Source organism: Lepidochelys kempii, chromosome 9 (assembly GCF_965140265.1).
Source record: "Lepidochelys kempii isolate rLepKem1 chromosome 9, rLepKem1.hap2, whole genome shotgun sequence".
In the NCBI taxonomy this organism is placed as follows: domain Eukaryota; kingdom Metazoa; phylum Chordata; order Testudines; family Cheloniidae; genus Lepidochelys; species Lepidochelys kempii.
The window spans coordinates 8,820,826-8,965,004 of NC_133264.1; the positions used below are offsets into that span (position 1 = coordinate 8,820,826).

The following is a 144,179-nucleotide window of genomic DNA, read 5'->3' on the forward strand; positions in this document are numbered from 1 at the left end:
CACTCCTCCCAGTTTAGTATCATCCGCAAATTTGCTGAGAGTGCAATCCACACCATCCTCCAGATCATTTATGAAGATATTGAACAAAACCGGCCCCAGAACCGACCCTTGGGGCACTCCACTTGATACCGGCTGCCAACTAGACATGGAGCCATTGATCACTACCCGTTGAGCCCGACAATCTAGCCAGCTTTCTATCCACCTTATAGTGCATTCATCCAGCCCATACTTCTTTAACTTGTTGACAAGAATACTGTGGGAGACCGTGTCAAAAGCTTTGCTAAAGTCAAGAAACAATACATCCACTGCTTTCCCTTCATCCACAGAACCAGTAATCTCATCATAAAAGGCGATTAGATTAGTCAGGCATGACCTTCCCTTGGTGAATCCATGCTGACTGTTCCTGATCACTTTCCTCTCATGCAAGTGCTTCAGGATTGATTCTTTGAGGACCTGCTCCATGATTTTTCCAGGGACTGAAGTGAGGCTGACTGGCCTGTAGTTCCCAGGATCCTCCTTCTTCCCTTTTTTAAAGATTGGCACTACATTAGCCTTTTTCCAGTCATCCGGGACTTCCCCGGTTCGCCACGAGTTTTCAAAGATAATGGCCAATGGCTCTGCAATCACAGCCGCCAATTCCTTCAGCACTCTCGGATGCAACTCGTCCGGCCCCATGGACTTGTGCACGTCCAGCTTTTCTAAATAGTCCCTAACCACCTCTATCTCCACAGAGGGCTGGCCATCTCTTCCCCATGTTGTGATGCCCAGCGCAGCAGTCTGGGAGCTGACCTTGTTAGTGAAAACAGAGGCAAAAAAAGCATTGAGTACATTAGCTTTTTCCACATCCTCTGTCTCTGAGGAACTTGGTCAGCTCATTCCCCCCACACCAGTGTTATTACAATAGGGGGTCTGATTCACAAAGACAGAACCAGAAAAATGGAGACCTCAGACTACACCTATGATTTAGATCTGTTATATACCATAATAAGCCAAATTCATCCCTCTGGAAGTCTGTGGATGAATCTGGCCTGATGTCTGCAAAGTTCTTTGGCTATGAAATGTGCTCTGTAAGTGATAAGTTTTTCATGCTACAAGAAGTGCCTTTCAACCTCCAAATAAACCAACAGAATACAGAAGTAATACAGGGATAAAAGCATCTACTAAAGAGACTGCTATAGGACATGATTCTTTTTTTAATTAAAATTTAAAAAAAAACCGTACATATTAAAAAACAGCAGCAGTAAGCAAGAAACCACCGCCTTCCTGAACCAGATTATTCTCCCCAAAGAAAATACAAGCTTTTCAAACAAACCAATAGAGCAACTAGAAACAAGCGGAGCAATAATAAATACTACTACCGGGCAAAGGCCCAGAGGTGCCGACAGTTATCTGATTGACAGTGCTCACAACACTTAATCTGATTCAATAAACCAAGTTGCCAGACACCCTTTGCCTTGCGAGAACAACTGTACTTCATCAAAATGCTAGAGACCTGCGCCTCTCACAGGTCTGTCTTCTGACTCAAGTGTCATGTATACAATTCTAGCTTCAAGGTTAGAGAAGGTCTTTCATGAGAAGATCTGTTCCTTTGCCCAACTTGGAGGCTTTCCCTCTTGCTATCATTTAGTTATCGAGCAAGTGTAAGATGGGGGTGAGAGGTGTAATTTTTTATCTGAGGTCTCAGATACCTATGGACTAGGACTCATTTTATTACGTGGTTTGAAGTCAAACTAAAGCCAAAGTCTTGACTAATGGAGGAGAATCCAGCGGCTTTTTTCTTTTTTGCAGTCTGCAAAGCATCCAACAGATTGCTGGTGTGCTGTGAAATTCTGGGATTCCACCAAATTAACACCTTAACCGAGAGACAACTTGGGGCTTTCTTGTACTGTATAATCGCACATAATATCTCCCCCTCTCCTTTCTTCCCCTCATCTACACGCTCACACAGGGGGTTTACAGCCATTCTCTCCAATTCTTCTTCAAATTCACTCTGGATCTTCAACAATCTTGTGCCCCCACACATTGCTCTAATGAAGGCCAGGCCTCTTCCTGTGTATGTCTCAAGGCCTCTACTCCATCCTCATCCTCTCTGCTGCCTCTGACATGATCAGTTAGACCTTCCTCCGTGACAACTCCCTCTTCCTTTCCTCTCGTGACCTCTCCTGGTTCTCCTCCTACCTTTCTGCCTCGTCCATTAACCTCTTCTTTGGCGGCCCTTTCTCCCATCCTGTGGCCCCTGGCCATCCCTTTGCAACATCTCTTCCTCCCCCATTCTGGGTCACTGTTGATCACAGGAACCTCCTCTCTTTCCCCATTCTTGATCAATGTTGATCATAGGCCATTCTCTTGGTTGTTCAGGCCCAAAAGCTAGGGTCATCTTCATTAGTTCCTCTTTATTACTCCTAGGTGGTGTCCAAATCTTGCTGCTTCTTGCTTTAGAACCTCCCTGAAACCTGGTATTTCTTCTCTGTTCTCAAGGCTCAGACTCCCATGCATGCCCTTGTCACCTTCTGTCTGGATTATGGTACCCTGCCCTCCTGCCTGATGCCCACATCACGCTCCCTTCTGCATGTAGTTCGTACAAAGTGCAGCCTTGTCTGTCCTTTTGAGCACATCAGCCTCCTGTTTTGAACCCCTCCACTGGTCCCTCCTCTTCCATCACACCCAGGTCAAGCTTCTTATGCTCCTTTCACGTATGCTCTCCCTTGTCTCTTGTGCCTCCTCCTCTCTTCCCATTGAGGTCAGCTTCATTAATCCATTTGTCTCCTCTGCCCAATACCATCTCCATGCCATCTGTCATGCTGCCTCAGTGCATGGAACACCCTTCCTGAGCCAGGACCTGATCTCTATTGATTGTCTCTTGCATTTCTTCTGCAATACCTAAAAGAACTTACCTGACCAAAAACAACGAGGAGTCTTTGTGGCACCTTAGAGACTAACACATTTATTTGGGCATAAGCTTTCATGGGCTAAAACCCACTTCATCAGATGCATGGAGGGAAAAATACAGTAGGCAGGTATATATATTATATTATTCATGTGCTGTAATATATATACCTGCCTACTGTATTTTTCCCTCCATGCATCTGATGAAGTGGGTTTTAGCCCATGAAAGCTTATGCCCAAATAAATGGGTTAGTCCCTAAGGTGCCACAAGGACTAATACAGATACAGATTTTTTTTTTTGCTGATACAGATTAACATGGCTACCCCTCTGAAACCTGTTACTTGACCAAGACCTCTACTTATTTCTTTAATTTACCAGATGAGCAGTTTCATGCAGGCTGAGGCAGTCAAATGATGGTTGGGAGGGGCTTAAGGAGACTGGAAGCATAGGTAGGGGCTAATATGGGACGAGATGAGGGGGTTGAAAGGTGGAGGAAGGATGGAACAGGGAAACCTAGTGTGTTTAACTTAAAAAGGCCAAGCAGAACTAATAAGCCATGCTCTATTTCCTGCCTCCTCACCCCCGATACATCTGCTTATAAGTGTATCCCTTTCCCTCAACCTCTCTTTGTGTCCTTGGCCTCTGAGCTCTTCAGGGCAGAGAATGTGTTCCTCTGTGTTACAAAAGCGTTTAGCATGTCTGGGGCCCTGCGATGATATAAACAGCAATAGATCCTCATCCAGGTTCAACTGCCCTATAATTCTGCAAGAAGTCCAGATCCCCTAGTTGGATTTTTCTGTAATTTACAGAAATTCTCTGTTGTCTTTTCTGATCTGACAGTGATGGGATTCAGTATGACAACGTGGAGAGAGCGATAAAGAGGTAAATGAAAGGGATCTAATGAACCGCTCTGCATTTCCTGTTTCCCCTCTACTGCTTCCTGCCTTTCCCTTACTCCTCCTTTACCCCCAGCACCTCCTGTGCCAGCTTCACTATCATACCCTCCACCCCTCACATCCACGGAGTCGCCTACAGTGGGAGTTCAAGGGCAACACTTGACGGATCTTTAAAAACCGGAGAGATACCATCTGCGTATGGGCTGGTCTCATCACGTTTCTTTCCCTTCGTGGTGCAAGTCATTTCCCCTTCCCACACGCAGTACATCAGTCCGTAGCCATATGAAGCTGGCTGCTGGGATGGGGCCATCTCTTCTTGGAGCATTCAGAGGCAGGCAGGGAAGTTCCCTGCACAAGCGAGAACCCAAAGCGTTGCCATATCTCATACAGACGGCATGCAGCACACTGGCTCGCCTACAGGAAACATATGTCACCAGTTAAACAGATCATGAAAGCTTCAATCACTTCCTTATGCTGGAGTCTGGCTGGGCTCTTACCAACAGCAGACGTCTTCAGCTGCCTCACTTGCTTGCAGAAGGGATGGGGATGACTTCAGGATCTGCCACAAAGCTTCCTCAAGCTGGGCTGAGGGGAGATTCACACCTTCCGCCCCCAGCACCGAAGGAGCCAGCTCCAGCCAAGGTGAGAGATGCCGCAGATTCATGCCGTTTCTGTCACACTCTCTCCCAGTCTCCCTCTCTAAGGAGATGAGCTGGCTCCACCCCTTTGAGAGGAGCAATAAAAAAAACATTCAGAAAGAAAAACAACTTCCTGTCAGTGCCTTGTTAGCTCCCCAGCACCGAGAACCGTAATGCTCTGCTCCCCACGTGCGGATCTGTCTGCAGTTCTCATTCCAGGGCTGTTAAAGACGGGAGAGCCCCATCAGGTCTCAGCCAGCCAATCCCTTGGGCCAAGAGCAGAAATGTAGTTTAGCAAAGGTTCTACTGTTCTGAAAGGCAGCCTGCTATCTCTGCGGGGGATATCCCACATCTGCTGCTGCAGGGCTCTTACACCTTTCTCTGAAGCAGCTGTAGCTGGACACTGTCAGAGTCACAACACTGGTGTCAGACTGCCTGGAGTGACTCAAGCGCATGAGTACCAATCTCAGGGCAGACTGCTATGAAGCAGGGCGCAAACCCTACATTGGCTCTGAGTTCTGTACTTAGATTTCACCAAACATTTATTACATGTAATCCCTTCAGGCCCCACAACAGCCTTAATATGAAATCACAGACAGTCCTCTTGGGCACTTTGATCTATCTCACCACCCTGGGAAGTTTGCCTTTTTGATAGATGGCCCCTTACCCCCCAAAATCACAAAAATATCCAGTATCAGAGGGGTGGCCGTGTTAGTCTGGATCTGTGAAAGCGGCAAAGAGTCCTGTGGCACCTTATAGACTAACAGACGTATTGGAGCATGAGCTTTCGTGGGTGAATACCCACTTCTTCAGATGCATGTCAAAAATATCCAGGTTACTCCCAGACCCAAAGGACCAGTCACTTACTCCAGGTCAATAGCCCCTTAGATCTCACACCAAAGACAATGCTTGTAGCCAAACCTATAACAAACTAACTGAAGACTTATTAACTAGAAAAAGGAAATAAGCGTTATTTACAAGATTAAAGCAGACAATCACACACACACACACACAGTGTAAGAATGAGTTACAGCCTTACGTTTCAAAGGTAATAGAGGTTTCAGAGAAGCAGCCATGTTAGTCTGTATCCGCAAAAAGAACAGGAGTACTTGTGGCACCTTAGAGACTAACAAATTTATTAGAGCATAAGCTTTAAGGGAATAGAAGCTCCTATAATACGCAAGGTCTATATGTCCCTTAGGACTAACACAGGCTAAGTAGCTGAGGATCCCTTGTTTATGCCTAGAAATCTTGCCTCCCCACCCCCCAGAATCCAAGCTGCAAAGAGATACAGTTCCTCCTTGTTAGGGCTTTTTATTTCTTCCCCCTTCTGCTTTGAGTTGCACACTTAACTGATGGGAGGAATTCACTAGCAGGTCTCCTCTTCATGGCGGTCCCGGGGGTGGGGTGGGGGAGCAATCAACAAAGTCTTTTGTCCTCTGATGTTCCACAGTAGTTTCCCTGGTGTCAATGGGCCTTCTCTGTTCGGAAGGACCAAAAAAAAAAAAAAGTCTCCTTTGGAAATCAGCATTTCACACTCGTTCAAGTCTCGTTCCTGTGTGGTGAGGTACAGAGGGTTACACTGAAAACACACAAACGTTGCCGATACCTTGGGATACAGGTGTGATACGTGAGACGAGTGCATGCTGTAACTCGCACGCATTCAATGCAGTCTACACAGAAGGCACATTTTTATCATTCTAAGGCCTATTTGAACAATACCAGACTAATGCCAGCTGCGTGGTTGTCACTTCCACTTGAGACATGGCGACCTTGGCATGAGCTGGCCCCTGGTTTGCCAGCATCAGAACTGGACCAGCTGGACCATGGATCTGACCCAGCCTGGCAATTCTTACGAACCGCAGAAAGACCCACTGATGGGGTCAGATTCAGGCTGGGGTGAAGGGGGCTCAGTGATGAGGTCAGGCCTCTGCTGGAAGGGGAGTATGGATACCCAGGTTACAGTCATGTTTTATCCCAGCGGTTCCCAAACCTTAACAACCCACAAACCCCTTTCACTAAAATGTCAAATCCCGTGAGCCCCCTCCTAAAAATGAATATTTCCATGGATTTTTCTCCCTTACCTCAGCATAAATTATAAAAGAAGTGATCTTGGAAATATAAAATTAGTTTTTATGACATGGTTATTATGCACTATTAATTATTATTTATCATTACAGTATTTTATTACATTATGAAAATGGCAACACTCTTCCAAAATCTCACTTTTGTAGTTTGTATCACTTTTGATTATGTCTGTTATAAGACAAGGCTTCTGTCAGAGGTGCCAGTAGAAAAAAGGGGTGCAGGAACAAAGCCCCCGTGCACCCCAGGGCCTGGGAGGGGCACCGCCCGAAAAGTGGGGGGCCCCACGGGAAAAAAGAGGAGGAACCCGTGGGGAGGCGCGCTGACGCGGGGGCGGCATGTGACTCTCGTCGCCACCCCATACTGGCACCTCTGGCTCCTAGGTTTCATCAAGGAGTATCAGATGTGAAACAGCAGGAAGGGATTTAAGAAGCCAACTCAAAGAGTTCCTCCTACACAAGCATTCAGGTCTTGAGCAGTCCAGGCAAACAACGCACTTACAACAAAGCTTAAACTTGTTCTTCATAATTTAAAAACAACACTAGCCGCCTATTTAATTCTAAAAACAGCAAAAAATATCCACCTCCCTTGCCATTTCTTATAAGGAGTCTTGAAGTTTCAATCTCCTCAGTCCAGTCCTTGCCTACAGACAGCCCCCCAACCTGAAGCAAATACTCACCAGCAACCACACACCACACAACAGAACCACTCACCCAGGAACCTATCCTTGCAACAAAGCCCGTTGCCGACTGTGCCCACATATCTATTCAGGGGACACCATCACAGGGCCTAATCACATCAGCCGCATTATCAGAGGCTCGTTCACCTGCACATCCACCAATGTGATAGATGCCATCGTGTGCCAGCAATGCCCCTCTGCCATGTACATTGGCCAAACTGGACAGTCTCTGCGTAAAAGAATAAATGGACACAAATCAGACGTGAAGAATTATAACATTCAAAAACCAGTCGGAGAACACTTCAATCTCTTTGGTCACTCTATGATTACAGACCTAAAAGTTGCAATTCTTCAACAAAAAAACTTCAGAAACAGACTCCAACGAGAGACTGCTGAATTGGAATTAATTTGCAAACTGGATACAATTAACTTAGGCTTGAATAAAGACTGGGAGTAGATGGGTCATTACACAAAGTAAAACTATTTCCCCATGTTTATTCCCCCCCTCACCACTGTTCCTCAGACGTTCTTGTCAACTGCTGGAAATGGCCCACCTTGATTAATCACTACAAAAGGTTTCCCCCCTGCCCCTCTTGTTGGTAATAGCTCACCTTACCTGATCACTCTCGTTATAGTGTGTATGGTAACACCCATTGTTTCATGTTCTCTGTGTATATAAATCTCCACACTGTATTTTCCACTGAATGCATCCGATGAAGTGAGCTGTAGCTCACGAAAGCTTATGCTCAAATAAATTGGTTAGTCTCTAAGGTGCCACAAGTCCTCCTCTTCTTTTTGCGGATACAGACTAACACGGCTGCTACTCTGAAATCTCCTCAGTGTGATAGATATGCTTGCTTTGATCGGCTTAGCTCTTGGAAGTCCCCACGGCTCCGGGCTGCTGGCCCTGTGCTGCCCAGGATCCCTATGGACAGCTCTGTCCGCCATTAGGGAATTTTTTTCCGAGAACCCCTATAAGATTTCGTGAACCCCCAGAGGTTCATGTACCCCAGTTTGGGAACCACTGATTTATCCTCTAGTGAAAACTCCATCATCTGGGTGCAGCCGATACCACCTTGCTAAGTGCCTTATAACGGTGTAATAATAACTCTTTATTCCCTGTGCTACCACCACTGAGGCCAGACTCTTCCCACTCACGTGCCTTCAGTACTGGGCAACGATGGAACAAGCGTCCAAGGCCCTGTGTATGAGATGGTGTCTCTCTGCTGTGGGTAATCCAGGGCAGAAGACACGGATTCACTATCCTTATCTTGCCAATGGCATTTCCACCAGCTCGGCACAGATGGTGTGTAGGCAGAGGAGAGCTCTCCTGGTGCAAATCTCTTAGCGGGTACTGATACCTCCTAGGGAGACACACACAGAGTTGTCTTTCCTGGACTAGGTAAACATAGCTCTCCTCGCATCTCCCTCCCTCTCTGTGTTGCTTTTTCTGTCTGTTCTCAAAGTTCTCCTTAAGACATGGGGACCAGTCTTCCCCCCGGCCTTCTACAACATCTGCTTTAAAATGTGCCCAATAGCCCAGTGCAGACCCAGTAGGCAAACCTCTGCCTTATAAAACACAGTGCCTCGCACCTTGTGTCATCACTCGCCTCTGTGCAAAGTAGAGGTAAAATGGTGCCATTGTGCAGTGGGAGCAGTTTGCACCCAAGGTGCACAGGTGCTAATAACTCCATAAGGTGCCAGGCAGGCGAGAGTCAGACCAGTCGTGTTATTAATGCTCCGGATGGACCCTGGCACATCCAGTCAGTGACACACCACTTGCCAAATACCCTCTGTCTGTCTTCTACCAGACCCCTTTGTGCGAGTCTGAGTGATAGGGTACTTTCAGTTCTCCCTCTTGCAATTCCTCAGTCCTCTGCCTGGGAGGGACCCTTCTCCAGGGCTTCCCAGCGGAGCCAGCCTGGGGTGACCAGATGTCTCAATTTTATAGGGACAGTCCCGATTTTGGGGTCTTTTTCTTATATAGGCTCCTATTACCTCCCACCCCCTGTCCCAATTTTTCACACTTGCTGTCTGGTCAGCCTAAGCCAGCCACCCTTCTGCAGCCTCCCCTGCTAACTGCAATCTCCCACCCTTTCTAGACACCCTGTGACCCCTTCCTTCCCAGCTGGATCTAATATCTGTATTGGGCCATTTGATCCTTAGCCAATCAGGCTCAGCTGGGAAGATGGCCGATTTGTCACCGGCGAGGCTGGGTTTGACCCCTCTCCAAGAGCCAGCCTGCCTGTGACAATCACTAATCAGTCTCTGATGGTCTTGCAGGGCTAAAGCTGTATGTCTCCGCACTTTGGAAAACATCTGGGACCTTACAGCATGATGATCTGGCAGGAGCAGGGACTGTGTGCTGGGTAGATGTAGGCAGGTGGTGTTTTATAACCCCAGACCATTGGCATGGCACAGAAGAAGGAAAAGGAGCACAGCTTGCTGAGAGCATCAGCCCTAGTTGCTGAGAAGTCTTGCTCAGCGTGTTACGGTAAGAGCCTTCCCAGATAGGTTCCCAACATCTTTCAACTGCAACTAAGGGTGACCTTTTCATTCATGCGAGCGTATTGGCTGGACTGGGGTATTGCTAGCAGTCTCCAGTGGGTCCATCCACTACTCCAATCAGCTGCTCCTAGTGGCAAGAGGCTGGCAGCGCAGGCTTTGAATAGATCAGGCCACCGCGCCGGGAACTTTGGTTGGAACTGACCTGGCACAACAAAACCTGGGACAGTACCGGCCAAAATGGGAGTGCTGGCAATCATGCTCCTTAGGGACGGAGGGTTAAGATGCTGGTGAGGAGTCCTGCCAATGCAGGTTTCAGGCTGGATGACTCACACGGTCCCTTGATGTAGGATACTTTAGAACACACATTAGTTACGTTTCATCTACTTGGCTTTATTTCTCACTTTTGAAGGCAAACTTTCTGCTTAGTTTTCCAGGGTCTTTTATGTATTGAATTTTGATTCAGTCAAATGACTGGCTTCCCAGATCCTAGCACCAAAAGGCAGGACCCATCCCCACCTCATCCCCCCATGGGAAAAGGGTTTCATGACACTGATGGCCCATGGCAGGGGGTCAGAAACCAGCCTCTGAGGGAGCCATCCAGATACTCGTATTAGCCCTGGCTGAACAAACTAATTTTGAATCAGTCCTGCAAAACAGGAGTGGTTCCTGGACGGACTGCTCATCCCAGGTGCCACAAAGACAAACCGAAGATTCATGCCTCTGGTGGATAAAATATATCAGCCGCCAGGAAAGAAAAATTCAACTTACAAGAGATGGTTTTCTTCACATAACTCACTACAAAACTGCTCATGGGGATGCTGGGAATTATCGGCGAAACGCTGCTGCTCAGATATGCATCCCCGGTTGTCACTGGCTACTGGAGGACGTCCACACACGTGTCTGAGGGAAGGATTTAGCTCTGTTTGTCTCAAATAAGATCTCAGCCCTTGTCAGGGGATTTTCCAGAGAGAACAGATACAGGCCAATACTCTGAAGCACACCTTGCCTTCCACACATTTTTACATGTCACAGGATCTACTGTAACTCTCCAGCTCCTCGTGGCTGGAACAAATACTTATTTTCAAATTCAGCCTCTATTTCAAAGAGCCCTTTGGTTCCATTTATGTTCCATTATGTTCCAGGGTTTCTTTCTTGATGTCCATTCCTTGTCTTTTACACAGAGCTTGATTCACTGAAATTTACCAACAGTTAAAAATATTTGAATTGGCTCTGTAAAAATTCACACAAGTTTAAGACCGTTTAGCACCTGAATTATGTTTTAAAATGTTGTCCAATTTGTAAGCATCATAAAAAAATCTGAAATAAGTTATCTTGGAAATAACTGCAGGGAAATTACAATGCTGGCTTCCAGCTGAGAGGCGGTGACCTGCGCACTCGCTCGGCAGCTCTGTCTGTGACTAATGCAATGGGCCAAGTACAGCGCTGCAGGGCCTTCCAGGGGCTATATTTTAGTCATTGAGTTGGCCATAACTGGGGGCTGTTTCAAGACTGATATTTACTTAGCTCGCCTCTTGTCACAAGAGTGTGTGGTTGTTCCAAGAGCCTGTGTATGTGACACTTGTAATCACCAGCTTTAATACAGACACATCACACTGAAACCAGAAACAGTGATGGGAACCATGTATAACCCTTCTGCCCGTCAGAGTTGGCAGCAACGGGGGCCAGGTTCAGTATCTAGGGGTTCTGTTCCAATAACGGAATGCAAAACCCGCTCGAGCCCCCACCCAGTGACCTGGGACAAATATATACCACCTCCCCGGGCGCCTCTAAGAGGCAATACTTCCCCTCTCGCAAGCACAGAGTCTGAGCCCTGGTCTACACTACGAGTTTATGTCGGATTTAGCAGCATTAAATCCGAATTAACCCTGCACCCGTCCACACAATGAAGCCATTTTTTTTTTGACATAAAGGGCTCTTAAAACTGATTTCTGTAGTCCTCCCCAACGAGGGGATTAGCACTGAAATCGACATCACCATTTCGAATTAGGGTTAGTGTGGATGCAATTTGAAGGTATTGGCCTCCAAGAGCTATCCCACAGTGCACCATTGTGACCACTCTGGACAGCACTCTGAACTCAGATGCACTGGCCAGGTGTACAGGAAAAGCCCTGGGAACTTTTGAATCTCATTTCCTGTTTGGCCAGGCGAGCTCATCAGCACAGGTGACCATGCAGTCCCAGAATCGAAAAAGAGCTCCAGCATGGACCGAACGGGAGGTACTGGATCTGATTGCTGTATGGGGAGAGGAGTCCGTGCTATCAGAACTATGTTCCAAAAGATGAAATGCCAAAACATTTTGAAAAATCTCAGAGGCCATGAGGGACAGAGGCTACGTCAGGGACGCAACACAGTGCCACGTGAAACTTAAGGAGCTCAGACAAGCGTACCAGAAAACCAAAGAATCAAACGGATGCTCCGGGACAGATCCCCAGACATGCCGCTTCTACGCTGAGCTGCATGCAATTCTGGGGGGGGCCGCCACCACTATCCCACCCCGACCGTGGACTCCGAGGATGGGATACTCTCTGCCATGGCTGAGGATTTTGCAGAAGGGGGAGATGAGGAGGAGGACGAGCTTGGAGAGAGCACACAGCACACCGTTTTCCCCGACAGCCAGGATCTTTTTATCACCCTGACTGAAATACCCTCCCAACCCAATGAAGCCTTTTAAAATATAATACATGTTATAAAAGCAAGCATTTTTTAATGATTAAGTAGCCCTGAGGACTTGGGATGCATTCGTGGCCAGTACTGCTAGTGGAAAAGTCTGTTAACGTGTCTGGGGATGGAGCGGAAATCTTCCAGGGACATCTCCATGAAGCTCTCCTGGAGGTACTCTAAAAGCCTTTGCAGAAGGTTTCTGGGGAAAGCAGCATTGTTCCGTCCTCCATGGTAGGACACTTTACCACGCCATGCTAGTAGCAAGTAATCTGGTATCATTGCATGACAAAGCCTGGCAGCATATGGTCCCGGTGTTTGCTGGCATTCAAGCAACATCCGTTCTTTATCTCTCTGCGTTATCCTCAGAAGAGTGATATCATTCATGGCAACCTGGTTGAAATAGGGGAATTTAATTAAGGGGACATTCAGAGGTGCCCATTCCTACTGGGTTGTTTGCCTGTGGTTGAAAAGAAATCCTCCCCGCAGTTAGCCATGCGGTGGGAGGGGGGGCCATTGGTGCTGAACTGTTCGCGTTTGGCTAGCAGGGATCTTCCCTGATACCAGCCATGCAGTGGGGGGAGAGGAAAAGCAATCATCCCAGAGAATTGGATGGGGGGAGAGGGTTAGTTTGGTTTCTGCTGCTGCACGTTAACAGGAAAACTGCAGCAGTAAATGGCCAGCTCAACGGGCTTTGCTTGGTATGGGAAAGGAGGGGGCTGCTGTTATTAAGGTTGCAGAAGCCGAAAGACTGTGGCTTACCATGGCCGCCTGCAAGCCGAATTCTGTTGCCCGGCCCTGCATGTGTGATCTCTAACACCAAAGCGGCAGACACTCAATATAAGATGTAAAATGCGACCTTGTACCAAAATCTCATGTGCTATGTAATGTGAATAGTGTTGTTCACCATGAAAGAGTATAGCCATTGTTCTGTAAAATGTATCTTTTTAAATACTTCACTCCCTTTTTTTCCTTCAGCAGCTGCAAATCTTTCAAGCCTCCCTCCTCCATCCCAGAGGCTATCTCAGATAAGGCGGCGAAAAAAAATGCACGCACGATGACATGTTCTCTGAGCTCATGCAATCATCCAGCACTGACAGAGCTGTGTGGAGGGACACAATAGCAGAGTACAGGACGGTGGCTGATGAACGTGAGGAGAGGTGGCAGCAGGAAGATCAGAGGAGGCAGGAGGCAATGCTGGGGATACTGCGGGATCAAACGGACATGCTCCGGTGTCTGGTGGAGGTTCATGAACTGCAGCAGGATCACAGACTGCCACTGCAGCCCCTGCCTAACCGCCCTCCATCCTTCCCAAGTTCCATAGCCTCCCCACCCAGACGCCCAAGAACGCGGGGTGGGAGGCTCCGGGCACCCAACCACTCCACCCCAGTGGACAGCCCAAGCAACAGAAGGCTGGCATTCAAGAAGTTTTATAGTGACCTTTTCCTTCCCTTCTACCCTCCTCCCACACCCCACCCGGGCTACCTTGTGAGTTATATCCCTATTTTTATAATCAATTAATAAAGAATACATGTTTTTTAAATGATAGTGACTTTATTTCCTTTGCAAGCAAGCTGTGATCAAAGGCGGGAGGGTGGGTGGCTTACAGGGAATTAGAGTCAATAAAGGGGGCAGGTTTTCATCAAGGAGAAACAAACAGACGTGTCACACAGTACTCTGGCCAGTCACGAAACTGGTTTGCAAAGCTTCTCTGATGCACACCACTTCCCGCTGTGCTCTTCTAACCGCACTGGTGTCTGACTGTGCGTATTCAGCGGCCAGGCGATTTGCATCAACCTCCCATCCCGCCATAAACGTCTCCCCATTACTCTCACAAAGATTGTGGAGCGCACAACAAGCAGCAATAACAATGGGAATATTGGTTTCGCTGAGGTCTGAGCGAGTCAGTAAACTGCGCCAGCGACCCTTTAAATGTCCAAATGCACACTCTACCACCATTCTGCACTTGCTCAGCCTATAGTTGAACAGCTCCTGACTACTGTCCAGAGTGCCTGTGTACGGCTTCATGAGCCAGGGGATTAAGGGGTAGGCTGGGTTCCCAAGGATAACTATTGGCATTTCAACATCCCCAACAGTTATTTTCTGGTCTGGGAAGTAAATCTCTTCCTGCAGCCGTTTAAACAGACCAGAGTTCCTGCAGACGCGAGCGTCACGAACCTTTCCCGGCCATCCCACGTTGATGTTGGTGAAACGTCCCTTGTGATCCACCAGTGCTTGCAGCACCATTGAAAAGTACCCCTTGCGGTTTATGTACTGGTTGCCCTGGTGGTCCAGTCCCAAGATAGGGATACGCATTCCGTCTATAGCCCCACCACAGTGAGGGAATCCCATTGCAACAAAGTTATCTAGTATGACCTGCACATTTCCCAGAGTCACTACCTTTGATAGCAGCAGCTCAGTGATTGTGTTGGCTACTTGCATCACACAATCCCCACAGTAGATTTGCCCACTCCAAATTGATTCCCGAATGACAGGTAGCTGTCTGGTGTTGCAAGCTTCCACAGGGCTATTGCCACTCGCTTGTGAACTGTAAGAGCTGCTCTCATCTTGGTATTCTTGCGCTTCAGGGCAGGGGAAAGCAAGTCGCAAAGTTCCACAAAAGTGCCCTTACGCATGCGAAAGTTTCAGAGCCACTGGGAATCATCCCAGACGTGCAACACTATGTGGTCCCACCACTCTGTGCTTGTTTTCCGGGCCCAGAATTGGCGTTACACCGCATGAACCTGCCCCATTAGCACCATGATCTCCAAATTGTGGGGGAACACGGTTTCAGAGAAAAGTGTGTTCAGGGCCTCATCACCATGCTGCCGTCACCTCCTCACCTGTTTTTTTGGGTCCTGGATCTGCGTAAACTGCACCATAATGTGCGAGGTGTTTACAATGGTCATAACTGCTGGGGTGAGCTGAATGGGCTCCATGCTATGGCGTCTGCTCCTGCTCGGGCAATCCAGGGAAAAGGGCGCGAAACTATTGTTTGCCATTGCTCTGGCGGAGGGGGGGCGACTGACGACATGGCTTACAGGGTTGACTTACAGGAAATTAAAATCAACAAAGGGGGTGGCTTTGCGATAAACAAAATGGCCCCCTCAAGGATGGAACTCAAAACCTCAAGGGTAGAACTCAAAACTGGGTTTAGCAGGCCGTTGATTTCACGGAGGGAGGGAGGAGAAATGAATACAAAACAAATCTGGTCTATTTATTGTTTTGATCCACTTCATCTATCTTTATACACCTTGCTGGCAGCAGACTGTGCAGTACGACCACTAGCCATCGTCATCTCCTGGGTTCCCGGCAGAAGACAGTGCACTACGACTGCTGGCCATCGTCTTCTGCTGGCTGTAGATTAAAAGACAGTGCACTGCCGGTAGGACTGAATTGCCATGAGACAAAACTTAAAAGGGAAATGACCTGGCTGAGTCACTCCCATGTTTGCCCAGGCACCCCTGACCTCATCGAGGTCGGTTAAAAGAGCACCCTGGACTATGTCGACGACGGCTACCAGTCATACTGCACTGTCTGCTGCCAAAAGGCAATAAACTGTTGCTGTGTAGCAATGCAGTACCGCATCTGCCAGCGCCCAGGAGACGTACGGTGACAGTGAGCTGAGTGGGCTCCATGCTTCCCATGGTATGGCATCTGCACAGGTAACTCAAGAAAAAAAGTGCAAAACAATTGTCTGCCCTTGCTTTCACGGAGGGAGGGAGGGAAGGGGGAGCCTGACGATATGTACCCAGAACCACCCACGACAATGTTTTAGCCTCATCAGGCACTGGGATTTCTACCCAGAATTCAAATGGGCAAAGGAGACTGCAGGAACTGTGGGATAGCTACCCACAGTGCAATGCTCCGGAAGTCAACGGATGCCTTGGTACTGTGGACACACTCCGCTGACTACATGCACTTAGAGCATTAGTGTGGGGACACACACAATCGACTGTATAAAAACGCTTTCTACAAAACCGACTTCTATAAATTCAACCTAATTTCGTAGTGTAGACAAGGCCTTAGTGTAGCCTTTTAATAACAAAGAGAAACAATATGACATTATGTTGGGGAAACACCACCAACAGGATTCCTAACACAAACCTTGAGCAAAAACCTACCCCAAGCAAATTGGGCCGTGTCCTTTCCCTTTGGTTCTTGAGTCCAGCAACCCAAAAGTCACCCGAAGTCCCAAAAGTCCAACAACCCCAAAGTCCAAAGTCCAGCAACCGAAAAGTCTCTGTCTCTGTCCTTGGTGAGTCCAGAGTTCAAAAGTTCATCTGCAGAGTTTTAACCCCCCCAGCCTGTGTGGAAATGGGGGTGGGGGGAAAGTAAAGGGGCACCTTACGTGCTCTGACAGCTGACTGCCCCACCTCTCCGTGGGTTTCCGCTACAGCCTTCACGGCCAGCCGCTCCTCTCCACCAGCTGCTCCTCCCCAGTAGCCGTCCTGCGAACCACTCCACCAGCTGCTCCTCTCCGGTAGCCATCCTGCGAGCCGCTCACCAATGTATCTTCAGGCTCCCCACTACTTAACACAATACTCAGTGATTTCAGCTCATAGCAGGGAAGCCCCAGCACTCTACTATTACACAGTGGAGGTAGGGGGGGAGAAAAAGGAGGTGCAGCTAGCATTTAGGGACCCATACCACAAAGTACAAACACCTCTCCCCAACTTCTCTCCATTCACTGAGCCTTGGAACCCATGCCCCTTGCCTAGCAAGTACTACTTAGTTGATGGCGAGTCCCTCCATCATAACAAAAAGCCAAGTACAGTTCCACTGTCCTTGATTCACATAATCAGGATAAAAACACTTTATTCTTCCTGCCCCAATAACAGAGAAACTGGGGATCCCACAGCAGCCAAAGTGACCACGTAGGCAGGGTGGGTGTGAATATGCAAATGAGATCAGCCCCTGAAGTTCTTTTCCACAACCCGCCACAACTCACCACCAGATGTCAGGGTAGAGCTCATCCGGACTCTGCTTACACATGCAATGGTGCAGCCACAGGAAAGCTGTATAGGATGATGGGAACTCCATGGATGCAGGGGTGCGGGGGAATAGGTGAGAGAGGAGATGCGTAGGTTGTGAGCCTGAGTGATAGAGACGATGGTGATGCTTGAGATTGGACCCTCCACTCCTTAGTAGATCAGGATGCAGCTACCCTGGCTGAACCAGGACTTGCCAGCCAGTGTCAATGCTATGGTAGACAGAGCATGTCTCAAAAAACCATGAGTCGTGCCTGTGTTCGTCCTCACACGGTTATTGCCACCAATAAAGCAGCACAGGCTGGACTGAGCTGTTAGGTGTAGACAAGCCATTGCTGTCTAAACTCTGCTGTCAGTTTTAGCACTGTAAGCTCCTGAGGACCAGGACCTTTCTCTATCATTCAGCAGCAAACACAGCAAATAAAAACACCCTTTCCAACAGGCTCCTGTTGCAGCTGCCACAGATGCTAGAGAGGGCAATAGCCCAGGCCCAGCTCCCTGTCGTATTAGCGTTCTCTCCTAGCTCCCCTGGGAGATGATTCTACAGCTGAGTTCTACAGACTTCAGTGTAACTTGAGAACTTCATTGCATCTCATTACCCTTCATTACACCACCATATCCACACTCAATAATTCTTGCCTTCCTAGGCATCTGCAGATACTTGTTGTGTCTCCCTTAGTCATTACTTAGCAAAAACAAGATGTACCCAAACCCTGGCTTTCAACTCAGACTCTCCAACTACATATTTGTTTCTCTCTTCTGAGCTCCCCCTATTTTGCCGATATCTTCTGGATAGGGAGGTATCTGGAATTAAACACAACATGCCAGATTCTCACAGGCAAAAAGGGAGTGGAAAGTCATTGGCTCTCCCCAGTGTGGGGAAGACATCCGCGAACACAGAGCCACCTTAGCCAGCTCATATGCCAACCTCCACAGCCCCTACCATAGGTGCACGTCTACAGGATGCTCTAATCTATCCCGGAGCCAGGACTGGTATAGAACTGGTTCCAAATTCAGCAAATGCAGCCGGCTCCCCCTGCAATCCCCCTTCATCTGTTTCACACGTGTAAGCTAACGTAATGCCATTGATTTCAAAGGAGCTGCACATGTTTACACTTGCAAGGAATCTGGCCCATGTCCCAGGTGCATCTGACCCACAGCTATGTGGAGAGGAAATGTTATTACCTCGGTCCCATGAAGCAACACCTCTGTGCATGTAGCTTCAAACTGGCCTGGCCTTTTTTGAAGCCATGATCTATGCAAACTCGGGTCTAATTTGCTATCCACTGGAAGGGGAGGGACACAGGAGGAGAGGAAGGTGAGATGGAGTGATTGGAAGGTCATGCAAATCATCCGCAGGGGAATTCTCAGCACGGATCCCTAGATCCTGATTGCAGACAAGGCCCTCAGCCTTGAAAGCATCCCTGAGGCCAGACTAGATGGTGTCACCAAACTAGTCCTGGCAGAGGCTGCTCTGGCAGGCTGCCAAGTGCAGCACAATGCAAGAGTTTGCACGAACCACGTGTCATAAAATTAAACTACACTACGAGCAACATAAAGATCTGCAGCAGAGGAGGAAAAGCTGCGGGCAGCTGCTGGGAGGAAATCCAGCCCATTTATCCATATTTCCATTCCCAATCTGTCTCCAATGTAGAAGTGGTTTCCCAGCTCACTGACCCTGTGATTCTTTCCAGAGCTCCTCCATCCCAAGGATTCAGGCTGTTCGGCGTGTTGCCCTCCTGCTTCCCTAAACTCCTAACAGATTTCTTGCCGCGTCTTCAAAGGGAACAAACCAGCAGCGATGGCCACAGCAAGAGTTTTTCGCAAAAAGCTGTCCAGTTATAGCAACCTGCTGCAGCCAACTAAAGCAGGGATCGGAGGTGTGTTTTAAAGCTGCCCATCCTTACCACAGAGGTAGCAAGTTTGAGGAGCATGTGCCATTGGAGGAAGGTGTTAATATAGACCAACCATGCAGGCTTCAATTAGGCTTCTGGCAGGGAATAAGTTAGCCAAGTTCTGTTGTGCTGCCAGGTCATCAATGGATCCATCAAGCAGTGCCTGCAAGGCGCCAAATCTATCAGCTTCCCCAGACAAATGCCATCCACAGAGAGCCATTTCCTGCCTAATCGGTATCAGCCCCGTGCCTCCCTCCCTGGCAGTGTGCTTTACAGCCCACTGTAATTGTGTACACAGTGTTTTACAGCAGGTAAATGACATCACACACACACACACACACACACACACACACACACACACGATACCCAAAGACTTTGTATTGCCTGGGCTCTACCAAACGTGTGCAGCGCCTCAGGGCCCGAGTTTGCAGGCCATACACAGGGCAGAGCAGGACCCTGTCTTTGGGCCCTTCGGGGCTCAATGCCAATTTGTATTCCAGTTTTCACTGAGGCTTTGAAGATACCACCAGCCCTGCAGCCCCTCAGCTGCTGCCCCACAAGAGAGAGGTGGTTAGTAACACATGCAGCATGCTTGGTATTCCCCCAGGTAGAGTCTGTGCATGCAGGGCGAAGGGGCTGTACTATGTTCCCCACCCAGAGCAAAAGGTGGAGGGCTGTACTGTGTTCCCCACCCAGGGTGAAGGGCAGGGGGTTGTGCCTCATTCCCCACCCAGAGCAAAGGGCGGGAGGAGCAGGGGGCTGTACCTCGTTCTCCACACAGGGCAAAGGGCAGGGGAGTGCTGTACCGTGTTCCCCACGCAGGGCGAAGGGCCGGGCGGGGGGGGGCTGTACCTCGTTCTCCACATAAGGCGAAGGGCGGGGGAGTGCTGTACCCTGTTCCCCACCCAGGGCGAAGAGCTGTACCTCGTTCCCCATACAGGGTGATGGAAGGGGGGGTGCTGTACCATGTCCCCCATGCAGGGTGAAGGGTAAAGGGCGCTATCTTGTTCCCCACTCAGAGAAATGAGAGGGGGCGCTGTACCTGGTTCCCCAAGCAGCGTGAAGGGCAGGGGGGTTGTACCTGATTCCCCAGGGAGGGCAAAGGGTGGGGTGGTTCCTCATTCCCGTGCAAGGCTTGAACACGCAGGGCATTCAAGAGAGTCAGTGGAATGTACATCGCCAAGTTTTCTAAGCATGACAGACGGGGATTGTTTTGGTTTTCATGTGGTCTCTGATGAAAGGGAACCTGAAACAGAAGCAGATTAAAAAAAAAAAAGGAAATTTTGCAGAATGAGGCTGCAGCTCCCCTTCCCTATAAACAGTGTTGACAGCAAGAGACGGCAGTGATGGGGGCACCAATATAAGAGCCTAGACAGACAGGTAATTTGAGGTAAAGTGTTTCTCTGGTGATGTTCAGGTAAAAGTAGCCGCGTTTTGTTAAAAACCAAAGCCCAGCGTCCTTCCGGAATAGTAAGATGGGCAGTGGGCTCATTCTTAAAAATCCCTGGACCGCTCTGGCTCCATGCTATCTGAATACAAGAGGATTTTCTCTCTCTCTCTCATTAAACCCAGCTGATTTGCAGCTTGGCTGCATACCCAGGAGAGTCTATTTGGACAGATTCACCTCAGTCGGGCTGTTCCTCCCTTTCTGAGCAGGGAGAGCCGTTTAGCATTCTCTGCACCTCCAGCAAAACATTTCACTTCTTCATTTGATGAGCTGTCACATATTCTTAAAGTTAAACCTCTTCACAAACATTTGCTATTCTGGGAAATAATTTCTCCTGTTTAAAGATTCATTGATCCTGGGTGTTTGAGAGAAAACAGCTTCCCCATCCAACCCCCCTTCCTCTGGTAAGAAATCACTGCGGGGTACGATCACTTCCGATAACAATAAACACTAGCTTGGCCCCCAGACCAGTGGTACAATTTCCACAGCCATGGGCAAAGGGGGTATATATCCTAAAGCATCCAATAAAGAGTGTAAATGTTTTAACATGGGAGCGTGGGTATAAATTGTGTAGAGCTTTATACATGTAGCAGAAATACAACCCTGCTGTTCAGATGGTGTAAAACATACACTACAGTGGAAGTGATTCATTGGAGTAAAGTGGAATCAATCATACAGCATTGGTTTTTAATCCTGTACCCTCATGTAAAGACCTACCAGCCTCGGCGGTGATCTTATCAAACCAATTCTCACACCAGTGGGTCTGCTGGCCAACCAGGAGAAAAGGGAGCAATGGAGGAGGATAAGGAAAGAGAAACCCAATGACTTCTCTGCCTCAATCTTCACTACAAGGGACCGTGGGGAGACACCTGCTTTTTTCCGGGTAATAAAGATGAGATGCTGTAAGAAACCGTGTCAAAAGAGGAAGTGCTCTTGGAGCAAACCTGTAAATTAAAGAATGAGTGTGACAGCCCAGATGGTTATACCCAAGAGCTCTGAAGGATCTTATGTTTGAAGGCCCAGATCCTTAAGTATTTAAGCACTTAACTACCATTGACATAAGTGCCTAAATACCTTGGAGGAACTGGGCCAAAGGGCTGTTGTTAAAAACAAACAAATCATACATCATTTGAATCAGCTACTCGTTAAAATCAGCCTCTCTTCTAGGGGATGGAGGGTGGAAATTTTAAAAGGATGTTAGGGGCGACCCTGGAGATGACAGATGAATAAACCTTACTTCATACCACGGAACTGGGCTGAAATGATAATTTTAAAATAGAATTTTAAAATACATAGATTAATGAGCTATGATGAGGGAAAGCCAGCCTGGCATCCTTAAAGGAAAATCACGCCTCTCTAAGCTACTATGATTCTTTAAACCAGAGTCTTTGGCAAGGTTCCTCACAAGAGGTTATTAAAGAAACTAAGTAGCCTTGGGGTGAAAGGCAAAGTAGCATCATGGATTAGAAATCAACTAAGTGACAGAAAACAAAGAATAGGAATAAATGGTCATTTTCCAGCATGGCCCAAGGTTAACAACAGTCTGACCCAAGGTTCTCTTTTAGGCCCAGTGGTGAAATATTTTTATTAATGATCCAGAAAAAGGGGTGCATGGTAAGATAACAAAATCTGAAAAGGCCCCCACAATTATTTTTGTTAGTCAAGGCTAGACAAGACTGTGAGGAACTTCAGAGGGACCTAACAGAAGTAGGGGAATGGGCAGGAACATGGCAGATGAAATTCAACGTGGACATATGCACGTTACAAAGAACAATTTGACCGAAATGCAAACAAAATGTTAGGATGCATAAGGAATATGATAGATATAACACTGGAACTATTTGTAATGTCAGTATATAAATCAGCGATACACCCTCCCCCTTGGAATATTGTGTTCATTTATCTCAAACAGATGCTCAGCTAATGTTTCTATGATACATGTGATGGGAGGTTATTCATATTGCATTAGTGCACAGAGGCCCCAAAATCGGGGCGGAATAGTGCTAGGTGTTTACAAACACCAGCAAGAGATGTTCCCGGCCCCAAAGGGCTGACAATATAAATAGACTAAGAAATATTATTATCTTAATTCTTCTGCTGGGGAACCAAGACATCGAGAGAGTAAGTATTTGCCCAAGGTCACACCAGAAATCTGCAGCTGACCAGGTATTGAACCTAAATCTGCTGTCTCCCAGTGTGTCCCTTAACCCCCAGGTCATCCTTTCCTCTAAGGCTGGGTAAGGCTGCTATGGGGGGCTAAGTGACTGTCTGAATACTTTCTGTTTAGCAAGTGATCTCATTGGGGCAGGGCCTGTGCCTTCCCCCCCGTGTGTACTGCACCCCGCACAGCGTGGACACCTTTGGAAATAATACCGATCCAATAATAATGACAGGATGGCAGCAGAATCTAGAGAGCTCTTCAGCATTCGGTTGAAAATAACAAACCTTTATGGTGTTTTTGCAATGGGTGCAGATATTGAAAGAAAGTAGCTCAAATCATGGGAACAGTGTGCATGTAGCTGGGATGGGATGGATGTGAGAGTCGGGATGTAGGGAGACAGGACAGCATGGCAGTTTACTGGGTGGCGGGGGGAAGAGGGGCTGGAATTCAGCCTGGTGCAGGCCTCTGGAACACAGAGGGAAATGCGGTGCAGTAAGGTATCAGCCCTGACACGGCATTAGCAGCTCGTCACGTTGCAGCACTGCATCCTGGGAAGAAGGTTCATTTGGCAAGGCTCTTCGCAGACTTGACACATGAGAGATACCAGGCCCAGATCAGGGGCCTCGCCTTGAAATCTGGACAAAGCGGCCCACGGAGATGGCTTTGGGGAATTCTCCATTACAAACAGGGAGGGGAATAACCGTAAAGCCAAACCGAATACCGCAGGCCAATCCAGGGTAAACAGAGGCCTTTCAGAGTGGCTCACACAGAGCAGATGGGGAAAATACAGTGGAAATGATACCAAGGAGAAAATATGTAAACAGTGCTGAGCAATCCACATATGGAGAGGGCAGCAGAGGGGCGGGGGGGCGCCTGAGGGCTCTGCCTTCCCTCATGGAGTCCCCGAAGACCTTGGCTCTCGCACACACATACATAGAAAGCGGCGCTAAGGCCTGGGCCTCTGACACAGGCCTGGATTCACAGACATTAGCCAGCGCAGCCAGCCTGCTTTACATAAGGCTGTGGGCTGCAGTTCTGAGAACTTGGCTCTGAGGAGAAGCTCAGCAGTAAAAGGGTCTCGTTTTTCTTTTGAAGGCCCAGCCTGCTTTGCTCTCCTCTCCCCAGCCCAACCCACAGCTGCCCAGGAGCTGGGCTCTTTGGCTGTGCCTTCCTCCGGGGGTCATTGTGGGGCCCTTCTGGCTCCCCCCTCCTCGAACTGTCATCATGATCCCTGCCCCCTGCTTCCTCGGTGCCATGGCAGGGCTCACACTGATCAGCTCCACACCACCCGGTGCCATGACAGAGGCCAATGCTGCTTGCCACCCTTGCCACCCCTCTGGTGCCATGGCGGGCCCCACCCTGCTCCACGGCCTCCACCTACTACCATCATCCTGCCCCTTTGCCACAGTGGGGGAGAGGTTGCATTAGTCTCTCAGCAACTGGAGGACTGAAGCTGGCAGCAGCCTGCAAAGCCAAATTAGAGCTCCCCAAGAGGCTCGTGTGCGAGGCCTGGAGCATCAGCCGGGGGGAAGGAGAAGTGGCCTGTGCCCTCTTGAGCCCTCTGCTGCTCGGTAACATCTCTGGAATCATTAGCTCCTTTAATGGCATTAGGCAGATCGTGCAGGAAGCATACGGACGTCCCTGATTAATCTGCAGATCAGGAACATCCGTAACCCATTTCCTGGGCATGTCAGGGCTGGACAGGGCAAGAATTCTAGCTGAGCTGCCTCAGTGAAGCACGAACCAGAGTGAGCTTATCTGGAGCAAAGGGAGATGGGAATAGACCAGGAGTGGCCCAACGTACTGACCCTCCGAGCCGCAAACGACTGTCTTCAGAAGTTCGAGAGACGCGGGAAGTGCCTGCTGGGGCTCGGGGCTTCAGCCCTGCTCCTGCTGCAGCTCCGAGCCCCGGCAGGTGTGCCTGGTGGGGCTGAAGCCCTGGGGCCTCCCTCCCCACAGGGCAGAAGCCCTTGCTCCACCACCCCACCACAAAGCAGAAGCTCTCCCCTCTCCGCAGTCTGGTAGGCAGAGAATGGAGGGAGGGAGGAGGGGGCGCGCTGTGTGAGCTGCACTTTAACTGTAAAAGAGCCACATGTGGCTCGCAAGCCGTGGTTTGGCCACCCCTGGAATAGACGGCACTGGCACCAGTTTCAGGGTCTCCGCTGCACTTGGAGGTGCGACTGCAGCTCAGGTAGGCCTACCCACCTAGCTTCCATCTAGCTAGAGCGGCTAAAAGTAGCAGTGAAGACATAATGGTGTGGCTGGACAAGGCCGCCTGGAGCCCTAGGTACCTACTCGTGTAGCCAGCCTGCACTGGGGTCTTTGCTGCTCTCTTTAGCCACGCTAGCAAGGTTATGGCTAGCCTGGGTAAGCTGCAGTCACTCCTTGCAGTACAGACAGACCCTCAGAGGACTGGGTGTGAGGGCGGATGCCAGAAACCCGAGGCACAGCACAATTTCCCCAGCAGTTTAGAGCTACGTGGGTGTACAAGAGAGGAGAGGAGAGTGCCCAGAGGGGGGGATGTTTTGGGAGAAGCAGACTCCTGTCACCCACTCTTTGGAACAGGAGTAAGTGGCCAGCAGGTTCCTCTGGAAATAAGTGCTCAGAAACCCTCAGAAAAGTCATATGGACGACTTCAGCGTCTAGTGACAACCTGCAAAATGTAACCCAGGCTCAGCTGGACTAGAAGAAACCTGCCCCGAAAAGCAAAAAAAGCTGTGACTCAAGAGAGGGCAGTTGGCCGACAGGGCCATGGAGGGATGATATATAAAATATCCTAGCATCAGGTCCTCTTTCTGCCACATTTTACATGCTTCATCTCAAAATGTGTTGCCATTAAAATGATGAGATAATGGATCAGATTATCATCCTCTGGCGAAGAGCGAAGCCAGCTTTCAGTAAGCCCCCGCTGGGCTATGGGGCGCAGGGGCACTGGGGTGTCAATCCAGATTCTGTTTGGAAAGGAACTGTTTGTAGGCACAGAAGCATACAGAAGAAAGTGCGTAAAGACTCCGGACAGGCCAGTCCTGGATTTATATTGGACATTCAACTTCTTCAATAGCTAGTTTTCTACAAATAAATCCAATATTTATTTCCAACAAGTTGCTGGCGGGAGGGATAGGAAGGAAGGACACTTCTTGAATAATTGTACAACCTTCAAGAAAAGCCATAAATTACCCGGCTCTATCTGTCACTATAATTTCCAGCCAAAGTCCTAATGAATCTTTCCAAACAATAGGGTAAGGACAGGCCTAAAAATGTACTGGACCTTACAAGCACTAGGGTAAGCAATGCAGAGGTATTAATAATAACCAGGAGACATCTGGAGCCAAAGTTGTGCCATGGGGACTGGGACTGTACATGTAGCAAACTCCGCTTCTGTTTGTGGCCGCTGCCTAAAGTCCCCAGTGGCACCAGGGAGCTGAGTAGCTGGGAACTGGAGCAGTGCCAGGGCAGACGTTGGTACGGATGTGTGGATTCTAAATGAATGGCACAGGCAAGGGGGGGTTCCAAAGCAAGGGGGGGTTCTAGTGCATTCTAGAGCAACGGGGTTGGGAAGTGGGTTGCCAGGGTAGGGGAGATGGACTCTAGCACAGCGGGGGTGGGGTGGGGGGGGAGGTGGGGTCTAGAGCAGAATGATGGCCGGAATGGAGTGTGGGTTCTCGAAAAGAAGGGAGGGAAGGAAAGTGGGGTTTTAAAATAGTGTGTTTGGCGGGGGGGGGGGGGCGGAGGGGGAGAGAAAGGAGGTTTTAGGGCAGCCACCAAAGCAGGGAGGCTTTGGTTTTCAGAGGAAGGAGGAGAGCATTGCATCTACTCATCCATCACACGGTTCTGAGAAGACAGCCATGGTGTCCGAAGGACAAGATGGATATGAAGATGGGGATTAGTCCCTAGGAGTCCACCTCAGATACCAGAAAGATATCTCAGCCTCCTGGGAAGAGAGCAGAACCTTGTCCTCTTAGGAGAGCATCCCTATGCTAGGCTTTTGACGGATAAACCCTATAATAGCCCTGTGCAAGAAAGAGGACAGGGTGGAGTGGCCCCTGCTCCTTAAAGCTACTACCCTTAGGGGTAGGAGGTATAACCACAGGGTAGGAAATATCTGCAGACTAGGAAGGGAGCCCAAGTTTTATCTTGCTCCAAGGGTCCACCGCATCCCACTCCATATGGAAAAGCCTTTAAATTACAGGGCCTTTTGTGATAATATCCTTGATTCTGGAGGGTCAATAGATTAAATTGCCTTGACATAAATATAGGCTCACACAGGATGGAAACCATTATACCCAAGGACGGTTGAGAAAAAAAAAATCTCTTCTACCCGAAACAGCTTTCGGAGACTGCCAGAGATCGCAAACCCAGTTTCTCTAATGGATGGAAAAGGTTCTTATCAGAGGGCTGTCCCAACAGAAACGTGAACTTGAAACAAGCTGTACAATCAGAAGATACACAATAATTCAGCAAACTTTGGCCCTGGAGTTTTGGTACATTGAACAAGAGTGAGAGAGACAGATTTCTGTCCCTACTCTAGCACAGAGTGCATCCAAGTTAACATGCTGGAAAGAAAAGCACACGCTCTGATCGGCAGTAAGAAAACAGGGGAAACGACTTAAATAAACCACTAATCTAAGAATCACTTCTCTACATAGCTAATTCAAACTCACCTTTGTCCCTTTTCTCCTAAGCCTTTTTCGGTGAAAAGCATGTGAGAAAATCACTTCAATTCAGAGAGCACAGGGCAGGATAGGGGTAAGGGGGAACTTAACTTTGCTTTCCATGGATACATGTGTCTTCTTCCATTATTCAACTTGTAGGCAACAATATCTTCAGCCTGGAATCTCTTCTTTATGGTGCCCTTCTGCAACTGATTCCTTAGCATTCAGATGGAAGAGCACATCCATTTAAATTTCCCTACTCCACTAACAAAGCCCGGCTGAAGGTGTCAAATCAGCTTGTAGTAGAGAAAACGCTTTAATTACAGCCCTATTGTTCCTTGTGTGGGGCTTCCACTGAAGTCAACAGGTGCATGGAACAGTGATTTCCATCAGGATCAAGGTAGCTGAATCATTGCTTTCCGAAGAAACAATAATCAAGCTGCCAAGACTCTTAACTAAGAGTCCAATTATATCTGAAGTCACCAATATGCTGTCAGTTCCCCCTCCCCCTCCCCCCAAGAATATCTTGCACTTCACATGCTATTCTTAGACCGAGGACATGTGTCTAGATTTGCAGCAGGCTTCCATTGCATAGCTGGATCACGTATGGTCACCTGCAAACAGCTCCAGAGACTATCCGCCCCCCGCATCACCATCGTATCTGAAAACCTTCAATCTTTAATGTATTTATCCTTACAACACCCCTCTGAGAAAGGGCAGAGCTATTCCTTCCATTTTATAGATGGGGAACTGAGAAACAGAGAGACTGAGACACATCCAAGGACACACAGGAGCAGGGAATTAATCCAGGTCTCTTGGATCGCAGGCTAACTTCCTAAATATTAGACCATCCTTCGTCTCCCGTACCTGTGAAGCACCTTCCCTTGGAGAGGCTCAAGCTGCTATTTCCTGCATCCTCCACGTCAGAACATTATTTACTAAGCCCTCAAATGCAGCGGGAAACACCCCAGTCTCTCATCTGCTTGAACGACTATCATGCGAGTCACATGGCCATGATGCACCATGGGAGATGCAGTCCAGCTAATGAGCTCAGCCCACAGAGGAGAAAGAGGGTATGAGGAACCCAAACTACAACTCCCATGAAGTTCCTGTGGGACAGAAATTCCAATTTTCGACCAGTCCTAGAAATTATAAACATTAGGACACAGTTTTAAATTATATGACACAAGACCTGTGTCACTCAGGGCACTGGATACACAGGGAATGAGTCAGACGGCTGCAAGAGGAGAAAGGAGGTTCTCTTGCAAATGAGACACTGGACTGGAACCCAGGAGAGTTGGGCTGTATTCCTGATTCTGCCAGAGATTTCTTATGTGATGTTGGGCTTGACACTATCCCAATGCATACAGCATAAAGGAGGTGAATTAAAAGCACCTGGCCAATCTTAATTCTGGCATTTCCTAACCTTTGAATGCTGCACTTTGCAACCTTAAGATTGTTTTAAACATACTTTTTTTTATGTAACATCAGCTAAGTTCACCCTTTGTCTTCATTAGGTCTGAAGAATCCCCCAAGTGAGAGGAGCAGAACCGAATGACCAGCAGTCATCTCGCCTGCAGGTAACTGGCAGCCTAACAGCATCTTGTAGGGATGGGGATAGAAGGGAGACGTACAGTTCTAGTCTGAGATTTTTTAAAAATGGGTGTTGAAAGTTAGGACCCTACATCCGTATCTAGGCACCTAAACAAACAGCCTCATTTTCCAAAGGTGCTGAGAACCCAGAAGCTCCCATTAACTTCACTGCTAACAAGAGGTGGAGTTAAGTCAGGTAAGCAGCTGTGGCTCCCAGAACCCAGCTGAGCAGTGAGCAGAAAGCAGCTAACAGTGAGGCTCTTAAGAGACTGTGTGTGTGTAGATTGTAACAGAGCAGGAGCTAATTGCTTAGATACTCCCAGGCTCCAACAGCTGAAAGGAGATCACTTGAGGTATGAAGTGTCAGCTGAGATACAGATGGCAACCAATGGAGCCAAGACAGTTTGATGCCGTCTGCAGAAGATGTGCAAAGCCTCTATTTCTGAACAGAGACCAAGGCATGCAGCACCAGCTGCTTTCCATTCCAGAGGAGAAGATGGAGGGACTGGAACAGCCGCTCAGCGTTTCTGAGACACACCAGCAAAGCCAAATTGGGTAGGTCACAAAAGGGGGTGCGGTGACTCAGCAGACGTATGTGTCAGGGTGAGACTCCAGAGGAGGAGATGTAAAGGACAATAAAGGCAGAGAAGAAGGGAAACGCATCTGGAGTCATTTAACAGCCACCCGCATTAGGTGTTTTGATAGTGATAAGAGGATGATCAGACTGAGAAGAGGCTAAGGACTGAAGCGGCCCAGGTGATGATCACAAGACAAACCCTGAAAGGGAGCCACCATGCAGTGAGAAGAGACAGGTGATCCTGACTGGCAATTCTCTACTGAGGAATACGGCCTGGGAAAGAGAGGTGAGAAGAGCACAATGAATCCTCAGGGATGCTGGGGCATCTGCACTGGAACCAGAGGAGAGAGAGTGGGTAGATTCAGGCTGATTTTAGTGACCTGGGGAGAGACTGGAAGGATGGGTATATGCAAGTATCTTTTGGAGACCCAGTGCCAATGGTAAGTTAAGACAGACACTCGAGTCCAACTGACATAGGTGCTGATGATGTAGCTGGGAAGTGATGAGAGGTGACCAGTTGGATTAGACAGTCTCCACTTAGAGAGAGGACCAGCAGGCTGGCTCGGGAACCGGCAGCACTTGTCAGATGGGCTTTAAACTAAGTGGGTAGGGAGGAGGGGGGATTGTTTTTGGTTCAGAAGGAAAAGTCTAACATAAAAACAAGACAGAAGAGGGAGATGTTCTGCAAGAGAAGATGCATAATAAAAGTAAGAGGAGTAGAAATGTCCTTACATGCTTTGTACAAAGAAGAGGCATATGGGAAACAGGCCTGTTGAGTGAGACTGGCTGATGGGGATTAGGTCCATAGCTAAAACCTGGTGGTGCAATTTTCATAGACTCAGACTTTAAGGCCAGAAGGGACCATCATGATCATCTAATCTGACCTCCTGCACATCGCAGGTCACAGAACCTCCTCCAGATGTTCTTCTGTGAGGAGGGCGAGAAAGGAAGGTGAGGCAGAGCTGTGCACTGCAGTACATGTCAAATATATTTGCAAAGCCAACGAGGGTCAATCATTTAATAATCAAGTTGGCAGCAAATACTTTGAGTGAAGATATAAGAAATGGGGGGGAAAAGTACAAAGGGCATTTGCTTCCAAGGATGGCAGGAAAGTAAGTAAGGAACACGCCTGGGTGGAAGCTTAACTACCAGACATTTATTTCATAACAGATATAATAACCAAGGCTCAAAGAGTCATCATTCATTGTCTGTGCATATGCAGACAGCCAGTAGGTATTTGTGAGTACACTAATAAATCCTCAACATTTTACTTATTTTATCAAGTATATAGTCATTTGAAAATTCATATGCCTTTCATCAGTATCATGGTTTAAAAGTTTCAGGCAGCATCCACTCTGGGAGTGGTAACAATACCAAGTGACTGAGACGATCAATCATACACCATGAATATAACGAGCAGATGAAGTGAACAGACTGTGAATACTCCATAGGAGGAAATTTGTTTGCATCAACCATTCAGAGAATACATATTATTTCTATGATAGTAGCATTGAAGAGCTTCATCGTTCTAGGTGCTGTACATACACATACAAGAGACATTCCCTGGCCTAAAGGGCTTACAATCTAAGTAAACATGAGAGACAAAGGACAGGAGAAAGGAAGTATTAGTACCTGCATTTTACAGATGGGGAACTAAGGGGCAGAGAGATTAAGTGACTTGCCCAAGGTCACAAGGAGTCGGGGTAGAGCTGGGAATTGATTCCAAAGCTTCTGAATCCCAGTCCCGTTCCTTCACCAAACCACAAAACAATGCTTCCTCGCTTAAAAGTACCTTTGCAGAAATCGGGATTGGGTCAGAAAGGATTCAAGAACTGAAAAGTGATACGCTTGTAACAAATATTATTTGCCACCATCTAATTCCACACAGCGGAGCACTCTACGATGCAGAAAGCACAGGAGAAACCATCCGATGTCATATCATGGAACGGAAGCCACAGAAAACAATGAGCAGAAATAAATGGTCAATTATCAACATGGCAAAAAACCAACAACTGGGCCTCCCAAGGTTCTGTACTAGAACCGGTGTTGTTCATTACTGATCTGGAGAGAGAAGCGAGCAATGGGGTGGCAAAGCTTGCAAACTTATTTGCAGTGAGTTTGTCAAGGCTAGTGAACCCTGTGCGGGACTACAAAAAGACCTGACACAGTTAAGCCGCTGGGCAGCACAACAGCTGATGGTGACCACTGCAGGATAAGGGCCATTGGTAGGAACCTTTTGAATTACTCCTGCACATTGGCTGATTCCAGATGAACTGCGACCACTCAGGAAAAAGACGTGGGTATCACTGATGAGATGTCCGTGAAAATGTCCATACAGCATGTAGAAGTGCTCAAAAAGGAAATGAAATGTTAACGGGCAGGGGCGGGCAAACTTTTTGGCCTGAGGGCCACATCGGGTTTCCGAAATTGTATGGAGGGCCGGTTAGGGGAGGCTGTGCCTCCCCAAACAGCCAGGCTTGGCCCAGCTCCTGCCCCCTATCCAACCCCCCCTGCTTCTTGTCCCCTGATGGCCCCCCCCGGGACTCCTGCCCCATCCAATCCCCCCCCGTCCCTTGACGGCCCCCCCGGGACCCCTGCCCCATCCACCCCTCCCTGTCCCCTGACTGCCCCCCACTGCCCCATCCAACCCCTCCTCTCATTCCAGACTGCCCCCCCAGAACCCCTGCCCCTGACTGCCCCCCCGCCGCCCCATCCCACCCCCCCCTCCTTCCTGACTGCTGGGGACCCCTGCCCCTATTCAATCCCCCTGTTCCCCGCCCTCTGACCACCCCGACCCCTATCTACATCCCCGCCCCCTGACCACCATCCAGAACTCCCCTGCCTTCTATCCCACCCCCCCTTACCGCACCGCCCGGAGCACCAGGACAGGCAGCCGCACCGTCCAGCTGGAGCCAGCCACGCCGCCGCGCAGCACAGAGCACCGGGTCAGGCCGCGGCTCTGCAGCTGCGCTGCCCGGCAAGAGCTCGCAACCCCACTGCCCAGAGGATTGAGCTGAGGCTGCGGGAGAGGGGGAACAGCGGGGGAGGGGCCGGGGGCGAGCCTCCCGGGCCAGGAGCTCAGGGGCCAGGCAGGAGCGTCCTGGATGTGGCCCATGGGTCGTAGTTTGCCCACCTCTGTTATAGGATGTATAAAGGGTGGGATAGAAAATAATACTGAAAATACTGTAATACCATTATATAAATCTGTCTTCAAATCAAGACAGGATGTCCTTCTGGAAGATGTGCTTTAGCTGAACAAGTTATTGGGCTCAGTAGAGGGGTCACTGGGTGAAATGTAATGGCCTGTGATTTAAGGGAGTTCAGACTAGACTATCTAGATTTAGCCTTCTGGCCTTAAACTCTATGAATCTATGAATAAATAGTACATTCTCACCTGGAATACTAACTTCAGCTCCAGTCACTCCATCTCAAAAAAGATACAGCAGAAATAGAGGGAAATCTGAGATGGGCAATGAAGATGATTAGTGGCATGGAAAGATGGAAAAGACTGAGACTGTTTTGACTAGATTGGCAGAGAACAAGTGGGGATATGACAAGGATATATACAAAGCAATGCACAGTATGGAGAAAGTGAATCAGGTACTCCTATTTACCCTTTAGCACAATATAAAAACAACGTAATAGTCACTGAAACCAAAAAACCTCCAATTTAAATTCTTTTTCTGCATAGCACACAATTAACCTGGGGAACTCACTGCCACAAGATACCATTGAAGTCAAGACTATTCCAAAAAGGATCCAAGATTTATACGGATAAGGCAAATATCCAGTCACATGAGATGGGCTGAGAACTGGTACATTTCAAGAAAGCAAATTTTGGAAACTTAAACCTGAAAGTCATGGTGCAAAGGGCTGAAGTGCTAAATCTATGGCTGTAGAAGAGGGCTGGGGCATCCTAAAAGATAACAGTTACAATTTTTTCTCAGAAAGGAAAATACAAGGGATAAAAAAAACCCCACATTTGATACAAGGGACTGGCTTGCAGATCTGAGGACAAACCAGGACTGGAAATGAGGAAGGCGAGAAGGCAGGGGAATAACCGAAAACAAGGATACAGAGTCTGTTAAAGCTACAGGGAAAAGATAATGCAACTAAAGAGCAGAATGAGTTAGTGCTAATGAAAAGGTTACACAGACTATGATGGGCTTTTACAGGGATCGAGGGAAAAGAAATGCTAGAGAGACAGTAAGATGATAATAAACAAGACGGGCTGGAATGAATGAATGGCATTAAAATGGCTGTTACTGAATTGCTCTTTTTTAAATTGCTCTTTAAGAAGACAACTAAAGAGGCACGCTCAGTTAGAAAGTAATGAAGACCTTGTAAATACACTTACTGATAAAACGCTGGTAAGGGAAGTCTGGACAAACCAAACATCTACAAATCAGCTGGTCCGGACAATGGACATCCTGAATTATTAAGGGAATTTGCTAATGAATGTACTGAACCGCTGCCATAAAGAAAAAAAATATTGGCCAAATTTTCTGCTGATGGAAAGGGGCTCAGTGCCATTGACTTTGACCCAGCTACACCCATTTAGCCAGCAGAGAATCTGGCCCTGGGAGTGCTGGCGAAACATTCAGACGATTTGTGCATGGGGAAGGAAATATGAATTCAAACTCTCAACAAATAAACTAAAAGGAAGAGAGAACCTGACAATTAATAACCTGCAAATTAGTTTCAAACACCCGGAACAGAACACAACAGAGACCTGAGATTAAGAAAAAGAAATGTCAGCCCCCAGGAGATAATAGAGCCATGAACAATATAAAAACAGGGGATTTATTAAGGAGAAACTGTGCCAGTCAAACTTGATTGCTGTTTTCCATAGCATTTGCACCCTGAGTGGAGGAAGGGAACTGGCAGATTAGAGCTCGCTGGACTTCACCAAAGCATTCATAGATCAGGGTCTCTCAAAAACCTTGCTCAAAAAAATATTAATTGGCTTGGATATGACACTGTCGCTGCGGCTGAAGAGTAGAAGGATCAATGGCAATGTCGCCATAATGAGCTGGAGGAGAAGTCCAGTGGCTGTTACGGGGACCAGGATCGGGCCTGGTCATAGTCACCATGAATGCTGGTAACAAGGAAAAGGGTAACCAGCATATTAATTGCATTTGAAGATTATGTGTTGCAAAAACCAGTGAGAACAGAAATAATACAAAGAGAAATAGGAAGGTTAGCAATAGGGGAAGGAATCAGGATGGTAACTAAGCTGGAAAAATGCAAGGGTCTTGGGGGAAAGACATCCCAAACACAGATACCCAATGGGCGGAGAAACCTAGGGAGTAGGGAAGACTTAGGAGACCTAAGGGCAGCTGTAGGCAGCAAATTAGACAGGAGCTTGCAAGGCATCTGGTCCCTTCCTCCCAGCCATTGGATACCATATAGCTTCTTGAATATTAGGTTATTCTCTGAGCATTAGCGGCATTGTGCAGTGCTCGGTCAGTCTGGTCCATGCTGATTGTTAGTGCAGGGGAGGTACTGTATGGAATTCTCACTCACTAGTGACTGGACGTTCTCTGCCAGGTCAAGGCAACAGCTGCTGCTTTTGGATCTGAGGGTTTAGAGTTCAAATCCTAGCAAGGAACAGGTTTCCCCCAATGGGTGCTGAGCCACACTGGCTGCACTCAGAGGGCTAGAAGGGTGCACAACAGGGATAGAAGGTTTAAGTCGAAGCCTGTGAGGCTGCGAAGAGAAAGCAGTTTGTCCTGGAACAGTCCCTGCACGCAGCCTCTTCACCAAGCTTTAGGGAAGCGCACACAGATTTGTTTAGCACACGAGGAAACAAAACAACAAACTGGGAATGGAGAATGGAAATAAAGGCAGAGTGCTCCATCAGAGGGGGTGTTATTTGGGAGAGCTGTCAGAGCTCTCACTCCCCAGACACCTCTGCTTCTCATCGGCCTCATGGAGGCTGACGTTGTGTGAATCTTGCTGAGCAAACCCAAATTATTTTAATTTCTAAATCCAAACAGTTCTAATTATATCATTTCCCTTGTATGGAGCCTGGTAATTCCCTCCCTCTGTTCCCCTTCTAGGGCTATTGGGACCAGCATCTCCTAGAGCTGAAAGGAATAAGAACATCACCAATTAGAAAGTCCTTTCAGGATTAACTCACAAGCTTCCTCAGGATATTTCATCTCTTCCAAAGCTGCTCTTTTCCTGCTTCATGGAACATGCTGATGCCAGGGCCACAGCAAGAGGAATTTCAGGAAGAGAGGGGAAATTAAAAAAGGACAACGCTACAGGTTAAATGGAACTTAACATCAGCAGTAGGCAAAAAGAAAAGGAGTACTTGTGGCACCTTAGAGACTAACCAATTTATTTGAGCATGAGCTTTCGTGAGCTACAGCTCACTTCATCGGATGCATACTGTAGGATGAGCCTGAAGAACCACATTCAGCAATTACTCCAGAATCAAGGAGAGGTGAAACAGACAGAAAAAATGTCCCTATCATACCGAATATCTCAGGCCCATCCTATATCATCCCTCCCATACACTACCATACAGAGAGAGCCCATGTATCCTAGAACTCCCGACAGCTGAAGGCTGCATCTGGCCCACTGGACTCCATAGAGATCATCCAGATGTTGGATGTCATAGTGATAGGAACTTTACAAATACCTTAGATTAGATTCAGATTGAAAGAGATAGAAAGGAATTTGTAAATTTCAGTTTCTTTTTGGAAAAACCAGAAAATTTTCAAAATTTCAAAACAGCTATTTTCTGTGCAAATTTTCATTTCCAAAAAATGCCATTTTTTTAAAATCAAAAGCAAGCTTTTTTTGTCATCCCCCCATGAAAAAGTAGCCTATGCCTAAGTTCTGAATGAGTTTTAACTATCTGGAAAGTTCACAGGGTTAGCAACAAGCTGGTTATTAACTAGAGAGAGAAGAAAAGGTGAGACTCAGAAAAATTCCCTAAGGGCACATTGTAATTAATTAACAGGTTTACTAGCAAATCCAGCATTTGTTCACACCTTACATGGGGAGGATGCATTGTATTCATACAAAACATTTCATAATGGGGTCCTGCTCCATAAGTAGAGTTCCTAGGCACTACGATAATACAAATAAAATAATCATCTTAACCATGGAGGCATGACCAGTGCCTCCATAGGACAGTCCATTGGGCATTTTTTCTCCTATAATTACCACTCTCTCTTTTTGTCGCCCACTAATGTTTTACCCTTCTTCCTAGTATTACCCCAGTATATAATGGACTGGAACACCTAGTGTTTAGGGAACATGTATCAGACAAACACGATTTATGCAGCTCTCCCCTCTCATTTTGCAGTCTCCCAGCCTGGCATCTTCATTTCCTTGCAGCCTCCTGGGTTGAGTGACTTATCCTCTTCCTCAAAAAGAAAAGGAGTACTTGTGGCACCTTAGAGACTAACAAATTTATTTGAGCATAAGCCAGTTTCTACCAGTGTCAGGGTTTCTTTCGTTCTGTATCACTTCCCTTTGCTGTCTGCTCCTTGCCTTTCATTGGGTTGTTTTTTTCCATTTCAGCCAAGGCCTCCAGGCCTCTGCCTCCAGGAATTCACCAAGTCCCCGTCCAATTCCCCCACCCTGTATTCCAAGCTGTAGTCCCTCTGATGGTTCCGCTTTCCACACTGAACCATGGCTCTCCAAGCAAACACACCACTTCTGCTAAACTGTGGCTTTAACCCTTCATTCGCCTTCTCAGTGCAAAGCTCCTGCTTTCACCTCCTGAACGGACAGCGATGCTGTCAATTTAGGCCTGGGCTGATAGATAGGGTGCCCTGGATGTGTCAGATTGGCAGCTTTGATTCTAGACCATCTCCCTTCATCTCATGGTAGCCCATCCTCTCGTCTTCTCCTGCCTCCAGCTTCTCCTATTCAACACTAACCTCTCTGCCCGAACAGGATCCCTCCTTGCCTCACATTCACACAGCACATTTATCAGGCTCCCTCCCTCCAGCTCTGAACTAGCTCCATGTTACCTGGCTTGCGGCTCTACCTGTCCTTTTTATGACCTGACCAGGCTTCCAGCAGCTTCGCGGGTGATTAATTTGCCAGCTCCTCCTTTCTGCTGCTTATCTGGACATGTCCAGAGGCAACCTGGGCATTTCTACCATGCACTTTATTCCTGGGGTGACCTCGGGTGCTGCCTCTTTAGGCGTCATACAGCAATTGCACTGAGCAACGGTTTCTGAGTTTTAGTTCTGGTTTAAATTCTTTTCCCCTGCTCATGTTACAAAGGAACTGGGGTGTCACAGGGGATCCCGGCACGTCTCTACCAAACTAAAACACCTTTTATTCTCATTAAAGGGGGGGAGAGGGAGTCTCCCTCTTCTCTATCTCCAAGTTTGAAGCTAATTAATTACTATTGATTTTCCCAGCAGACATTCTGGCTTCGGCATTGGTAGAAAGATCAGTGATTTGTGAACCAAAGGCCTCCTGTTTTGGGCCAATGGAAGAATGCGGCGCGCAGCACGTGGCCCCGTTGAGAAAGAGGAGACCATTTCCCAGCTGCTCTCTCTCTAGAAATGGAAGAGAAAGTGGCTGTTTATGAGAAAGAGGGTGGTTGTTTTTCTTGGAAAGAAGCGAAATCCTCAGATAGGGGTAAAATCCTGATTCCACAGAAAATTAAGCAGTATAGATTTCAGTCGGGTCTGGTCGAAGGTTTATTTCCCTCAAACAAGAGACTTCACATAAATCACTGCTCTCTCCAAGGACGTTTGAAACCTGCGATACAAAACAGAACCTCCACTGTCAATGGAGCAGGCCCTGTCTACACCAAGCATGACAGGACAGGTTGGCCGTCCCTGCAGCCTGAACCCCACACCCCTTTCACTAACCTTTTCTGCAGTCTTTTCCTTCTGTCTGGTTAAACTGTCATCGTGCCTAATAAAACTCTGGCAAAGAGAGAAAATGGAGATGAGCAAGTGATTTGGCCTGGGGCCAGAAGGCACCAGGAGGCTTGGATCCCAGTGACAAACGGGGTCTGGCCCATGCCATCTGACCCAGCATCCAGATAGGCCTCACCACCACTTAGGACTGCACCTGTGGTCTCTGAGCCCTGGGGTCCCACTGGTGAGAGGAAGAAGGGGCAGTTTCAAGGTCTGGGACTTGCTTTAGAAGAACCAAAGATTCTGGTCTTGCAGATGATGCTTGTGTATGGAGGGTGTCAGAGTGCTCAGCCCTGTACAGAACACAGGGTAGGATATGCTCCCTGTCAGGGAATTAGACTGAGACCTCGCCCACACCTGCCAAATGCACAGGAGACATCAGCGGCAGCAGGGAATATTTGTGTTTCAGGCCTGAAAGTGAAAGGCCTCATGCAGGAGGAGGTGGATGGGAATGTGCAGAAGGGAGGGAGTTCCAAGACGAGGCCTGACCTGGAGGAAGGGGAAGGAGAGGACAGCGGAAGAAAGCAAAATGGGGCATCGTGAAAGGGGGATTTGGGACAAAAGACACAGGCGGCCGCAGCACTGTGCAGTACCCTGAAGGGAAGGAGGACATGGCTGGTTCTGCTGTGGAAGTTGAAGGGAAGTGGTGGGAAGGACTGGATCTTTCCACCATATTCTGAGTGGCCGAGAGGTAGTGAGCTGGGAAGCTAGAAGACTGGCAAGGGGAGACTCTGACTGAGCTAGACGTGACTGAACTGCCCTGAGAACCCCCTTTTTCACAGGCCTGTCACCTTGGTGTCTCGCAATCCGAATCCGAGTGCTGAAGGGAGTTGTCAGAGGGATCGCTGAACACAACAAGTGAGCTTGTTGGGGGGAGGAACGAGGGCGCTCAGAGCTGACGGCTGGCACATTTCTCATGGGAGGGCTGTGGAAAGGCCCAGAAAAACCCAATGAGTAACAAGCCACCCAGCCTAACAACCATACAAATCACTTTGGTGATAACAGAGACTAACTAATAGCGATGGAAACCTCAGCACTAATGAAATGCAGTGAAGTTAAGCAACCATGGAAATGCCGGCGTAAAGGAGAAGGGCTACCAAACAGACCGTAATGGAAACTTAAATCCCCAGAACTAAAGTGGCATGTTGGGGGGGTGGGGTGGGGGGGCTTCTGTGTGGTCTCTGGATGGTGCTGGACTTTTGATTTCCCAGCTGCTGCTTTCCCAGAGGTGCCCCTGTGAAAGGGGAAGTATGTGTCTGGTACAGAGGCACTGGAATTGGATGCTGCCAATAGAAAACAGGAGGAAATCAGTGGGTTTCTTGCACAGGCCTTGACCCCTTTGCTTTTGAAATGCTTTTTCTTTCCAGAAGAGTGTTCAGCACCAGCAAAAAGTGCTGACTCTGAACTGTGCTTCCTAATGAATTCAGCCATTGCGCTGAGCGTCCTGGCTGGCACTGACAGACCATTTCCCATCAAGCAGTGGGTAGAAAATGGGATTTCAGCTCTTCCTTTTCATGGTAAACGTTTCTGATTCCGCAGGCTGATGTGTTCGCCTCTCGAGTTAATAGACAATAAGCAATGCGGCGTCGTTCCTATTAAGGAGCTAGAAAGGACTCCATTTACATGCAGGGTGGAGAGCGGCGCAGGGAGGGCTGGAAAAGAATAACCCCCAAGTGTCAGCATTGCATTTAGGGGACTCAAGGAACAGTGCAAGGGGGGAGGGAAGCTTGTTCTCTCTCCCACAATGGAGATGGTCTGGGAGGATGGATAAATTATACCAGAAAAGGCCCTTTTTTGTGATATTTCCTTTGCTTTCCAAGCAATTTGAATCAAAATGACTTATGTAAAAGCAAGCTCAGAAAACGGTCCCAGCGGCCTTTTCTTTGTTATTGGGACAGAACTCTCTTCCTCCCACACCCCTACTTTCTTCATCTCGCTTCCCCCTCTGCTGCTTTTGGAGAGTAGCAAACTAGTGTTGTGCCTGCGAGATACTTGTCTCTCTCCAGCAAGGCACAATGTAATGGAGACCAAACCCGTTCAGCCACCAACCATCTTCTCTACAGTCTGTAAGGTGCCAGTGGAACAGACTGACCAGGAGTAAGTTGGACAGAGAGTACATTTGCTGTAGAATATTTATTAATTGCATTAAAAAAGCCCACATTAAGAGAATGATACAGGCACACTGACTGTCAGCTTAAATGGTCGCAAAGTGACAAATCACAAAAATTCAGTTTCTGATCAAGCCTCTTAAATAGCAAGGCTTGAATTTTCCTTTTTTAAAATTGTTTTAAATGAAAAATTACAATGGCTTTTCACGCTCCTGATGATGTTCATAATGATCTTTTTCAGCAAGGGAAAGACTAAGCCCCTGATTCAGGACAGGACTTTAACCTGCGCTTAACTTTAAGAACGTGCTCAACAGCACTTCCTGGACAGGGTTGCCCTCCTGAACCAGGGCCTAACTGACGAGACAGGGGCACCAGTGAAATTGACTATACACAAAGTGCAGTTAAATGGACAAATTGCGATTTTCAACGGACGGGCTCCTAACTCCCTTAGGCTCCTCCCAAAGTCCCAACCAAAAGGTGACAAGATGGTAAAAGAGAAAATATTTTTTTTTGCTAACTTCTTTCAGTTAAAGTGATCTAAGGGGTTACTTGTGATTACAGTAGGTGTACAGTGAAAATTTGCTGGCATATATACAGCCCACTTCAGTTTACAACTAATTTAGCTTCATAAGTAACTGTGTCATCCCCTCTATTGCCTCTAAGAAAGGTGGCAATTGCACTTATGTGCAGTTAAATTAGCTTTGCAATTAGCTGTCTCTTCTCCAACACTATGCCTAAGTAAGGCTGTGCAGTACATGAGAGCAGGCAAAAGAAACTCCCTGGAGGCTAGAGATGCTCTTGTATAAGTCTGAAACACAGTGGGCATAGGGGCAGAATGGAAACTGGAATGGGACCTTCCCTCTCCTACCACACAACTATTCACCTGCAGCACATGTGTGACTGAAGAGAAGTGTTTGCCTCCCTGCATCCTCAGATGGCTAAACGGTTCTAGACAAGAGCGACAGGGAATGGGACAGCAAAGGGGGGCAGGTGTTAGAAACGGTCCATGCAAGCAGGAGGCATTTGCTCCATTGCACCGAGCTGTTCCTAAATGCATAGAGTCCCCCCATGCTCTTCCCTGCTGAGATTATGAACCCCCACCCTCTTAAAGCCCAGCTGGGAGCCTTACAGGCCTTTAATCTCCTGGCAGTCTCTGTGCTCGTTTGCAGCAGCAATCTCATACCCGCTATCCTGAGAGCCTTTGTGGAGCATAGTCTACAGACAAAGTAACAGAGTCCCTATCTGTAAGTCACTGCCTTCTTCTAGCTCTCTGGACCCCACCCTAGCGCTAATCTTTGCCTTCTGAGCCTTGCTGCAAACCTAGTGATCTCCTGGTCCCTTTCCTCACTGGGCCTGGCTATTTTCTCTCCCTTTGTTAGCCCAGGGTCCCTTTTAGCGCTCAGCTTCCCTGATCTGACTGGCTGCTTTTCCTCTTCCTCCAACCCTGCTTTTTGCTCCCTGGTGAGCCAGGTGCTCTGGCCTAGCTCCATGAGAGATCTTTAAAACCATTGCTTCACATGGTTGGCTAAGAGCCACGGTCATGGAATTCCCAGGGGAAGGGGGCTCTGTTCCACAGCCCTGCAAACTGGACTAACATCCCTTCCCTTCATGGGAGGCAGGGAGAGACTGTGCTTTCGCTCTGTGTAATAAACCAGACCGAGGGTTAGAGATCACATACATAGGCCCCCTTTTAATCACTCCCATCTCAAGGCTGCCTGAACCACCCCTCCTGGTTATCCATTTGTAATGCACAAGCCCAGCATGGAGAGTGTCTGCATCTCTGCTTTCCAGGCCAGTGCTGGAGGAAACACAGTATGTGGTACACATGGCCGTGGCCCCCTCCTCCACTGCACGTGCGATGAGTCAGCCGAAGCCAGGATCCAGCCCAATAATGCCAGCTGCCCACAACGTGCACATGGCCCCCGCTTCTCCAAGCCAGCAGGAGACGCAGCGCCGGTTAGCTTTATTTTTATACAGCTCAGAAAGCACCTTACAAACTGATTCTAATCCCAGAGATCACTCACCCAGCACTGAAATGCAGCCACCTCTGGGGAGGAACCTGGCAGCTGCGTAAGAGCCATGCTGCTGTTTAGGGTAGGAAGTGAAGACTTGTGTTTCCAGTTTAAACTGCAAGAGAATTTCAGGGAGGCAGGAGGTCGTTACTCACACTGAACACCTGTGCTAACATCGCCTCTTGCTAAAAGGACATTTAATGACCACAAACAGGCAGGGCCACAGTTTCACGTCCCTGAAAGAGGATCCTAGCACCACTGCAAAACCAACACTGAACAAAAGTAAAGACTGACTTAGAGAGAAAGGCTCCTTACTGAATCTCCAACACCATGTCCACAGCACCTGGGATTTCCCTGGAGTCTCCCACATTTCTAATCCACCTCAAACCTGTATAGCTTGTGAGGTCTCATAAGATCATCATCTATGGCACTATGGCCACTGGTACCCCTAGCATGCCAGCTACCCCCACCCCACCACACACATGGCTTTTGGTTTATGGAGAGAAAATCGTGCCAGACAAAATTGGTCACTCTTTTGGGAGGGAACAAACCTAGTAGATTGGGAGACGATAGAAGAATGTATCATCATAAACCCTGATTTCTAGTGAAGCCTTTAATGGTGTGTCTGTTTCATGACATCTTACTTGAAAAAAATGATTCAAACTGGTTCGGATATGCGCAGTACCACATAGGTGGAAAATGAGCCGAAGGACCGTAAGCAAAAGGTAACAATAACATGTTGAGCAGAAAAGAGCTGCTTGGAGCCGAAAGGGTCTGTGTGAGGTTTGGCTTTATCTCACACCTTCAAGTAATTATCTAGAAGAGGGAACAAACAGCACATTAATTAAATGTTCAGATGACATTACACGGAGAGGTGTTACAGACACCAGCAGACAGACCGAGGAGTAATGCGAAGGGGCCTAGCGAGGGGAGAAGTATTGAAAAAATGAAATTCAACCTGGCCAACTGCAGCTAATCCATCTGCGGGGTAAAATAACCCGAAACTCAGATGCTCCACAGGAGGGTGAGGCCTGGGGAGCTGGCGGTGGATCCAACAGGGCCTCGTAGGTAATATGAAGGTGAAAAGCCCAACTGCAATTCTGGGCTGCGAAACAATTGAGGATCTGTGACATACCGGGGCACGATACAGACTAAAAGGGGGCTGTGTCACCCCTGTCTTGTAACCCTGGGTGCCTTACAATGCCTTGATGAAGTAGCTCTCACCTGGGTCACTCACAAACAGCCTTCCAGCATGCAAGCCACAGCCTGAGTGTCTGTGTGCAATTGCAGCCTTCCAGCTACACTCTGGCTCTCACCAGTCTTGGTTCTACTGCAGGGTGGCCCCAACACACCCCGAGTCCCAGATTTCTCCCTCAGAAACATATGTCCTGTACCGCCCAGCTTTCTCCTGGGCAGTACAAATATATTAAGTCCATTATTCCAGCTTATTACCTCAAATAGAGTTACCCACACACTTCAATTTAAACACACTGGATTAGATAAAACAATAAAAAGTTTTTAACTACAAAGAGGGAGATTTGAAGTGAATACAAGTAATGAGGCATACAAGTCAGAAATGGTTACAAGAAAACCAAAGATAAAATGCCTGCTAGTGTCTACTTAAGAAACAATCTTAGTTGCAAATCAAACTTTCTCACCACATGCTCTAGCAGATTACTGACCAAAATTTTAGGTCAGGTCCCCTCCCCTAGAGTCCAACTGTTGTTTCCTTTTGTCTTTTCAGGTACGTTGGTGTGTTTGTCCCACCTTTTTATAGTTTCAGTTCCCCTCTTGAAAAGCATTTCCAGCTGAGAACCAGGAGACAGAGCCTATGTGGAAGGATGTTCCCTGCTGCCTTTTTTCACCTGTTGGATCTTCCTTTGTTTCCATTCCTGCTTGATGACTCTATTTACCGCTTAAATGCAATTTAAAGCAAGCACACATTCCTTTGTTTAGGACTTCTGTTTGGACAGGGTAGTGGGGTTTGGAACATGTGTCAATAACATCATAGAATCACAGAATATCAGGGTTGGAAGGGACCTCAGGAGGTCATCTAGTCCAACCCCCTGCTCAAAGCAGGACCAATCCCCAACTAAATCATCTCAGACAGGGCTTTGTCAAGCCTGACCTTAAAAACTTCTAAGGAAGAAGATTCCACTACCTCCCTCGGTAACGTATTCCAGTGTTTCACCACCCTCCTAGTGAAAAAGTTTTTCCTAATATCCAACCTAAACCTCCCCCACTGCAACTTGAGAATATTACTCCTCGTTCTGTCATCTGCTACCACTGAGAACAGTCTAGAGCCATCCTCTTTGGAACCCCCTTTCAGGTAGTTGAAAGCAGCTATCAAATCCCCCCTCATTCTTCTCTTCTGCAGACTAAATAATCCCAGTTCCCTCAGCCTCTCCTCATAAATCATGTGTTCCAGTCCCCTAATCATTTTTGTTGCCCTCCTCTGGACGTTTTACAATTTTTCCACATCCTTTTTGTAGTGTGGGGCCCAAAATTGGACACAGTACTCCAGATGAGGCCTCACCAATGTTGAATAGAGGGGAACGATCTCGATCTGCTGGCAATGCCCCTACTTATACATCCCAAAATGCCATTGGCCTTCTTGGCAACAACGGCACACTGTTCACTCATATCCAGCTTCTCGTCCACTGTAACCCCTAGGTCCTTTTCTGCAGAACTGCTGCTTAGCCATTCGGTCCCCAGTCTGTAGTGGTGCATGGGATTCTTCTGTCCTAAGTGCAGGAATCTGCACTTGTCCTTGTTGAACCTCATCAGATTTCTTTTGGCCCAATCCTCTAATTTGTCTAGAGCCCTCTGTATCGTATCCCTGCCCTCCAGCGTATCTATCTCTCCTCCCAGTTTAGTGTCATCTGCAAACTTGCTGAGGGTGCAATCCACACCATCCTCCAGATCATTAATGAAGATATTGAACAAAACCGGCCTGAGGGCCGACCCTTGGGGCACTAGACATGGAGCCAACTAGACATGGAGCCATTGATCACTACCTGTTGAGCCCGACAATCTAGCCAGCTTTCTATCCACCTTATCGTCCATTCATCCAGCCCATACTTCTTTAACTTACTGGCAAGAATACTGTGGGAGACCACGTCAAAAGCTTTGCTAAAGTCAAGGAACAACACGTCCACTGCTTTCCCCTCATCCACAGAGCCAGTTATCTCGTCATAGAAGGCAATTAGATTAGTCAGGCACGACTTGCCCTTGGCGATCCATGCTGACTGTTCCCGATCACTTTCCTCTCCTCTAAGTGCTTCAGAATTGATTCCTTGAGGACCTGCTCCATGATTTTTCCAGGGACTGAGGTGAGGCTGACTGGCCTGTAGTTCCCAGGATCCTCCTTCTTCCCTTTTTTAAAGATGGGCACTACATTAGCCTTTTTCCAGTCGTCCAGGACCTCCCCCGATCACCATGAGTTTTCAAAGATAATGGCCAATGGCTCTGCAATCACATCCGCCAACTCCTTTAGCTCTCTCGGATGCAGCGCATCCAGCCCCATGGACTTGTGCTCGTCCAGCTTTTCTAAATAGTCCCGAACCACTTCTTTCTTCACAGAGGGCTGGTCACCTCCTCCGCATGCTGTGCTGCCCAGTGCAGTAGTCTGGGAGCTGACCTTGTTCATGAAGACAGAGGCAAAAAAAGCATTGAGTACATTAGCTTTTTCCACATCCTCTGTCACTAGATTGCCTCCCTCATTCAGTAAGGGGCCCACACTTTCCTTGACTTTCTTCTTGTTGCTAACATACCTGAAGAAACCCTTCTTGTTACTGTTAACATCTCTTGCTAGCTGCACCTGCAGGTGTGATTTGGCCTTCTTGATTTCATTCCTGCGTGCCCGAGCAATATTTTTATACTCTTCCCTGGTCATTTGTCCAATCTTCCACTTCTTGTAAGCTTCTTTTTTGTGTTTAAGATCAGCAAGGATTTCACTGTTAAGCCAAGCTGGTCGCCTGGCATATTTACTATTCTTTCTACACATTGGGATGGTTTGTCCCTGTAACCTCAATAAGGATTCTTTAAAATACAACCAGCTCTCCTGGACTCCTTTTCCCCTCATGTTATTCTCCCAGGAGATCCTGCCCATCAGTTCCCTGAGGTTGTCAAAGTCTGCTTTTCTGAAGTCCAGGGTCCATATTCCGCTGCTCTCCTTTCTTTCTTGTGTCAGGATCCTGAACTCGACCATCTCATGGTCACTGCCTCCCAGGTTCCCATCCACTTTTGCTTCCCCTACTAATTCTTCCCAGTTTGTGAGCAGCAGGTCAAGAAGAGCTCTGCCCCTAGTTGGTTCCTCCAGCACTTGCACCAGGAAATTGTCCCCTACACTTTCCAAAAACTTCCTGGATTGTCTGTGCACCACTGTATTGCTCTCCCAGCAGATATCAGGGTGATAGAAGTCTCCCATGAGAAGCAGGGCCTGCGATCTAGTAACTTCCGTGAGTTGCCGGAAGAAAGCCTCGTCCACCTCATCCCCCTGGTCTGGTGGTCTATAGCAGACTCCCACCATGACATCACCCTTGTTGCTCACACTTCTAAACTTAATCCAGAGACACTCAGGTTTTTCTGCACTTTCATACCGGAGCTCTGAGCACCCTTACATACAGTGCAACTCCCCCACCTTTTCTGCCCTGCCTGTCCTTCCTGAACAGTTTATATCCATCCATGACAGTACTCCAGTCATGTGAGTTATCCCACCAAGTCTCTGTTATTCCAATCACATCATAATTCCTTGACTGTGCCAGGACTTCCAGTTCTCCCTGCTTGTTTCGCAGGCTTCTTGCATTTGTGTATAGGCACTTAAGATAACTTGCTGTTTGTCCTGCTTTCTTAGTATGAGGCAGGAGCCCTCCCCTTTCGCGTTCTGCGCGTGCCTCCTCCCGATATCCCACGTCCCCACTTACCTCAGGGCTTTGGTCTCCTTCCCCCGGTGAACCTAGTTTAAAGCCTTCCTCACTAGGTTAGCCAGCCTGCTTCTGAAGATGCTCCTCCCTCTCTTCGTTAGGTGGAGCCCGTCTCTGCCTAGCACTCCTCCTTCTTCAAACACCATCCCATGATGAAAGAGTCCAAAGCCTTCTCTCCGACACCACCTGGGTAGCCATTCGTTGACTTCCACGATTCGACGGTCTCTACCCAGGCCTTTTCCTTCTACATCATACAGGGGGATTTTATAACTTTGCATACAGTGTTGCCACACATATTTAATCAGGAGAATACTGACCAGCAAATTACGAGTTTTCAAATGATACCTCACAAGTCATACCTTGGACAAAGATTATTACACAGCGTGCAGGATGGGAATACAGAGATGTATTCTGTCCAGGATCTCAGTACTGAGCATGGAGGGGCTGCCCCCCTCTGTGTACAGCTCTAGGGAGAACCCCTTCCCCACCAGGTACTCAGTTCTGGCCCCTCAGTCGCAGACCAGGGAGGAGACTGTCCTGGGGAGACCCCACCTGGGATGTAATGCTCTGTTCTGGGCTTCTCAGCCCCAGAGGCCTAGAGAGCATTCACAGAAGAGCAGTAAAATAGGATTCGCTAAGGAGGAAAGATGAACAGTTAAAACCACCCAGCAGACTTTCCAAGTGCTCCCATTATCCCTGTACATATGTTCACAACCAATCCAAGTCGCACTCTGTCCTGCATCTTCCCCCAGACAGCTCCCAGCACCTAGGGGTCAGCCAGATGACCTTGGTGTCCAGCGCAGGATCTGCCGGAACACCCTCCAGCACTGGGGCAGTCAGTCCCAGGAGCCAGGCAGCAGCTCGCAGCCTCAGCCTTGAGCTACAAGCTCTACTCAGCAGGGAGCCAGGGAAAGAATCCTTCACACCCCAGCCTCCAAAGTCACTCTGTGGTGGCTATTGCAGAGCTAAGGCTGCAGAAAATCCTCCATGTCCCAGTGCACGCCCTCTGCTGTTGGTGAGGGAAGAGGGAAGGTCCAGGTAGCGGCAGTTCCTCCTGCCCCATCGACCACGTGACCTGGCCCCAGCCTCCTCTGCAGAGGCCCATCAGGAGCTGACTTCCACAGTGGAGCTTCCCTCCACGAGTGCCTCTTACAAACACGGCAGTTCGCCAGAGAAGCGTGCGTTGTATCGAACAGAGGCAGTTCTACCCTTGCTCCAAGCGCCTTTCAGCCACCCAGAAAGAAACAAGTCTGGGGTCCCTAGTCCACACACCCCTTCCAGATGACCGAGGCAGAGCCTCATGGACATGTATGGAGCATGGCTAACTCAGCAGATCCAGCCCACGCAGTGCTTCTAAGATTAATGTCAGTCCAGGATGAGCTTTCAAACACTGCATAGACTCCAACCACTGAACAGCCCCAGAATCTCACATTTGCTTTGGCTTGGGATGTGCCAGCTGGAAGGAGAGATGGGCAGGCACCACTCAGCTGTTCCCATCACTCAGTGCTTTGTGCACACAAATCCTTCTTTGCTGAAAGCGAGCCAGCACACCCCGTGTTACCTCCATAAGACTGTGTGAGTTGAAAAAACATATGTGCCTAAACCATCATGAACAGAATGCAGCCCACTCTTCTCTCCCTCCATCCCACCCACCAGCCACTGACTTCTCCAGCTGAAATCAAGTGTAGGGTGCTGGTTCTGCATCTCTTACCAACAGCTGGGACTGATGAGTTCCCAAACTCTATTCTAGGAGCCATGAATCTTAGGAGCCGCAGCTGGGCTGGGTCTGTGGAAAGGGATTGCACACAAGAGACACCCAACTTCATCTGGGAAGAGAAGGATCTTGGAGCTAGAGAAGAACTTGGATCCTTCAGAGAAAAATGTTTGATGTGCTCGAGCCCATGCTGACCTGCACAAGTCTAATTTATGCTCTTAATATACCTTTTATTTCGATTTACAAAAAAACAATAAGGAAATTCCTAGACAAAAACTTAATTAATTTAATGGTAAGGCTGCTAGAGGAAGTTACATAAACAGAAAGAATAAATAACCATAAAGAATGTTTCCAAGAGAAGAAAAAAAAAGAACCCCAACCATTTAAACCTGGAAACGAGAAGTTAATATAGTGAACATAAAGATTTGAATTTCCTGATAGTTCAGACATTTTCCAGCACAAAGCTAGACATCGGAAAATCAGAATTACCAATTACAATCTTAACTTTCACTCCCCCTTTTTCTTTTTTCCTAGTATAGTAATACAGTTGCTCAACAGTGTATCCAGTAATTCTGACATGGTACAGGAAGTTACTTACATAAGTACAATAATTAATGCAAGGCTAATGTGTTATTTTAGGAATTATATACTTAGTATAATAGAGGAAGAACTGTAGGAAGATGTAGCTTGGTTATGTACTAGGATCACTATTAAATACAAAAAAATGTTCTTGATGTAATTCAATAATTAAAACAGTAACATTTTGCGGTTAGAAGATGCATGTGCAATGCACCTTGAAGGGTATTTTTTTATAGTCTGATGCAAGGCATAGTTACTGTAGATGTATTATACTTTATGTTTTGAAACAAATGTTTTAAGTCTTTTAAAACTGTCCTTAACTACTATCAGTGTAGCAGCCGTGTTAGTCTCTAAGGTGCCACAAGTCCTCCTTTTCTTCTTAACTACTATGTTTCTTGGTGACACTGTTTGGGGGGGGTCAAAATTAAGGTGTTATTGGAATATATACTGTTCATTCTCACATACATGGGTTTGTGTATATGAAAAGAAAAGAGATTCAAATCTTTACATACCTCCCTCTGGGTTTCCTAGTGGGTAGGCATTGTATTTTGTGCCTTTTCAAACACCCAGGGCATTTTTGGTGCTTCATGGATATAATAAAATAACAACCATCTGAACATCTCATTTTCCCACTTTTTAATAGTTAGGGTGTTGTCCTATTTAATATTCTCTGGATTTATTTTTTTCTAATATCCATTAGACTTACTGTAGCAAATTTCATTTTAATGTGACTATTTTGGCTAAGAATAAAGCAATCCCAAAGCAAACTATTATTAGGAGAACTGCGAGCCCCTTTTAACATTTTATTACAAGGTACTGTTAAGGTGATACCTCTCGAGAAAGGCTTGACCATGTGCTCCCATACTCGTAGTTTAACACACATACACAATGCGCACACACAGCACATCCACAAGCAATTGTGTATGTGTGCAAAAATACCCAAAGTGTATAATTAAGAGAAACACTAGACCAGGGCTGTGACCAGATTCCCCAGCACTCAGAAAGAAGCACAATGCAAGAAACTCTGAGCTCCATTAATCAAGAGCAAAGGCCCAGTGCAGCCAAAGAGTGTTTAGATTTATCTCCCAACTGCCTGACTTGGCTCCTCTCCCCAAAATATTTGGCAGATGCAGCAGCTGAGAAGCAGCAGCTGACGGAAACCCGGGACTTTGTGAGATGCTCCATCAGGTTTGGAGTGATTTCAGAAAACCTGTTGGTGATCTTCATGGTGGGACAAGTTCTCCATCCAGAGAACCTGCCGAGATCTCTGTGGCACATGGCCAGTGACTCCAAAAGCATCCACCAGAGATCTCTGTAGTGCATGGAAAGTACCTCCAGAGAACCCACCGGAGACCCCTGCAACGCATGGCACATGCCTCCAGATGAAAGGTGGATTCTGTTTCCAGCTCTGCTGATAACCTGCGGTGTGACCATGGGCAAGTCACATCCCCTCTCTGTGCATCTCCTTCCCCTCCCACCCATTGTCCACCTTTACTATGTGGATCGTAAGACCTTCAGGACAGGGTCCATCTCTTGCTAGGTGTATGTAGTACAGCCCCTACCACAATGGGACTACAGTCTTGGCTGGGCCCTGTAGATGCTGCTATAATACAAATAAATAAAAATCAGAATAATCCCTGCAGCCTGTGGCAAGCAACTCGGGAATACCTGCTGGAGATCCCTGCCACGAGTGCAGAGTCCTTTCAGGGGTTTTCACAGTGGAGAAGTCTGCCTGGCCTGGCCAACCTACTGGTTGTATCTGCCCAGATGTGGCTTCTGGGGAGAGCTGGGCAAGTCATTTAAACTGTGAACAATATCACACTTTTCAAATACATGATCTGATGAATATGATCAGGCCAAATCTGCTTTGGAGACTGGGGCTAAGGAGGCCCCTAATTTTCAGGGCAGTGCAAGGGACACTGAGGTCTAAACACATGGACAGAAACTCCTTCTAGCTGAGCCTAGACTGAAACAGAGAGAAGCTCTGGGCATCCCATGCTGCCCTGAATTGGGAAATGTCCTGTCTGCTAGGCCTCCTTCCAACACACACGTGTAGGGAGAAGGGAAGGCAAGGCCTGACACGCACAAACACCATGCAAAGGACAGGGGGAGAGATGGAAAGGCAAGGGGACAGGAGAGAAGGACAGTGGAGACATTGATCGTATTTGGTGGGGGAGAAGGGAGATTAGGATTTGTGGGGGGAAAGAAGTAGAGGGGGATGGCACCCCAAAAATAGCCTCACTGGGGAATGCCCTTATCCCAAAGCCAACTGCAAGCAGAGAAGTTCCAACTGGCTCTGAATGGAGCATACACACAGCAGACCATATACAAACCAAATCTACTCCCTTCCTGGAATGTGGCTTTACTGGTAACTTAAATAACACCAACAAAACATATCAATCGGCCTCTGCTTTCTCCCCACATTTGGCTGTTCCTAGAGTTTCTCTGCAGACTTCCCTGAACCTAAGGGCAGCTCCAACCCGTTATGTCCTGGTTTGAGCCAGCTGGTAGCATGAGTCAGTGGTAATTACGTGGCATCTTGATGCAAGCTCCTAGTACCTGAGCTCAGAGAGGCTCAGCAGAGGAGCACTGCGTTCCTTTCCCCCTGCCATGCTGACCTCGGAGCTGTAGCTTGTGACCAATGGCTCATGTCCCTGTTCCCGGAAGTCATGAGACACTGCAGTCCTAGTCTGTGGTCACATGTGCTTCTCCCATGGCATAGTGCAGCTATGCTAGGAGATCTGGCTCTGGCCCCCAATCAGTTTCCAGCTGGAATGTAAGGAGCTGGTTTCATCCTAGAAAGACCTGGTATGTGTTTTGGGACCTAGCTCCCTGCTTCTTGCCATGTGGGATGCTGTGGTGGCAGTAGCAGTTGTCGGTGGCACTTCAACTCACAGCCCCCTGATTGAGATGGGAAGGGGCGACCTGCAGCGAGGGGCCCATAGCTCTGGAATCAGCTCTTTCCTTTCGGTCCCACAGAGCTCGGATTTGTTGGCAGCCGAGTCTCAGGCTTCCCCGGCGGGGGTGGCGGTGGGCTGAAGGGTAGCATGCAGGGTGAGGCTGTGGGAATGGGACCATGGATTTTGAAGGCATGCTGGCCCATTGATAATGTGTGTAGCATGGCCGGGGTTCAGGCTGGGCATTTACAAATAGAGTACATCAGATCGGTGAGTGAATGGCCCATGTCTCACAGCTCAGTCCCTGCTGCTCTGTAAGATGGTCTCCAATGTCCAGCTCTTCACTGGGACTTCAGCACACAAATCCCTTTGAGGATCTGGGCCACAATCCCTTCTAGGAGTGACAAGCCAAGCCGGGGTGAGCTGCCCGGTGTGGCGGGTTTTCCCCGGGGTGCCGCCTGGAACTGGGGTACCACTGAGCCCCCTGACCCACCAGGCTGGGCTCCTTCTCACACTGTGCTGCTGTGACAAGCTGCAAAGCCCTCCAGCCTGAGCTTTCACCAGCATTCACACAGGTAGGGACAAACCCAGCTGCAGTTACACGAAGGTTCTCTAACCACCAGCTTCCCAGCCTAGGACCCCAGAGCAGTACCATCCTGCCCTGGTCAAATCTGGCCAGTATATGGGTTTAATACCCAGTCTGCCTCTCCCTCAATGTGAAGAGAACAATGAACGCTTGTGGTAACCAAGCAGAGATTTTCCCCAAGCGCTCCAGTCAAAGCTCACTTGTTCGGATTAAAACATAAAATAAATTTATTAACTACAAAAGATAGATTTTAAGTGATTATAAGTGACAGCAAACAGATCAAAGCAGATTACCTGGTAAATAAACAAAACACAAACTAACTCTAAGATACTAGAAAGATAGGATATGAACTAGCAGATTCTCACCCCGAGAGATGATACAAGCAGGCTGCAGATGCTTAAGGGGGAAGCTGCATTTGCTTTACAGCTTGGAATCCCCTGGTCTTTCATACACAGGCTAGAAATCCTTTTAGCCTGGGTCCAGCACTTTTCCCAGTTCAGTGTTTGCTCCTCGGGTCTTTGCAGGAGTCTTCTTATGTGGGAAGTGAAGAACCACAGATGATGTCACTCCCTGCCTTATATAGCTTTAGCATATGGCAGGAACCCTTTGTTTCAAAACTTGGTTCCAAGACCGGTTTGTGGAAAAATACTGACATCCCAAGATGGAATCCAGAGACATGTGGTCTGGTCACATGACCTTGCAGTGTTATAGCAGCCATTGCTTACAGGCTGGCCAGAAAGCCCACAGGAAGGTTAAGCTATTCCACAGTCCATTGTCTTTGCTGATGGGCCATCATCCGCATCTGGCTTCTTCATTATTGTACCTGAAAGGATGGCTATGGGAGTTTTCCAGAGCAAATCCATTTGAATTACAGAACCCTAGTCAATATTCATAATTTCAGATACAAAAATGATCCATGCATACAAATAAGATAATCATATTCAGCAAATCATCACTTTGCCAATGACACCTCACATGACTTATCTTGTACAAAATGCATCATAATTATGCCATAATCCTAACAGAATAATAATCGCTGTGAAGAGTACGGGGTGCAGTGTCACACCTGGCACCACCCCTCCTCTGGCTCTTGTGTGATGACAGCACTGGGAAAAGCTCTCCAGGATATGGACTTGGGCTAAGACGAGACTCAAACTGCCCTGCCACATCAAGCCTATCCCCTAAACTTTCCTTCCATTGTCTCCACCCAGGCAGGCAGGCGGGAGACGCCAAAGGGAAGAAGTGCTGCTGGAACTGTCCTACTTCAAAGCTGTTGAGAACACAAATGATGTGTGAGAAGCTGAGTTGCCAGGCCCCAGCATCCGGCACAAGAGCTCCTTTTAAGTAAATAATAGCATCTAGTGAGATGGTTTAATTGTGTCACAGGAATTCCTTGTGAAAGGAGACAAGATTGAGCATGTGCACGGTCATCCTGGGCCCAGCTCCTGCCAAGCCCTGGCCCCATCACTGATGCTCTGTGACATGATTTTTCAAACTACTGCAAGCAGCAGAGGCTGTTCTGGAGATAATGTGGAGCTGTTTTGTATACGCATCAGACAGTTCTACGGGACATCACTCGTGTGTGTGTGTGAGAGAGAGATCCCAAAAACAGTGTGTGTTCCTGTGTCTCTGTGTGAGATCTCGGATGCAGTTTGTATATGATCCTGGGCTCAGTGTGTCTCTATGTGTGGGAGATCCCAGATAGAGTACACGTGTGAGAGCAAGATCCCAGTCACAGGATACGTGTGCATGTGTGCCTGAGTAAGCGAGATCCTGGACACAGTCTGTAGGTGTAAGAGAGAAGGAGCCAGACAGTGCATGTGTGAGAGATCCTGGACACAGTGTATATGTGCATGTGTGTCTGGGTAAGAGAGACCCTGGACATTGTGTGTGTGTGTGTGTGTGTGTAAGATCCCAGACATGGAGTAGCATGGCTGGGTAAGAGAGAACCTGGACACAGAGTGTGTGTGTGTTGACGTGTGTATATGTACATACATCTGCCCAGGTGTACCTCTATATTTGATCATCTGCCTACACACACAGACCTAAACCCGCAATGTGAGACTGCAGGAGTGGCTGAGTGACTCGGTCTGCGTGTAATTAACCACCACAGCGCTGCTGAATGTAAAGCACCAAGTATGCGCAGCAAACTTGTCCCTGTTGAAGCGCTAACGTTCCCGGGGGACGCTGGCACTTAAAGGAGCATGGCACCATTCAGGAGTGTGCCAGCCCCCTGCAAATCAACGAAGGGTTAAAAATAGGCCGGTCTGTAAAGTGTACTCACTGAACAGCAGCTATTTCTGGCAAAGACGTTTCCTGCTTCAGCCACCGTACAAGGAATGTAACAGAAAACCAGATTGCGGAGGAATTTCCCACAGCAGTAGGCTGGGCTAAGGGCGAGTGGGGAGATGGCCTGGGCTAGGGTTAAGGACAGTAGGAGGGGGCCAAGCTGAGGTGATGGGGGGGGTGGAGAACAGATCTGTTGTGCAGGGAGAAGCGGGAGGAGGCTGCCCCGTGTGCCCACATTGGGGGCCCAGGCCTGTGTGTTCAGCTGGCACTGCATGCTGGGACTAACAAGGGGGACGCATCTCCTGCTGTACTGGGGGATAAGTGGGTGCAGATGTGGCTCATCCGCGGCTGGGTGGGGGTAGTAGTGGGGCTCCAGAAGAATTTCTAGTGCAGCAGAGCTCAAAGTTTGCAACCTGGCTAGTTCAGAGACACAAAATCATACAGAATCCCAGTATTTTTAAAGTTGTCGGACAGCCACGGGGAAAGCCAGGGCCTGATTCTTGACTCCACTGAGGCCCCTTTACATCGCTCCACTGACATGGCTGGGCCATCGAGTGGACAGAGCTGGTGCTGGAGATTCCCTCTGGGGTAGGGGGATTCCCAACTGGAAACAGAGCTTGGAGAATGGACCTTTCACATAGAATCATAGAATATCAGGGTTGGAAGGGACTTCAGGAGGCCATCTAGTCCAACCCCCTTCTCAAAGCAGGACCAATCCCCAACTAAATCATCCCAGCCAGGGCTTTGTCAAGCCTGACCTTAAAAACCTCAAAGGAAGGAGATTCCACCACCTCCCTAGGTAACCCATTCCAGTGCTTCACCACCCTCTTCATGAAATAGTGTTTCCTAATATCCAACCTAGAGCTGTAGGTCACACTACATGGCATGGTGGCATACTGGGATCAAAGTCTACAGTAACAACCCTTGCATTCCACAGCAACATCAGTTTATTCTTCTCCCTTGAGCATCTGCCCCCCCAGGCCGCACTCTCTCCCTTCTAGTCACGCCACACCATGCCCCAGACTCTCACCTCTGGAACCTCAAAGCCACAGGACTCAGGGACCACTTCTGCCTCCCCCTCCATGCCCCCACTCCTGCACTGAGCCCAGAGAGGGAGAAAAGGAGAATCGGGACCATGGGGTTTCCCTGCTCACGTTCCTGCCTTCACACTCCACGATCTCAGGCCTGTGTTGAGCTTTGTATTAAGAGTTAATATCAGGGCTGGTTTCATACAATTATGTATCTTTAACTGGATGAAAGAGAAAGCAAGCATGAAGAACAGAAATGAATTCTTGGAAATTGCTCTCCGAGGAGCTGGGGTGGTTTCCTTGCTCAGATGAAATTCTGGGTAAGCAGGGAAAAAGGAAAACTTATTAGCAGCTTCCTTTGCAGTCCAGTTCCTGCCAGCTGTGCACAATTTCTACCTGAACTTTATTATCTCTGTAATAAAGCTTTCAGCAGGCTGCTGGGTGCCAGCGACATGCCGTTCAGTCACCTCTCCCTCTTCCCGCCCACTTCTTGCTTTCTATTCCTCCCCAGTCATTGGGGTGTAGCAAAAGCACAAGGGAGGATTCAGCATGAACTGTGGGTGCCTTCCCCACTCAGAATCCTGTTCTGCCACCCTTACCTGTCAAGTAATACCCTGCTGCACAAGGAGCCCACTTGCAATCATCCATATGCTAGGCTGATGCCCTAGCCAAGATCCCAGCATTGCAAGCTTCCTCAAACTGGTGCCAAGCAAGATATCAGCTAGGCGAGCTTTCTCTATCAATGCAATTTGATTCCATTTCCTGTGTAAGCTCTTTTGGGGCAGGGACCCATCTTTTTGTTCTGTGTCTGTAGAGTGCCTAGCACAATGGGGCCCTGGTCCATGCCTGGAGCTCCGGACCCTACTGATATGCAAGTAAAAACAGATGTGAGACAATGAGGTTAATCCAATCACTGCAGAGGTCAGGAAGGACATTTCCCCTGATCAGCCCAGGGTCCCACATACTCCGCGGCATAATGGGATCAAACCCTACAGTAATACCCCCTAAATTCTACGGCAACATCTGTTTATTCTACCACCAGGATATGCCCCACCCGCATACAGACATGCACAACTCTGGCGCATAGTTGAAAATTCTCATGGATGTACGAGTCATTGATGATTGTCAGCAATTATTATTTTTGAGGATGAGCTTTTTGCTATGCTCTCCACAGCCTGGCTCGATGCCCCATTCCTCTGCTCCAATACACGCCTCTCAACCTACAAACTTCCCAGGGCACGACCCCAGCCATCAACAGGTGTGACACACAACCAAAAAGTGGAACGTCTGGGGCTTTGCTGCCGGGCTTGCCGTAATCGACGGATTATGTTTTTAAATAACAAAAACCTGGTTTTATGGAAATGTTCTCACTCTGTGAATTAAATACACCAATGAATTCAACTGCAACCATAAGGAAACGCTGAATGGGTTTCAGAGTAGCAGCCGTGTTAGGCTGTATCCGCAAAAAGAAAAGGAGGACTTGTGGCACCTTAGAGACTAAGGTTGTCAGCAGAGTTTGAACCTGGATGGTCAAGAACCCCAGTGCTACTTGTCTATCTAGCTCCTGGAAGGCTCTTGACATACACTAGGCTACATAACTATCTGCTAGAATGCAGTAGACTGTCAGAAACAAGGAATTTCGGGGCCTATTCCTAGCTCTGGCAGGGGAGTGTTGTCTAGTGGTTAGATGGGCATGACACTTGGATCTACATCTCCTTTGTGTTGAGCTGTGCTCTCCCTGTGCCTGCCAGTGATGCGGACGTGATCAGGTCAGTGCAGGCTCAACAGAGATAATGAACATACATTTGTATTGTGACAGCAGCACCCAGAGGCCCCAGTCAGGATCAGGGCCCCATTGCATTGGGCACGATACAGGCACATTGTAAGAGACAGTCCCTGCTCCAAGTACCTTACAAACTAATTTCAGACAAGAGACAACAGTTGGGTTTAACAAGCACCTGGAAAGCACACGATGCAGCTGGTACATGATGGGGAGGAACCAGAGCAGGAAGCGTGCCATCTGTTGGAGATGAAGGTCATTTCAGACCTGTGGCATCTGGGTTCTAAGATGGCACTGCAGCATGACACAGGGCTGCCTTTTCCCATCTGCAGTTGGCCGCGAGGCTGCACTGGCTCCCTTCTAGTCACTCTGCACCTTGCCACAGACTTGCCTCTGCAGCCCCAAGGCTACGGGTCTGGAGCCTGGCGGGTGCTCGGAACGCGGGGGGTTCTGTTACAGAGCCTTCTAGTCTAAAGGCTTCTGTTCTGTTAACCTATCGGCATCTGCTTTCGCTGATGTTCGGTGCCTCTTCCAAAACTCACTTCGTTCTTCTGTTCACTGAAATACCGTCTAATTTAGCTATAAACTCCTTGGAGCAGGAGGCATAGCTACATGTCTGTAAAGTGCCAGGCACCTCAGGGCTACTATACAAATACTCCAGGGTCGTAATAATGAGCACCGGGCCTGATGAGCCATTCACGCTAGCACTGGTGTAGCATTTCCTTTGGAAACCACACGTGCCTTGGCACTCTATTGCCGGGGCATTAGCACTATCCCGGTGCTGCTGCGTCATAGGAAACAGTCCTGAGATGAGCGCTTTAGATCCCCTCAGATAATATTTTTTTCCGATGCGTTTTGTGTGTTTGGGGAAATCGACATTTACCGTCATTTACTGATAAAAATTGAATCCTTCCAACTATACAATAGGAATCCAGGAACGTCACTCTGAAGCCTAAAATGGCTTTGAGCCAGTGTGAAGCGACGGAAACAACTATGAGCATGGTTGGGAGCTCTTTGTTAGTCTCTAAGGTGCCATAAGGACTCCTCGTTCTTTTTGTTCTAGACTATCACCAGGTTCAGTCACCGTGGGGATTCACCCTCTGCGGTCTGTCTCCACTCCCTGCCAATCTGCTTTCCTTCCATGGGGTCCCTTCCCAAGAGTTGGGTCAAGAGCTGGTACCTGAGAAGCCAGGCACTGGGGAGGCAGGGCAGGTTGGGATTTACTCCAGAGAACAGTCCAAATTTGCCCTACTCTCCTGCTGGAAACCTTCCCTGACCTCCTGCACTACTGCCCCCTCTGTGACCCACACAGCCCCCCCATACCAATCTACTCACAGGTGTTATCCACCTGGGAGCGAGCCCGTTTCCTAAGAGTTGAATCATGTAACTGCAAAGTGCCCCTCGTTAATTAGAAAAGCTCCCCCTAAGAGGAGTCTCTGATTTGCTGCCAACGTTTCAGTTCAGTCACTTTTCAGCTATGCAATCTGACTAGAGTGAATGGCTCGCTGGGGTTTCTCTAGGAGGCTGGAAGGAAGGAACTAGGGCCTGGAGCAATCCTATGCACGTCATCCTGCAGGGGAGGCGACGTGGGTTTTGCTCAGCGTTGTCCACCTCCTGGGGTGAGCTCCCCCTGGACAGCGCAAGAGAGGGGGGAACTAAAGGTGCTGTGAGCTTACTCAGACTTCTCACTGGCAGAGGGTAGTTTATTGGAAAACACCTGGAATCTATTAGACTTGGACGATAGAGTCAAGTTTTTGCCGCCTGGAGGCAGCTAAAGTATAAATAGCGGCAAAGGGTTTGTTTTGACTACTTTAAATTGTGCAGGTTTCATGCCCTGAGAATTGGGAGTTCGGAGCCACTCTTAACGTAATAATCTTCTCTCCCCAACAGTCAGGAATCTGCACTTCGTTCTCTTCTCATTCTCATTCCTTGGTTTGGTTTGACTCCTTCCCCTATTCCCCATCTGTTTATCACAAGCCTCCCTTTTTTCTGTGCCTTCCGGGAGCTCCAAGCAGAGGGGCTGCGATGTTACTGCACATTTGGAAACGGAGGGAAAAGTTGGAGCTTTTCAGTAAAATCTGGAAAGCAGAGAGGTGAAAATGGTTTGGAAGAGCCCAGGATCGACCCAAGGATGCCAGGGGGCTAATCCCATTTGTAATGCCCAACACCATGCAAGTGCAGATCCATCAGAAATATCATAGTGCCACTATATAAACCCATGGTGCACCCACACTTTGAGTACTGTGGCCAGTTCTGGTCACCCCACATTGAAAAGGATAGAGTGGAACTGGAAAAGGTTCAGAGAAGGGAAACAAAGATGATTAAGGGAATGGAATGGCTCCAATACCAGGAGAGTCTGAAAGGATCAGGATGGTTCATCTTAGAAAAGAGACTAAGGGAGAGATATGATAGAAGTTTATAAAATCATGAATGGTGTGGAAAAAGTGAATAGGAAAATGTTATTTATCCTTTCACACACTACAAAGACTAAAGGTCACCTGGTGAAATTAATAGGCAGCAGGTTTAATACAAACAAGAGGAAGTACTTTATCACCTAACACACAATTAATCTGTGGAACTCATTGCCATGGGATGTTGTGATGTCCAAAAGTATAACTGGGTTCAAAAAAGATTTAGATAAGTTCACGGAGGATAGGTCCATCAATGGCTATTAGCCAAGATGGCCAGAGATGCAAACCCATGCTCTGGGTGTCCCTAAACCAGAAGCTATCAGAAGATGGGACTGGAGGATGGATGGATCACTGCATAATTGTCCCGTTCTGTGCATTCCCCCTGAAGCTCTGGTACAGGCCACTGTCAGAGACAGGGTAGTGGGCAAGATGGATCATGGTCTGACCCAGTGCAGCAGCTCTTACGTACGTACCTGCCATGCTGGTACCATGCCTATGATATAATACGGAGTAACTCTATTTATAATGTCCAATGCCATGCAAATGCCGGTACATAGTTGCCAGGCTGGTATCCTCTTCAGGTAAAATCCCCTCGACTTCAATGGGAGCAGAGTTGGGCCAACTCTGCATGCTTTTGAAGTCCAAGCACCTAGGCTTTGGGGTGTCCTGGGTCTTAACACCGCCGCTTCTGTCTCTCAGGAGAGGAGGAGAGATAGGCCGAGTGGTGCAGGCCCTGTTCGGGAAAGGCTGGTGCAAACAGCCGCCTCAAGTGTTGTGTTCTCAGAGGCAAGACTTGGACAGGACACCTTTCCCTCCTCCCACACAGCCAGAAGCCCTTACCTGGGACTCTTTGTTTCCACATCCAGCCAGCTTTATCCTAGGTACTGACAGCTACTGAGCATAGCATCCTGGGAGGTGATTCGGAGAGAGACTGTCCTTTAGTCTGGGTAATTCATTGAACCCCCTGCCACAGAATCACCTACGGCGCAAAGCCTCTAAAGGGTCCAGTTGTGATTTGACTTTGTTGATAACATGTTTTACAGATTTGCTGCTATTTCCTGTTAGCTGAGACGGGTTTGCTTGTGGCTCCCAAGGACAGGGAACAGGTCTGGCTTCAAACAAGGCATACTTCAGAAATTCCATGTGTGGGGCTAACTTTGACCCTTATCAGATTTGCCCTCCTCCGTGGCAGGAAGGTACAGAAGCAGGATCATAAGGAGGCAGAACACTGGTCAGATGCATACCCCAAACTCCACTCCTTCAACAGCAGTGATCTCTAAATGATCCGTGTGATACAGCTCTGAATTTCTCTCATTTGATTCATTTAAGGCCAGGAGGGGCTAGTATGATTACCTGATTCTAGTCTGACCTGCATAACGAAGGCTAGAGAACTCCACATAGTGAGTCCTACATCTAGCCCAGTTACTTGTGGCTTTCCAGAGCAAATCTTTTAGAAAGAAACCCAGTTTTGACTGAAAACTACAAGCAATGGAGAATCCACCACATCCCTCGGTATTCTGTTCCAATGGTTAATTACCTTCCCCGTTAAACATTTGTGCCCCATTCCCAGTCTGTTGTTTTCTGAGCTTCAACTTCCAGCCACTGCGTCCTATTAGATCTTTGTCTGCCAGGCTAGCAAACCTTGATATCGGATATCTTCTCCCAGTGCGGCCTGCGATCAGGTCGCCTTTTAACTTCCTCTTTGATAAATTAAATTGATTGAGCTCCTTAAATTTCTCACTGTAAGGCATGTTTTCCATACCACAAATCATTCTTAGAGCCCTTTTCTGAACCCTCTCCAATTTTTTAATATCCTTTTTAGAAGTGTGGACATCAAAATTGGACACAGTATTCCAGAGGTGCCCCTCACCATTCCCCCAGTGCTATAGAGAGAGATAATATTACCTCCTTACTCCTACCTAATATTCCCCTACCCAAGGATAGTGTTAGCCCTTTTAGCCACAACACTGCACAAGAAACTCATGTTCCATTGGTTGTCTAGCACAACACCAACACTGTTCATAGTCATGGTTCGCCAGCCTGTATGTATGGCTGATGTTCTTTATTCCTAGATGTAGGACCTCACGTTTGGCTAGATTAGCACACATGTTAGATTTGCAGAGGCCTGGAAGAATTTCCAGAGCCTCCCCTCCAGCCTAAACCAGGAACTCTCTGGCTGGTCTTCCAAGATGGGAACAGAGCCTGTCCCTGATCTCTTTGGCATGGAGGTCTCTCCTTCCTCCTGCTAGAGGGAAAGAGGGAGAATGGAGCCTTCGGAGACATTTAAAATGAGACAAATAAAAAGTCAGAGCAGTACTGAGGACAAGTTGTTTCCTGGTAACGCGCTGGTATTCTGGCCTAATGACCAATTAATCTGAAGTGGAGCCTCGTTATAGATTCGTGGGTGTCCACTGCATCACACCGTTCATTCCGGCATTCAGGATCTGTGATTAGCAACCTACAGTGGGGGACTCTGCAGGGATGGATTAATGACTTGTCTCTAGGGAAGGGAGAACAATAATGGACACAAAGAAGGGGGAAAGGGATGATGGGAGGTTGGCAGTAAGTAGGAGCGGGTGAAGGAGTGCTCAGATTCACACAGCGAGTCTGGATCACAGCCAGGACTTGTGATAAAGGCACTGGACCAAATCTCAGGAGACCTGGACTCAGTTTCTGGCTTTGACGTAGACTCACACCTTGGTCACTTAATTTCCCGGTGCCTCAGTTCCCAATCTGCTAAATGAATGGCAACCGTCCACCTCAAAAGACCATGAAGTATGCGCCAAAGCAGTTCAGCTGCTGTGTCTCATGCTGCAGCATCACGAGTGGCTAAAACGTCCATTTGTCGAGCATCAGTCCCAGCCACAGATAATGCAGGGATAAGGCACAGGGCCAGAAGCCAGCACATTACTAGCACTTGGTGCCTGCTGGGCTTGTCTACACTTACCGGTGGTACTACACTGGGAGCGTAGTAGATCTAAGCTACATCGACTTGAGTTACGCTACTAATGTAACTCAAATTGCACAGCTTAGATCGACTTTCCCCCATAGTGTAGACCTGCCCTTCCTCTTTGCTCTCTCAGCTTTCCTCTCTCTCAACCACTTCTCTTCAGCCTCTGATGCCCTGGTGCAGTGCAGCTTTTCCAGCACGTTGCTAGCTGTATTTTCCCAGCTTGTGGTGTTGATGTTGAAAGTTTTCAAGTCCATCTTCAAATGTCCTTGAACCTGAGCCCACATTGGACCAGTAGCCTTGGGACATCCACAAGTTCTCCATATAGGAGAGCCTATTGAATGTGTCCATCATCCACCAGGTGCAAGTGACCAAGCCAAGAGAGATGTCTGAGTTTGAGAACAGTGACTAGTGATTAGCAGTGACTAGTGATTGCTTTCTCAGGTACTTCAGTGGCAGGAACTTTGGCTTCACACTCAATATTTAGAATATGACAAAGACGGCAAGAGCGGAAGGTGTTTAGCCTTCTCTCATGGCCACGTAGTCCAGGTCTCATCACCATACACTAGTGTGCACCAAATGCACGTCGGGTAGGCCTGTATCTTGGTGATCAATGTCAGCATTTTCTATTACCCCACATGTGCTTGGTCACTTGGCCAAATGTGGTGGCTGCCTTTCTGAGGAGGCAATTAATCATCTAAAGATAAGTTACCTGAAACATTTGACCCTAGATAGCAGACGCTGTGCACAACTTGTGGTGCAGTCAGCACACCTTGTACTATAATCATTGTCTTCTTTAGACTGATGGTTAGTCCAAGATCAGCACAAGCTAGTGCAAAGCTACCGCAAAGTTGCTGCAGCACCTCCTCATGATGTGTGACCAGCACGCCACTGGAGGTGAAAAGAAGTTCTCTTATCAGCAGGTGTTTGACAATTTTTTTTGCTCTTAGACGTTGTCAGGGTGCCTTGCAGTGACTCAAGAGCAAGAATACTAACCTCAGAGCAGACGGTGATGAAGCAGGGCACAAAACCCCACATTGGTTGCAAGTTCTATACATAGATTTCACCAACCACTTATCAAATGTAAACTCCTCACGTGCTATAACAGTCTAAACATGGAGCCACAAAGAGTCCCTTTGGATACTCTGATCTGTCTCACCACCCAGGTGAGCCTGCCTTTCTGGATAGATGGTCCCTTACACCAAGAATCACAACAGTATTCAGGTTATTGTTACTGCTAAAGGACCAGTCACTTACTCCAGGTCAGTCACACCTTACATATCACACCAGAGACAAGACTTGTAGCTAATCCTATAATAAAATATATACAGATGTATTAATAGGAAAAGGAAATGAGCATCATGTACACAGTTAAAGCAGGTAAACACACACCTGTGAGTTACAGTCTTAAGTTTAAAAGGTAATAGACACTTCTATTGCAAGCAAGTTTTGTATGTCCTGTAGAGCTAACCCAGCCTAAGCACTGGAGACCTCCTGCTTATGCCTAATAAACCTGGCCCCCCAGAGTTCAAACAGCACAAAGATATAGTTCTTGTTATTCCCTTCCCCCAATGTGCTCTGAGCTGCTACCTCAGCTGATGGGAGAAATCCATTTGTATGACTCCTCTTCCTTGGGGGGCTGGAGGGAGCTCAGCAACAAAGCAAAGATTCCTTTGTAGTTGTTGCACTCACTCTGATCTCATTTGTTTTTATACAACATTATGAGGTTGGTATCCTTGATGTCTTGTGGTAAACCTCCTTCCCTCCAGCAGGAAAACAAGACATTGTGCTGACATTTAAACACAACCTGTCCTCCTTGGTTTAGTACTTCAGCTGAAATGCCCTCTTTTCCTAAAGGCTTTCCTGATGCTAGAGAGGTGATTACCTCTTCAAGCTCATTTTCACCCATCGTTGCATACGAGTGGGACAGTCTGATTAGCTGAAGGATCTATCGCTTTCTTGATTGCATCATACCTACCTCGTAGATCTCCATTCTCAAAGGTCGTTTATGTCTTTTCGCACAGAGCAAACCAGCATGATTGAGCACCTTGCCTGGCTGTTCATTGCCATGCACCCTTCGCCACACTAAGCTTAGAACATGTCTGAGGAGAGGGGTTCATGTTGCGTTGGAGATATGCTGTGTATTTTGCTGCAATAACTGGAGGCATTTCTTCAGAGCATGCTGCAAACCAGGCTTTGTCTTGTACAGTCTCTTTACCAAAAGCTGCTGCATGGATATTCATTCTGTGTTCCCCGCTGCATCAGCATTCAGGGGAGGTGCTTGTTGAGACAGCTTCCCTGAGAGTCAGTGTGAATTGGAGACACCTTCCTTTTACTCTCTTGGGTTGTCGATATTAATGCTCAGCCAACAGCTTTGTGTGGTGTGAAGGAGTGTCCACAGTGAAAGCCTTATTTCACAGCATACAAGCACAGGGTCCATGTCCCAGTCTGCACTGTGAACTGAGTGTGGAGACATCCCGTAGGAGGTGTTTTCTACAGGTGACAATGAACTCCAGTTGGTGACAATGTCCAGATTTGGGGTGTGTCCATGAGACCTTCCAGAGGTCACCCCTTTGAAGTAGGTGTTAGTAACACAAAGCCCTGAATGGGTGCAGAGCTCCAGTAGTCTTTACCCGTTGTCATTCATTTTTCCCCGCTCCATGGTGGCCAGTGTGTAGCAGCCCCATTTTCTGATTGGAACTGACTCTAGTGTTGAAGTCTCCAAGCAGACAGAGACGCTCACCAGGTGACAGCTTATTGATGATGCTGATGGAACAAGCCCTTCTCTTCAGAGATGCAATAAATTGTTGGGGCATATGTACTAAAGATGTTGGCAAAGCTAGCAGTGGTAGATATTCTTAGAGATATGATCCTTACTGACGTGGCAATGGGACATTCGACCACGGGTGTTAACGAATTTTTGACGACACAACCTACCCTCTGTTCCCGGCAGCCTTGTTTGCTTTTTCCATCCCAGAAAAAGGTGAGATGAATCTTGCACAGAGAACCTGTGTCAGCTAGTCTGGTTTCAGAGTGTGTGACTATGTCAATGTCAAATTTCTCCAGTCGTCTGTCAGTGATGGTGGACTGTCTAGGGTCACTGGTTTGACATACCAGTGCACATTGTCCTTACAAGTTTGAAGACGGTGACAATCAGACCCAAACCTTCGACACATATGCCTCGGCAGAAAAAAAGGAGGCAGAGGTGGGTCTCCGGACCAAGGCCCCCCTCTGAGCAGTACCGACTAAGCCCAAAGACTTGGAGACCAAGATGTTTGGAAGCCAGCACAGGGGCAGCAGATGCCAGAGGGCAGGGCTGAGTTGCTGTGCCAAGTGCCTTGACATTTTCTTCACAGTGGATTTGGTTCCATTTTCTCTCCTTGCCTTTGATCAGCCAAAAACCAGCTGCAGGTCCAGACGGAGTTCTTCCTTTGTGGATATTGTTTTTCATTCCAGTGGGTATCTGGCATACCCCTTGCCTCCCACTCTGTGAGTGGTGTGGTTCCCTGCTTAGTCACTGAGCACCCAACCCATGGCCAGTTGTACTGGGTTACAGTAGCAGACTTTACATGCCCGACCTGACCCATACAAGGAGGTGTGAGCTGGTGTAGGTTCTCCCAACTAGCAGTTAGGGCCCATGGTGGCAGTCACACCCAATGATTCGTCCCCAGCGAGAGCCCTGTCCAGTGGGTACAGTCCTGGGGCATGGTAGGGGAACCAGGGCCTTTCCACTCCACCAGGTTCTGACCCAGCACCCTAGTAGGCTAGTTTGGATTCGCCCACCCAGTGGTGTCTTGCGTCAGCCTCCAGTCAGCTTCCCAGGATCACTTCCTAACCCATTCTGCATCCCAGTTGGCCACTAGCCAATCCTGGGAAAAGCTGTTTTCTGGGCTTTCAGCCCTGGTCCCAATCTCCAGGTGCTGTGGCTCCCCCGTTTGCTGGCTTGGTGCGGGCTCGGCTCATGTCCTTCCCTGGAGCTCCCAGAGCACATCCTTCTCCTTCACCTGCTAGCCCCTGACTGAGCTGTCTGACTGCTGTTTAAACCCTGCCTCCAATCGGATCATTCTCAGCATGGGCGGAGGGGCGGGGCCTCCTTAGCCCAGAGTTGCTCCTTACCTCCCTCCTCCTGTTAGTGGTTTATACACCCTCCCTGTCACAGGAAGTTAATACTACTCCCCACTGTTTCACAAGTGGATTGTGAGGATACATCCATAAACGCTTGGGAGGTGCTCAGATATTACAGTCACAGAGGATACAGGAGTAATCCATCTCCTGGTGCCCAGCCATTCTTTTTCCACTGGACCGGGCTTCCTCACTAAAGATCCAGAAACTGCACAGATGGTTCAAGGGAGAGTTAATTGTTAACAGAGGCTGTGTCCCGCCATCTTTCTCCAAACTGCAGGTGAGAGTGTCCTCCTTGGGCCAACATCTCAGGCCTACTCAAAAAATCCTGCATGAACATGCCTTGATCCTCTAACAATCCAAAGCAAGAGAGTGGGCAGCCCAGCTAACATCCTGAATGCTCTGAATAGGAAACTGGCTTGAAATCATACCAGCAAGCCAAGGATTTTGAGACCTTCGGATCCAGCAAGAACCTTCCTAATCTGCATAGTGATTCCCAGGTCATTGCATGTGCCCAAAATCTCCTTCTAGAAAACCTCTCCGCTGACATCCTCCTCGCTGGGGCATGCCAGGGGTCCGATTTTGGGTCTGAAACACACTGGACTTTCTAGAATGATAGATGAATAACAAAGCAACATTGCTGTGCTACTTTCAGAGAACTCGTGTCATGAGAACCTGCTCTAGATTTTCACACAGCCCGTGGGAAAGTGACACTAAACTGGACTCTTGTGTCTCTTGCTCCAAGTCCAGCTCCCACGCAGGAGGAGAACTGGAACTGAATTTCTGTGCCCTCTGGAGTGGAATAGCTTCGTCTCTAGAGCAGGGGCAGTTATGCGAACGTGAACTGCCTGTCACTCACTGTTTGGAAGGAAGCAGAGGTGCAAATGAAGACCTATGGGGTGGCAAGACCTATGTGGTTATTGGAGCTCAGTGGAATAGTTTGTTGAGCTTTAACCTATAGAGATCTGGGTTAAAAATCACAGTTAGGTCACAAGTAAAGCAAGTGCCCTGGTCTCAGCTTAGTTGTCAGTGCTCAGAGACCACATGAATAGCCATCCTCCAATCTGGTGTGATTTGGCATGCATGCCAGGCAGCACTGGGAACAGAAAGCAGGGAGGTGCTGACTCTGATTAAGCTAAAGTCCGTTCCCCTAGCTCAGAGGGTAGAACTGTTGTTTTCCTCGAGCCCTCTTGGACTCAGGCTCAGTCGACGGGTACGGTGCGAGAGAATAGTCCATGTAGGTGTACTGGCCGGGGATGCCGTGACCTGCGCAGAAGGACCAGCCCTCATGTTTCTTTCAGGTCCCCGCCTGACCCTGCCACTGCTTTCTCAGGGCAAGTTTGAGGCCGCGGAGGGCCAGCGGGGCTGGTGGTCCCCCCGCACTCCTGCGCCAGGCAGCGGGAAAAGGGATCCGTTACAGGGAAGCAGACATGAAGAGCAGGTCCGAGCTTTGTGCTGGAGCCGCACCACAGCAGCTGGGAAAAATACCCGCCGTCAGGGAAGATTTTCTCCAACTCCCCAGCTGGGGCTTTATGACCACTCTTGCAACAAAGCTGTGTCAGAGCCTTAAAAGAAAAACTATCAGGAGAAATACACAACCTTTTCTTAACATCAGCGGCTCAATTAACTAAGGACAGCAAAGCATGCTCCAGTGTCACCCATCCTTCTTGCCAACTGGGTGTGGGGAGGGAACGTACGCGTATTTATACAGCTGCAGGAGGAGTTTGGCTGGGGCCGGCTACTTGCAGCTTTATCTCTGATGGGATCTCCCACATACAGAGTGGTGCTTTCCTCTGGAAAATGTAAAAGAAGGATTTGAACACCAGCCAGGCTCTAAAAATACCTTCCCAACCGATGGGCGCCTAAGCCATCCCAGAATGCACAGACGGCAATGATAGCCACTTGTTCCAGGCAAGTCTCCCGGTGTCCCCGCATTGGCTGGCACTGGGTGTTTTGAATTCATGCTGAACTCAACCCCACTGGTCCCACCTGGCTCTAAAAGCCAGTCTCCCACCTCCCAGTCCCCCATTCCCACAAATGCTTCCATATTAAAGCGTTTGTCTGTGTCGATTGATTCAATATAGAAATCCGACTTGTAGCCACTTGTATCTAAATAGAATCTAAATTGTTATTACAGTTCCATAGTGAGGGCTCCTTGAGCATCTCCCCTCTCATTCTGCCAGCTCTGCTCCACTTTAATTGCCTCCAGCGTGCTGAAAACACGAACATGTACAATTTACAAGGAAGAAATTATCATTAAATCTCCTTTCAGATCTGCTAAATGCTGTTGTGTTTATTCATTCACCCCGAGATTGCTCCCGGGGCAGATAGCAGCAGGCAGCCTAATAAGAGGCAGATAGTGCGCACTTCTGATCAGAGGCCAAAATGAACATTAAAAGAAGGGAAACACATCGTTACACAAACCAGAGAAACAGCACTGAGTTCCTGTGGCTGATAAGCAAAGGCCACCGGCTGCAGCAAGACGGGCGCTCCGTCCAGCCATAGTCTATGTGTTTCACATCAAGGGAGTCTGCAGAGATCTTCACAGGAATCTTGCTTCTTAGAAGTGCCCAGAATGGCTGCAGCTTCCAGTCTGATCTTTCTTAATTATCATTAATTATAATCATCATAATTCTTTGCATCGTAATTCCATGCCAAGCTCTCAAAGTCCTGCACAAAGTTCAATGAATTTAGTTGCACAAACACCCCCATGAGGAAGGGAATTATCCCCATATTACAACTGGGGAAACTGAGGCACAGAGCAGCAGCAGCAACTTGGTCACAGTTACACAGTGACTGGGTGGAGGAGCTGGGAAGAGAACCCAGGAGTCCAGACTCCGAGGCCTGTGCCATGCCTGTCCTTTCTCCCTGAAGCCTCATGTCTATGTAGTCTATTACATGTTCATCCTATGGTAATTCTGTGTCTCCAGGAAGTTCTGCGCTTGTCATCAACATGCCCAGAAGAGTAATTTACAGGGGAGGCAGCTGCAGAAGGTGTCTCCTTTGTAAAATGGATGCTGGATGGCTTGGTAGCTTCTTTGCTCATCCATCCACCCAGCCTTTGGCAAGTGACTAGCCAGCTCTGGGTAACTCTGGCTGCGGCTCTGAAGAAAAGGGGCACACGCCCAGGAAGACGATAAATCATCTGCAGTGCAGCGTGTGTGTCCCACGACTCTGACCTCAGCAGGGCCAAGATTAATGGGCTGCTCATTTAACCCAGCTAGCCCTTAACTAGCCGTGAAGAGGAGGAATGCCACAGCAAAGGCACCAGTGGGAGCAAGCCAGCTTTGTGGGTGGCTGGCTATGAAATCACGAAGGCTCCCCCACCGCTCTCGAGAAGAGCTGTCTGGGAAAATCATTGTTCCTGAGCAGCAGCCGCAGCGAGCAAACCTGCCGCTTTCCTCATGTGCGGGACATTTTTCATAATTACAGGGAAGAGTTCAGTCACAACAGCTCAACACAACTGCAGTTAATACCACGCCAGCCGCCTGCTTTCACAACTGATCCCAGCTCCGATGCATCCCCGGTCTCAGCTTCCATTAGGGAGATGAATGGAGGCCATACAGCCTCTCCTGATAGGCTCAGAGCAGGAGTCCCATGCTCGTGTCATCAGCTATTTACTGTGAGCTCTCACAAATAAATAGCAACCGCAGCTCGGAGATGGCAAAGGGCCCAGAGCCAGGTGTTCCCACTCGGGGCTCCATTCCACAGTAACTGCAGCTGGAAGGTGGGTTTCCAGAGTCTATTGGAGTGACAGGAGGGAAACCAGTCCCAGTATTGCTTTGTGCTTCAACTGATGAGAGCCAGTTGTCCCATCTTCCCCACTCTCCCCACTTTCTGCTCCGCCCTTTGAACCCCTGATTATATTCTCCCCCCCAGTGTCAGAGCTAGTGGGATCATGTGATTTCTTAAGTTTCCATTACCGGTTGTTATCCTGGCATTACAGGAATCATGTCTTTGCCTTGCATTATATTCTTTATTCTGGTACAAAAAGTCCTTCAGACAGAGCGATTCTCTGAGAATCTGTTCATTGTCCATTATTAAACTCCTAGGAGACGGGGAAAACACAGAACGGCGATCTGAATCCCGTTGAATTTTGAATCTCAAGTCTCCAAATAGTCCCGTCTGAACCTGCCCCGGTGGTTGTGGTTCGTGGTCACTTTGAAATGGGGAAAGGAACCTGTTTCCTGGTTCCGATTGCCGTAACACTCATCCTATATCCTCCCTACTGTCTGCTCTACTCAATTTTGTCATGTCTAACATTTAGATGGCAGGCTTTGGGGAACAGGGACAGGGTCCCTGCATTTGCTTTCTAGTTTCACTATTTATTCCCAATCAACACTGAGCCACCACTGCCCGTTCCCCTTCGGCTGTCTCTTCTCTCTCCTTTCACTGGACACTCCTTGGCTCGCCAATCAAATGCTGGGCTTTCCACCTTCCTGCAGTGTCCCCTGCACCCAGGGGCAGTCACCACAAACCTCCCACAATGGCATGATAGGAAAGGATGCTTTCCCAAACTGGGCTATCAAAATCCCAAGCCATGGAGAATGAACGTTTCACATGATCAGCCCTACCTGCTGGAACATGAACCTCTATCCATCATTGGATGACATTTCTTCAGATTCCTACAGATGCTGTTTCCAGCAAGAGAAGTTGGCAATGCTACAGGAAACAAATCCAACAGCCCTCTTCAAAGGAAGGCACAGGGCAATGGGTTGGCACAAAGATCCTATTAGATCAGACAAAAACATTATCAGATGCAATACATATTTATTGTGCTCCAAACCCAGAGCCCCCTGAGAGCCTCCCAAAAATCAAACATATCACAAGGCCAGCCAACAAAATGGCACCGCTGACTCCACCAAGCCCAACAGATGGAGCACGAGGAAGAAATCCAAGTGTGTTTGTACTTGAAATGCTGCTGGCTTGTATTCACATGATTGGCCAGCTAAGAATAGTCACAAAAAATAAGAATAGCCAAAAAAAAAAATACAACACTTAAAAGAGTAAGATTATTATACTGGAAAATAGAGAATAAATATAAATGAATTTAATATTAACTGTGCGAGATAGCGTGCAGTATATTCACAGAGTTAGGTAAAAGAGTAAATGGAAATCTTTATCACTATAGACTGTTGAATATTAATAGTTATTGTTTGAGTTACTGCAGCATGGAAAAGTCAATTATAACCTAAGTGTAAAAACGTACTGAATTATAGATAAACTAGGAAAAGAGGGAGAGAAATCTTCCCTGCACAATGCAAAAACCTTGATAAAAGAAGAAATAAACCTGATAAGAACATTAAAACAGTAACTGTCAAGATGCATTGAACAATTCTTTTATATTTCTTTAGTGCTACACAAATGCAACACTACCAAGGGTTAACTGGCTGTATATTAAATTGTCATTTCATTTCTGCATCCTACCCAGAGGGACAGGCAGTAAAGGGGAATGGACAGGTGTGCATCTTCTGTAACCAAGGCCAAAACTTCCAGAAGAGTTCAGCCCCCATAATTGGGGTCAGATTTTTCTAGATTTTTCTGCAACACCTATTTGGGGACCAAAATAAGTGGCCACGTTTTCAAAAGTAATCAGACCATTGAGAGCTGAGCTCTTTTAAAAATCTGGCCATCCATGGCACAATTGTGGCTGCTGGATCCAGAGCATTTGGAAACCCTCGAGCTCAGTAACTCCTGGTGTCATTTATTGACTGGTTGTGCTCCCACCACCTTGTCGCCATACACAGCTTGGGCTCTAGTGTTTGCACCCAGAAGGGAAGAGCTATCGCTCTGCTTCTGCTCCCCCTTGCTCCTCCTCCCCTGGCTTCCTTCCTCCTAACCTTTTATCTAGCCCCAGCCTAATTGGGCGGGCAGCTGTCTCCCATTCACCAATAAGGTGCAGGTTCTCTCTAGCCAGCTCCAATTTACTTCCCTTAATGGTGCTGGTGTAACAGAGGGCTGAGTCAGCTGTTCTTGCCCAGCACGCTGTCACACTCCCCAATATATTCTGGCATTGTTGCAGAGCTTTTTGGTTTTGGTCTTCTCTCCTTTCTCCGAAGCTTCAGGGATGGCCACAGCTGGAGATGAGACACTGGACAGGGTGAGCCAGGGCTCCGACCGAGCATTCGCTCTCTCTCGGGTGCTTGGCTGGCTGGTTCTTGCTCACATGCTCAGGGTCTAATTGAGCGCCATATGTGGGGTCAGGAAGGAATTTTCCCCCAGGTCAAATTGACAGCAGCCTTGGGGGTTTTTTCATCTGCCTCTGCAGTGTGGGGTCCAGGTCTCTTGCCAGGTTTATCTGACTTAATTTCCTGCCATTGCAGGGGCCTTGGGCATTGGTGCGCCTCGGTCCCTCCTATTCCGGGTCTATGGCACATAATAGTTTAGTCTCCTAGAGGCTGTAGTGCTTTGGTCTAATTTCAGTGGTTGGGTTAGTGTGCAGGTGCAGGGTGGTGTTGGTGGCCTGTGATATACAGTAAGTCAGACTAGATGATCTGGTGGGGTCCCTTCTGGCCTTAAACTCTACTCTTAGACTATCACTTGGGTTGACAGTTAGGAAGGATACCAGAAAGTTACCACCGCCAGGAAGGCAAAGGAGTATGGTCCACTCAAGTAAAGAAAGGTTTCAGAGGAACAGCCGTGTTAGTCTGTATTCGCAAAAAGAAAAGGAGTACTTGTGGCACCTTAGAGACTAACCAGCGTTGCATCAATCTTGGAAAGAATGGGAAAACAGAACTTGGAAATTCTGCAACAGGGCCCATTGTAAGTCCATGGGTCACCATACACTGGTCACAGAGTACTTCTATGTTGTATTGTACCTCAGCTTGTGCGTGTAGGTGGTGAACTTCAGTCTCACGGACAGTTTGCGTCTTCTGTCGGTGATCTGTGGCCTTGCACACTATATCTGGGCTATTCCCCAAAGGTCTGATTCAGAGCCAATTGAAGTCAGGGACTCAAACAGGGAAGAGTAATGTGGCTTGAGCGATGGGCAAAGAAGATGGTCTACAGCATGCTGGACTTCAGAGGTGTGATTTAAGAAGTCAAGGCAAAAGGAGGTTGCACTAGAGGGGAGAGGGGACTAGGAGACGGGCCAGGATTTTAACAACAGGGATGGAGAGGGAGGGATGAATTCTGGAGGTAAAGAAAGAAGTGACAGGATTTAGGAATGGCTTTCATATGTGGGAGGGAAGGGAGAGAAGAAAGTCAACGATGCCAAGTTTGCAAGCCTTGGTACAAGGAAGGCCGGTGGAATTACCAATAACGAGAGAGAATGGGGGAGAGAAAAGGAATTCCATTTTCACCATCTTCCATTTGGCAACACAGCATCCCATTGGAGACGTTAGATCCAGTGATGGAATGGACGGGGAGAGGTGGATTTGGGATATATTTTGTACAGGGGGGATAACTGAAGCCATGAGAATGAATAAGGCCACCCAGGGACAGGATTTGTATAGATCTGAGCCAATCTATCTTCAAGACCCAGGGGTGCAGAGCAGACTGGGAATTGTAGTCCATCTTGGCACTCAGATTTGTAGTCTGAGCTTCTGCCAAGGCTTGATGGAAATAGGGATGGGTATAAACACCACCTTTCCCATGGGCCAAAGCAGGATCCTGGAAGGACCCAGCCTGTCCAAGCAGCCCAACTCCTTCCAAGCCAGAGAAGTAACCCATTTCTCTTGTGTTTTATTCTGTAATGACTCTGGGAAGGGCACCTTGGGGTAAACCCAGAGCTCCTGTGCAATTCTGCTCTCTTTCAGGAAGGTTTAAATTAAAACTATCCTGACACAGAATTTTCTAGTAACACATATCCCAAGGGCTTAGTACAACACAAGAGATAGAACAGGAAGTCTTTTCCAGATCACTGCAACATTTAACACTTTTCCAATGTCACTGTGGATCCCAGGACTGATCCGTGGGCTCAGAGAGATGTTACAATCACTTTCTGTCGTCATTCCTGGCCTGGGAACAGTAGCTCTCGGTCATGAGAGGAAGATGAACCCCTTCCCAGAGTCCTTCTGGATCTCAAAACGTCTCAGCATGTCCAGGTGACATCTGGAGCTCTTCCTCAGAATCTTGCATGCCCTCATGTGTATAGCTGTTATCGTCTGTACCACCCACATACAGAAGTGCAAAAGCAACTCATTTACAAGCATTGTTCACCCAGACATCTGAGACCCAGCTTGAGCCCCTGGATGTGACTTTTTGGTGGACACTCATCCAGTGTGAGAAGAACTCCATCAGGCAGATGCCCAGGCCTAAGATCTGTGTTGTACAATGCAGCCTGGACTTCATACTCAGGGCTTTGCATTTTGGACACTGGACTGTTGTGGAGAGGAGAGAGATTTGAGTAGGAACTCCTGTGAGATGGTTCAGAACTAGTTTATAGCCTCAGAAAGGGAGGCTTTTAAGTCACACTAGCTCCGTGCAGTATTCACTGCTCCATCCCCAGGTCTAACTGTAGAAAGAAATTCACCTTTTTCAATGGATTGAAAGAGGAAGGATAGAAGATTTTCAGAGGAGGTAGGTTTGTCCTCTCCAGTCCAATTCCTGTTCAATAATTAATCCATCCCATTACTGTCCGTGGCTAATGCTGTGTCATTATTTCACAATCTGTATTCTTTAAACTGGTCTCTCTGTAGGTCGGCAGTTGTCATCTGTGCTGTTTATCCTTTGAGAGCTGTGCTCGAGTTTATTATATTACCATTCATAACGGAGAACCGTTTTCCTGGAGCAGAAGAGGGGCAGCTTGCCAGACCCAGCTCTGAGTCACTGATCTCTGGATCTAACCAGAGTGACTCAGTTCCAGAGGGGGAAGCCAATCTGAACACAAAGAATAATAATTCAATCAAAGATAAAGCAGGGCAAACAGCATGTCTACACCAAGAAAATGACCCTTTGTGCTGGTGTTTGCCAGGCTTATCAGAGCAGGAAATTACAAGCTCGCCCAGTCCCTGTATCTCAATTGCATGCCTACGAAATCTCAGACGCCTGGCCGTACACTTCGACAGCTACCACAAACAGGGCACTCTCACGGTTTGAAAGATGAGCTTCTGCTGTAGGCGGTGATGACAGACTTGAGGGCTCTATGAAGGCTCCTGAGGTTTGTCTCTGAAGCCGAAATTAAGTAAAAGCCTCGGATTCACACATATAGAGCCAGATCATTAGCTGGTGGAAATAGGTGTAGCTGCATTGAAGTCAGTGGAGGTGGGCCCATTTACAGCAGCTGAGGATCTAGCCCATGGTCTTTAAAGGCTTCTCTTTGCCTATTAGCAAGGGCCTGCCAGCTACTGTATCCTCCATCCCCACCCTCCCTTGGCTCTTCGCTCAATTCTATTTGTACACTGGGAAAGCCTCAATTAAGGTTGCAAAACTATTTCCACTATAACCCATAATTAAGGCTGCAAAGACTATTTCTACTGTAACCCTGGTCTCACTCGCTCAGGCCTTTCTGGAAATTTCTCTGTTTGGCCTGATTCTGTTGAGTAGTTTTGGACCTAAAAAGAAGTGATGCCACTTTGCACCCTGACTGATCATTTGAAAACGTCTGAACGGTCAACATCCAAATCTGGCCTCTCCAGGGTGCCCTTCGAGAAGTGAGGCCTTAGCAAACGTGGATAAAAATTGGATTTGAAATGATGGAATTACAGTTGTTTTTAAAAATGCCATGTTGGGCACGTGTAACACTGACATTGATGATTTGGTTGGTGTTGGTCCTGCTTTGAGCAGGGAATTGGACTAGATACCTCCTGAGGTCTCTTCCAACCCTGATATTCTATGAACATTCCCTCAGTTTTACCAGTGCACAGTGACAACGGACACACCTGCACAGCTGTGTCTTCAGGGATCAAAGCCAACGGTCCAGGGACAGAAATAGAAAAAGCAAAACAGTCCAAAACATGATGCACTCAGTAGACAAAGTCAGTGCTGATGGGTGAGATCCCAGCATCTGTCTGAGGATCGGACAAGTGTACGTCACCTGCCCAACTACTGATGAAACAACATCTTTGTAGTACTGTTCCCTATAAACAGCTGGAAGATGCAGCAGCGAAGCCCAGGCAGAAACTGCAAGGCAAACTAATAACAAAAGTATTTGCATGGGAAATAAACCACAGCTGTCCAGTGGTTCTTCAGTACAGAGAAGCAGGACAATAGGTATAGGAACATGGAACAGGCAAATACTGAAAGATCATATCACGGCCACTCCTGGATGGACATGAGTGTTGTTACAGTTGTCAGACTGAAAATCACCAGTTCTCCACACCTGTTGATGATATTCCTACTCTTCCAGAAATATAGGCTACCAAAAGCCAATAAAGACTCATCCTGCATGCTGGTACTTCTACACCTTGGTATCTCTAGTTACAGTCACAACTTGTGAATCACGAAAGCAACCAATACCAGCAAGAGTAAAATCGCCGACTGGAACATCTCAAGATGTTATGGGCCCGTGAATTCCTATGACCAAAACTGGCTTAGCAGGGAAATATGGATGAATTTCAGACTTACGCGGTCATAAATATAAAGGGAAGGATAAACACCTTTAAAATCCCTCCTGGCCAGAGGAAAAACCCTTTCACCTGTAAAGGGTTAAGAAGCTAGGATAACCTCGCTGGCACCTGACCACAATGACCAATGAGGAGACAAGATACTTTCAAAGCTGGAGGGGGGAGAAACAAAGGGTCTGGGTCTGTCTGGGTGATGCTTTTGCCAGGGACAGAACAGGAATGGAGTCTTAGAACTTAGTAAGTAATCTAGCTAGATACGCGTTAGATTATGATTTCTTTAAATGGCTGAGAAAATAAACTGTGCTGAATGGAATGGATATTCCTGTTTTTGTGTCTCTTTGTAACTTAAGGTTTTGCCTAGAGGGATTCTCTGTGTTTTGAATCTAATTACCCTTTAAGGTATTTACCATCCTGATTTTACAAAGTTGATTCTTTTTTACTTTTTCTTCATTTAAAATTCTTCTTTTAAGAAACTGAATGCTTTTTTCATTGTTCTTAAGATCCAAGGGTTTGGGTCTGTGGTCACCTATGCAAATTGGTGAGGATTTTTATCAAATCTTCCCCAGGAAGGGGGGTGCAAGGTTTTGTTGAGGATTTGTGGGGGAAAGACGTTTCCAACCTGGCTCTTTCCTAATAAAATAAACCCGGTTAGATGTTTGGTGGTGGCAGCGAAAGTCCAAGGGCAAAAGGTAAAATAGTTTGTACCTTGGGGAATAGTTTGTACCTTGGGGTTTTAACGTAAGCTGGTAAAAGTAATCTTAGGAGGTTTTCATGCAGGTCCCGACATCTGTACCCTAGAGTTCAGAGTGTGGAAGGAACCTTGACATACGTGCTACATAATTATCTCACGCACGTGTGCACACACACCCCTCGATCCGACCGATTCTTCTATTAATGGTGATGCTGTAACAGGAAACTGTAAATTGGGAGGATTCTCATATATTGGGCAGGGAGATGGTAACAGAATGAGTTGTTACGTGCATTAATCTCATTAGCTTATTTACCATAAACCCTTGTGCACCAGTCCCTGTTGGAGAGAGGCAATTCCTTTGTTAGTCGAACTCACTTGGCAGTCAGAAGGAGCAGCTGGAAATGAAAGCGGGCACCCAACAAACTGTGTCCTTGTGATTAAACCAAGGCCCAGGACATCATGCCCGTTATCTCTGGGCCCATAAAGTGGGTGAAATGCTGCCCTTCGAGCCTAAGCCAAGCCGTGGCCAGTGCAGATACAGCAGGATTTCTAGCCTGAGAAGGTACAGCAGGATATATTCCACAAGCAGCTGCGGACTCCAAACTCCTGCCTCTAGCTGTTCTAATTTACAGGTAAACCTACATCCAATGTAGGAGAGCAGTCACAGCTGACAGGGAAAGTGCCCCGTTGTCTGAGATCAATAGCAGCCTGTTTATGACAGGCCTTTTCTCCTTCCTCTAACAATTCGAGCACTGGGTCACCGTCAGTCAGGAAGAGAAGCTGCCTTCCCAGCATTCACCACCTGAGCAAAGGGAGAAGAGGCCCAGATTTCAACAGTGACAGACACTGAGCCATCCTGCCAGCTCGCTCACTTGCACTCCGGGAGACAGCAGACTGGAAGAAAGTTGGGTGGGTGGTTTAGCAGCAGAGCGGGAAGGAGCCTGGGTTTGCTACCACTGCATTTTACAAGCCATTAATCTGCAAAGGGAATCTCCAGAACACAGGGCCCCGCCTTCATGCCCGCACTCTCACTGACTTCATTAGTTTGGGCTTGAGTAAGGGTTTCGCCCACAGAAATCAGGCATGGAAAAGGCCTGATTGGTAATTTAGTCCATCCTCCCAGAGGTGCACACTAATCTCCAGTGCTTTGATAAGTCAGCTCTCCTCTGCCTCTGAGCTCAGTTCCCCTTGCCTTCCCCCTCTAACTGGAAGCAAAACACGACGCATTTGCCAAGCATTTCTTAAGGCTAGAGACTGAGCAAAAGTCCAGGTAAGCATCTAACAGACATTAGCACTTACTAGCCCCTCCGCACACGAGGGCCAAATTTTTTCCACTGAAGAATGCTCATGCAGAAGAAGCCATTAAGTCACTCAGCTGGGCTCTGCCACAGCTTTCCCATGTGACCATGAGCAAGCCACTCTGTGGGATTTGTACTCAGGACGCAGTCAGGACGAGGAGCGCTCAGGATTGGTTGCGCTGAAAAGCTTTGGAATTTTCAAAGCTCTGAGGCACAGTGTGCTGAAAATTCCCCTGCCTTCCTGGGGCTACACATCCATAAGCCTCTGGGATTTCACGGAGCACTTTTCACTTGAGGCTCACATGCGGCCAGAGGTTACAGCCACGCTGCAGCCGGGGGCGTGGCTGGCAGCTTGGGTAGACAGAGCCATGCTAGCTGTACTCTAGCTAACTTGCTCACAACAGCAGCGAGGAGATGGCAGCACAGGCTTCAGCATGGGCTGCCCAAGCTCACCTGAACCTCCTGGGTATGTACTCGCTTGGGCGACCTCACTGCCATTCCCCCACCTGCGTGCTGGATTTAGGAGTGCTGGGGTTACAGCAGCACCTCCTGGCTTGAAGTAATAATAGCAACCGGATGCCTGGCTTCCACCAGATACAGGGTTTGCAGTTTTGTTGAATGGCTTTCAGCACCCCGGCTATAAAGGTTGTTCCAGCACCTCTGACCCTCACTGCTATTTTCAGTGAGCTAGTTAGATTGCAGCTAGTGCAGGTACATCTACACAAGCTGCAAATCACAGCCCCGGATGTGGTGGACATGTCCCCAGAGACGCCCTGCTCCTCTAGAAAGAAAGGCAGTCGTGACAGTGTGTCTGAACGGCACATGGAAGTCCACTAGCTCAAAACCGGAAATGATCTCTGAACACGTCAGTTGAACAATGGGTTCCTCCGTGCACGATGCTTTCCAACCTCCATAAACATGATTAACACATATTATTTATTAAGAGTGAGCCATGTGCTTAGCACTACATGGAAACAAAAGAAGAAACAGGATGGTCTGCTACTTTCAAGGGGTTTATAACCTAAGGCCAGGTCTACACAAGGAATGCTTTGCTGGTTTAGCTGTACCAGTATACGTGCTCCTAAGTGGGGATGCAGTTCACACTGGCATAGCTGCATTTTTATGGGTATAGCCATTCCAGGCTCCCTCTCCTCCTCAAGCAAAACAAACGATGGTTTTGCCAATCAACAAACCTGCTTTTGCAAATCTGTGTTTTTTCTGGCAGATCCATGCTGTCAGGGATCACACCTCTTCACATCCATGACTGACAAAGGTATTCCATCAAAAATCTGCAGTGCAAAAGATCTAGGTGGCCTACCTGGAGTCTTCTTCTGTGGGGGGATCCTCTCTTCCAAAGAGGCCAGGACTTCTGCAGCATTGCCGTAATTGTCTTCGGCTCCACATCACTTTTGGCCAAAGAAAGACTGTAGAGGGGGAGCAGAGAACAGTAGACTCCTACCTAAAGCCTTCACAAGACCCTTCTTGTCAGATCAGTGTCTAATCACTGTGTGTTTGGGGCTGCAGTCAAGCTGGGGACAGAGAGGTGAAAGGTCAATGGCTGATTCACAAGCCACCCAGTTACCAGAACAAAATTCCCCTTCTAACAAGGCATAGAGCAAACAAATTATCTTTGTTGTTAGGAAATCTGTAAGCACTTATCGTTATAATTACCATCTGTGATTTTTGCAATTCAGGTAAAGTAGCAGCAGCAGCCCCAATGTAGGTTAGGAACAACCCCGCAGGCTGCTAATCAAAACCAAGCCATTTGCCTTCAGGTTGATTTCAGTGGAAGATGATGTCAAACTTGATTGAACCTCCACCTTTGATGGCTTTACCTGAGACCTAACAACATCTGTGTCTCACTCGCAGTAGCTCTGAAAGGTGATACTCGTGGAACAGTAGAACCATCTGCCATCGACATGCAGTAAGAGAGAAGCAAGTCCCAACCAAAATATTCAGGACTTCAGAAATCAATAAATTGTGATTATTTTTGTAACATGTAAACAACAGAGAGTGAAACCCAAAGAGCCGGCCAGAAGATTTATCTGCAGCTTAGTTCAGATTTCTGTCATCTACTTAAATTAACAGCCACGTCCTGTGCTAAATGGTTTCCAGAGAGCAACAGCATCCAGATTATTTCATCCTTTGTAAGAGAAACATAGCTATGGATCCTAGCATGGGGTCAGGAAAATGGGGTGACCACATCTTCTGCGGACTGAGTAATGCAGAGGTGGGGGGGGATCTAGGCGTTGGTGACGATTAATTTAGTGAGGGTGATAATGGCACACCTGGCAGCCCTGTCAGTCTTCTGCGTGGCTACAATGAAGGAGGTGAACAGGGAGATGCAAATAGCAAGTCAGCAAAACACAGATAATGGCACTAGAGGCCACTGGTCAAGCAGAGTTATTCAGCTGCCGGGAAGTCTTATACGGAAGTGTGGTGAGTCTTTCCAGCAGCCAAGTGTGGCTTTCCAGTACGTCAGAAGGACAGTGCTAGCTGCCACTCTGACTTGGGGAGGCAAGGGAGTCATTATTCCTTGTAGCAACTAGGAAATTGATTTAGTTGCAGCCCAGTTTTTGAAAGTGCTGCCAAGCTACATTCTCTGCACCTCGGAAGATTCCTCGCTGGCTGCGCTGACAGACAGAGGTTCCCTGACAACACCTGCCGCTAGACTAGCAATCCCACCCATCTCAGACTGTGTGAGAGCAACCCAATTTTATCACCTGACTCTTGTCTCCTACAGATCTCACGACGGTCGCATTCTTCCCACTGGGGGCAAACTCCAAATGTTGCAGCTGTAAATGAGGCAGACAAGTTTATGCTCAAATACATTGGTTAGTCTCTAAGGTGCCACAAGTCCTCCTTTTCTTTTTGCGAATACAGACTAACACGGCTGCTACTCTGAAACCTGTCAATTTAAAGATAAGTCAGGAATGCAGTAGGGCGAGAAAAGGTATATAGTGAAATATTCTGTGAGAAGTGACAATTGTGTGGGGCAGAGGGCTTTCTATCTGCTTGATAGCTGCCTTGCCCATCTACCACAAGCCTCTTTGCAAACTTTCACACACAATAAAGGCTCCATTTTGTAAAGGGCAAATCTGCAAGTCCACTCATCCACTGGAAGCAGGAATTGCGGGTTTGCTGGGGTGCCCTCCAATTTCAAAAAGAAGGGGGGGGGAGAGGAGGGGATGCAAAAATTCTTGGAAATTATTAGCTGTGCCCTTTTGGTAAGGGATCCAGCAGGCACAGGCAGGTGCCAAAGCAAAAGCATTGAGGGCTGCAAAGCTGGTTTCACCATGTGCAGCTGGCTGTGGTATAAACAGCCAGCCCAGACATGCAGAATGGGATGCATGGTAGATGGTACAAACAGTCCCAGTTCAGAGAAATAAGGTTAGGCCATAGCAGGTTCATTCACTGTCCTATACTCACAGCGTAGCTCTGGCCTCACGTGGCCTGACCAAGGAACAGCTTCTTGTCCCTGCCAGCAGGAAATTGAAGGAGCCTTGCCTCTTTCCACATACACCTTCCATTTATTATTTGTATTATGGCAGGGTCTAGAGGCCATGCCACAACTGAGATTGGGGCCCCATTGTGCTGGGCATTGCACAGTCATAGAATAAGAGGGAGTTTTGCAATTTTATAGGCGAGGCTGGTAGCACCACTTATAGTTAAGGCTGCACGGCACTGCCCATTATAAGAAGCCTTTTTCCAGTATCTCCTAACGTTGCCAGACTTCCTCCCTTTGTACTGAAATGGTTCATGCCACGCTGAATTTCTTTGGGAAGTTTCAGCTAAAACAAGTCAGCCTTTTCTCAGAAGCGGGTCACGAAAAAACACATTGGTTTGTCCATGTTAACAATATTCTTACAACTGTTTCGTTGTACGGCCTCAGTGCTTTGAAATGTAACAGTGGGTTGCCCCGGTATCAGGGATGTGCCTTTTGCAGTCCCAATGAAAATGCATCCAAATTTGGCCAAGTTTGCCTATGCATATGCATTATGATACAGTTTTTAATTGTGGGGGCATATGCTATGTTTTCCACAGGACCCCACCTCATTTCAAGGCACAGGATAAACAGTGCTCTAGGAGTGCATCGAGGTTGTGCCGTAGAAGAGGCTGTTATCTGCAGGACCGCTGCCTCGTTTGCTGCGGAAGCTGAAACGTGTGTAGTGAATGAGACATGGGGTTGCAGGAAGACATAAGAGGGCCTGCTAAGGCAGTTTAAAGTGTCCCTTGAGAACTGGATGCTGTCCCAGTGAGTCACCTGCGTCAGACTTTTCACATGTGGCCACTAACTGCATGTTCCTCATTTTCCGGGTGCCCAACATGAGACACCTGGGGCCAGGTTTGCAGAAGTGCAGAGTGCTCTGGCTACAACTGCAACTGAAGTACTTGGAACATATCATGCGTTACAAAAACGCTCCGGATTCTGACAACAAAAGCCAGGCCCCAGGTGTCAGTCTGGGCATCCAAAACTGATGGACAATTTTGGCCTTCATCTCTCTGTGACTCAGCTCCCCAGGTATAAAACAGGGATGATAATAATAGCACCTCTTCTCACAAGGGTGTTGTGAAGCTCACAAACACTGATGTTTGTGAGGCCCTCAGACACAATGATGATAGCACCATAGAGACCCCTAGGAGGAAATTCACGATTTTGTATTCAGAGCAGGGTTTGGATGGCGTGCAGTAAATGAAGCCTGGGACCAGATCTTGAACGTGGAGGATAAAAAGGAACATTGAATAACTTTCCAATCACTCAATGGGTCGTGTGGAAAAAAAACCCCAGTATGTGATGATGTAACTTAAGGCTGTATCATAACGCATGTGCGCCAGGAGGCCAAATTAAGGTTGCCCCAGCAACCTTATTTCTGGCATGTCCTAACTTTTTAGAGTTGACTTTGCAACCTTAATGTTCTTTTAATGTGTTTTTCTTTTGCGTGTGGATGTAATCATATATAGAATGGAGGAGGGTTCCTTCCCTCGTCTGCCTCATTCCATCCCCACCCTCACTGAATGCATTCCACATGCTCTTGTACATTAAGTGAAAAAATCCACTCCACTTTCTTACATACACAGAACAGAATGCTGGGAAATTGTTAATGGCCTGGGGGAAGGGTGAACCTTGCCATCACAGTGTAGGAAAAAATTAAAGTGCCCATGACCAAAATATGTTTTTTTAAAATCTTAAATCTTTCTAACGAATACAAAATGGATTTTCACTAGGCCTGCAAAAGATGTGTGTCTGATCTAAAGACTATTTTCAGCTTTTGCCCCAAACAGGTGAACCACAAGAGCTGCCTAGGGAAAAAAAAATAGAATGGCAAAAGTGATTCCCGTACCCCCACCTTTTCACTAAAAAGCCCACCTGAACGGATTGTACTCAATTTCTCCGATTCGGCCTCCAGCAGGGACCAAGCCTTGACAAATACAGCTCCCAAAGGTTGCATGCAGTGTTGTTGTAGCCATGCCAGTCCCAGGATATTAGAGAGACAAGATGGTGGAGGTCATCTCTTTTATTGAACTAACTTCTGTTGGTGAGACCAGCTTTCCAGCTTACACAGACCTGAAGAAGAGCTCTGTGTCACTCAATAGCGGGTCTCTCGCACCAGCAGAAGCTCGTCCAGTAGAAGATATCACCTCACCCTCTTAGCCCCAAAAGCTGAAAGTTAGAAAACCTTTTCAAACCCTTGATGCACCCTCTATGTGCTCTGGCTACAGTAACAGGTTTAGAATATCACCAATGCCATTGCCAGGCCCTGCCTCATCACCATATCTGTGCTTACCGCCCTCCCTCTGCCCCTCAAACCTCTGCTGACTCTCAGCAGCAAGCCCACGGTCTGGCTCTGATTTTTACCTCTATTTGCAATGGTCTTGATCCCCTGGAAGCCCAAGAGCTCCAGAACGAAGGCAACAAGACTTGCATTCTTGCAGTAACAGCATGGCCCAGGATTATTAGCAAGATGAGTCCATCTCTTGAAGGGGCAAGGGGGCATTATTCCTCCCAAATCCCGAGTCTGTGCTGGTTCCCGGTACACGCATCCGAACGCACGAGATTCCATGCACGAAGAGCAGCGCTCTCTTTCACAGGGAGCCTAGCAAGACGCAGACTCGACAAGAATGATGACAGAAAAAGTTGTGCGCACTAAAAGCAAGGCTAGGCTAAGTTGTGGCAAGCATCTTAACAACATGCCTCTAACTTGGCTTTGGAGCCACTTTCCAGGACCCCATACATCAGTGCTGTCAGAGCAGCCTGTCAGCCGTACCACAAAACAGCTCCAAAATCTCTGCTCCAGCTGCACTGGAAAATCTGCTGTAACCACAGCGTCTTCTTCTGTCATAGTTACAACTCGCACAGGGAACAAGTCAACTGTTGCTGTCACAGAATCCTTGCAGAGCTGCCCCAAGTCCTACCCGACCACAAGTCCTACCATTCTGCTGACGGCAGAGATAAGTGTTCGATTTGCAGCCCTAATAGAACATTCCATCAGCCGACCACAATTGCACATGCTGTCACTCCCAATGTGTAGGAGAGGGGAGATACGGACCCTATGGAACATGCCAGGAGAGCTGCAATTAGCGTCAGGAGGGATATTTTAACCAAGCCTATTTCATGCACGCATGTCCAAGCAGCATGCTGATGTATATGTGGGAGTAATATGATTGCTAGTATAATTGTCGCTCCTCCTATTGCAAATGCTTGTGCCTATGCCAGCTGTTCTACGCTTTCTTCCACACTTTGCAGCTCTGCCATGGGCCTCGGACAGATCAGACCCCACTCCGATGCTTATCCTATTTACTGTTTCAGTTTACCAGAGCCCTTCCTTAAGGCCCAGGTGCTAGAAGACAGATACGAGCGTGCCTCTTCCCAAAAGTGAGCAGAAAGGCAATCCCCCAGCACGTACCTTCTGAGCAAACAATCCCCCATCTGCCCTTCCCATCATCAGATGAGAATATTTCATTTAACCACAAACTATTGATAATCCTTCATACAGCCATGCACGTGTGCAAGGCCCTTTCCAGACAAGGCAATAACGATGTGAGTTATTAATGGAGGATTTAAGGCTCTCAGTGTCCCAGAGAAAGGCCATTATTCTTTGCTTCAGTGTTATTTCCTGAGCCCCCTTTCAGAGAAAACCTTCCCCTGCTGGTGCCTACGTGCACTACCTAAACTAATGATAAGTTCTCCCATCATTCTTCATACTATTCCCCTCCAGTTTTTCCACATACACTTCCAATAAGCACAAGCAAACGTGGCTTTACCTTCCAGTTCTAATGTCAGGTGTCCGGGGAAAATCCTTGAGGCTTCTGCTCTTGGTGCAATTCAGTTGAAATCAGCATGGTGCTAATCACACAAGAAAGCAAGTTAAACAAACAAACAGGCCGATGATCAACACAACATTAACCCTGAGCAACCAGGAGGGCTGACTCCAGCTAAGTCTTGGGTCTGACGCAGGCTTAACAACCAAGGTCCAGGCATTGAGATCCCAGATAATGCCCTCCAGCGCCTGAGATGGAAACTGAAGTGCCAGCCTCTCACCAGTGGGGGCCACCAGACACCTGATTCATTGGGAAGATTGTCTTTGGAAGTGTTTTTTCAACTGTCATCAACTCTGCTAACAATTCCCACATGCCCCACTTAAAAACCCCAACAACATACTTTCGGCATTTCTCTACAAAGCCTATCCCTCACACTCAACATGACAGGCAGTAGTGGCGGTGGGGAGATGGATTTGTGGCAAAGACATAGCACTAAAGGCCAGGAAATCCTGAATTCTGTTGCTGCCCACTTGTGCGACCTCGGGCAGTTCCCCGCCTGTGAAAGGAGGAGAACGGCTAACGCACAGGGAGGAAGTGAGGAGTACCACGACATACAATGAGCTCATCAAAAGGAAGCCAGAACGGCACAGAATTAGTAGATGACTAAAATATCTGCACAGAGCTGCACATGTGCAAACAAAGTAAAAATAACATTGACTGTAAAGCAGTCTGATTTCTTTAGGCAATGCTGCAGAACCGTGTGGAGGGTGCAATTTTGTCGCTGAAAGGAGCTGGCCTCCTGCTCTCCTGTGCAGCCCCTGCAAATGGAGATGAACCTTCCTGCTGCGTGCCGAGCAGCTCTCATGTTGAGCTCCGCTCATCTGCAGAATGCAGCAGTGAGTCATTGTGCTCTCTCTCACACACACTTGTTCTTTTGTGGGTTTGGTCTGAAAGAAGTCACCCCGGCTGAGAAGGCAGAGTGGCTATGTGTGTGTCCAGAAACCCAGAAAGCAGTGTTGCCAACTCTCATGCCATCTGGTGTCCTTCTAGAAGCCCCAGCTCCTGGAGTCATGTGCCTATGGGAGAATCTCAGTTCGCGGTTGTTGTTTTTTAAGAAATTAGTTTCTTGCCCTTGTGCTGGCAAAGGAAAGTGTGAGCCCTAAAAGCCTGGAAACCAGAAGGCAAATAAAAAAGCACCCAACATTTACTATTTGGCTTTAAAAATGTACGATTTTTTTTTTTAACCTCATGATTTTTGAATGCTCAGGGTTGGCAGTATTCAGCATCTAATGGTATGTCTAAATTGCAACCAGAGGTGTGGCTGTAGCACGTGTAGACATCTCTGGCTTGCTTTGATCAAGCTATCTCACGTACCAATATCACTAAAGCCATGGCAGCACTGCCAGAAAAAAAAAACATTTGCTATTTTAATCTCCTTCATAACCTTTGAGAAATCATGCAAGCAGCTGGGTGTGACTGACCAGCGCCCTTGGTTCTCCTTTCTGTTTATTAATTATTATTATTAATTATATGTATGATAGTAGCACCAGAAGGCCCCGAAAGAATGTATTATACTAGGTGCTGTATTAGCCACAGAGTGAGAGACAGTCCCTGCCCTGAAGAACTTACAATAGGCAAGACAGAAAAATTATGGGAGAGAGAAACAGACTTTCCCAAGCTCACACAGTAAGTCAGTGGTAGGTGTGGGAGCAGAACCTGGGTCTCTCAACTCACAGCTAATCCCTTATCTCCCAGACCATGCTGCCTTTTGTCACTGAGCCACAGTCACATCTGCTCCCCAGTTTCCTGCTTCTCTGTCCTCCTCCGTCTACACCTTAGTCACAATAAAGTGCACATTCTTAACAGCAAAGGTAATGAGCCATTGCAACAACTTTCTAAGGGATGGGGTAGATTCATCACCTAAAGTCATTAAATCAAGCCTGGATGTCTTTCTAAGAGATCTGCTCTAGCTCAGCTCCGGGTGAAGTTCTCCAGACTGTGTTATGTGGGAGGTCAGACTAGATGGGGGTCTTCTAGCCTTAAAAATCTATGATCCTCTGAAAGAGTTTTCTCAATTCACATTTGAGCTTGAAAGTGCTTTTCTTCACCAATCCTCGCCTTGCCAACCTGGATTCAGAATGAATTCCAAGACCCAGTTCTCCCCACTGCTGGGTTGTTTTCTTATAAAGCAAGTGAGCCTGCAATTGCTGCTAAGCAGGTATGTCAGACTTGGCTTAAAATCAGTTCCCTTTCTCTCTTAAAGTGCAGCTCTATTCTGAAAAGTGATTGTACACATATGGTACCTTTTTAACTTAATAGATCATCTATCAGACCATATTTGTAGATTTTAATGACAAAATCAGTTATTCTGCTTTTTATTTCCATTAGCCCTGTAGAGCCAATAAAGCTCTGGGAGAGAGAAAGTTGGATTCTATTCTTTAAAGCCATAAAAATAAACCTGTTTACTCAATGCCGATCAGTTACAGCGAGGTTGCACAGGTTGGCACTATTTGCATAATTTGGCATAATAAACCTTTTTACTGGTAATGCTGCTTGAGAAGGAAATAACCCAGCTTGACTTTCAGGTCCCAGGTTGAATTTGGACAGCTGACAATTAAAAAAGAGCATTTAGACTTGTAAAATGAGCACTTCTGATTTGGAACCATTAAGACTTAATAAATAGAACCCCATGATCACATTATGACAGAGCCCTTTTCAGAGAAGAACCACATCTTAAATAGATTTTAAAAACCCAGCACCATTTCTTCCTGCTAGAGACAAGGCTTTCAGGAGATTTTGCGGCCCCTCTGGACTTTTAATGGTGCCTTGTCTCTGCATGCCACATAAGAAGTTTCCTCTAATTCCTTTTCAAAGGGAAGGTTATATCTGCTGTAGTAGATGAGAGATTCAGACTCATCATTTTCCTGGTTGAAATCTTTATCTATCACCTATTATAGGATGTCTTGCAACAGTAAACACTAGAGTCAGTGAAAACAGATTCCAGTCATGTGATAAGGGTATTTGGCTTTGGAAGCCTGGCCTAGATCATACGACTGGGGCCAGTCTCAAATCAGTTTCTTGCCAGCAAAGGTCTTGCCTGTGGGACAGACCCTTATTATGGGTCCAAGCATTGCTATGCACAAACACTGTCAGGTACTCTGCCTCCTTATTCACAGAGAGTCAGAGTTCAGGGTTTGGTAAATCTTCCCAAGTTCCTGTCATATATGCATGACCAGAAATCTTCTCTAAGAGCAAGGTGCTGCAGCCATCCTGAAGCCACTGTCAGCTATTATAAATATTGTCTGTGATAAAATATATTGAGGACACTACAGATCACCGCAACACATGCAGGCGGCTGGGAAACCCCCACCAAAAACTTCATCTTACTACACCACACTGTGGCTTGTGAGCCAGAAGTGGTCTCCGAAGAGTTGGCCCCTCCTTGTTTCTAGCTGCTTTAAAAGAAGCTAAAATATATATAAAATACTGTCCTGAGAGGACTTTTCCATGAAAGCAATTGCTATAGATGCCATGAATATGGTATGGGTTAGGAGCTAGCTAGCCCATGGGATTATGAATTATCAATTATGAATGAGAAGGTTGGCATCCATGACACATACACCCTATTAAGAGATCATCCAAGCCCTGAAATAGCTCAAGAACCCCCATACAGGGCCAGCAGTCATTCATGCCGAAAGGGCTCCAGTTTGGTACTAACTTAAAGGTACAGCACCACCTACTGTTGGAGGCACTGTTTGATTAATCATTACAGCATCCAAGACGAGGAAACATTTTCTAGTGAAAACATCTGCTCTCTAGTTTGATACTTACCTTTGGCACTCTTGCTTAGGTGGCCATTAATTAGCTCCCTTCAGTCTTTTACCAACCACAGACTCATTTTCCTAGCAGGCTCAGACTGACCAGTTAGCAAACAAACATTCTCCCAGCCCAGAACTGATCTAGGACTGTGTGTTTGCTGAATGTCGGAAAAAACGGATCCTTTAAAAGGATCACACACCTGATTCTTAAAGCTGCACGCAAGCCAACATATGTGGGCTGTTTGCAAGCTATCCACATATTTGCCTAACCTTGGGCTCTTGGCCCGAGACCAGGCTTTCAGTGAGTTCTCAGGCTCTTGAGACTGTCAGTGGGGCCATGGCTGCGCATATCACATGTGCCAGGACCACAGAAAGACAAATAGCTGAAAGGGACATTGACTAGAGTAGAAGAGGAAGACAGATCCTGTAAAGACATATTGCCAAGAAGACAGTTTTTGAGATTTCCCCCAGGGGATATTTTCTTTCGGATGTAATAAAAGTTACGTGACATCTTTTCTTTTCAAAGACACCCAAGCGCTGGGGTTAAGGGGACAGGCAGGGACAAAGGGAGGTCACTCCTCCATCAGGACTGGAACGATGCCCTCGTGAAAGCATTTGCTCCCTTTTCTGCAGCGTGCGCCGGATATTCGCGCTAACTCAGCCCGCTAGAGCCAAGTCGTTCTGGCTGTGCCTCCCCGGCGAATGTCTGGGAAGCAGCTCACTCAGCAGCCATGCAGGGAGTCAACTTGCTGCTCAGCTGATGCCGTTTCCCTAGTGAAGATGTTTGAGACTAAATTAGAGACATGAGTTGCCAAAATATTTGACAACACCAAGCACGTCTTGGCAACTCTCCAGGATCCTGGATTTAAAAGTAAGATTCTACATGCACAAACAGTGGGCGCCTCATTCTTGGAAGCAGCGAAGGAAAACAACGCCTGGGATCAGGGTGGTGAAAGAGAACGAGGAAATACAGCAATTGAGAACAGCTGGGAAGAACGGACGGAAGCTATTGGTGGCCCCATGTGACTTGCCTGTTTCACTGGACCCAATTAAAATAGTGGGCAGAAGAGTCCGAGGACACGCAAGCACGTCTTGTCTGTTCTCAATGGCGATTAGCCAGAATGGGCAGGGATGGTGTCCCTACCCTCTGTTTGCCAGAAGCTGGGAATGGATCACTTGGTGATTACCTCTTCTGTTCATTCCCCCGGGGGCACCTGGCACTGGCCACTGTCAGAAGACAGGATACTGGGCTAGATGGACCTTTGGTCTGACTCACTAGGGCCATTCTTATGTTCTAGCCTTTCTTGTCTCCAAACCATCAAGGGACGTTTAGCTGGGGATGAACGTCTAGGTGAACATAGCAGCCCTTAGTTACTAATGATCCTCTGGTGTCTTGTGCCCTCTTTGTGCCTCACCATCCAGGCACTTTGGGTACAAAAGCTGAGTTAATGGCCCACCAAGGATCACTCCCAAATGAGGAGGATCCTTCAGTAGCCTGCAACCGCCGTGATTCAAGCGATTGTACATCACATACCCTCCTTGCCACTGGCATAAGAGGAACGCGCATGTAGTTACCGAAGAGGAGGCATGGTCAGGCTGCGAGTCTGCAATGCTGATCCCAGGCTGTGCCTTTGATGCCCGGTGGGCATTACTAAGCAGCCCTCAAGCGGCTGTAACATAGGGCATGGCAGAAGACGTGCACCGAGTGGCACCACCATGGGGGCAGGGCAAGTGGAGAGTCTTGCCAGTTTTGCACACTACCCCCAACAACCACTCTGTGCATTGCAGGACTACCCACAAAACCCAGACCTCCTCTGCTTGCTCCCTGTCTTCCCAGTGGGGACCACCCTGTCCCTGCGTCTTTCTCACTGTCCCCAGAGATCTATAACCAAGTGCATGCAGGGGTCCCCATTTTTCCTGTCTCCAGGCAGAGGCTGGGGCTTGGGGGGCATTTCCCATTGTTTAGCTCCTTAAGACTTGTCCGTAGTGCAAATATGACTTAACAGTTGTCGCTGAGTAACCGAGAATGTTCAAATCCAGAGAGATGGGCCTGTGCCCAGCTCTGCTTACGTACCCAGGAGCCAGGCCTCGGTTGAGTCTGCTGGGTAAGGCAGCCTGAGCAGGCGAGGAGGGGATGGGCTGCGATCCACGTTGAAGGTGAGTAAAAGGAAAAAGGCAAAGTGTTCCAGGTCCCCGCACCACAGGCCCCACTCCCCCTGCGTCACAGTCGCCATCGTGTTTCCAAGGGCCAGACAGCTGCAAGAGCGCTTTGAAGTGAAACCCAAGGAGACGAGTGCAGCGAGGGGTGGGGGTGCGGGGTGAGGCTTCCCGCCAGCTCTGCTGCCTCCCTCAAAATGGATCGGGGGGGAGAAGGGGGAAGTCTGCCTAGAGAGCAACAAGAGCAGGGCCCTGTGATCCGCAAGCCATCTCCTCTCCTTGCAGCCTGCTGCCTTCAGACACGGCAAGCAAAAGAAACAGATGTTCCTGAGCGGAGACGCAGCGCTGGGCCCGTGTCAAAAGAAGAGGCCAGAAATCCCCAAGCGACAGACACTGCATGTGTTTGCTCTGTGTCTCCATGCCAGCGTCTGACAGCCCCTTGCTTTCCCTGGATCTGTATTAGCGACGGGAAGAGGCCAGCAGCCCTTTGCTTTGTGTTAGTCAGGAGAGGCAGGGAGTTGCTCAGCCTTTCATGTCACCGGAGGCCAGGGTGGAGCTGGGGGTGCAGGAGAGGCTGTTTATGGGGGACCGGTGAGGGGACAAAAGGGTGCACACCAGGGAGGGGAGGTTACAGTCCTTCACTTCAGCGATGGTGAGAGGGGTGGGAGGAGAAGCAGCTCTGAGCTGTTGTAAGTACCGGAGGGACCCGGGGGGGGGGCGGGGGGTGCCAGAGAAAAGGGCCAAGAAGAGCTATGCCACTCGCTCACTTTACTTGTCGCCGAGTCATGATTTAAAGCCAGGTGAGTCATGATTTAAAGCTGTCTGCTCCTCACCGCGCGGCCCTCGTCTTGTTCTTTGTGCCGTACAGCGCCTAGCGTGCTTCACGGGTGGGGGGGGAGGAGGGAAGTGGGGCTGTAAAACTCACTCATAATAAAACAAGCAAGACCTTCCAAGAGGAAGAGACTAAAAGCATCCCCCTCCAGGGTCTGGCTGCATGCCGTACAAGTGGGGCTATGTTGGAGCCATGGATGTGTCCGCACATTTCCTTTCTCCTGTCCTAGACCAGAGCTCTCTGGGGCAGGGAGGGCCTCCTCCTCTCTGTGTGCGCAGCACCCTGGCTCCAGCCTTCAGCAAACCCCAGCAGCAACAAACAGATCCAGAAGTGCCTTAGTGTCATTCCTTGCCAGAGCTGTCTCAGACCCCTGCACACCTTAGCCAGGCCCCCGCTCCAATCCCAGTGCGTGAGGGCAGCCAGCTAGCTACCTGCTGCCTTCTGACTTTGTTCTCTACAGCCCCGCCGAGACGCTCTCCAACACACAGCACAGCCTCTGCACAAAGGGTGTTGTGGGTTTGTCCACAACCCAAACAGTCCCTCCATTATGTAAACTGCCAGCCTCTCGCCCTTTCGCTGGACATGGAGAACAACAAAGTAAAGTGCAAAACACAGCAATACATACAAATATGAAACCCACCAATCACCATGCCTGGCAGCAGTTATGCATGGCCAAGAATGCCAAATCCCAGCTCACAAAGGCAGTGCCCTCAGGACACAGGGAGCCCAAAAGGGAAATATTCTCAGAGACCCTGAAGTACCATTCCCAGATTTTAGCCACAGACTGGAGCCCTAGAACAAAAACCAACATGTTGATGTTCGCAGAAAGAATAAATGTCTGGAACGAGACCGTCTGCAATTACTGGAACAACAGTCAGAAAGGAAAACACCACAAATAATTATAGAGGAACGAGGAGGAATGGAAAGCAAACCCCTCAGTATCTCTCTCTATTCATGCAACAACACAGCCGTGATTCAGGGAAATTAACGTTTTCTAGAAACATAGCACTTCTCCTCCCTTGACTCAGAAGCCATCTCCTGGATGGCAGGATAAGATTTACAAAATAATGAGCAGAAGTTTCTAGTATCAGAACAGAAATCAGAGATCAATACTCTTGTATTTAGCTGAAATGAACCGCTAAAATCAGGACTCCGGCTACTAAAGGCAGAAGCACCTGGAAAGGAACAAACCAGAATGGGAGGAAGAGAAGAAACAGCATCTGCAACAGGCATAAGTCTGCGCATGTAGAGAAGTAGCCCTCAGCCAGGTAGCAGCACCTGCCTTACAACCAGTGAAAACAGGACACGGCTCGAGAACGAACAGGATAAACAGGCCCAAGAAAACACAAACGGCTCATTTCCCAGGGCCTCTCTCTGCCAAAAGTCACAAACCTGCCGCGCTCAACTGACAGACGTAACTACCCTGACTGACTCTCATGGACGATACTTAAATGGAAACCACCTGTTCCCAGGGGGAGAGAGCTGTGGTCAAAAATCCAATGTCCCGCTATCGCTTATACGGAATATATTCTCTGTCAGGTCGGAAGCGTGGAAAGCCTGGCACCGCATCGCACACGTCGGAGCGTTTTCTACAAGGACAAACGTTAGCTCAAAGAGATTGTTAATGACACCATGAACCACTGGGCCGCGGGCTCAGTCCTGCTCAAACAGCACAAGAGGCACTTCAAGCTGCCCTCAGCAGAAGCTGGGGAGTTCCCTGGTATCGGGGAATCCTGCCTAGTTGATTCTACAGTACGCCCTCCCCTCCCTGACCCCCAGTGTAGGGGAGATAAGGGTTGTATGGCTGGAATGCCCCTTGGGGGCTCTTACAAACCACGGAAACAGAGTGGCCTTGAAGACCCATTAGCCTCTAGGATTTGGGAGACACCATGTGCGAGAGCACCAGAGCCTCAATCCCAGGCACCACCCCAACCATGCTGTGATCAACAGGCCCACTCTGATAGGGACACATGCCACCATCAGCAGGCACCAGCCCACTGCAAAGTAGCTGAGGAAGAAGTTTCGTCCCACAGCCGCTGCTGCCAGGCCCTGGCCAGGAGGGGAGGAACTAGACGTGGGGCAGGCCATACCGAACTAGTGCGGAGAGCAGCCGTAATACAGACTCTCGGGAGGTTAGCAATTTTTGCATCATCGAGCGACTTTGCAAGGCCCATCCGGTGACTTTAATTGAATGGCAGTTGGCCACGCTGCCGGCTATTGTTATTGGAGCTGGCTAGATCAAAGCTTGTGTGGGTTTGCCGACACAGGCAGCAGTCACAGCTCTGAGTGCAGCGTAGGCGAACCTTCAGTAGCTGGATCTCACATGGCTTCTTCTCCTCAATCCTTTGAGACAAACCCAAAACTTTGACTCCAGCCAGTCTATTTCCCACCATGACACGATCACATTCCATGAATTCTGGAAAGGGGGCCCAACCCTTTGCTGCACCAGGCACTGGGAGCTGCAAACACATGACCTCAAACCCCCAGTATGGTGACAGACGCTCCCACAATCTCCTAGTGAGGCTCAGAGAAGAACTAGCAAAATACAGCCCCCCTGGACGAAAAGGCCGAGTCCAGCTGTGGGTCAGACTATCCCGACCTCCCACACCTGAACGTCAATTTCCACCTCGGTACTTGCCACCGACTTGGGCCAAGATTATTCCCCCAACATCTGGTGGGAAATCAACCCCTTTCAGGCACTGGGGAGAATCCGCTTCTGCAGATACACAAATTCATGCGCAGGTGGAGGACCGGACTCTGCCCTGCCTCAGGGAAACAAGCACAGATTGCAGAGGCTGCAGTTTGTTGCCGCCCCTCACCGGGACACATAATGGGAGACTGATACTCAACCTACATTCTTCCTTTCTTCCTAGTTACAGCCTATGGATGCTTCCTGGGGACTGGCTAAGTTTTCAGGGTCTGGGTAGTGGGGGCATTGTGCTGGGGACGAGGGAAAGTCTGTAGCCACTGACAGAGAGGCTGGTTAAGGACTCCGGCCTGTAATGAGTTCTATAAGGGTCTACTTCCCACCCACCAGGTAAACCCCCCCCCTCCTGTGCCTGCCCCCACAACAACACCCATCTTGCCCGGGTACCAGGTGCTACCCCTCCTTCTACACAGCTGGGCCTGCAGCAGAGGCTGGGGGTAGAGGGAGGAAGAGAGGAGGCAGGGACTTCCCAGCATTGAGTCTAAAGGGAAGGAGCTCGCAGTGGGGTGTCGAGAGTGAAACCGTCCGCCGTGGTCATGGCCCCATCCGTCTTTAAGTAGCCGCAGGACGGACAGCTAGGCAGCTTGGGTGGGAGACCATTTAGAAGAGGGTAGGCCCGGCAGGAGGAGAACTGGAATGGGACATGGGCCGAGTGTCGGGCCAAGTATTTCCCCTGGTGCCTCAGTATTTCAGGGCAGGTTAGTGAGGGGCACTAGATAAAAGCTCAGTGTCCTCGGGTTTGACACACGATGTTCCTGTCTGGATCTGCATATACACCTCTGCCTGAGGGAATATTTTATACACATAACCTGAGTGAATGCATGCACTGTGCATGTGTCTACACAGTGCTGTACAGTGCGTTGGGGGGCTCACGCATGTGTGTATATACACACAATACTGTGTGTACACTTAATGTACTTGCTTGGCAGATGTACTAACTTTGTTAACAGACTATTTAAATTCCTAAGGGGGTACCTGTAACTATTAGAAATTGATTTTATGAGCCTGTGATACAAACATTACTGTTCAAGGTCTGAAGCATATTGAAATTCTTCCTGTTCTCTCTCAAACAGATGGTGCTTGGAATTTTTTTGAGCCGCCTTGTATCCATAAATAATAACCTCCGATCCCTCTTGCAAAACAGGAACAATTCTAATTAAAAATGGTGAGAACCCGCCATGTCTAACTCCTCCCCCGCACCCCCTCCCACTTTGCACACTCCCTACAAAAACTCCTTGGAATAGGAAGGTTTTGACAAAGCCGTCCTCAAGTGAGCGATTGTGAGTATTCCAGTATGTTTGTCATCATTAGGCAAAGCGTAAAAAGGGCTTCAGTGCAATTTGTGAGCTCTGGAATCCACACAGAACAAATATGCAAAAAGAGACGCCAATGTAATTTTGGGCTGCAAATGAAGAAGCATCAGATCATAGAGCAGAAAGGCGATCATCCCTCCCGGAAGCCCCTGCATGACACTGGTGAGATTGCACCTGTAACGCTGTGTTCAACTGGGCAACCCAGCGTCGAGAATATGTCAACAAATTGGAAGCAACTGAAGGCAGGGGAGGGAGAGAAAACAGATTAAAGGGCCTGAGGGACTGATTTCTAAGGAAAGATTAAAAGAGCTGAAACTGTCAAGCTTGACTAGGCAACAACTAAGTGCATGTTGGGTGAGAGCCATGATAACAGTCTGCAAATATCTGAGGTGTTTATGCACCTCAGGGGGATGGTGATTATTTAGTGTGGTACCTGGGGAGAGGGAAGGCATTCCAAAACTGGCTTCACACTGTGTAAAGCCCAAGGAGAACAGACAGAATTAGAAACCAGGTTTGGATTCCACCTGCTTGCATTGGTTTATTCTTTGTGGAGGTGCGTCCAAGTGAAATTTTGTTCGAGAAGAGAGAAATTGTGGCTCGTGACACAGATTCATTTAACTGAGAAGCCAAATTTTGTGTGAGGATTAATTTACATTTGTTTGGCAGGGAAGCAGAAGTAGTTTACGGAGATGAGGCTATCCAATCAGGAAACAGAAACAATGCCACATGACCCATCCCAAAGCTTTACTAGACCATTCTGAACATCAAATAGTTGACCAGTCACTTGCTACAAATCATTCGCAAACAACCCAGAGCTCAAATATGGTCATAAATTGTATTCACTGAACAATGGGAAAAGATTAATTCAAAGGGGGGGCAGCTCTTCCCAGACAGCTCAGTAACAGAAAGTACCAGCCATACCTGCTGGATAAATTGTTTACAATGAATAGTTTTACCAGCTCTAAATGGGATGAAATTAAGCAAAGGAAAATTAATGCCAAGCATTACAAACACATGCCTGTGAGCAGGATGTATTAGGCTGAGGAACAGTCTCTCTGAAGGGAAGCAGAGAGGGGCCCGATTGCCAGGACATTTAAAATTAGGCTGGATGAGGCCTCAAGGAACAGTCTATAGGGAACAATCCGGCTCTGGCAGCCAGGGAGGGGCCACCAGGGGATCAATATGGTTTCTCTCTGTTACTCTGTGCCAGAAATTTGGGAATAAGCCATGCACGTCTGGATCTCACCAGCAGAGGGCAGATGCTGGCCATATAAACTCCCATTGGAACTGAGCGCTTAGACTGTGTGAATAATAAGTTGTGGTCCCTGCCCCTGCTAAACAAGCATCTGCTGCTTTTCACTGCTGTCGTGAACTCTGAATAACCCTGCATGCAGGGGCGACATTGCAGAAAGATTCGGGGTGGGGTGCGGTAACGTTGCATCAGCCTATAGAACGTTATATGGGATTATGTCATATCCTGCAGAGTCAGGGGTGTGGGGGAGAAGGCAAGAAGTCAGGAGGGAGGGGGGGAAAACTGAGGTTTGGGGAGCAACTGCCCCCTTCCTCCAGTTCCACAGCATTGACTCCCTGGGGCAATGGGGTCTAGCCATGAGCTGAAGGAAGCTTGGCTCACGTAATGGGGTTTCTCTGCTCTCTCTCTCTAGCCCAGGGCAAGGATTGGCTTCCTGGGATGATGAGGTCATTCTGAGCTCTCCCTAACTCAGGGACGGGGTCCCGGGCAGCTTCGCCAATTCTCTTGCCGCTCCTGAGATATCGGGCACTTTTCATAAGGCCCCACTCATGGATGCGAATGAGCATCTCTGTTTTGATTGAAAGAAAGAGGACATTTCTAGCCAGCTTGGTTGCAGACAAAAGTTTGAAGCAATGAAGGCAAATATAGAGCCAAAAATTATTATTATTCTTTTAAATTCCCAGACACTGGGAGGCCGGATTCATGATTTTGGAACACTCGGGGGCTGACAATACTACAACCACCCTCATGCCTTTGCTGCTTTTTTAAAAAAAAAACATTTTTCCATAAACAAGTCCAGGCAGTTTCACTTTCAGACCTTTCCCCAGCTAACTGGGGACACATCCACCTACATGCCTCAGGTCCTCTGGGGTCTCTTGTCCTTTCTTGCCCAAGAGCAGCCCTGCCAGAGCAGGACTTCCTGTTTCGGGAGGCGAGCCGTTTGCAGCCAGGTGCTTCCCAGCCTGGAAAGGTACCTGAGAAACAGCAGTTTCATTGGAAGTAGACAGGCCTGATGCCAGCAAAGGATTAAACTTGTCAACCAGTTATTTCCTAGGACTTGAGGGAAGGGAGAAGTTCTCGTTAAAACTTCTTCATAAAAACAAATGATTTCCTTGTTCCAGCTGGTGTCTGATTTGGTCAGATCATAAAGTGGGAGCGATCACAGTCTGAGGGCAATTGCCTGGTAAATGGACTTTATAAGGAGATTTGTATTTGGGGAGGGGAGAGGACGGAGGGGGGTTAAATAGCCCATAAAGTGCAGAACAGCCTGAGGTGGGCGTTTTGCAAAGCCCAGGACAAGTGGCAACAACTTCATCCTGCAGCTCAACTCCTGCATCCCACAGAGAAACGGCTAAATGGAAATAATAAAAGGATCTGCTCATTACAGCTCTGTCACCTGGGAAATGATCAGACACAAGCAAGGTGGTGCTTGCATTTGCAGATCTTTCAGTGGAAGGACAGTAGCAATGAACCAACAGAGCCCATTTCCCGCCCCTCTTTGTTAGTCATAAGCAGAGCTCAGCCCCATTACATCTCCAAGGAGCAGAGGAGCGGGGTGGAGAAGAGAGATTCTGCAGGGAGATTCCCTCACCCTTAGTCAGTGGGCAGACGCTTATTTGTCACTTACCGGGAGAAATGTAGAAAGCAGCCGTGCCCCTGGAGTGATGGTGCATCGCAAATTAGCACAGACAGGCGCTGGTAATGCAACACGGCAGCAAAAAAGGCCAGCGCGATTTTTGGCTGAATGCACAAAATGCATCATCACATCACGGAGACCCCCTCTGTGTAGATATGAGGAGACACTCCGGTCTGGGCACCTTTTCCAGACCCCTTATCTGATTCAAAACCACCCTAAAATCTTCATCGCTGAAAATAAAAAGAATGCAGCTGCACTCAGCTAACTGTCCCTATTCCCCTGCCTCCTATGCTGTCGTGTATCTACCTAGCTTGTCTCCTTCGTACCTCCATCGGGGCATCACAGAGGGACCCAGGTGGCCCCCTGGGAAACTCCCCTCTGTGCAGCCCCAGCATGCCAGGAGAGCAACTGGGAAGGGCAGAGTGCTTTGGCCAGCAGCTCTGGGGAAGCCAGTGTAAGTGAGAGCAGCTCCTGGGGCTGTTGTAACTTGCAGTGCCCCAGGGAGAGCAGAGAACCCCACAGTTTGTAAAGGTGGACTACAGCTGCTACCACCCCTAAGAGATACAGCACAGGATCTGTCCTGGCCGCTTTTCTAAATACACCTGCTTGGCACCTCTCTCTCTCATACACACACACACACACTCACTCACACGCAAACAAAACAATACACGTCATTTTTAAGAACAGTACAGACAACACCTTTAAACCATCAAGATGGCCACCTGCTTAAGCTGAGCAGCTGCATAAATCATGTCTGTGACCCACGTCTGGCCTGGCTCCTGCCCTCCGGGCGGTCGGTGGGCAGTGGCCTAACTTCTCAGTGTTCCTGTCGCGCTCCGAGCACACCTGTGGGTGCTATCAAATAAGAACTCCGTACCTGAAAGTCACCATTAAGCTGGGGAACGTGAAGACGTTAGGACTGGTTAGAAGGTGACTATAACGATCAGTGCTAGCCGCATGCTACTACTGCACGTGTTCCTTGCAGTGCTGCAAAACCAGCGCCAAATGCTGGCTTTGCAGCGCTGACTCTTTGCCTTTCAAAGTAGTGCCCTACTTAGGCGGCAAGATACTGGTTTATAATTGCTAGTATGGTGGCACCTTGAGGGCCCAGCCAAGATCAGGGCCTACTGTGCTAGCAAGAGCCAGCCCTTGTTTGGAAGAGCTGACAGTTTATGTGGAGAGACAGGGAGATGGGTGGGATTGGAAAGAGACATACCCGAGATCACAGAGTTAACAACAGAACCAGGTCTCCTTCGTGCCAGCCTAGTGGCCCTGAGATTTCAGCACGGAGCATTTCCACCACACAGTTCTTGTGATTACAGATTCAGCCAAATGGTTAAAGAGGCTGGAGGGTTGGATTTAAATAAATAATAATAATTTTAACTGCCAAATTGCTCCTGCACCAAAGGTGCTTTAGGCTCTGCACAATGCAATAAAACCCACTGCTAAAAAACAACATACTAAAATGTTATAAAAACCCTACTCATTAAAATTAGCAATTAAACAAATTACAGGGAGCTACACAGACACAAAGCGGGAGGGAGAGCAGTCAGAGAATGCTTGGTAATTTGTAGCCACTGATAAATAAAACACTGGTGTCATTTACTAGTGATCCCAGAGAATTATTTAATTTTGTTTAGAATTTTTCCATTTTTGGTCAAAATTACCTCATAATTTTTAATTACCGATTCCTAACACAACGATGAATGGCTGCTATTTACTGGTGTCTGCTCAGAATAACTTACAATCGACAGACATTTCTTGGGAATTGTTAAATTATTCAATGAAAATTATACAAGTGTTTTCACATTAAAAGAAATCGGATCGTCCCCTCCACTTACATGAGCGATGGGAACGCCGCGTCGGTGAGACAGGACTTGCTCTGACGCCAGGGCGGGAGAAGGCAGCTGTCACGCTCTGTGTGTGCACTCCCTACCACACCAATCTCACTCAGTGTTACTCTGTGCTCTGTAGACCATACACTTCTCAAGGCAGCGGCCATCTTTATGTTTGTACAGTGGCCTGGTCTCCAGGTGCTACCACCATACAGTGTGAACGGGACCCTCACGCCCAGGGCGATCGCTCCCTTAGAGGGACTGTCTAACTTGACACCCAGCTCTAAGGCTAGAGAGGACATTTTTATCATGGCACAGCAGTGTAGGAGTGGGTGGGTCCAGACAAGAGGACAGATGGTGCTCAGATACTATGGGGAAGGGGCCAAGAGAGTGCTGTGAGTTTGGTTAAACCTCATGGAAAGCATGAGGTGTAACATCCGCCCCTTCATGTCGGAAACAATTTAAATTCCTTTATGGAACCAGCTAGGTGAAACAATTGCAGCCTCTGCCCCAAACACAGGCACATGTGAACGGAGGGGGTTCCCTGGCTATTGGTGTGTGATGCTGTGTACATCTGTGAAGGAGAGGCAGAAAGAGCAGAGAAGCAGAGAGAGATGGCAGCAAGGAAGCACCTGACAGAGCCACAAAAGCACGGGCAGCTTGGCCCTGAGAAAGAGCTCTTGGAGTGAATGGTGGCTAGAAAGGGGCCTGGAGTTGTGTGTTCTGTTGTGTTTGGGGAAAGAGGACTGTGCACCCTCCTTACGAATAAACAGGGTTGTGTCAGAGATACCCTACTCCATCAATGTGTCCTCACCAGAACAACCTGCAGGACCCTGAATTTTGGCTAACTACTAGGATCAGAGGGGTACAAAATGAAAATGTGGCCGGTGGGGGAAGGGTTTTAAGAATAAAGTCACATTCTGTCCCTTCCCCACATGCTTGGTCTGCTCAGCTTTTCCTCCTCCGAGAGGCATCAAGATCCAGGTTCCTATTTGGCACCGGTGTGACCATGGCTGGCACACCGTGTCCACAATTCAAGAAGGATGTTGGTAAATTGGAGAGGGATCAGAGAAGAGCCACAAGAATAATTAAAGGATGAGAAAACATGCCTTAAGCGATAAGCTAAATAGGTGGAGCTCCTTGAGTCTGACAAAGAGATGGTTACGGGTGACTTGGTTCTTCTAGGCTGTAAGAATCCACATGGAGAACAAATATTTAATAATGGGCTCTTCAGTCTAGCAAAGAAAGGTACAACATGGTCCAATGGCTGGAAGCTGAAGCTAGACAAATTCAGACTGGAAAAAAGACATAAATTTTTAAGTCAGAGTAATTAGCCATTGGAACAATTTACCAAGGGTCATGGCGGATTCTGCACCGCTGACAATTATTAAATCACTATTGGATGATTTTTCTAAGAGATCTGCTCTAGGAATTATTGTGAGAAGTTCTCTGGCCTGTGTGATACGGGAGGCCAGACAGGATGATCACAATGGTCCCTTCTGGCCTTGGAATCTATGAATAAGGTCCTTAAAGGTAGTTAGGCACCTAACTCCCACTGACCTCCATGGAAGTTAGGTGTCTGAATACCTTTAAGGACCTGGGCCCAGCAGACAGCAAGGGGAGTGCTGCCTCTGGAGACAGAAGCCCCTCCTTGGGTGCAGCTCAGGGAAGGAACTCTGCAGGGCTCAGGAACTGAGGTGAAGCTGGGCCCTGCCATGGCCAAGAGCTGTGTGTCCGCCTGGCCTTGCAGGTATCCACAGGTGGAGTTCCCCCAGCGGGTCCTGCATGCTCAGTGGCCTCTCCTCCTTTAGTCTCCTACACTGGAGAGCTCTGAGTTTGGAAGCTGGGGACCGAGGTATTGGAGAATTTTAAATGTCTTTTTTCTCCCATTTAAGTGGGAGAAATAACAGGGAAATGCATGATAAAAACCGAGAGCTTTCCCCTTAGGCTCATAGAAAGAATTCCATGAGCACTCCCGTCGTAAATTCAATTCCAATCAGTTTATTGGCATGATAATGTGAGACTCAGTGCCAAGATGCATACATCAAGACCAGCATTCCCAAAAGCCTGCAAAGGCTTAAACAGCCTTTCTGGTGCCCGGAAAGGGGCTGTAGGAGGAACTGGGCACTCAGAAGGGGCAGATGAAAGCTGAGAGATGAGTTCACCCACCTCCTCCTGGGACACGTGCCCTGCCAAGGGGCATGGGTATGTGGCTGGCTTTCCAGGCAGTATTTTCGTGAGCAGCCTGGCATGCTCCAGGACTATTCCAGGTGCTCAGAAGCAAGACAAGCCTAGGGCACAAGTGAAGGCGCTCAGATATTTAGCTACTCTCAGAGTCTCCTGCACCCCTACACACACACACATTCGTGTCAATAAACCCAGAGGACACCAGCTCTGCTTGTGAACTGTAGAGAAACAGGTCTGTGATGCAGATAGGCATTTTAACATTAGACAGGGGATGCAGAGGAGAGCACTCTGGAAGTCATATGGGAGAAGGGTTCACGACCCACTCCCTCTTCCTTGCCTTTCACCCCCACCTTTTGTGCTCCTGAGGAGTACTCACACACCTCATGCTCCCAAATCAAATCTCCTCTTCTGGGGTCTGGTTTATTAATAGACCAGTTATATTCCCACCCTCAGACAGGAAGCTCCGCCCCACTCCCCTCCCACAGCTTCTCAGTCTTCTACAGCTCTCACACTAGTGTCTACAAGCAGCTCTTTCTCCAGGGTTCACAACAGCCCTTGCTCACCCTGCAGCTGTACAGGTTCCCCTAAAGCCTCATTCCTTTTGGCTGCAGGGGTCCACAGTAGTTTCTGGCAGCCCCTAGGTCCTTTCACCGGCTTCTGGCCAGAGCTCCACTCAGGTTCCATCTCACGCCCTTGCCAGGAAAGAGCTAAAAGCCACAGCTGTTTCCCTTCAAGTCTCCAAGAAAGAGACTGCCTACTTTCCTCTAGGTTCCTCCCACACTGCTGCAGGGGCTTAGCTTTTATAGCCTGCATTTTCTCCCAGCAGGCCTTGCCCTCAGTTTATAACCACATGGTCCCTGGAGACTACAACTCCCAGAATGCCTTTTCTGAAAGAGCCAGCTCATTCTGTTCCAGGATCTACAGCATCAGTTGGAGTACTAGTGCAGGGAGTTAGCACTTTACTAATAGCTCTTAGGCCTTTTGGTCGACAGCACTGAAGCTGCCTATGGCTGCTGATGCTGGCAGGTGGGGAACTTGCAGACTCTAGGAAGCCACTTGCCTCACCCCTGGCGGGTTAATAGGAGGGGTGGGACTTCTAGGTGGATAGTGTTGACAGACGTAAGGGAGGAGGGGAGTACAAAATCAGTCGTGTATTGTGCACCAGAGGTAGTGAGGGATAGTGTAACGCCTGGTGTGGATATGGACATGGCATCATCAATCCATGTAGCTACATCTACACCAGCATGACATGTGCGGGTAGGAGCTTGGGCACATGACGATTATAGCACCAAGCAGCTCATGTGAGGTCTTCACAGAGGATTCTACCCATAGCCTCTGAGCCGATGACATAACATTAGGACTGCCATTTCCCTCGAAGGGACTCAATGCCCCAAGCTGAGCAACTGCCCACGAGTTCAGTACATATTTTTCTGGCAGCATGAGAGTGCCAGTGTCCAGCCCATGTTGCATTTTCCCTTCTCTTTCCCTGCAAAGACTCTGTAACCCCCTGATTCCAGGCCAAGAGGAGGCCTTCCTCCACTGTAAGTTGTCATAGAATCATAGAATCATAGACTATCAGGGTTGGAAGGGACCTCAGGAGGTCATCTAGTCCAACCCCCTGCTCAAAGCAGGACCAATCCCCAATTTTTGCCCCATATCCCAAAATGGCCCCCTCAAGGATTGAACTCACAACCCTGGGTTTAGCAGGCCAATGCTCAAACCACTGAGCTATCCCTCCCCCCCATGTGTCCCAGTGGGGCACCACCCTCTGGCTACTCAGGGGATGCATGTGTGTGTTCTGCAGAACCAGAATGTGCCGGCACAGCAGCAGGGTGGGAGGGAGACAGAGATGCAGTCTTACCTCCAGCATAAGTGAGCAGCGATCAGCTGAATGGCGCAGGGAGAGCAAGGGTGAGGGTCATCACTACGGCCAATGGGAGAAGTGCTTGGAAGCCAGGATGGAGGATGAGCCAAAGAGGACAGCGGTAGAGAAGGAAGCATCACTGCCAACCAATCAGCATTCTCCTCTCCAGCCGATACCAGGGGTATTCTCCAGCCTCAGATGTCAACTGGCTGTAGGTAGCCACCCAATCTTCAGCATCTATTCAAACGTGAGAAAACGGTTAAAACCTAGTTCTATTAGCCTCACACTGAGGAGCTTCTCCTGCGTGCTGGGCAGGGATTGTGGTACTTATTGGTATCTAACAAAGCCGGGTCAATGGACGCCATGAGTCGAGGCAGTTCACTGTAGATTAATGCAAGTTAACACTCCCATGGGAAGGGATAAGCTGGCTTATCTTTACACATGCCTTATCCTTACAGTTAAGTTAACTGTAACTACTCAGGAAAGAGACCTGGACAGCTCAATGAATACCTTAGTTCAGGGTGCAAGCATTGGTCAAGAGAGAAAACAAGATGCTCAAATGCATAATAAATAGGACAGGAAGTGTCATGCCATTGCATAAGTCAATGGTATGTCCACCCCTGGAAGAGTGTACTCAGTTCTGGTTACCCTATTGCAGCAAAACATAGCAGAAGTAGAGGGGTTCTAAGACAGGCCGCTAGACCGAATAGGAGTCTGGGGAGACTTGGGTGAAGAGAGAATGGGACTGTTTAGTTCAGAGAGATGATGAAGAAGGAACATAGAGGGACTGTAACAGGGTCTTACCAGATCCGGCATCAGACCCTGTGCTACTGCCTCAGTTTCCCCATTTGGGGCTCCTCAAAAACTGCACCCAGCCCATTGCCAGGCAAACAATACCCCTTCCGGGGCTCTGGTTCATTAGAACATCACAGTTCAATGCCAACTTAAATCAAGATGAACCTTTCCCCTTCTCCACAGTTCCTTCTGTCCCTTGATGGGCTCACCCATTCTTCTGCAAAACCCCAGCTCCTGCTACCTCAAGCCTCTTTCTTTTACCTCTTCTGCGTCTCACTGCAGGTAGCTCCAGACAGGCCTTTCTATTTGGCTGGAGTGCAGAGTACCTTCCCTGCTTCTCTCTCACGCTACAGCCCCTCCAGAGAAACCTCCCTGCAAGTCTGTCTTCCTCTCTTCATTACTGGAGCAAACTTCCTCTTAGAGAAAGTCCTGCCCCAGGCTGATATCAGGTGATACAGGTCACCTGACCCACTCACCCAAGCTCAAGTCCATTGCACAAGTATAATTTAGCTCAAACTTCCTTAAAGGGCCAGCCCACCCTGCGATACAGATCTAAAATAATGCATGGTATAGAGAAGGTAAGTTGTGCATTCCTGTTTACCCTGCCTTCTAATACCAGTGCAAGGGGATAGTCATCTGAAGTCACAGGCAGAAAACTGAAATCTGCTAAGAGGAAACATGTTTTTACATAATGCATAATTCATTTGCAGAACTCGTTGCCACAAGATATTATCGAGGCAAAGAGCTTTGTAGGATTTTTAAAAGGATCAGACATCTATATGGCTAATAAAAACATCTACGACATTAGTGAAGAAGGACACAATAAAAATATATAGAAGGGATATAAACCCTTGTGTTTCAGAGCATAAACCAATGACTAACAGCCAGGGGCTAGGAAGAAAGTCCCTCTGCGGGGCTGGTTATTCCATAACTATGTACTAGGAGTTTTCCTGTACCATTCTCTGAGGCATCTGGCACTGGGCACTGCTGGAGACAGGATACGGGACTGGTCTGATCCGGTATGGCAATTCTTACGTTCCTAAGTTCCTATATTTTGTTTTGGTTTTAAATTAGATCCAGATCCCTTAAGCCCCCAGGAAGCCTTTGTCATTAATCCTCTCCACACACAACCTGACCACAAGCCCCAGGTATTGGAAATCATTGCTCAGAAATTGGCTCCTCTCCAGCAGAAGGGTACTGGCTGCTGCTGACTCACAGAGGACCTGACCTGATAACAGCGCTGGTATCTGGAAGCCAAGGGGCACAGGATGGAGAAGGACAGCGCTGAATGCTGCTGCTGATTGTTCAGAAAGCCGCAGGCCCTGGGAGGCTTTTTAGCACCATGAAAAGGGGCTTTGTCCAAGTGAGAACGTGGCACTGTCTGGACTCTGTCAGACACTGGTTACTAGTAACCAGACTGGAACGCAGTAGGTAGATACCTCACCATTTTGGCTAGGGCCCAGCTCCACGTGGAGAATTACAGACCTCCAGCTGTTTAGATGCCCTCGCCCAGAGAGTGTAACTGTAAGGTTGAAGACAGAGAAATGGAGAAGTGCATCCGAGACTTGCAGATCTCCCCTTTGTACGTGGTCTGACTCTGGAAGAATAGGTCTCACATAACCCTTAATGGCGTGGCTGTGCTAATGAGATGATGTCATGCTGACACAGGAGTGACCATGCCCATAAGTTAAACTCTGAGTGGGAACTAGATTTAGCACTGCTCTCTCCATCCCCATCTCTGCGCTCTAGCCTGCTCTCGCTGGGTAGTTCAGAGCCAGATGTTACAGCATCCCATTGATTGATCATTGCATCATGTGGCAGTAATGCCTGTTGTCAGGATTCTCTTCCATCGCCAGGCATTCTGGTTCACTTCTTTTTGTTTTAAGTTTCTTACATTTGTATATAGACATTTACACTAGTTTTGGCCATCTGCCTATTTGTGTTTAACTCCTTAGTCTAACCCCCAGTTACTTTTCCTGAATTCACAGCTGTGATCTCAGCCAGCTCTCCTTCAGTTCATCTGCAATTTCTGTCCTGTCCTATAGCGTATACAGAGCTATCTTCATGTTACTGACACCTGCAGCACAGAGATGTCCTTGTCAGGTCAGAGTATTTCTCAAAACTACTGCCGGCTTTCCCCCAGTCCCTAGTTTAATTAATTCCCGCCCCCCAACTGAGGTCTGAACTTCCATAAACCAAAAAGACACCTGCACAGACCTTGTTGCAGGGGTTGGGTTTCCAGTTCTAATCGGCTCACGGTTTCTGCAGTGGAGAAGGACGCTGATGTGCTTCTTCAGCATCATTTAGTGCTGGTGAATTGAACAGGTGGACATTTTAGGGTGCCGTGTTTTCAGCTCTGTCTCCCAGAGTCACCTCTTTGACATCACTCGTGATTTGGGGGGCAGGGGGTGGGGGGAGGAGTGCGCTTCACCACAGTCATTGTGTTCATATTGCCTGCATTTGGAAAGCTCTTTCTTTTGCAAGACAGAACAGGGATATAATAAGATGCCCTAAAATCACCCTTCTAAACTCCTGCATTCTTGCTCTCAAACGTTCCCTTCTCAAGTCACCTTCTCTCAGAGTACCAAAGCCCCCAGTGATTTCTTCAGGTACTCTTTTTATTATAAGCTTAGTAATTACAGTCAGGGGACGAAAACTCTGAATGGTCAGCAGCCTGAGACGTGGCTGACCACTCTCTAGTTCTTGAATATTGTTTTCCACTGGCTTTCGCAACTCTGTCCTCTCACAGTTCTCCCCGATGGAACCTTCAGTGTCTCATTCAGTGAACCTGATCTTTAGTGATCATCCCACAGAGCGCTCGCCTCTTCTGCACCTTCTCTAGGGGCTCTGATGCCTTCATGACTTCAATCACAATCTTTGTGCTCATAAGTCACAGACATTCCTCTGTACTGTGGACTTATCTCCCTCCATCCAATCCCACACATCTCTCTGATCTCTCTTGACAGATGTCTGGCTGGCAGCAGAAATGAAACTTGGTTAAAATGGAGTTCTTCCTCTTCCCTTATTCTTGCTCACCTTTAAGAGCATGACTATCCTCCCAGTCACTCAGGCCCATAATCTGTGCATTGTTTTTGACTCTCTGTGCATTCTTGTATCCAGGCTGTATCCAAATCTTGCTGCTTTCTCCTTCATGACATCTCCAAGATCTGACCTGTCCTCTCTGCATAGATGACAAAAGTTGTTCTTTATTATTACCTCAATTACTGTAACTGCCCCCTCTCTGGCTTTGACTGCTGCAACCTGGCTTTGACTGCTCCTCAAATCCATTCAAAACACTGCTGCTGAAATAACTCTCCTAACTGGTCACTTCCATCATGTCACACCTCCTCTTTGAGCCCCACCACTTGGCTCCCCTTTTTCCACCACATTAGATACAAGCTTCTTGTCTCTGCCTTTAAAGCCCTACTTACCTGTGGGATTTCCACTATCCCCAGATTGATTGGGTCCATGTTACCTCAAGATGAGATGCCGAGATAAAATTTCTAGACACCATTTGTAACGATGCTGGTTCTGGCAGGATCCAATTGAAAGTGCCAGTTCAGGACAAATTGCTTAAAGCAGAGCAGTTACAGCCCAAAGCTGGGGTTTCTGTGCACACCAAGGCGAACCAAACCAGCCAAACAGAGCAGACTTTGGTCTCACCCCACTGGCTGACCACAAGTCACACAAGCAATTCCCTGAGACACTCCAGTTTCCCAGTATCCCCACCAGTGCCACTCGTTATGGGGATGAATGGTTATGAAAACCAACACCCCAGTAAAAGAAAAAAGATTCTCTCGATCCCAAAGGACCAAGCCCCAGACCCAGGTCAATATACAAATCAGATCTTACCCACAAATCATGCTGTTGCCAGTCCTTTAGAATCTAAAATCTAAAGGTTTATTCATAAAAGGAAAAAGATAGAGATGAGAGCAAGAATTGGTTAAATGGAATCAATGACATACAGTGATGGCCAAGTTCTTGGTTCAGGCTTGTAGCAGTGGTGGAATAAGCTGCAGGTTCAAATCAAGTCTCTGGAATCCATCCACAGCTGGGATGGGTCATCAGTCCTTTGTTCAAAGCTTCAGTGTAGCAAAGTTCCTCCAGAGGTATGAAGCAGGACTGAAGACAAGATGGAAATGAGGCATCAGCCTTTTATAGTCTTTTCCAGGTGTAACACCTCTTTGTTCTTACTGTGGAAAATTACAGCAAAATGGAGTTTGGAGTCACATGGGCAAGCCCCTGCATACTTTGCTGAGTCACAAGGCGTATCTGCCTTCTCTCAATGGGTCAGTTGTATAGCTGATGGCCCTTAATGGGCCATCAAGCAGGCTAGGCAGTGCTGACACCAACTTGTCTGGGGTGTCACCCAGAAGCATAGCATAAATTTGAACTAAAGACAGTATAGAGCCAATATTCATAACTTTAACCACAAAAATGATACACATACACAGACAGCATAATCATAACCAGCAAACCATAACCTTGTCTGAGACACCTTATTTGACTCCCTTTATACAAGATTTAGTGCCACTACAGGACCTTGGTTGCAACAATGATCTATACGGTCCCAGATTATGTCAATAACATCACACCATTAATGACTGCTTCTTGGAGCAACTAGTCCTACAACCCACCAGGGAGAGACAATTCTTGATTTAGACCTAAGTGGAGCATAGGATCTGGTCTAAGAGATGACTATCGCTGAACCACTGAGTAACAGCAACCATAATGTAATTATGTAACATCCTTGTAGAGTACAAAATACCAAAGAAACCCGCCACAGTAGCATTTAATTTCAAAAGGGGGAACTATGCAAAAATGAAGATGCTAGTTAAATGGAAATTAATAGGAACAGTCACAAGAGTGAAACGTCTGCAAGCTGCATGCAAACTTTTTAAAAATACTGTAACAGAGGCCCAAACTAAATGTATACCCCAAATTAAAAAAAAACAAAACAGTAAGAGGACCAAAAAATGCTACAATGGCTAAACAACAGAGTAAAAAAATGCAACTAGAGACAAAAAGACATCCTTTAAAAACTGGAAGTCAAATCCTACTGAGGAAAATAGAAAGGCACATAAACTCTGGCAAGTCAAGTGTAAAAGTATAACTAGGCAGGCCAAAACTAGCAAATGACACAAAAATCAACAGCAAGAACTTTGTTAAGTACATCAGAAGCCTTCCAGCCAATCAGTGGGGCCACTGGATGATAGAGGTGCAAAAGGAGCACTCAGGGAAGACAAAGCCGTTATGGAGAATTTAAATGAATTCTTTGCATTGGTTCTCTCTATAGAGGATGTGAGGGAGATTGCCACACTGAAGCCATTCTTTTTAGGTGACAAATCAGAGGAACTGTCCCAGATTGAGGTGTCAACAGAGTAGGTTTGATAAACTTAACAGTAATAAGTCACCGTGACCAGATGGTATCCACCCAAAAGTTCTGAAGGAACTCTAATATGAAATTGCAGAACTACTAACTGTGGTATGTAACCTATTGCTTAAATCAGTCCCTGTATCAGATAACTGGAGAGTAGCTAATGTGATGCCAATTTTTAAAAAAGGATCTAGAGGCGATCCTGGCAATTACAGGCTGGCAAATCTAACTTCAGTACTGGGCAAATTGGTTGAACCTATAGTAAAGAACATAATTATCAGACACATATATGAACACAGTATGTTGGGGAAGACTCAACATGGCTGTTGTAAAGGAAAGTCATGCCTCACCAATCTATTAGAATTCTTCAAGGGTGTCAGCAAACACATGGACCAGGATGATCCAGGGGATCCAGCCAGTGTGGGGAATAATCCACTCTTCACATTTTTTCACACAAACAACTAGGTGAACTATTCCAAACAGGGAACAAGTCTGCGAAGATTCCCAGCGTGTTGTTAGATATTCATGAACACAAAAATGGGGAGCTAAATTCACAGAACAATTTACTCAGTATAACGTTGTTTGCACGGCTCTAATCCAGCATTGCTGAACCGTTATGGAGAGTGGGACTTTCATTCCTGCATCTTCATAAAGGTTTATCTGGGATCGTTCCCATGCAGCAGCTGCAGAGCCAGCTGCTATGGAGCTACATGTTGGAACCTCACAGCACTGTGGTCGAGCAGCTGGAGCCAATGAACAATGTAGCTGGGGAAGAATATAGACTACAGCAATTCCAGGACTACCCCACTCGTTGCTCTCAAGCTCCGGTTCCGAGTGTGTGTTTGCAATATATGTTTTACAAAGGGTGAGAGCAATTGGCTCCATATTTATTTGAAAGAAAATTCCAGGCATGGACACAGCTTTAGGGTTTATTGTTAAACAGATTATTTATTTATGTTGGTTAATAAAATGTGCCTTGAACCGTTTTTAGCTGCATTGCTTCATAGCAGCTAGCTGCCTGTGACCTCATTCAAGCTGCTGGACAGTGGTCCTAGGTGCTTCTACAGTGCACATGTGGACTTCAGGGTTTTAGCTAAAGAGCTCTTCAGACTTGGTTATCACTGGGGTCTGTACTACGTTCCCCTCAGGGGTCCTTGGAGAGCAGAAACGAGACAAGCCAACAGGCAGGTTTGAGGACTTTCCACCACATGCTCCGAGAATTAGAAAACCTAAACAGATTTTACATATTAAGAACGCAAAGCTTAAGTGAAACATTAAAGGCTGTTGACATAAGAGGCTGCAATTAGGCCACGCACATTACACTGGGAAGTTTTCCCTTTCCCATGTGCTCGAAGCTGGATGGCAGAATCCAAAAGCAATCAGGGGTGTTTTATTGCATCAGCTCTGCAGCCAAATATGTTAATTCTCCACTGAAAGACTTTGCTGAAATCCTGAGCCATCCCCTTTGAGTAGTCAGCAGCACTGAGAGCGCAAGATAGAGGCAGCTTGCTGCTGAGTACCAGTGTGCGCAGGTAATGGAGATTCATGCACAGCCAGGACCCAGGCTATAATTATGATTCTTATTTATAGAGCACTCTCAATGTGCATGACTGAGAGCCAGGAGGGAACCTAGAAATGCATTTTATACTAACACATACAGTGCCCACAACTGTTTATTGCAACTATAAAATGTGATTTTCCTAATGGTGCTGTTCACCCCAGCAAACGCTGCAGTTAAGGTTACGTACTGAGCTTCAGAATAACTCCTCCTCCTCCCTCGCTCATAACTTTCAGCCTGTAACTTAAGTAAGTTTGAGGAACAGAAATTCAGCCTTCTTTGAGTTACGGGAGAAAATAGTTCACTTTATCAAAAAGTAACTCAAAAATTGATCATCTTGAAACCATCCAACTCAGCCACAGCACCATAGGGAGTAATCCCCAATCTATGGTTGGAGGAAACTAGAAAGCAAACATTTTATGCTGGACTGTCTGTTCTTACAGGATTCTGGAGTTTTAACTGGGTAGAAGATAAACTTAATAAAATCAAAGCTTCTTCCAGTTACCTCCATTTCATTCTGTTTTCAGATCCCTTGGTCACCTCTAACTCTTGAAAGCATGTTTAAAGTTGGCTGTGCTCTGATCATATCCAACTTAAAATCAGACCCCGGAAAAAGGTTCAAGTAACTGGTTTCCTGGGAGGAGTGGGAGAACCTGGTGTGATGAAGTGGGACTGTTCTTAGTGTTTCCTCTGAATACTGTTTCCCCTATGCATTTCTTAGTCTCTAGGTGGTGGGGTAAGGGGGTGTAATTGTTGCAGAGCAAAGGGCCAGTGCACATAAATGGCTAACACTCTGTCTCCTGGCAACTGATGGCCTGGGCCCTTCCCCCTGCAAGGTGAGAGCTGAAGGGTTTGGAGAACAAAGGAATCAGGTGACCTCCTGGCCCAGGAAAGGGACAAAGCCCAGAGGAGGAGGGGCTGGAGGGGGAGTCAGTTGGGGTTGGCTGGGGACATGGAGTGAAGTGCAGACATGGTTGTCTGGCTCACTGCCCCGCAGAATGGACCCGGCTGAGGGGTCCTGTTCTCTGCACCTACAAGCTCTGTTTTAGACCATGTTCCTGTCATCTAATAAACCTTCTATTTTACTGCCTAGCTGAGAGTCGTGTCTGACTGCGGAGTTGGGGTGCAGGACCCTCTGGCTTCCCCAGGAGCTCTCCCTGGGTAGACTCACTGTGGGAAGCGCACGGAGGGGCAGAGGATGCTGAATGCTCCAAGGTCAGACCCAGGAAGGTGGAAGCCGTGTGAGCTTTCTGCCCTGAAGACAGTCTGCTCACAGAGAGGAGACTTCACCAGAGTCCTGACTGGCTTCGTAGGGAGCAGTTCCAGAGCATTGCCAGGAGACTCCGTGACAGCTGGTTTAAGATGGACATGGTCTGTGGTTACATTGACTAGGAGATGATGAAACAGGCAGTGTCCCTGCAACTGTATCCTAAATTTACTCTATTTATCTGGAGGGCCCAAGTCTTCAGATCAGCAAACTTTTGCTCAGGAAACAAGGTGGCTTGGCTCTCACCAATCCCCTTCCCACTTGTGGACAGGGTGGCCCTGAGAGAGATGTATGGTGTCACCTGAATGAGGCTAGAACAGTTATTATCCCCTGGCATTCTGTTGATTACCCCTTACTGGGAACTCACCTGTCCTCACACCCCACCCCCTCACCACCACCACCACTATGCTCATCCACCTATAAAATTTGAAATGAGCAGTGTTGCCAACTCTTGTGATTTTCCAGTGAGTCTGGTAATATTTTGATGTTTTTCTTAAAGTCCCAGCTCCTGGAATCCTGTGATTAGACGAGACTCTCAGATTTCATTAAAAACATATAGTAAGTTTCTAGCTCTCACAGTTGGGGAGAATAAGTTGAAAACATGACCCAGGTGCACCCTAAGGGCTTGGAAAGCAGAAAGCAAATTAAAAGAACCCCAAATGCATTTTTATCTCTCATTTTTTAGGTCCTGGCTTATCATTTTTGAATGCCTGGGGTTGGCAATACAAGGCCTGTAATGGAATAGTAAGGAGGCTTCTCCTCATTCTTTACTTTAGTAGCAACCCTGATATTTAAGCTACTCCCAAAGAAAAGAGGCTTTCCCACTTGGGCTGACAAAAATAGCTATTGCTCAGTGACATGAACTCATCTCCCGTGGCTGGAGAGACAGAGGGAGGCAGGGACGCGTCACTAACACCGACACCACTGTCCCGTTGAAGTGGCTCGTAGACAAACCATCTCTGGGATGCTCTGTCCAAGCGGTGACAGGGAGATCGGCTTTGGGGCCAACAGCCTAATTTCCTGATCTTATTCCAAGGAATTCTATGGTGCTTAAGACACAATCCTGGAGCAGCAACATCCCTCCCCCTGTAACAAAACTGGCAACAGAAGGACAGAGAGACAAACTTGTAGGAATCATATCCAGACACTCGGCTAGTGGACGCACTAACAGAACACCCAATTCCAACTGCAGGGTTCCACCATGCCCTTATCCTTGGCCCTGCAGTTCCACATACTGAGGAACTCTGTAAGAAATTTTGCTTTAATCAAGACTCTGGGATACTTCCTCGAGCCACCCGGGAGGAGAGGGGGTTGGAGGGGCTTTAACTATAAACACATTAGTGTGTGAGATTGAAAGGTAACACAGTCTCATGAGGCCTTCAGAACAATGGAACAGAGTCTGGGTTTCATTTGCACAAACTGTGCGGTGGGAATTTCGCTAATCGAATAAAAAGAAAATGAAAAACTCTCGCTCGCTCTCTCCAAAACGTTAATTCTCTTAATTGCATTAATTGGAGAAATGCACAAGATCTTTCTTTGTGTGGGTTTCTTCAGGGCAGATAGGAAGTAGGGGGGGATTCTGCTGCAGAACCCAATTGGGCGAGGACTGGATGAATGTCACACATGGCAGAGCTTTGACAGCCGAAGCCTTGTAAATGACGGATGACGGGCGAGGTTAGCACGAAGAAGGTGCTGAGATAACCTGATGCCGTCATTGTTAAAACAAGAGAGCAAAGAAATAGTGGTGTTTCCTCCACCCTCTCCCAGCCTGGGGCTTTGAGTGAGAGACGCTTCAGTACTCAGGAATGTGGGTGGATGTCCTTGCCAAATAGTTTAATGGCTGGAGAATTTAAAGTGCAGTTTCTGCGGTCTTTGACAGTTCCCGTTCTTCACTGGGTGAGGGGAGAAAAAAAACCTATAAAGATTTTAGAACAATAGCCCCATCTGCCACATGCTCATAGTACATCAAAGGCACTTTTAATGCCTAAGGATACAATGCAGGGCCGAGGGGGAACAGTCCTCTCGTTAACACTAAGCACCAGTGTAAGACTGTTATCCTTAAACTGCCCCTGGCAGCCGTTGGGCCCGACCACCCTCACTACCTCTCTGGCAAGGAACCTGGATCCCTTCCCCTGCTTGCAAACCTACCGTCACCTGCGGAGTGCTCGCAGTTCCCAGAGGCCATCCCACCTGGAAACCCAGCCACTCTGTGCTGATTAACTGGATGAGGTAGTGTGATTGGCTGAGGGGAGGACAGCATGGACGCCCTGTGAGCCCTGTAGAGGAGTGGGTGGAAAACGCTCCTCTTAAGCAAACATGAAGCAACCCAGGCCCCACGGGAGTCACGCAGTGGGGCAGTTGGCACAGTGTGCGTGTGTGGGGGGTGTGTGTGTCAGTTTTAACCATTCTGGTACCCGCCCATAGAGCTCGGGCATTCTTACAAGGGTGCGAACTGCCGCTGGAGCAGAGACACACCCACTGCCCCAGAACGACTCTGTTTCACAAGGGGTGGCAGGGTGGATAGAAAGAGGATACTGAAGCTGAGCAATGAGTGCAAAGAGGGTTGACCAGCAGCTGGAGAGAGGGGAGGTTAGCAGGGAGAGGGGGTAAAGGTGAAGGGGAAACAGCAGAGAACTTGTGCTGTCTGTGTTCCGGTAAGTTGCTTGTCTATATAGGTGCGTCGTGCCTTTTGGAGCGTAAATGCTGTGGGGCAGGGTTGCGGTCTATCCTCTGCGCACACACTGCCCATGGGGTCCTGGTCCATCAGAAGGGCTCCTAGATGCTACAATGATACAAATAATGGACAATCATAATAATGGGGCACCGACCCTGGTTAGCGTCTTTTGGTTCTCCTGGAATACAAATACTATCTACGATGGTTCGATTTCTGGCCCAGTGGTAGATTATGTGGTTTTCCGAAGTGAGCCACTGAGGAAAAGCCTGGCTGAAGAGGCCAGATTCAAAACTCACCGTCTTCTTACCCCTGTCCCCGACACTGGCATCTGTGAGGAATTGGTGCTGCCAGAACGGAAACCCATGCTGGGCACTAACTAGGCAACGGGCATGGTGGGATGATGGCAGGACACTGGAAATGCTGCGGGGGCGCTGAGGAATTTATAAGTATTCCTGTGTAGATAGGAGCAGCAACGTTTAGATGGTCAGACAGACCACAGCAGGGAAGGGCTCCCTACAGTCTTCTTCACCAGGACAATGAGGATACATATGAGCCCATGGAGCAGTCCAGGTGGCCTCAGCATCATCTGGAGCTGCCTGTTTATCGACAGGCGGAGGAGAGGCCACTGCAAGCTGAAAGCATCCAAAGTGCACAGGGCGCTTGGGTTTGGATCAGGCCCGCTCAAGGATATAAATGGCAGAGAGCCCAGCCCCCTTGGGTTCAAGTGAGACCCTGTGATGGGGTGTTCAAACCCCACGGTGGGGAAGAAGGGGTTAAGGAGCAGTTCTGGTCACAGGACCAACTGCTGGGCACCCTCTCAATGGAGGGGCAGCTTAAAAGGGCGCAGCATAGCACAGGCAGGGCGGTCGATGCCAGGGAGCAGACCTGCACTGGCTTCAGTTGGAGCCTCATGCTGCCCGGATGCCGACCACAGGGGCTGGGTCAGGCCCTGCAGAAATAGCCACATTCCCTGGAGAGCTGCAAAGCCCACCTGCAGCTTTGAGAACCCTTCTAGTTTTAGCAGCAGCACCCAGAGCACAGCACCTGAGTGCCCGGCTGCACATCTGAATGGTCCTCTTTGAATACTGTCCTGCATGCGACTCTGGGCTTTGGTTACTCCATCTGTAAAATGGGAGCAATGGTATTCACTCCTCTTCTGTGAGATGGCCCTCAAGAAAGGCTGTGAAGTGCCTAAAATGTTTAAGGCCAGTCACTGGGGTGGGAATGGAACTCGGGCCTTTCTGGTTCCCCACAAAGTGCCCAAGCGAAGGAGGCATTTTGGTGGACAAAGCACCAGATACAGGCTACCTCTCACTAGCACCTGGGTTTACCAGAAACAGGTCCCAGCTGGCTCTGAGTAATTCAGGAGGCCAAGCATTTGAGCCCGTACCTAAGTTAGCCTCACACTAACGCGCAGCACAGCCACCTCCTTCCAAGTGTTGCTAAAAAAAACCCTCATTGTACTATCCATATTCAAAAGGCCTTCATGAAAGGCCCAGAACTCAGTTAAACCAAACCCTGTCCTCCCCAGAACATCCAAGAGTGTCGCCCCTTATTGAGAAGTAGCGCCTGCGGCTGTTCCGGAGAAAACTGGGTTTGATTTGACGGAGTTACTTGCCTGCCAAACATCAGCTCTCAGCTGGTTGGCCACTAGCCATTTCAGTGCAAAAGCTGTTCAAACAGAGGTCACAATATTATTCATATTTTTATAATGGGAAAAGTCTGTTGTTCACTATGATCTCTCTCTCTCTCTCTCACACACACACACACACACACACACACACAAACCCTTTGGCTGAATACTTGCCATAAAAAGAAAAAAAGAGCCCAAGCCTGGAAAATTCCAGCCCAAATGATAAAAGTTATGAGCAATGAAAGTGGAGATTATAATAGGAACAAGCCCATTATACTGTGGCCACCAGCATCCTGCTGTAATATTCAGCATCAGGCTCTTGGGCTGGAATTCTGTGCGGTCTTCCCCTTAGCCCTTGCAAAGAAATAGCCTATTCAAGGGCCTTATTAGAGCCAAGTTGTAACTGGCCCCCAATGTGGCCAGGCAGAAAAGCAAGACACTCAACCACAGCTATGTTATGGTTCCTGCGCCATGGGCCAGGAGCAGGGCAGGGGATAGGACAGCAGCTGCATGCCCAACCCTCACCACTCCCCCGGGCAATGTGACATAAGGGGCAGAGATGGGCAGGCAGTGAGGTCAGACTTGGATCTGTCTCCTTGCCCCCCACCATGCCTGCCAGTGGCAACGAACGGGCATAAGGAGGAAGTCAACTGCATTCAGTGATGGGCTATATCAAATTATTTCCCACTTCCTGGAGAGACACAGAAGACTGAATCCTCAAGGAGCCTTCCTGGCTTGTAAAACAGACAATCCCTTTAGGGATATAAGGAACACAGAGGATTCCATCTTGATCCTTCACCTTAGAAGACAAGGAACCAGACAATTTGATCTCTATGGTGGATCCTGGCCAGTAAAAGCTGGAAAGAAGACTGTGGGTGAGACACAATCTTGTACAAAGACTATATCTTTCTAGATTATGTTTTAATCTTTTAGATACATGTTTTTTGCTTGGACCCATTTCTACCTTTATCCCTTTTACTTGGTATCACTTAACCTATGTCCTTTTGTTAATAAACTTGTTTTATTTTTATTATAAGCCAGGTCAGTGCTGTATTTGAAGGGCAGGGTATATTTCCCCCAATTAAATTAATAAGCAGTAATGTACTGGCTCTTTAAAAGACCATAAAACTTAATATCTTCTGTGAATGCACAGTGATAGGAGCTGTGCATTGCATCTTCTTGTTACCTGCTAATTGAAGTTAGAGCCAGGAGAGCCTTGAGGAGTTTGCTGGCGAGGAAGACGGACTGGGGTGGCAGGGAGCTGATACACAGTCTAATCTTCAGCGAAGTTCATTCTTGTTAAGGCGGAGAGGTAACCCTGCACTGTGAGCTACTGAGCTTCCCCAGCAGCCTGTTACAGGCTGTGTTTAGACAAGCCCTGAGTCTTCTCGGGGCTTTTCCCGGGGAGAGGCAGCCCCGAAGATCCAGCCATGCTTCTTCCAGCTTTTCAATAGCTGGATAGGAGCAGATGGGGTTGCAAGAACTTACCCATGTTTCTCCATGAAGTGCTTTAACCCTCGCCTACATCCTCCCCATCCGTCAACTCCCCCCTCCCCCCACGGCCTATGCCAAAAAGTCCAGTTATTCCTCATGTCCTTATTCTACACCTATCCCTATGCCTTGTACTCCTGATACCCATAAACTCTCTCCAGTGGCTGCTGTCTCCTTTGGAATCTCTCCTTTCCTCCCATCTCTCTTCTTCACTTTCATGCTACTGGGGCCTCCTCACAGCCTCACCTGTCAGCACAGAAAGAGAAGGCAGCATCATGCTACTTTCGCTTGCTCTCACTGTCACGCTACCTTTTGCTTATCCAGCTGCGTGAGACAGGAGCTCTGTCATTGCATTCAAGGGAAGTGCCACTTCTGGATTCTGCTAATTGAATAGGAAACCCCCAACCTCATAAATCTGTAATTCTGAGCTAAATGCTTCAGAGGAACCAAAAATACTGCCAGAAAATGCTGATTTTTGTTTTAAACAGAAAAGTCGTGTCCTGAAGCCAAAGGGAGGAGAAATGACTTATTGCTTGAAAAGTTATGATCTGCAGCATGATTGCAGGCTGCTCTTCAAGCTGCTTTCCATTCAGTCAGATGCAGAAGGGGAGAGGGCAATGGGATCGGGCTATGAGTGACTCCCAGTCACAATCAATTCATTTAAATGGGCGTTTTCTGAAAATTGAAACAAGCGCCTGCCACCACTCCTAAGTGTGATGGTCTTATTCGCTTCTGAGTTTGTTACTGAGCAGAGAACATTTTCTCAGCAAAATGTAAGGCCGAACAATAAGGATTGTGCAGGAACTGATATAGACTTTGCAGCTCAAATATGATGTTGTTTATTTGACTATGATGTATATTTAAAGGTCTGAGTTACAACTGGCCTCAGGCAAACTCTAATGAGCTGCAGCTGCCTGGACTCTCATTAGCTTTAATGACATCTTCTCAGTACATTTTTCTTGGGGTAAGACCTTGTCCTTTCTATGCCTCTGCACACACTAAAACCAAGAAACATCTCACCCTAAAAGGGCAGTCAACTCCAAACAGTGGAGCAATGATAAATGGTACTAATGCCCAATACAGACAAACCTTTCCTGGAAGAGTAGTTGTTTATAAGACCAATTGTAATTTATTTTGGCAAAGCTTTAGGCTGGAAGCCTTTTGCATGTAAACTTGAAAAACAGGTAACGTAGTTAGCTATGTGAATAGTAATTAGGCAAAGCACAAATTGGGATTTCCCTGATAATACACACATTCTTTGCAATCCATCTAACTTGACATCTAACTTGCTTCTAAGATGCATCGTTCACTACACAGTAGAAGGAAAGGCATGAAAAGAATTAGCAGCAGGGAAAGGAAGGTAACAGTTACAAATACGTGCAGCACCTCCTCAGCTAAAACCTGGTTGCTCCCATAATGGGCTTAGAAGACTATGGTGGTCCTTCAGGGTAGGGTCTATTGATCATGCCTTTCTATATGGAGGACAACTTTGCTTTGATCTGCACATGTCCACTGGTGTTCTGCCCCTCTGGAGCAGTAAAGGCCATATCTCCTCCTTCCATCTCGCCTTCTGAGAATTCAGGGACTAGTCATTAATCATGGCCTGTCCTCTCCGTAAGAATACAATGGCTGCCTTATCCCACACTTCAACATACCTGACACGTACAACAACAGTCAGGCCTGACACATTTGTATTGCACCAAAGAGGCACTCAAAGGACTCCTTTGCATTATTACAGGCCATGGGTTTATAGTTAAGAAGGGCATCTCCCTTGCACACCTAACCCATTCCATTCATGTAACCCAGATCTTAGGCTCCTACTTGTCCGCCTTTTGTATGGATGACAGTAGGTGCTTCAATGGTAATACTCCATCACCTCACTTCCTGCAAGGCCCCCTTTCTAATTAGAATAGGATGATGGTTGTTTGTAAATAAAAGCTGAAGACTGAGAAACTATTATTGTTAGAAAACACATCCTGCTCAATGACCAATTTCTGTGTAATGCAAATTAACTTTTACCTTCCTCAATGATAGTGCGGGCATTAAAGCACCATCACCAAATCTGACAAGGCTGACCACTGGACTGTGAACAATTAGACTAAACAAGTATCTCTGGATAGACTTGGGATCAAGCTAGTCCCCCGGGAGAAGTCCAGCAGCTCTATAAAGCCAAGAATTTGTTCCTTAATAGAGATGCACAAGAACAGAGGTGCTGGAACAATTTGTAGAGTGGGGGTGCTGAGAGCCATTGAACCAACCTGTCAACCCTGTGTAGGACGGAAACCACTTCAAGCCAGGGGGTGCAGCAGTATCCCCAGCACCCCTAGTTCCAGCACCAATGCCCAAGAACCAGCAGGGAACCAAAATCTTCATAAGCTACTAATGCACAATAGTTGGAGGCTCATTGGCATCCCTGGTTGGCTGGACCTTCTGATGATGTCACAGCCGTGCCCCAACTCCCAAGGGTGCATATTTGGGGCCTCTTTTTAATGAATTACACACACCATATCCCTGTGCCCATTATGATAAATGGATAGGGGAGGGCAAGGTTAGGGCACCCTCTGGGGACACGGGACAGGGGGAAGAGGTTTTCGGTTGGGAGAGTGGGCAGCTTAAAAAGAAATGTACCCACCACCCAGAAGCCCTTTCAGCAGCAGTGTGTGTCCCCTTTCACCCATTTTAACGTGTTTTCTAGTGTAAAGTCCCAGCAGAAAGCTGCTCAATATTCCAGATTTCATTTGTCTTTGTGGGGGGCGGGGGAAGAGAACACGGCAAAATGTGTTTAAATTGGTTGCTCGGCAGGGCTTAAAGGTTTAGTTATGGGGAAAGAGAGTTGGAGGAGGGGCCAAATAGGCCTTATAAAAAAAGAAGGGTTAGAAAAAATTAAATGAAAAATAATAGATAACAGGTGTTTTTAAGCCTTCCCCCTAATATTTTCCTCTCATTATTTCACTAGGAACTACTTTGCATAGTGGAAGGAATCATTGCACAAAACTATTACAAAAGGGAGTTTAAAAAAGGTTTCTCAAAAATAAAATTAACTCGTTTAACAAGGCACAAGCCATAGCAGTAATTCATGGTGGGAGGTACATTAATAGGTTATTGGGGTATTTTTTGGATGCATGAAGGCATGGAGCCAAAGGCCTCACCCCTCACTATGAAACTATAGCTTACTAATGTGCACTCAAGGCTTTTGCTTCTATAATCAGGAAGTTAGAATTAGAGCTGGTCAAACAACAGATTTTTTGGTTCACTGGCAATTTCTAAAAAAATTGGGGGAGAAACTGTTTCAAACAAAACGTTTCATTTTGATCCGGGATATTTAATAATTTTAAATTTTTTTTAAATATAACATAAAAGGAAATTTCAAAACCGAAAAGTAATTTCAAATCGAAACACTGAATGGTTTTGTTTTGACCTGTTTGGAATTTCTTTTCCCCGGGGTTTTCGAAATCAACAATTTGGCAAAATCAACACGAATTCATGAAATATTTTGGTGTCACCGGAGCTGCTTTTTTTTTTTTTTTTTTGCCAAAAAAATCAAAAGCGTTGGTTGAAAAACCTTCTCCCAGCTCTGGTGAGAACATCCAGGATTCAATCCAGTTCCACTGAAATCAGTGAGTGTCTTTACATCAGCCTCAATGGGCTTTCGATCTGGTCCCTAGTTCTCACCCAAGGGGATAATAGATCTACCACCAAACAGATTAAAAAACTACAACAACAGAGGCTTGGGTTTAAGTGAAGGGGCTTGACTCACCGCTAGCACCTCCTTGTTTCCAGAATGGCATAGCAATTCTTTTCCCACCTCCTGGCAATGGTCTCAGTGCCTCTTGGGGTGGTCTACCTCTTTCTATGACTTGGTCCTCCAGGCAATTCACTTTAAAGTCTTTCCCCTTACAGAGTAGTCCATGAACAAAAAGCAAGGAGAATTAACAGAAATAAACTAAGTTCATAGGACATAGAGGGGAATGAGTCCCACTTAGGGAGGGCCAGACGCTGATGCATCCTTTCCTCAGGGAGGGGGCCACGGTCTCCCGGGAAGCTCCTATCTTTAGTCATCCCTTTCCTCAGGTGCTGGGAGTTGAAGGTATCTCCCCTTCCCTCATCTGCCAAGTGAGCTCTCTGCTCCCCCTTTTAAGCTCCTCCCCCAGCCTATGCATACATTGTGGGTGTGGTGGGGTGTGGAGCTGCCTGCAGTTCTTTAACCCCTTGTTGCCCAGAGTGGGGATTGTATACCCTCATCGCCATTTGTTGTAGGAAATACATGAGTGGTCTTAAAATTACAATCCTATGTAAATAAACCTTCATAGCTATCCGATAAATTGGCATATAAAACAGAACCAGAGACGTTTGAGGTGGGTCTAGCTGTAGCCCATCCCCTCTGCGGGTTAGTGCAGGACTTACAGTCTAGTCTCTAGCCTAGTTTTAAATGGCATTGATGGGGCTCCCATCATATCCCAAAGGAGAGGATCCAACAGATCTTATGGTCCGGAACAATCCATTTCCCTCCTTGGTGTTTTCATCCTTCAAACTGCACATATTTGGTTTTCTCAGTCTTTCCTTGTAAATCAGTCCCTCAGCCTCCTAATGCTCTCATCTCTTCCAAAGTTGTTTACAGCTCTCTGGCATTGAGGTACTTGGAACAGAGGACAATATTCAAGATGTGGTGGCATGCAAGCTGTGTAGAGAGGGATGACAACCTGCCTGTTCTGTAGATGTGGCCAAAAAACCCACACTGAACTTTCTTTTTGCCTTACAAGCTCTTATCTGTCCACTCCGGGGAAAGGCCCTAGCCCAGTCCAAGGCCCAAGAAGCCAGACCAGGTGCTTGGCAGAGCAATGCTGGCTTTGAAGGAACAGTTTTGGTGTGTCTCCTATGCAGCGTACCTCACATCATGGCAATACCAGCATATTCTGGGGCTCCAGAAGCCCATACTCCCGAGTGCCCAATGCTGTTGTTGGGAGCAAGGGTTTGGGTTAATTTCCAGACATGAGGTTCTGCGTTATGGGATGGGATTAGAAGGCCCATCTGTGCAATGTGTGCGTCTTCCTATCTATACTGGGAAGAAACAATGGTGTAGTACAGTGGGCAGGACCCTCAACTGGGAATTAGAAGACCTCAGTTCATAGATAGTAAGGCCAGAAGAGACCATCATGATCATCCAGTCGGATCTCCTGCATAACACTTGGCATGGAATTTTAACCCAGTAATCTGTGCCCTGAGCCCTGAACTTCTGGTTGAGTATAAGCCTATCTTCACTGCAAGAATTCAAATCAATTCTATTCCCAGTTCTGCCACTGACCAACTGCATGACCTTGTGGAAGTCATTACACCTCTTTGTGCCTGTTTCCCCTCCCGCCCTTTGTCTTGTCCATTCAGAGAGTGAGCTCTTCAGGCAGGAACTGTCTCTTACTAGGGCGCTGTCTAGTAAAAAGTGTTAAAGAAGCCACCTTGAAGTCAATGGGTTTTAAGGACACGTGTAATGATAAACACATGCCAAAGTACTTTGCCAAATCAGGGCCTGACAGTAGTAATAGTAAAGGAAGTGTGCCAGTCTCCTGTTAGCATCTGGCATTTTCTTCAATTGCAGACGGAGTCCTGGAGGGAAAAAAAGCATGATGGCTCATCAGTGGTAATCTCATTGTGCTGCTGGAATCAGTCTGGTCTCTAGGATCCTTTGTTGATGGTGTATGAAACTTCCATCTTTTTATTTATGGCCTTCATTCAGTTTTCTGTATTAACTGCAGGTTGTCAGAGTCACATCAAAGGTTAAAATTTCCATGGAAATAGTCCTTTCTGCATGAATCATATTTCCCAAAAAGTGTTTATCTGAGAGGAGGGTCAGGTTATTTTACATAGCATAGGAAGTAACATGGAGAGTTCCTGACTGTTCTTTCTAGTCAATAGTTATAGATAGGGCCCTACCAAATTCACGGCCATGAAGAATGTGTCACGGACTGTGAAATCTGGTCTCCCCCCATGAAATCGGTATAGTAATGGTAAAAGCACACAAAAGACCAGATTTCACGGGGGAGACTAGCATTTCTCAAATTGGGGGTTCTGACCCAAAAGGGAGTTGCGGGGGGGGAGGTCACAAGGTTATTTTAGGGGAGTCACGGTGTTACCACCCTTACTTCTGCACTGCCTTCAAAGCTGGGCGGCCAGAGAGTGGCAGCTGTTGGCCAGGCACCAAGCTGTGAAGGCAACCCGTCCCCCCCGTCCCCCCCGCCAGCAGCAGCACAGAAGTAAGGGTGGCAATACGAGACCATGCCACGCTTACTTCTGCGTTGCTGCCTTCAGAGCTGGGCAGCTGGAGAGCGGCGGCTGCTGACTGAGGGCCCAGCTCTGCAGGCAGCTGCACAAAAAGTAAGGGTGGCAACACCGTACCAGGCCACCCTAACTTCTGCTCAGCTGCAGGCGGTGGCTTTGCCTTCAGAGATGGGCTCCCGGCCAGCAGCCGCCACTCTCCAGCTGCCCAGCTCTGAAGGCTGCGCTGCCGTCAGCAGCCGTGCAGAAGTAAGGGTAACCGTACAGCACCCGCCCTGCAATAATCTTGCAACACCCCTCTCCCCGCGCAACTCCTTTTTGGGTCTGGACCCCTACAATTACAACACTGTTAAATTTCAGGTTTAAATTGCTGAAATCATGACATTTACAATTTTTAAAATCCTGTGACCGTGAAATTGGACCAAAATGGACCATGAATTTGGTAGGGCTTTAGTTATAGACACAGCTGATCCTGTACAATTGTCTCACAGACTCAGACATTAAGGCCGTGAGCATGATCATCTAGTCTGATCGCCTGCACATTGTCAGACACTAAACCCCCCCACCCACTCCTGTAATAGGCCCGTTACCTCTGGCTGAGTTACTGATGTCCTCAAATCTTGATTTAAAGATTTCAAGTTACAGGGACTCCACCATTCACTCTAGTTCAAACCTGCTAGTGACCCAGGCCCTAAACGGCAAAGGAAGGAGAAAAAACCCCATGGTCTTGTCTAATCTGAGGTGGGGGAAAATTCCTTCCCAACCCAAAATCTGGTGATCAGTTTAACCCGGAGCATGTGGGCAAGACCCACCAGCCAGACACCTGGGAAAGAATTCTCTATAGTAACTCAGAGCCTTCCCCCTCTAAGTGTCCCATTTCTAGCTGTTGTCGATGTATCCTAAAGCAGTCATGGATAGGCCACATGCCATCATAGGCAATCTCATCAGACCCTCCCCTCCATAAATTTATCAAGCTCAGTCTTAAAACAAGTTAGGTGTTTTGCCCCCACTACTGCTCCTGGAAGGCTGTTCCTGAACATCACTCCTCTGATGGTTATATTTGTCCGTAGAGATCTTAATATTTTCCCCAACTAGATGATATTAGTCTTTGTCCAGAGAATTTTGTGACTGGGTGCACAGCCTTGGTAAGGAACAAGGAAGAACAGCAAGGGGAAAGAGTTCTTCGTGTTGCCCTTTCACTCCAATCCCAGGATTCTCCATTTTACATGTCCTCTCTGCTGGCTGCCTGCCATTGATTTATTTAAATAGCTGACATTTCTCTGAAGAAACGCAGAGACGAAGTGTTTTCGCTTTTGCTGAGCACAATGAACCGGAGAGAACGTCGCGTCCAGGCTCCAGCAGCTCGTTTGGAACCACTACAAAAAGAATGACTTTCATGGCAATAGTTCAGGAGAAACAATTGGTTTTGTAAGATGTGTTCTGGGTGGTATCGGCCCCTCAGCAGCTCCGGCAGGAAAAGCAGCTATTCACTGTGACAAACAGTGATCAAATCCAAACCCTCATTATCTTTGTTTGTTCCTCCCTCTGACCCCTTCCAAAGAGAAAGTTATGAATACCCCAGGGCAGTGGTTTTCTCAAAGCCAGTCCACCGCTTGTGCGGAGAAAGCCCCTGCCGGGCCGGACCGGTTTGTTTACCTGCCGCGTCCGCAGGTTTGGCCGATCGCGACTCCCACTGGCCGCGGTTCACCGCTCCAGGCCCATGGGGGCTGCGGGAAGCGGCGCGGGCCAAGAGAAAGCAGCGGACCGGCTTTGAGAACCACTGCCCTAGGGCCTAGCAGAGTCTTTCTGCTTCATACAGACCCTCCATAGCTGATTCCTGGGCTCAGGAGATCCTACCTGCCACAAAGCACAAGAGGGTGTGTCACTTTTGTTTTTGCCAGTGGGTGCTTTCCACCTTCCAGTTTCACTGTGCACCCCATATGGGTTCCTAAGGCTCGTGGGTGCGGAGCATACCCTATTTTTCTATTTTTATTTTTTTGGTGGGTGCTTTAGCCCTGGAGCACCCACAGAGTCGGCACCTATGGCTGGGGCCCAAAGCATGCTTTTTAGTTGGTCATTTTTTGGAGTGTGGTGGTTTGACGTCATTTGAGGGGGTAGAAAAATTCATTATTAATTTAGCCCTTCTTCCTGTTCGTGAATCAGTCCTGATTTCCTCTCGCATTCTCCTTAGCTGTGACTGCTTGCCAGGTCATCGAGACGAATACACTTTGGCCTGCGAGGTGCCGGTCAGTCATCTGTGCATGGTGTCTGATTGGTCAGCTAAGTCACATGGTATTTTTTTCTGGGCCCTGATTGGGTGACAAACTGCATGACAGGAGAACTATTAAGGATAAATAAATATCTGCTAGAAGGGAAGAAGGTTGTACAGACAACGTGCCACTGAAAGTACTCACTCTGTGGTGAGAAGGGAAGGTGGGGAGGACCTAATTAGCCCCCTCTCCCTGCCACTGCTGGCACAGCAAGTAGCTGGAGCCATGTAACGGCCCATCAAATACCCATCTCTCCAGGTTTTATTTCTTGGTTCTTCCACCAAAGTTGAGTCCTTATGGAATTTATCTGCCTGGATTTAGGCCCCAACAGCCTTTTAACTACATTTTTTTTTCCCTGCTGTTTACATCCACAAGACATACGCTTGCTGCTTTTCATTTGGCTCTGTTTTCTGTGCTAGCCTAACAGAAAAGAACAGCGCAATTTCCTCTTCACTCCAAAATTCCAAGTGAGCAATTTCAAGGATCTGGAGATTGTCATGGACAAGTAAGGGACACGGTGGTCTGAATGCAGGGAGGGGGAGGATGCTATTGAGGTGAGACTGTAGCTGAAACTTTTCCAATCATCCTGCTGTAACACCCAAACCTGTTAACCATTATTTGGGTGGAGGGGAGGGAGGAGAGTTTCAAGAAAACTTCTAAGAAAGTGTTTAGAAAAATACATAATGAAAATATTAAATTAGTTTCACGGTACGGCCACTATGAGCCAGATCCTCAGCTGGTATGAATCAGTACTTCTTTGACTTCAGTAGAGCTATACCTATTTATAGCAGCTGGGCATGTAACCTCACGTCAGAGCTCATGTGACCGGTCCAAGCACCATCTGAAAGGCTTGCAGAATGTGAACATGCTACACTCCAGCTACTCGACTGTCTCTGCTTACAGGAGGATACAAAATGGGGTTAACAGAGGGAACTAGTGAGACAAGATCAAAACACCCACTGTTTGTTTTCTACCTATCATATAAGCCTGAGTCTCGTAGCTTCAGTCATACCTCAGGTAGGGTGCCTGGATGAACTGGGTTTTATCCAAGAATACACTATTCTTAGAGGACCCTTAGGAGGTCCCAACCAGTCAGAGCCCCACTGTGGTGAGCGTTCTAGACATCGACAGCAAGAGACAGCCCCTGCCCCAAAGAGTTTACAGTCTAAATAGACAAGACAGTCAGAGCGTGGGAGAAAGCACTGTCATCCCGATTGTACACATGGGAAATGGAGGCAGCAAGATTAAGTGACTTGCCCAAGGCCAAGTCACTCATCAGATCTCATCAGATATCACCCTTTCTCTAACCTTTTGGGGCAAGATGATTTAGAAGGAAGATGGTGCCGAGATCGCTCCAGCCTGAGGCGGAACCCTCCAGCTTCCTAGATCCCCGACCATGGGGTTTTATTGGTCTGAATACAGCTAGGCGCTATGGTAATACAAATAAATAATAACAAGAAGCCTCCTAAGAGCCTTAAGTCATAGACCAGGACCTCATTGTGACCACAGAGCAAAAGATGGTCCACCCTGCCCCAAAGAGCTTCCAATTCAAGTAGAAGATGAGACAACAGATGGATGCAGACGTACAGATGGGGGAGCAATGAGGTGTATTGGTCAGCATAATGGGCCTAGCCCTTGTCAAGATTTCTGTAGGCATCACGACAGAGAAGCGTTTCAAGGAGGGCACTGAAGGAGGAAGCACTGTGGAGATTTACAGGGAGCTCCTCCCAAGCATGAGGAGCACTGGTCCATGCAGGAAAGCACAAAGGTGTATTTTTGAAAATACAAGTGGGTGATAGAGGCTGGGAGCATGGGCTGATCAGAGGTGGAATCAACATCGCCCTAGTGAATGAGAGCTGATAGGTAGGGGAGAGATAGTGAAAGGGAAGGGAAGACCTGTAGCTTATGGTAGATGTATAGAGAAGGGGGAAGCAGTGGAGGGATGCAAAGTGAGGGTGAAGTGGTCAAAGTGACAGGCCAGGGAAATGATCTTTGCAGCGTTGCGAACAGATGCGGGGGAGACAAGATTGCATTTGCCAAGGCCAAAGAGAAGGATGTTGTAGTAATTGAGACATGAGAGGAGAGCCCAGATGAGAGTTTTAGCTGTGTGGATGGATAGGAAAGGCTTTATCTTAGAGACGTTATGCACAAAGAATCGGCAACATTTAGACAGAGCCTGGATGTGAGGCTGGCCCCTGCCACTGGAAGCCCAGCTGCCTTCCTCTCCGGCTTTTGGCTCTTCCACTCTCGGCTCCCTGCCACAGCCGGGCTCCTGGCAGGGAGCTCCACACCCAGAGGGGAGCCCGGAGCTTCAGGGGAGCCAGGAGACTCTGGGCAGCACCCAGGCTCCCTACGGGAGCCCAGGGCACAGCCTACCTCAGAGCGGGGAGCCGGACAGGCACAAACCAGCAGCTGCCTTGAGGCTCCCAGCTCCCCAGTCTGTCCGGGGAGCCCAGCAACTGCACTGAGGCTCCTAGGAGCTGCCCAGACTCCAGACGCGGAGCTCACAGCCAGGAGCCCCACTTTGGCGGGTAGCGGGAAGCCAAGAGCCCGGAGAGCAGCCGAACTCCCGGCGGTGGGGAGCAGAGACCCTGTGGGGGAGGTGGAGCCTTTGAAGTCGGTGGAAGTGCTCCTGGTGAGGACACGCACCACCAACAAAAGGAGGGCACTGTGGACATGAACCACCGCAGTAATTACTGTGGTGGCTGTAAGTCGACCTAACACAGGTTAATTTACGTTTCTAGTGTAGACATGCCCAGAGTTACCTGAGAGCACAGACTGGAGGAGCAAGGAAAGGGGCAGGTGAAGGCTGCCCGAGAGACAGAGAGAGAGAGAGAGAGAGAGAGTCAGGAGAGACGGAAAAGGGGGCAGAGGGTAAATACCCTCCTCATCCCCCACTAGACAGAAGGTTCTGAGTGTACGGGGAGGATTTCAGCAAGTGGGACTTACACAAAGGCCAGGGATGGGATTCTCATTCTTGGCCAGGTTAGAGCGATCAGTAAAATCACAAAAAGAAAAGGAGTACTTGTGGCACCTTAGAGACTAACCAATTTATTTGAGCATGAGCTTTCGTGAGCTACAGCTCACTTCATCAGCTGTAGCTCACGAAAGCTCATGCTCAAATAAATTGGTTAGTCTCTAAGGTGCCACAAGTACTCCTTTTCTTTTTGCGAATACAGACTAACACGGCTGTTCCTCTGAAACCTGTCATTATGCAAGTAAAATCACAGAGCCTCCATTCCCTGTGCCCCCGCTGCACCCCTCCCGCACATACGAGTCACTGAGCGCTTACAGTGATCGGAAGGATCCCTCACGCACTGGGACTCCAGCTTGCGCTCACCATTGATTGAGTACGGGCATAAGGCAGTGGCTGCAGCCTAAGCCGTATTCGAGCTCTCTTGTGTGCCTAGCAACCTGGAGAAGAAACTGCTGGCTTTATGGGTCACCGAGCTTGGGAAGGAGGAGCTGAGACCCCAGAGCGATGAGGAGCACAGCATAAATGCCTAGATCATCAATCCTGCAAAAGCTACCTCTGGGAACGAAACATACTGCGCTGCAAACGCAAATGCAGTGCTCACTGGAAGGGAAAGGTGAAGTGCCTGACATGGGGAGAGGAATGGCCGAGCACTTGCAAAGAGCCCTCCCAGACGAAGCCCACTTCAGAGATCTGGAAAGCATGAGAACCAAACTCATCCCTGGACCAACAGCACCAAATTCCCTGCCTAGCCTGAATGCAGCCCTCCAGGCTGCACGGTCCAGGGGCCTCAGCACATTGAGCACAGAGCTCTTTTTTGAAAGGCAGGCCCCTGATCTGTTTTGAAAACTTCCCCGTTTGAGTCTGAGTGCAGAAAGAGGGTCAGAAACACTCGTTCAACGCTGCACATGGAAGCAGTTCTTGGTGGCTGGGCCCTTTGTACTTTACCGACTCTCTCCTGCAGAGAGCCTGGAAGATGAAAAGTGCTAATTATTACTGACTCTGCCAAAGCCAATAATATCCTTGGGTCATTATCAGTTTACCCACTTTTCCTGTAAGCCTCCTATGTAAATACCCCATTGGGAAGTGTCTAGTGTTTACTTCACACCCCACAAAGCAGCAGTGCCCATTATCCAATCGGAAGCCCCTTGCACCCATGGCCATCAAACTTTTGTAGACTCTGGCACCAGTCAGCAGCCCCAAACCATGTTGGGATTTTTTTATTTTTTAGCAGAGGTCTCGTGGGCTCCCAGCTGGGGTGTGTGAACTGCAAGAGGAGAGCTCCTCCTGGGGGATACTTACAGAGCTGGATTCACTTCACTAGGAGGGTGGTGAAGCACTGGAATGGGGAGGTGGTGGAATCTCCATCCTTAGCGGTTTTTAAGGCCCAGCTTGACAAAGCCCTGGCTGGGATGATTTAGTTGGTGTTGGTCCTGCTTTGAGCAGGGGGTTGAACTAGATGACCTCCTGAGGTCCCTTCCAACCCTAATCTTCCATGATTCTATGACTGGTTTATTGGGCTTTTGGCTGTGGCTGTTAGAGAACATTTTTCTTCCAGCAGGAGGATGACATTAGTGAATCAGTGATGTATTCAAGGCCCAGTCTTGGTGGGCAAAAAACGTGTGGGTTTCCTCCCCGCCCCATCATGTCAGCTCTGTTGAGTTAGCTTAACATGAGTGACAAAAAACTCCATCAAGATGCCCCATAACACATTCGAAGCTGTGGCAGCTGGCTGTGTTTTAACCCAGGAGGGAACGGTTTTCAAAGCCATCTGCCTGCACAGCTGCTGCTTGCCTGCCCAGTGGACCAATGTGTGAGAGGCACTCCCAGAACACCTCCAGGGAAGCCGTCATGATTACTGGCCTGCCAGGGGTCAGAGAACAAATCGCAGGGCAAATGAGTGCTCTCTGCGCCCTTCCCATTCAGAAAGCTGCTTATAAGTGACCGAAGGCCGCTGCAGTTGTCCTACTTGTGCCATTTGACTCTTCAAGGCTGGAAGCACACTTGGGAGTCACGCACACTTCACACTGCGGCTATTCCCAAGAAAGCCTAAGATGCTGGTATTTGTTTGGCTTTCGTACAGGGTCACGTACACTCACAGCACTGTGTAAATAATAGCGCCACTGAATTGCTAAGCCATTGATCCCTGGGACAATGGGCAGCCTTAAATTCTCCAGCGGACAGGTCCCATTGACCTCTCTCTTCCCATGATTGAATTAGTGTGTTCCTTTCCCTGCTCTGATTAGGTGAAATACGGGGAGACAGAAGCCAGTGAGGAAGTGCATCTCATTGTAGGAGACCAGAGCAGTTTTCCCTTTCATCACTGCTCATTTATTTGGATTAGAGTCAGCTCTCTCCTGAATCCTTTCTTCACTGTTTGTTACTCCACATGTACCAAGCACTGCGCGTTCATCTTTATTAGCTCTAATTGCTTCCCCGTTCTAATGGGATCTTGCTCTTCACGTACAATTGAAAGGAAATGTATTCATTAAAATAATTCTCCTCCTAACTGCCACTTAGAACTGATGTGGTTCCGGGGGCTTTCCAGGACTGTCTTTTCCTAGTGTCCACTGGGGACTCCTATTAAGACTGCTAGTTGAAAGCAGAATGTAGACAATGAACTTCGTTGCCGCAGTCTCTGGACGCTAAAGAAAATACATTTAGTAAAGATTTCATTTCAAATACAAAGTCTAACGTCAGTTTAACATTGGAGGGGACCAGAAAACAATTATTCTGCCTTCTTTTACTTACAAAAATCATATTTTAAAAATGTGATGGATGGTACCTTTGGAATGAGGTCAATTCCACTGGCAACTCTGTGTTCCCCATAGCACAATGGCTGGTGCTTTGTGTGTCTAGTTGTGGAATTTTCTAGGCTACCAAGTTCTTCCCTGGAAGGGAAGAAACCAAATGAAAAGCGTAAAGCAAAACAGGGGAATGCAGAGAGAGGTAGAAATCTAACATTAGAATTAGTAATAAGAAAAGGCTTAAAAAGAAAATAAAGTGATACAACTTTAAGTACCACTTTAAAACAACCCCTCTCCCTTCCTTGCTGTTTACATACAAACATCCTTTCACAGCACAAAGTGCCACAGAGTCACACTGCAAAGACCAGGAAACACAACACAACAGCCTTTGGCCAGCAATCTTCGTCCACATTTCACGGTCTTCACACAGACTTGAAAAGTGCACTGCATCCCGTCCGGTCAGCCACATGGTCCAATCACACTCACTGCGGGTGCCCCTGGTACCCATCCCTGCAACACTTGCTTTGGTGATCTTCCTCCGCTCCTGTGACTCACTTGTTCCACAAACTGAAGTTGTCTTTGTCTGATCGTCTTGATGACATTGGGTATCACTCCACTTATGCTAAAAAAAAAAAAGGGGGATAAACCTCCTTGTTAGCTGTACTTTGCTCATGGCTAAGGTGCAGAGATTGCCTGTAGCATTCCAGCTCACAGGCAGAAAGCGTCTGTCCTGTTTCCTTAAAGTCCGTGTCTCATGTACATATAGCACGATGCTGAAGACGAGACTGCCGCCATCTGATTTTACACTTCATGGTGATCCCTTTGCTTCTTCAAACGCGGCTGAGCACGGGTAAGGCCACAGTTGCGAGTCCAATTCCCCGTCAGATCTCTAGTGATGTTTAGCATCCCTTGTAGTCCTACTGCCCAGGTGTTGCGAGTGCCCAGGGCACTCCAGTGCCACCTCAGATTTACTAGTGACGCTCTGGTTTATCCACCCTACCTCTGTGTTTTTAAAACACCTAATGCTGTGGTATCTATGGTAACATTTACACACCACACCACTGGCAGAGGCACGTGGGGTATGTGCAGCTACACACCACAGTGTGGATACAGCAGGCTTTTCACTGTGGTGTGTAGCTATACGTAAGGGGACTGTTGTCCCCTCAGTAACACTCAGTGGGGGTGTTTTGGTTGGGTAGCTCCCAGTACCAACAGAAAGGGGACAGGTCGATGAGAAATCAGGACCCTGAGACTGACAGGCCCCAGGAACAGTGGGGAGAGGCCCTTGCTCCAGGTCAGCCTGATTGACGGGGCGGGCAGGCTAATCAGGGAGTCAGGAGGCCGAGGGGGTCCCACGCTCCGTGTGAGCCAGAATTGCCTGGGTCAGACAGAGTGGGGCTGAGCTAAGGTGAGAGCAGGGGCCCGAGCTGAGCTGGGGGGCAGAGCCCTGCCAGCCAGAGGGGCCCGAACAGCAGCCCAGGGAGCTGGAGGCAGAGCAGCCACCGTGCTGGGACCGAGTGGTGGAGCAGGGGCTGGAGCAGTCCGGAGCCGGGTGCGGTGAGCAGCTGGGAAGAGCGAGGGGGGACCCTGGGCAGCGGGCCCAGTGCAGGGAGAACAGCCAAGAGGCCTGGCAGGCCAGACTTGGAGGGGGATCGTAACCCCGATGGGGTGGGGGCGATGCTGGGAAGAAGGGTCTTGCCACCTAGAGCCTGAGGGCATGTGACCACCACCAGAGCAAGCGTCCGACCCGCAGCATCCCTGCAGCACAGCCAGGGCCTGAGAAGGGGCCTGGGACTTGTAAGGAACAGACTGAATTTCACTTACATTTCAGAGACGCTGGTTGTGATGTCCCCATGCCACACAGCAGGGTGACGTGTTTTCCTTTAGCCTTTCCCATTGTTTCCTTATTTTTAAAAATTGATTGATTGCTGTTTAATAAAAATTGTATTTGCTTCGAACTGTATGTAGTGGTCAGTGGTTCAGAGAAGCATCCAGTGCAGAGACAGCACCCTGCAGTGGGGACACCCTAACCCTTGCCCTAAGTGACCACAACAAGGTTGGGGGTCGAGCCCCCCAGGAAACCTGGACTTGTCTTGTTGAGGTTCAGAGGACTCTGCCACACAGGAGAGTGGAAGGGGAGCCCTCAAGGTCAGACAGACCTGTGGATAAAGGGCATGGGAGCGAGGACTCAGATCCTTTCACTAGCCCACTTCACCGGTGTAGTGTAGAAGCCAGAAAAGTTCCCCACAACAGCAGGACCATTCCCCCACTTACATACATATAAAAGGTCTGGCAGTGGGGAGACAGTGGGGAAAAGCTTCAGCTACTCCTTGCCACCAGAGCCTTTCACCATGGTGAGGGAAAGCCTTTCCTCAGCTGCCTTCCTCCCTGCCAGAGCCTTTCCCCGCTAGGGCAGTCTTTTCTAGTCGCGGTGGGAGGCAGCAAGACAATACGCTGCTAAAAGCAGCAGTGTACACAAGGAGACAGGGCTCGGCTGAGTAGAGACTGTGCAGCGTATATATTTGCCTACATGCCCACAGCGTTCAGGAGCATCTTTACTCTGCTCACCTGAACTACGCTGCTATTTATAGCCATGTGAGGGGGCACTGCACGGGTATGGGCTCGACACGCCGCTGAAAGAAGCGTGCAGCGTAGCTGTGCCTTAAGCAACCTTCCTATGAGCAGGGAAAGCATCTCCTATCCCAGCTTCACCTAGTTAGCTCTTCTGTGGCTATTGCTCCACTCTTCTCTCGTTCAGACAGCTCCCAGCTGCAGTGTTGCCCGAGAAAAAACGAATGGGCTCCACTTCCACTAAAACCCACATCCTTTGATCCACGTAAACACATGGAGGCTTAATCTCTGTAACCCTTGTCTTCCCCCCTCCTAACGTAGCCATACCCTGACTTGCCTGTCAAGTCCATCCTTTAGATTGCAAGCTCCCTGGGGGCAGAGACCTGACTTCAGCGATGCCCCTAGCACGTGCGTGGGTGCTATGAACTAGCAAAGGTCCTCAACCCTTTTCATGGTTCTGGCAATGTTGGTTTCATGTCCCAGCTGGGACAGATTTCCTCAGCGACCAGAAGGGCTTGATCTGGAAGCTTTGTTTGCGTTTCAAACAATTCCATGCTGCAGAACGGCAACACCATTAAGGGGATGAGAGCCTCTGCCTCCTACTGGCAGACTGCAGTACTTCTAAAGGAAGCGTCTGCTTTGTCTCTGTCACAGGACCACATTACCAGGGCACAGACTCCCTTTCTATTAATATAGTTGCTTAATTATACTGCAAGGGAGACTGCCAGCCAGGCAGACAAACTGCAGAAGCATTGTGTCATTATACTATCAATGAAAGCATTCTGCCGGATAAGAGAGCAATGACATCACTTACTGATGGCATCAACCAAGTGACAAGCACATTGTCCCAGCCTCTGACCCAGCTACGGAAACCCTCCTGTATCTTTTCCCCGTTCTCTCTTTCTGCTAACCACCAGAAACAGATGCCCCGTCACTACTGCCTGGCATCCCAACCCCCCCTAATAATCCTATCATCTGGCAATCCTGCCCATAAACTCCCTCTCTTCAGGCCTCATCCCCATCCCAAAATCTAGCTGCCAAACATGCACTCCCTTCCCCCAGCAAGGGCCATCTCTCTACAGATTTTTAAATGTGCCCATCAAGCCCAAGAAATGAAGTGCCAGAATGAGACCGAAAAAATGAGTCTCCAGCACATTTGGTGATGACACGACCCCTCAGACCAGGCACCTAGACAGATCTTTCCAAGACATTGCTCCTAGAGACCTCAGCTGGCTCCAGAGATTGCTGCCTACCCTGTTAATTGTAATCCGTCTTTGGGCTGTAAAAGGTGAACTTGAAAACTGCCACCTTTCTAAGGAGGAGGTATACACAGAAAGCTGCACTTAGGTAACTAGGTTACGACTGAACTCCTGCCGCATCCCAGCATACGCCGAGAGATCTCTGCCGCCAAGGGTATCACGCCAGGCCATGGTACGGCCTGGTGTCAGGAAGCTGCGAGGGCACAAAGCACTGAACAATTCAGGAGCACTGCCTCTCCTCGGGAGAAACAGCCAGGCATCACCTTTAATTGGGTCGGATGAGGTCAGGCAGGTGATGGGTATTTGTAATGAATTCTAAGCAGCGGGCCCCATTCCAAAGGCAATAAGATTTCATTCCAACAGCAAAATCTTTACACTACCTCAAGTTGTTCAGAGGCAGACACCTCAGTGGCACCTCCTGGCATCTGTAAAACAGCTCAGTGGAGTCAATGCGGACGTGTGTGGGCCAGAAAGAATCCAGCCTGACTCTCAGAGCCTAGGGTGACTCGCCCGTGTGGCACTGGCAAAAACACACTTTTTTCCCCCCCAACCTTGTAAACTGAGCAAGTTTGCTCTGGACCCCTGAGATGCAAACAACCACAGAGACCTCTGCCATTGTTTGCAGACCCTTTTCAGGGCAGAACCACACTTCATTGGAGGCACTGGATGGAGCCTCAGGAGAGCTCTGTTCTAATGCCCTGCTCTGCCACTCGCTCACTGTGTGCGGCTTGAGCAAATCACTTAATTGTCAGATCAAAGTGAGGCCCTGCAGACAAGTGGAGGGCATTTCTCTGTGTGGATGCAACACAATAACTCTGGAGCACCGCATCTGTGATAAATGAAGGGGCAGGGGGTATCTCCCTTTTATGGATACCCAGCCAGCCAGTAGCTATAAAATCCCTCTTAGTAGCTGTTCTCTAATTGCTCTAGGGTTATAAAGTCTCACTGCTATGCACAGGTAAAAGGAAAGGAGTGGGCACCTGGCCAAAAGAGCCAATAGGAAGGCTAGAACTTTTTGAAATTGAAAGAGAACTCCCCTTTTGTCTGTCTGTTGTTGTTCTCCTGGGGAGAGGCAGACAGGCAACAGCTATGCTGTAAGAAGCTTGGGCCAGGTATGAAAAAAATCATCAATATCATACCTAGAAACTACTCATTTAAAACCCCAGATATGTAAGTCAATCAGGAAACGTCTAGGAAGACGTGATTAGGTTTATCCCTTTTATTTCGTTATGGCTTGTGGATTCCTCTGTACTAATCCCAGTTGCTTTTGTTTTGCTTGTAACCTTTAAGCTGGACCTCAAGAAAGCGATTCTTGGTGCTTAATTCTTGTTGTTGCTCTTTTAAAATCTGAGTTCCAAGATGTATTCTTTTTTATTAATAAAATTTACCTTTTTTAAGAACAGAATTGGATTTTTGTGTTTTAAGAGGTTTGTGCGCATGTTGTTTAATTAGCTGGTGATAACAGCTGATTTCCTTTTTCTTTCTTCCTTCCTTCCTTTCTCAGCTCTTCCCTGGAGAGGGGTGAAAGGGCTTGAGGGTACCCCACAGAAAGGAATTCCCAAGTGCGCCTTCCTGGGCTCTCCAAGGAGTTCTGCACTTGGGTGGTGGCAGCATCTACCAATCCAAGGTCAGAGAGAAGCTGTAACCTTGGGAGTTTAGTACAAGCCTGAAGTGGCCAGTATTAATTTTTAGAATCCTTGCGGGCCCCCACCTTCTGCACTCAAAGTGCCAGAGTGGGGAATCAGCCTTGACAGCATCCAATCAGTTTCAAAATTTCAGGGAATGTTCTAGACAACAGTGGGCAGAATCCTATTGATCTGGGTGAAAACTGGACAAACAGAAGAGGGAAATGGGGGCCACTTGGAGCCCTGGCTTGTATATAGATCAAAGTACTGGTTTATGGCACCCATTCCAGCAAAGCAGCCCCCATCTCAGCTCTGCCCATCGTCCTAATGGAGTTTAGCACATTGCTAGCATGAATGATTTACCTCCTAGACATAAAGGAAAGAAATAACAATGGTGGGGAACAGGGAATGTGGGGGCACACAGAGCCCTGGGGATAGAAGGATGAGAGGCATGGGGGTGCACACAGAGCCCATGGCATGGGTAGAGAATGGGGGATGCAAGTATGGGGGAAAGGGGTGTGGCAAATTTGCCAGCACTAGTATGATGGGTCCTGTGCTCTCTCTTCCTGTGGGGGGTTCAGGGCACCGTTTCTCGCCCCTAGTCTGGGGTATCAACTGTCCCATTAGTATTCCAGAGAAGGGGAGTGGAGAGGGAGGGACCCGGGCCCGCCCTCTACTCCAGGTCCCAGCCCAGGGGCCCTAGGGATAGCAGCAAACCACTTGAACTAGTGATTCCTTCCCCTGGGCTACTTCCCTCTCTGGCCCTTCAGCTTGTGGGGCTTCCTGCCCTCTCTCTGCTTGGGCCAGGTTTCTCCCAACCCCTTGTCTGTGGAGTCCCTCTGCTCTGCACAAGCCGGGTTTCCCTTTACCTAGAATCTTGGTCTTCTGGCCCACCACAGCACTTCTCCAAACTGCTCTCTGCTCTCACACCAAACCACTCTGCTTCAACTCCTCCAACTATCTGCTTGAAGCAGGGGTTTTTTATCAGGTGACTGGCTTCAGGTGCTCTAATTGGCTTCTGGTGCTCTAATTGATCTATAGCAACCTTTCTTCGCTCTACAGGGAATAAGGCTCTCATCATCCTGGGGCTTACATTTCTCCCCTCTATCACTCTCCTGCTGCCCTCTGGCCATGCTGTATCACAGGGGAGATGGGGTCACACAGCCCCTGGCATGGGGGGATGGGGAGAATGGAGGGCACAGGGGGATTTCAGGGCTTTCCTGATATAGGGGATGGGAGGACGCTGCAGAGGGAAGGGGGAGACGGAGGGATGCATGGAGTCTCTGGTGTGTGTAATGAACTTGGCCGCCAGAAGCTCCAGACTGTGCAACCCCCTAGTTTTACTGTGTGTCAGTTCTCCTGTGCAGAAACCACCTCTCTGCCTCACAAAGTACCCCTGAATATCCGTCGAGCACTCTGAATGGACACTGAAAGAGAAGGGTAAAGCGTGACGATGAGGTTGTTGTCCCAGCTGCATTTAGGGCAAAGAAAGGGTCCACCTATCATGGCCAATGGTGGGAACTCTTCTTGAAGGAGGGCCTGGGGAGGAGGATCATCATTACAGTGATGACCAGGGGTCCCAGTTTGGAGCAGGGTCCCATCGTGCTTGAGCGCTTCCCGCACACAGCGAGATCCTGTCCCAGAGACCTTACCACCTGGATTAAGAAAAAATGCAATGAGTGATGCAACAAACAGCTGGAGAAAGGTGGGGAGACAAGGGGAGCAGTGACGGGAACACCACGGGATAGACTGCACAGTGGCAGGGGGTGGTTTTATTAAAAGTATTAAGACACGATAGATGAGTGATCTCCAAATTCCTGCTGGCCAGCTGCCTAACCACAAATGGCTCTAATGGTCTTTGATGTACATTGAAAACTGGCCAACAGGGTTAACATCTCTCAATTTAAGTGGGAGTGGAGACCTCATTTTAAAAAAAAACACCATTTATTGAGGTGCCTAAATATGGATTACCACTCTCTTCACCTCCATTCCTTCTTCCTCAATTTCCCCAAACAAAAAACTCCAAAAGTAATCAAATTAAAATTGTAATAAGTAGATGCTCTAGATGGGGTGGGGGGGTGGGGGAGAGGAAATTCAATATTCAGCTGAGGTCTCAGGAGAGCATTAGGGCTGGTCTACACAAGGACAATCCAGAAAAGTTAATATGAATTAAATAAAGGTGTGCATTTGAAGTGGATTATTAAACCACATTAAACCCCTGTGTGAACACCCTCGCTCAGTGCAGGGCTATACTACAAATTTACTTCGGTATAACCACATTGTGAAAATGCACACCCCTGAGTGACAGTTATACTGACCTAAGT

The 144,179-nt window shown here is 48.0% G+C and overlaps 1 long non-coding RNA gene across 1 annotated transcript; it reads right to left on the bottom strand.

The window, feature by feature from the left end:
- Nucleotides 1-12,386: 12,386 nt before the first annotated feature.
- On the bottom strand, nt 12,387-108,529 carry LOC140916859 (uncharacterized). The gene is made up of 4 exons (XR_012160670.1): nt 108,404-108,529; nt 107,345-107,584; nt 20,340-20,504; nt 12,387-12,765 (listed from the first exon to the last, which is right to left on the bottom strand). It is a non-coding gene; the product is annotated as an uncharacterized lncRNA (long non-coding RNA).
- Nucleotides 108,530-144,179: the final 35,650 nt, after the last annotated feature.